At 40.6% G+C, this 139,355-nt stretch overlaps 3 protein-coding genes across 4 annotated transcripts; all 3 read left to right on the top strand.

Annotated features, from left to right (window-relative positions):
* Positions 1-31: 31 nt before the first annotated feature.
* cUnh1orf53 (chromosome Un C1orf53 homolog) lies at positions 32-7,572 on the top strand. The gene is made up of 3 exons (XM_083888521.1): positions 32-276; positions 3,502-3,603; positions 7,461-7,572. Exons 1-3 carry the CDS (start codon positions 55-57, stop codon positions 7,530-7,532), a joined length of 396 nt encoding a protein of 131 aa, XP_083744647.1. The 5' UTR covers positions 32-54; the 3' UTR covers positions 7,533-7,572.
* An 11,352-nt stretch (positions 7,573-18,924) lies between these two features.
* lhx9 (LIM homeobox 9) lies at positions 18,925-28,442 on the top strand (the record flags this gene model as incomplete). Of its 2 annotated transcripts, none has more annotated exons than XM_083888536.1 (5): positions 18,925-19,104; positions 19,940-20,142; positions 20,998-21,374; positions 25,058-25,260; positions 28,386-28,442. In XM_083888536.1, the coding sequence occupies 5 exons, from the start codon at positions 18,925-18,927 to the stop codon at positions 28,440-28,442; spliced, it is 1,020 nt and encodes a 339-aa protein (XP_083744662.1). The 2 variants fall into 2 exon arrangements, with proteins under 2 accessions (XP_083744662.1, XP_083744661.1); XM_083888535.1 differs by lacking the exon at positions 28,386-28,442 and adding an exon at positions 25,788-26,042.
* A 26,244-nt stretch (positions 28,443-54,686) lies between these two features.
* nek7 (NIMA-related kinase 7) lies at positions 54,687-114,399 on the top strand. Its single transcript, XM_083887514.1, has 10 exons — positions 54,687-54,976; positions 76,852-76,939; positions 84,010-84,150; positions 85,883-85,945; positions 90,043-90,153; positions 93,204-93,312; positions 95,814-95,921; positions 101,850-101,944; positions 110,696-110,809; positions 113,856-114,399. Exons 2-10 carry the CDS (start codon positions 76,880-76,882, stop codon positions 113,964-113,966), a joined length of 912 nt encoding a protein of 303 aa, XP_083743640.1. The 5' UTR covers positions 54,687-54,976; positions 76,852-76,879; the 3' UTR covers positions 113,967-114,399.
* Positions 114,400-139,355: the final 24,956 nt, after the last annotated feature.

Here is a 139,355-nt window from a genome sequence, read left to right as displayed (position 1 = left end):
CATGGCAACAGGAAAAATGTTACAGTGGGTGACACCTGCAGTCAGGACTGGACCATGATTCACTCACATGTCCGCAGACTCTTTCTCCTCCATGTCCAGTCTCACATGTCCAGACATGGAACAAAGTCAACAGAGGGAGTGAGCAGCGGTAGCAGCAGCAGCAACATGTCACAGGTCAGTGCTCACCGAGGAGAAGGAGGCGAAGGAGAGGAGGCTCCTACAAAGTTCACACCGGAGGAGAAGTCCATCCATACAGTCCACACAGAGGCATGTGAGGTAAAGACGTTTCACACACAAGTTAGACAACAACCTACACCAGAGCTCGCCAAGAAAATATAAGCATTTTAAACATGAGCCAAAGCGTCGATATATTCATCAACTAGCATTTTCTTCTAATGTAAACTGTTGTTGTACAAAAATGGCACTTTTAAGAGATGGGGAAAAAAGTTACAGCACAGCAGTGGCGTGCACAGGTGGGGGCCAGTGCCCCTCTGGTGCCCTAATGGACACACTGAAATACCCTCTAGAAAAGAGCTGAAAAAATTATTGAAATGTGATCAAAACCTGACCATGACCTATTTTGGGAACATTTTGTGAGTGAAATTACAATTTTAGATGAAATATTGTCCTGACCTCTAGTCAGCATATTCTACAGACTGAAGCAAACATCTTTGTTTCTCATAGATCGGCACAAATATCACACAGTGATCATTTTAAATATGTTATTCAAACGAAAGTTAGGATATGATTAGAGCTGAAACGATTCATCGATGAATCGTTTATTAATCGATTACTAAATGAATCGCCAACTATTTTGATAATCGATAATTGGTTTGAAGCTTTTTTCATTATTAAAACCAGATTTCTGATTGTTTTAGCTCCTCAAATGGTTTCTTTGCTCCACATGACAAAGAAATAATTAAAAATCAATCATTTTGGTTTTTGAACAAAACAAGACTTTCGAGAACATAATAATTTACATTTTATGAACCAAACGATTCAACGAGAAAATAATCGGCCGATTAATCGATTACGAAAATAAATTGTTAGTTGCTGCTCTAGATATGATGTAAAAACTTCAAACCAATCCCTCTCATAGCATCAATCACGGGACAGTTGCGGTTTCATTTATATAATATCTTTCACCCCTACTCGAGATACCACTTTTTTGTGTCCAATACCAATATTGACATCACAAACTTGAGTATCTCCCCATTCCGATACAGTCATTTTAGACTCTTTATGAACGTATGAAGCATAATAATTGACATAATTCTCCAACTGTGCAACAAATATTGTTCTCCCCAAAAACAAGAAATAAACAAACCCAAGCCTGACTCAGCTAAAATGCTTTTGTTGATTTTTATTTACATTTTTACAGCCTGTGCACAGGGAAGCATGCAACATAGATAAGATTATATCAGATTTTAAATTTTTCAGTTACAATATTCCTAAATATCTCGTAATTAGGGGACTGTAAAAGAAAGGGTTTCCCAATATTCTTATACTCAATATTAGTCAGACAATTCTGGGAAAAAATGTATAATTTCATCCAATATTATTATTTTTCTCTTTTATTAAGTGGTATTTGTGTAAGTAACAATGAAAACGGTATCTCAAAACTGTAATTTAGTGACCAACAGTATCATTTGTGATGATGCTGACGCGTTCTGTCATGAGTGAAAGCGTTAACAGTGAAACTGCCGTGCGACAGTGACACTAACACAACTAAACACTCACTGGATCTGTTTGTCAGGGCAATTAAAGTCAGTCGTGTTTGAATTCTAGTGAATTTAGCGTTTGGTGAGTTTGGAGCTGTGATCGATATTTAATGCTGTCTCAAAATTATTGCCAATGTTTTTTTTAGGATCTTACAAAACAGGATCATGGTGTCAGACATGCATCCTTAAGTTAATTGGATAATCCAAGCCATTTGTCCCACATGGGTAAATTTGCAGTGTTAAAGCAGCCAACAAACATAAGATAGAAAAGTAGAAATAAGGGTTAGGAAATAAAGACTATTAAATATGTGAAAGAAATAAAAACAAGTGTATATAAATACAGTATATACAAGTAAACAGTGCACTCAGGGAAAGCAGTGTTCTTATTTACAGTATTGCACAGGGAATGTTAAGTGTTTATTTAAAAACCATCATACTAAGCACATGGTAGCAGAATTATCCCAGTTCCACAAATATCAAAGAATAATTTCCTGCTTTGGCTGGATAATAAAGCTGCTATTCTATTCTGTTCTATTCTAAGATGCCAATCGTATTGGATCAATAATAAAATGTGATACTGTACCCTCTGAAATAATATAATAGCAGTGCTGTAGCTCTATATACAGCCCATCCGTCCCTAGGGTTGTCCGTCCCCATGGGTGTTTGGCAAAAAAGAAATGTTGTCATTGTAATAACTACAACTGAGTGTGGAAGACTTCTTTGTTTTGAGCTGAGGCTTCACTCTTCTCCTTCCTCTCCCCGTGGACAGACATTTTTTATTTATTTATTTTTCTCCTCTGAGCCATTTAACACAAAGACTGTGCATCTGACATGAAACCTGTCAAACAGTCTGGAGATATTTATGGAGAGTCCAGCCACATGTAGGAGCATGTTTACATAAAAGCGTACGTACACACTGCTTTGTACACACAGTACATGATGTTATACGGTAATTGTTTTTCATCACATGCATCATGAACTTGCTCCTCCTCAAACAAAGCCTGTCGCCTGCGTGCCGCCGGGGCGTCTTTGTTGTAAATATTGTGCTTCTGACTCCGTGGATGAAGTTGAAACACGTTGGCCGCGACCTGAGTAGAGTGTTAGGGTCTGGGTGGGAAAGCACAGTTATAGAGAGGAGCGCCCGGCTCTGCCAGCTTCACTATGTGGCCCTGCAATGCCATGTGAAATGACAGGCTGAGCCACCAAACGGCCCGAGGCCTTTTTCCCCTTTGTGGCCTGTCAAAGCTCTCCAACTAGTGTGCTCTCCGTTTGAAACAGACTGAGAGATGACATTTTCTGACTTCCTTGGGGATGGCAGAGGAGCTCAGTGTTCTTCACTTTACACAAGGTGTTTGTGTGGCCAATAAACGATCTGTCCGAATACAGCCAATAAAAGACATGATTGTGCCTGATATTTGTGTTTTTCCTTTTGAAAAAAATTAAATCATGCTGCAAATCTTCAGTGAATAAAAAGCTAACATTCTAGAGTGCAATGTGAAATGCACACAAAAGGACAGCACTAATTAATTAGCAACATCATAAGAATTAGACTGTCTTACATCTGTTTCCACGCGCAGAGGTCATTCGTTCCCTCTTCTCGTCGACCCAGTGCAATCTGTCTCTATGTATATGTTCAGTATTCAGTATAATGCTTGCACGTGCCTTTGTGTTTGAGTGTGTATATGTGCTGTATAGGGTTAAGTATGCGGGGGGGTCACACATCCCCCATATGTGTTTGTTTGTCATACTAATTAAATAATAATATCGTCATTATATGCAGGCAAAGAAGCAGATGTATGTCGACCCTGCCAGTGGGTACAAGGTGTTCACGGAGTATGCCCACCTTCAGAGAGGGAAATGCTGTGGCAGCGCGTGCAGACACGTGAGCTTTTTTGTTCTCTTGTTTTTACTCGTTTTAAGTCTTCCTCCACTTCCCTCGGCTGTACTGTTTTGTCCCGTTGTGTTGTTCGGCTCGACCTCGGTTCCAGTCCTGTTCCTCCTGACCTTTGACCCGTCGCAGCTCCGTTTTCCCTTCGAATAATTAAGATTCGGTTTTAACTTTGATGTGCCGTCTTGACGAAATGCTTTTATTTCTTACACAGGAAACATCACAAGTTTTTTTTATGTTTATGGTGCTTAAGGGCCTCGTAAAACAGGTGTCCGTGGTGCTGCAAGTCAAGAAGGCAATTTCATAAGTGAGCTAGGAAACTTTCACAATGTGCTTTCTGTTTCCTAAACCTCACAAACACATTTTACCATTGAAAGGGTAAGTATTAGAGTATGAGTATTAAAGGACTCATATTATACCCTATTTATCCAAGTTAAACCAGTTCCCTGGTGTCCTAATTAACAGTGACAACTGTTTTGGTCAAAATACCATAAGGATGGAGCACCACAGCAGTTCAATCACCCTGCCTGAACAGACCTGTTCAGAACGCTCTGTTTAACAGTATCATTTAAAAAAAAAAAAAAAAAAAAATTAAACTAAACTTGTGATCGTTTGCAGGCTCTATCAGGCACATTGCCGTCATATATAACATGTATCCACTAGATAGATAAATCCTCTGAGGCTGGAAGTTTGTGTAGGACTCTGTGTTGCACTGTGGAGCCAAGAATAGAACTTTTTGTGGGCTTCGCGTTTTCGGATACCGTTGCGCTCGCCAGCACTCTTGCGTGTTTACGGACAAAGCGTAGCTCCGCATTTAGGCATTGTGAAGTTCCAATGAACGCGGAAGTCAACATCGCATGTTTTATCTCCTGTACTTGGACTGAGGACGACCACAAAAACATGAGTGAGTCATCTTTTTTCACACTTTGCCGACTGATAGGACCTCCAGAGTCCCAAATATAAGGATATTAATGATTAAAAAGTTGATTTTGTATAATATATAATAAACTTTTGAGAATTAAGTTGGAATCTTATGAGGAAAATAAAGTAATTACATTTACTATAAATATTTAATAGCAACAGCATGCAGATGTAACCAATCAGATCAAGATATCACTTCACGAAATGCTCCGAGTTCCTCATCCTCATCGCAGGTTTGCAGCTGATCGTCTGAGATTTTGCTTGAATAATTATTATGACTTTATTCTTGAAAGATTAAAAAACAAAATGTCTTCAGTTTGGCCCTAATACTTCATCGTAGTAACGAGGAAACTACGGTGGCCTTTCTGCTGTTTCCTCCTTCTTCTTAATTGCTTATGTGGGTGGATCTGTTCTTCTTTGCGTAGTAAGCTTTTACTTTAAAATCTAAAATGTTTGGACAACATAAAACTATGAAAACCAAATTCTTTTTTATTTCTAAGCCATTATTCAACTGTACAAACAAACATGGTTTGTATTTTCAGTTTCTGCCAATAAATCCTCCTAAATGTTAAACACTGGAGCTTTTAATGCTCACTAGTGTCTATTATTTGTAGTTTATATGACACATGTTGCTCAGTGGAAGTCGAGAGTAAAAGAACATAAGTGTATTATTCTGCTTTAAAAATCTAGAGCTGGAGATTGTTTGAGTTCCAGAGTCCTCTTTATGTGGGTGTTGGATTGCTCTTGTCAAATTAACCTTCCCGTATTTGAACTGTGCGAACAACAAAGCGACACAACCAGAATAGAGAGAAGAAAAAAAGCAGCAAACGTGAAAGTTCAACAGTGACAAAAAAAATGACACTCTGTGTGAGAGATAATCACAACATAAATAGCCACTCCAAGGCAAGAGGAGGTGCAGAGATAAATCCAGTGTGTTTACTTGTTGGGTAAAAAAAAAAAGCGTACTTTATTTATTTATTTTTATTTAAATGTAAATCTGGCACGTGGAAGCTGTGCCAGATTGGAGCCATTGGCTCACATCCATCTGCAGTCCCCCGGCAGGTTGTTGAAACATAAGCAACATGTAAAAAACACACACAGTAGTGACACCTACACCAAGTACAACCACAGACCGACATAAAACATATCACGTGTGCAGCGCCAACAACAAAAAAGTGCCATTGAGGTTTGCATATTGCCCTTTGTAGTGCAAATTGCATCGCTTGTTATTGCACTAGACTTACAGGTAACCTGTATATTTTATATGAAGTCACAGATTCATATAAAAAATTATATATATATATACATATACACGTATACATATATACGTGTATATATACATATATACAAGTATATATTTATCAGCTGTTGAACTCTGTATGAACACAAAACAAATGCATCCTTCCTTTCGTTGCTCTCTGGCACTCAAATTAATTCACGTGATTTTTTTTTTGATTTTTTTTTTTATGTACTTTTATCCCAGGCCACTTTTTGTAGGTCGTCCTCCAATTACTCCATGGCAGGAGGCAGAGGAGGGATTTTTACTGTGCTGTTTGAGACTTACTGGGTGATGTTTAATTCACAAATCGCTCCAAGTCAAAGTTATTAGTGCGCCATTAGCACCAGCATGGATAAAGCTGCACCAGCATGGATAAAGCTGTGGCTGATTGGCTCAAATAGAGTTGTACTGAAGAAAAAGTCAGTTCATCAACTCATCAACCTGAATATTATATACCTTATAATACCTTTAAAACAACGGCAGGCCATTTGTAAGGCATGGGTCTCCAACGCGTAGCATGTGTGGGATTCTGAAACGTCCTTAGATTTGTCGCTCGTTTATATTTGGGACCTTGAATTGTCGTTTGTTTATTCAAAGACTGTCCAAAGTAGGCTGGGCTATTCCAAGTGTCAGTTTATTGCACATCATCTTTTACATAGTTTTGAATAGCCACTGCATACCTGTGTTTGTTGGCGTGTTGTTGCAAAATCCGCTGACTCATTGTAATGCAAGCAAACCGCATTTAGCAAAATCCGCTGACTCACTTTAATATAGGCACACCACATTCAGGGAGTCTTTATGGTTGAGGTCAGACATAATAATCACCCACACATCTTGCACTTGCTTAACTTTTTACCCCTCTGGTTCAATTCTACCAAAAGGCCCGCTTATCCGCTTATAAGAGGGGGAGTGGTTACAGTAGAGCAGCAAAAGCCAATGTGTGCTTCTTTTACCGATATATATTTAACGTTATCTTTTTGCATTACTTGGCACTGCACTTACTCGTGTCCATAGCAAGACGACTGTCAAGTTTGAAATCAGAGAGAGAGATATATGTGCTTAACAGACAGACACACAGACGGATGTTCCTGCAATTTATAGATAGATGTGCTAGGAATAACATCCTGTCAAAGTCAAGTGCTTTTTAGTGATCGGATGTAGATGTAGCAGCAGGATGGGTTTTATGATCACATTCACCCTGACGATAGGACTAGTTTCTTGAAACTTTGTTGAAATTTGACATGACGTGAAACCATGGGACTCTGACTTTTCCTAAATGTGTGTATCTATTTTAACAGTGTTATATTAAAACAATGAAAAAAAAAGTTGTGGTTGTGTACCTTTTAATGACCATAGCGCCATATGCATTATAGATGGTGCTTTTTTTATACTGACCCCAATCGTTTATTGAAATGATATACAAATATTGTATGAACGGTAAAAATGATCTATATGGTCTTTCTAGTAGGTTCCTAACTTACTGCGGTTTGAAAGTTAAAATGTTCTTTAATCCACTTTTGTGTGCTTCTGTCCTGTTTTGACTCGTTGTCGTCCTGTTCTGTTATCTGTTCTCCTTTCGCTAATGACTTCTTGACTAATTACGTAGCTATTTAACACCATTTAATCCCTTTTTTTTTTTTATCCTCCTCAGTGTCCATATGGCCAAGTCAACGTGAAGGACCCTGCAATGAAGAAACGCTTCAATTCTTTATTTTATGTGTAGGCCGAACAGAGTTTGGTGCCAAAGGTAAAATGTAAGACCCTGTTTAGAATGGAGCGCATGTTGCTTGTCTTCTGCCTGTCCTTATTTTGACTACTTGAGTCATTTTTTATCAGTGTACAAAATGATGAAATATGGGTAGTGTCTGTGCAATACTCACCTCTTATGAATCACAACTATTCTCAGTGCTATTTTCATTCTCTCAAGACTGTAGGAAGGAGGAGGCAGGATTTAGTTCAGTAGAACTTCATGTAAAATCCTCTTTTATCGCACATCGTTTCTCAGATGTGCCTCTGAAATGTCCAGTGTAATGCTATGACGGCAATCCTTCTGTGTTCTTAAGAGTATTGAATTGTTTTTTTGCAGCGCTCTGCTCCTCTGATGCATTTACTCGGCTTGTGGGAGTATAGAAACCGAAGGAACACATTTTAGATCCTCGCCCTCGAGATAAAAGGGCATATAAGTGAAAGAAAGTATAGATAGTCAGATGGAGACTTGTGTTCTTTTGCTTGGCACGTCTTGTTATTTTTAATTTTTTTTATTTTTTAACTTGATATTTGTATCATTCACACTCCACAAGTGCTCGACTGAACTGTCTACATTTTGACTAAAATGCCGTGTGATTAAAAATAGGCGGGGGCCAGGGGTCAGCCCCCACACTTTAGCGGCGCTGCTTTTGCACCACTTGATGGAATCAGGCTGTTAACAAATATGCCATGGACATCAACAGCAGCTCTCCCCACCGGACTCGCCGCTCAGCCTCCTGGCAACACTTACTACAGCGCAGCTCCCTGCAGCTGCTCTCCTGAGCCACAGCCTAATGAACTCCTGGGCCTGTGCATCCCAGCACTGCAGCAGATCGGCTCATGTTCAGGAGCATGCGAAGACGCACACATGCATAGGCAAGGCTTTACTCCATCCCAGTGCCTTGTGGCTCCTAATAGGCCAATATAGAATAAAGGTTGCCCTGTAGCCAACAATAATGGCACTTACAGTTCCGGCACGGCACGACTCTGCGCGGTTTGGTATGGTTTACTATTACTAGTTCCTCCTAATCGGGGGCAGAGTCATCACAGCACGGCTGCATGAAACTGCCGTGTCTTCGTTTTACCCGTGACACACACGGTCTAGCGACTTGTAAAGCAAAGTTTCTGACTGAATCATTAGAATCAGTTAATTAAGACCGGAGTACAGACTGAACTGAACTGAAATAAGGCAGAAGGGGTTGTGATGCGGCGATCGCAGCTTTAGGCAGTGCTGTTACTAAATTCACCAGACTCCTCTGTTAAATATTGAGATTTTAGACATTTCCTTGCTAAATATTGGAGATTAATGTATGTCTTCAGGATTTTTAGGTCTTTTTAGCTGATCTACAGTTTGGCATTGTTCGGTTTGGTTCTTGTGTCAGACATCACACTCAGGACTCTTCCAGTGACGACACTCTCTGACCAATTGGTGGCCAGCAGTCTGTCGACGTCACATTTTTGTATTGACTCACTTAGAATCTCCTTAGAGCAGGTACTAAAAAAAAGTACTAGGTACTATCTCTAATGGAAAAGCTTGCAGTTCATGCAACGGTCAGCTCATCAACAAGCACTGCAGAATCCTGGTAATAATGACCCATTCATTTGAATTTAAAAGATGCAGGGCAGTGGCTCCCCAGGCTCAGGAGAATCCGGAGAATGCGTAGACATCACAACAAAACCTCTGATAATAAGTGTTGGGTTCTGTTCTTGATATTAAGTGGTCAGCAGAAGTGGAATGTGCTTGCCGGTTCCCTGCCGTCTCTCTGCATCTTTGGTGATACCATAACCTTTTCCTTGTCCCTGACTTTTCTGGAATCGGCTAAAACTCGTCAAATAGACCGGTTCCATCACATGTTGTTGATGTATACAATTATGGATTTGAACAGCAGCTCCTGCCAACATGGCATTGTTTTGATTCAGACTGTTGCATGATGGGATTGCGTGACGTCAGCCACCTGGGCTCTATCGGCAGCGCTTTGCCTCTGGGCACTGGCGCTTAACCCGCCACACACACTCGCCACTCTCCGCCTGATTAGGCAAACAGTGTTGGGATGAGAGGATGTGTCTGCCGTGGAATTCTGTCGCAGCCACCCACTGGCGCCACCGCAATTTTTTTTTTTTCCACGGCAGGTGGGTCCCAAAGGCAAGTGCTTAGTGATCGGAGCAAAGCCTTGTGAGCGGCTACAAGGAGATTCATGATCCCTACAGTGCTGGGGAGGACAGGTTCTCGGGGACGCGTCGTCAGGCAGGATGAGAGGCGAATTTATTTGGTGTTATTCTAAAGCGAGGCAGCGGAGCGTGCGGCAGCAACATTTCTGCAGCGGGACGGTGAAGGTGTCACACTCATCAAGTACCTGGGCCCGCTCGCCTGCCGTGGCTCTGCGGGTTTTGCCTAGGGACTTGTCTGTCACATTAAAGTAGATGCATTGCCATTCAGGGCCTTGGCAGTCCCGCAGCCTGACCATGAAATAGGCCAACTTTCATGTCTGCCTCATCCCTCCATGTCTCCCCAATCCAGTGATGGCACAATTTGAAATGTTTTTTTTTTTTTTCACCCATCATATTCTAGCTGAGCAGTTGGTGACTTCAACACAAACAGCACAGCAAGACTTTCCACAGATTTATGAGGGAATTTACTTGAAAATGTTGCCTATAACCACAAAAATGGTCAGTCGTAATATTTAACCTGTTTTGTCTTAAGCATTTTTTTATTTGTTTTTATTTCAGTGTGTGATGGCAAGAAATGATTTATGTATTTTTATTATTTTTTAATGTCCTACACATTAGTTTATAATTAACCCTTACTGCGCACAGATCAGTACTGCAGGTCCACCTTTGGTAAATCCCCATGGGAATAATACACACTTCCTTATATGGACATCCTGGGGGTGGGTGTTAATAGGTCCCACTTATGCATTTTTTAATCGTCTCATCTGTTGTATTTATATTGCATATTTTAATAAAATAAACTGTTTTATTATTGTTAATAAAAAAAAAAAGTGTAACGTATTTCCAATTTTTTTTCTTAAAGCGGACCTAGACCGGAAGTTCCAATTAACGCTGTTTTTAGTGTGTATCTGCGTCATTACCTCGTTTACAAAGCCCAGTTCAAATAGTTCAGCCATTGCTGAGAACGCTGTGTTTTATTGTAATCTCAGGCTCAGCGAGATCTCCCTTCAGTCTGAAACGCCGCGGCTGAAGACAGCGTCAATAAGGAGAGATTTCTATCGGCTCGTTTACAGCAACTAGGAGGTTGTTGACCATAAATCAAGTTAATGTATGTAAGTAGACCTCCATAACTAACATATATGTACAACAGGACCACTCTATGTGAGCTTTAAATTTGTAGTTTTTGCTCGAGTGTGTTTGTTCAGTTGGTGAAAATGGAAACGATCTCTAGTCATCAGATTGCCTATCGGTTGTGCGAAAAGAAGGATAAGATATTCTATATTGCACATTCTTACAACCTCTGTATATATGTTTTAACATAGTAATGGAAAAAGCAGCATAAATGCCCTGTGTTCTAAGGGTTAACCATACTTACCTTTATATTAATTTGTCTAGTATAATAGTAGAAATCAATGTACAGTTTTACCAGTAGAAATATTAAAAATGTGGAACATTAGAACATTTTTTTGGCAACACTGATCCACAAACACAAATAATCTCGCCAGCCCACTTTATTAGGTGGCACCAGGTGTGGTCTCCTGCTGCTGTAGACCATCAGCTTCAAGGTTTGACATGTTGTGTCTTCTGCATAACTTGGTTGTAACAAGAGGTTACTGTTGGCCCCTCTTTTCACCCAGAGAACTCACACTCACTGGATAGTTTCTCTTTTTTTTCTGACCATTTTCTTCATTCTCAAACCAGTCTGTCTGGCACCAACGACCATCTCATCATGTTTCACGATCATGTTTTGATCTTCAGCAGGTCGTCTTGACCATGCGCACAACCCTAAATGGACTGTGTTGCTGCTGTGTGATTGATTAGATATTTGCCTTCACAAGCAGCTGATCATGTGTGCCTAATAATGTGGCCGCTGTGTGCATAGCCCGCACTCAGACTGTGGTATTCCCACAGCGCAGATGTGCTCCCGAGTTACAACAGCCCAACCAGACGTGAGGTGTTTATTTCAGGCATTTTGGACTGAACATCTCTGACCTTCAGCTGGAGCATATGCTGCACTGGAGCCCAGTGGCAGCTACACACCGAGTGCCTTTCCACAGGATGATGGCACTCGCCGCAGAGAAAGAGAAAGCTGTCCAGTTTGGAACTGTGACCAGACGGGCTCTAGTCACAACCAGTTAACAGGCCGAGCAGCTCCCCACACCCCACCACCCTCTCTCTCCCCCCCCCCTCTCTGTCGTCTCAAACAGACACAGTAGCCCTGCGGCCAGTGGCCCCCCGACCACAGTCAGTTACAGTGTCTCCATCACTGTTGGCCAAACCAGCCAGGAACTGACACAGTGTTGGCGGAGCAGGAGGGGAAAAAAAAAAACCTTGAGTGTCAGCCGTATGATGGCTGAAAGGAACAGTCTCAGCAATTGGCCAGGCAGTGCTTGTTTTGCATGTTTGTGTGTGTATGTGTGTGTATGTGTCTTGATAGTTGAGCAGAATTTGAGCATCCCCTACATCAACGTCTGGTCATTGTACACAGGCGGTGTCAGCTCGCCTCGGGGCAGCAGCCTCCACAGTGGTCATATGACAACCAGATCCCTGTGGTTGAATTAGTGATAAAGCAAACACACACACACACAAATACCATGGCCACTGAGTGACAGTCAGCGCATCAGATTCCTTTGGACAGACAGGGCTGCAAATAGCACACAGGGGCAGTTTCTCCCTCTGACCGCAACTGGTGGTCAAGGCTCATGCCAGGCTGAGCTGTAGCTGCCAGATGAGCCCGGATAAAAGCAGAGTCACAGAAAACCTGCACGCCTAGAGGAGCACTTTGGCCTGCTTATCTCCCCCCCTCCCTGCAGGTGCCACACTGATGTTACCATGTCTGTGATTTCTTATCTTCACTTACAAAAACAAGTGATGCCACTGAGGTATTTTTTTCCTCTCTCTCTCTCTATTTCACGCTATGTTCTGACTCTTCAGTGAACGGCTGGAGCAGAAATAAGGAGCCTGTTTGACAACATGAGAAGCATGTATAAGCATCACTTAACTAGCGCGCTTTCCTCCAAAAAGGCTGCGTTGCCCCTTAAGGTTATATAGTGATAAAGAACATCCATCTATTATGTTTCCTTGTCCTTTCTAGTGTGGCCAGATATGGACTAATACGCACACCAGTCCTCAGGAGAATACTCAATTCCCCAATGGTAGATGGCGGGTGTGTGTGTGTGTGTATGTGTGTGTGTGTGGAGGTGGCGGTGTTCTGGAGGCAGGCAGCAGTTGGTGTGCAGAGAGCAGAGGCTCAGGCTGGCTAGTTAAGAGCTTCTCTCTCCTATCCTCCATCTGCCAGGGACCGGGGTTGTGATTTGAGCTCCAGCAGAGCAGAGCAGGGAGGAGATCGAAGGAGGGTTGGAGGGAGGTAGGGGATTGGCTGTGTGTGTGTGTGTGTGTGTGGGTAGCAGGAGGAGGAGGAGGTGTGTGTTGAGAGGGGTAAAGGGAGGGAGGGGGGGGGGACGTTGGTTGGAAGAGGCAGAAAGTGGGAGACACGGAGAGTTGGAGGGGGGGGGGGGGGGGAGTGATGGAGAAAGACCTGGAGAGAGAAAAAACTGGATCCACACAGTGACGGAGACGCTTCAAAAATCATTTTTTAAGTCTCTTTTTTTTTTCTTGTTTGTCATCAACCACAAACACTTGAATTCTAGGTATGGACAACACTGCTGTGGCTCTGTTGTGTCGCAGCCTGTGCATTTTTATGTTTCCTTTCTGCCGATAATTATAAAGCCATGTCCATTTACACTGTGTGTGTGTGTTTGTAAATATTTCCAAGATGTCTCGGGAAACCTCCCACCCATGCAGGCTCATCATGTGACTCTGTGGTACATGTGACTGGGATAGAGGTTTACAGTCAGTGTTCCACTCCTCCTCTTCCTCCTCAAAACCCCCCTCTTTCCCTCCTCTCCTTCATTCCGTCAGGGTTTGGATCCTGGGAGAACCTCCTTCTCCTCCTCATCCTGTTTTCACCTCTCCTCTATACCTCTTTCCAGGCCATGCTTTGGGAGAGACTGAGGGTTCCGTTCTCGCTCTCTGTGAGACTGTGTGAGTGTCACTCGATGTGACCCAGAAATGATAACTGCAGATGAACCCTGGATGTGTGGTGGTGGTAATGTAACCACCATGCCCTACAGCAGAAAGAGAGGATCCAGGCAGGCATCCGTCCCCCCGGTTGGTGCTGCATCCGTGCTTTCACAGTTGAACCCTGCACACGCTGCAGAGCTGGGTATATCATGCTCGGAGAACGCTGTGTGCACAGTGTGTGTTACAGTACACAGTGAAATGGATCTCAGTGCCGCTGCATTATTGATGAGATATATTGTGATGTCAGCCCAGGCGGAAGGAGCAAATAGCAAAATGACTGTTAGCGGCGTATTATGGCACGTGATCATTTATGCAGGCAGCACAGAGGTGAAATTAATTGCCACCCATTGCTTCAAGCCCATGTTCACTCACACAGTATTCCTATATGCACTTGTCAATTGAAATCAGTCAGATCCATACAGAGACGGGGCGTCCTGTCTCATGGATGAGCCTGTCATGTTAGCAGTGCTTGTGCAATGAAGGTGAACCACTGTAGAATTTCAATTATGATATTATTCCATTAAATGTGCAGTGAAATGACTGCACGGTAACCAAAGGAAATAATAATAAAAAAGAATATTCATATACTGGTTGTGTTTGTTTTTGTAACATAAAATCTCATTTAATTTAATGTAATCTAAGCATCTGCAAAATGCATGAATTTGGGTGAAATCTTGACTTTTTTTTTATTAAACAGTGGTAAATATTCCGCCTCTAAATTAGATGCTACCTGAGGCCAAGTGTGTGAAGAATGGGTGCCTGGCTAAACACTCAGTGTTACACTGAATTTAAATGAAGTTTGTCAGCTCCATCTCCAGGTGAGATGAGAGAGAGAGAGAGAGAGGGAGAGAGCATACGTCACAGCTGAGGGAAAACGAAAGGTGAACCTAAAAATGAAATAGAGTGAATATTCCCTCCAGAGGATTACAGTGGAATGTGAACCTGTGAATGTTTTAGTTGACGCATGTTCCATTTTGATGACGTACAATAACGTGTGTGTTCACTATTGATTCTTTATCTTATTTTATTTTTAAATAAAAGAGGAAACTATAATATTTAAATTCCACATAAAAATGCGTTCAAATTTTGTTTTATTTGAAAAACTTCGATGTGATGTTAGTGAGTGCGTTGCTATTCTAAATAATTAACCCACAGGCGTGTGTTGTCTTTGCTTAATATTTATTTATTTATTTACTTATTTATTTATTTACACTGACTGAGATTAGAGCTGATTATTTCACTTATATATATGAACTAAAATATGCATTTATAAATGTAAACGTATATTAAAAAAACAACCTTAAATCATCTAAATGCTTAAACGCAGAGCAGAAAAACAACTTGACAACGTGAAATGTAGTGAATTGTATCACTTGAACGAAAAAGTAAACCTGTGGCCTGTTTTTCAACCTTGTTTTCCATTTAAAGACGATTAACATCAAGCGTTCGGTCCTTCCTGAGGTGCAGGCCATGTATGGATCCATCTCCAGCGTGTGCGCGTGTGTGTTAGAGAGAGAGAGTGAGTGAGTGAGTGAGTGAGTGAGTGAGTGAGTGAGGGCCATCTGCATATACAGCAGAGGAATATTTAAATGTGTTGTGTTTTAATTGACGCTCCAAGTAGGAGAAGAAGTGTAAGCACAGAAACGAGGAACAGCCCCCATCTACCGGCAGCGTCTCCTCTCCTCTGCCTCCTCCTGCTCCTCCTCCTCCTCCTCCTCCTCCTCCTCCTCCTCCTCCTCCCTGCACAAACAGTGCGCACAGTCCGGAGCTGCTGCTGCTGCTGCTGCTGCTGCTGCTGCACCGGGATCTGCATCTCAGGTAAGAAGACTTCTTCTCTTCTCTCTTTGTGTCTTTGTATATTATGGTGGTAAAATAATATTAATAATGCAGATTAGTTGGTGTGTTAACAAAGAACAAGCGGAGGAGAGAGAGACAGTGTGGAGTAATGGGCCACAGCTCTGATGTCTGCATGATAAACACAGTGAGATTCTGCAGAATAAACCATTTAACACTCACTCTACCTCCTATCCACCCAGTATTGTTGATTTTATTTTATTTTTTTAAATAATTTTAGTTTACATTTTTAGTATTTTTAGATAATTTAAAGCGTTTTACGGGAGAAAAGTGAGACAAACACGACGCTTTTAAAAGTAATTTCGTTTAGCTGAGGAAATAATTGTATACACATTCTAATGAGTTTCTAAAACGACGTGTTATAAATCCAGTTCACATTTAAATAATAATAATTTCCCCAGCATCACTAACCTTTAAATATAGAGCCAATAATTCTATTTTAACGAAAAATTAAAGAATACTTTCCTATTCTTTTTTTTTTTTTTTTTTTTAAATGACCACATTGTTTAAAAAATATATGTTTTGTTAAAGTGTTTATTTTTAATTCACGTTTTTATTGTCACCCTTTTTGGTGTCAACATACATTTAAATTGTAGTTTAACCTATTACACATAAATAGTATATATTATTATTATTATAATGTGTTATTAAAATAAACACATTGTCACACCCACTTCACTCAAGTCACTGCTGCAGGCGACGGGTCAAAAATAAAATATAAATAAATAAATCCACATTAACAGGAATGGCTGCGCACGTGCACGCACGCGGCGTCATAATGTGTCAAAGAAAACGCTGCATTTAAAGATGAAATGTCACACACAGAGCTCAGCTGATCACTCCCCTCATGGCGTCTTTGTCCAGGTGAAATCGAATCCTCGTGTCCTTTTGTTAGTTTTCCCTCTTTTTCCCTTTTCCTTTTCTTTTTCCTTTTTCTTTTTCCTTGTTAAAGTCTCTTTAGCAGCCGCTCGGAGGCTGAGACACTGACAGAGCTGCAAATTAACGCTGCGCTTTTCAGAGCAGCTGCAGGTCCAGTCCGTCCACCATGGATCTATACACACACACACACACACACACACACTACACACGCGCGGCCAGAGCCTTGTCTCACAGCTCTGCTATCAAGGGGCCTCCAATTAAAGACAGCACAACTTCATGGAGGAGGAGGAGGAGAGGAGGAGAGGAGGAGAGGAGGTGGAAGAGGTGGAGGTGGAGGAGGAGGAGGAGGAGGAGGGGGACACATGATAATGTAACACGTCTTGAGATGAAGTAATGAAGCATCCACACCTGCATCCACCGCCATACCCTGCACCCCCCCCCCCCCCCCCACACACACACACACACACCTCCTTTTCCCTCCATCCAAGTGCCAGTAAAAATCTATTAATGGGACCAAAGAGTCACAGAATCGTCCTGTATCTATTGTTTCATAGAGAGAAAAGGAGCATCAGTCATCGACCCCACACACACACACAAACTATAGTATTCACATCTGTGTGTGTGCGCGTGCGTGCATGTGTGTGTGTGTGACCTGGAGCTTCCTCGAGGTGTGTGTTTTAATTTGCTGTCACCACATTTGGCCTCAGTCCGCATCTCTCTCCCTCCCTCTCTCTCTCTCTCTTTATTTTTATTTATTTATTTATTTATTTATTTATGTGTCTGCGTTTTCACACGCCCTTTAAAAGTGACACCTATCTTTAGTGTGGATATATATGCCTCGCGACGTGGATGATGTGAGGGGAAAATATACATCTATCTCTCTCTCTCTCTCTCCTCCTATACATCACTGTGAGAAAATGAGGAAATAAAACATAACATATATATATATATACATGATCAGTTATGGTCACAACAACAAGTCTCGTGCAAGTAAACCAAGGTTTATTTTAAGGCCTAATTCAAGAGTGAAGAAAACAAGGGCCACGAACGAGCCAGAGGAGACAATTCTGCTCTGTTATTTTGCACTGAAAAGACCAGATTATATTCAGTCAGTGAAAGAGCGAGAGAGAGGTGTGATTTACACACATGTTAAATTAAATTAAATATATTATCAATACGTTACAATATGAGCCTCAATTAATAATAAACGAACTATTATCTTATTTGTTTTTATTTAATCATATATGTATTTATTTATCTTTAAAAATGTCTATAAAAACATATTTGTTCCTATCCTATCACACACACACACACACACACACATACGATTGGAATCAACCCTTAATAACACTAATATAATAATGCAAATAAATAATCAACTCAAGCATTCATTTTATTTTTAAAAAAAAATGCAACTCATTATTTTACTTAAGATTCATGATTGTTTTTTTTGTTTTAGACCTTTTAAATGAATGATTTTATTATTATTATTTTGCATTTTGAATTTTATTTCCATAATATTATGTGACTCCATCATCATCATCATCATCATCATCATCCTCGCCCTTAAATGAAGGAATAAAAGAAGGATGCGAACATGTCAGTGTTGGGTCCTTCTCAAGCAGCAAGAGTCCGCGAGATTCTGAGGGAAGAGTGACAGCTCTTTGTTGGTGAATAGGAATCAGTGGAGAGAGAGAGAGGAGAGGAGGGGGGGAGTGAGAGAGAGAGAGAGGGAGCGAGAGAGAGAGAGGGGGAACTCCTCCTACCAAATTATTCAGACTGGGCAGGCTCTGCTCCCTTCACAAATAGGACACGGTTCTCAAATGCAGGCAGTCCCAGTCTGACCTCCAAACACCGAGGAAGCCCAAACTGGGAAAACCGGGATAAAGAGAAAGAGAGAGAGAAAGAGAGAGAGAGAGAGCATCAGAAACAACAACAACAAGAGAAAAACTCTGTGTCATTATTTTTGGCGTGTGTTCACATTGTGGCCCCCTCCCCTCCTCCTCCCTCCTCCTCCCTCCCCACCACTGACTCCACTTCCACACCGGTTTTGTCGCCTGATTTGGACTATATTCTTTTTTTTTTTCTTCTACTTCTTCTTCTCTTTCTGGAGGAAGAGGAGGAGAGGCATTGACGCTAAGAAGGGGGGAAAAAAGCTGGTGCACGAGCTGCACACAACAACAACAACAACAACAACTCCTCCTGTCTCACCCATGTTGTAGTTTCTTCGTGTTTCTTCTGGTTGCACAGTGGAGAGGAGGTGATTTTTAAAAAACAATCTCCTGGGCTGTTGTGTGTGTGGTTGTGTGTGCGCGCGTGTGTGTGTCTCAGAGCCACTGTGGACGCGCAGTGAGCGCGCGGCGCAGCGCTGCATTCTACAGTATATGGAAGTTGTGGGCTGCAAGACAGAGGCAGGCAGTTGCACGTTGCGTCCAGGACCGGGAGCCATGCTTTTCCACGGGATCTCCGGGGATCACATCCAAGGCATCATGGAGGAGATGGAGAGACGCTCGAAGAGCGAGTCTCGCCTGGCGAAGGGACTGCAACTCAACGGGAGGGAGTCGGTAAGTGTCCGCGTCTGTGTGTGTCCGCGTCTGTGTCCAAACTTCTGTTCAAAAGTCGTTTTTAATCGGCGCTCCTGCTGCGTAAAACTTGCGCCTGTGTCGCCGTTAGTCCGCAAGAAAAGCGAGCAGGGAGCAGGATTTCACTTAAAATATAAATATTTAGTGGAAACGTTCATGGAAAAAGCTAAAAAAAAATAAAATAATAATAATTGTGTATTGAAGATTGCTTTGGCTCCAGTTTAGTGAAGAAGACATTAAATCATAAATATTGTGTAAATGTATTGGAAACATCCAAAAATGTTTATTATTATTAATTGTCTAGATAAACTATTATTATATTAGTAAAAAAAAACACATAAAAAGACTATTATTATTATTACTATTATTATTATTATTAGTGTTATTATTAATGGAATAAATGCCATAATAAACATAGCAGAGTTTCCCCGGTGTGTCGTTTCTACTCTAAATTGATTGAAAATTTCTTATGAAATTAGGAGAAAAACAAACAAATGTGATGATGATTTTTTATTCACGTTATCAAACGTCATAATTCACTAGTTTTGCCGTGTTTCATTTAAAAAAACAGGTTGAAGTCTAAAAGTGCAGGATATACTATTATTATTAGGTATTACATTTTATTTTAGTGTTTATTCCTCCACCGCTCGATTTAAAGCACACGTATTTATTTGTTTATTATAAAAATAATGTTGTTTTTGTTTTTCATTTGATTTCTAACATAATGCACATTTAAATGACTGTGTAAAAGAGAAGTTTCCATGAGCTCACTCCTCTCTCTCTGTGTGTGTGTGTGTGTGTGCGCGCGTCCCTGCAGACGATGCCTTCAATGAGTCCGGAGAAACCGGCTCTGTGTGCCGGCTGTGGTGGGAAGATCTCGGACAGATATTACCTTCTGGCCGTGGACAAACAGTGGCACCTGCGCTGCCTCAAATGCTGTGAATGTAAACTGGCGCTGGAGTCCGAGCTCACGTGTTTTGCCAAGGACGGAAGTATCTACTGCAAAGAGGATTATTACAGGTAAGAAAAATTCAAGTGAACAAATTTAAAACGAAGGGAAATAATGCACCCCGCGCGCACACAAGGGCCAATACATTTTTTATTTAATATTTAAGCCTTTAATAAATAATAAATAAATAAATAATACTAATGTGCAGGACCTGTCAGAAGTGATTCAACAGGCTGTGACTGTTCACCTGAATTATGTTCAAGCGTTTTGGTCCAATTAAAGGCCTCATTCTTTGTTTTGGTTTTTCTAAAACAAAATCACAACACTCTCCAGGGGCGCTGCGCGTGCTGATAATTGTAGAATGATCTGAAACTGTATTTTTATTTTTGTTTGTATTGCTTTAAGATGCAATGAGTCACTTTCCCAGAAACCCTTAGAAAAGCGTGAGCTCTCTCTCTCTCTCTCTCTCTCACACACACACACACACACACACACACACACACACACACACACACACACACACACACACACACACACCACTGCACATTCCTGTTGTTTTCCATTTAAAAGAGGCCAACCTTTACTGGCTTTTGTCAGGGCCCAGCACGCCGCGAGAGTAACTGCTCAGAGATGTTTAGTGGGTCAGATGTTATCCCATTATTTTAACAAAGCCTACATTTATGGACCTATGGCCACGCGCACGCACACACACACACACACACACACGGGAGCGCCGTCTATGAAGCACAGCAGTGGAGGAAAACGTGTTAAAAGTGCGCGTGTTCACGTGCAACTGTTATTAAACTATACGTGCACATCACTGTGACGGTTTGTCACAGCAGATAAACACACAAGTGTCACACGTGCACGTGTCCTGTTTTGTCGCGTGCCAAATACTCGCGGTAAAAGTGGTCTGTCTGTTCCAGAAGGTTCTCCGTGCAGAGGTGCGCGCGCTGCCACCTCGGGATTTCGGCCTCGGAGATGGTGATGCGAGCGCGCGACTCCGTGTACCACCTGAGCTGCTTCACGTGCACCACCTGCAACAAGACGCTGACCACGGGGGACCACTTCGGCATGAAGGACAGCCTCGTGTACTGCCGCCTCCACTTCGAGACGCTCGTGCAGGGACCGGAGTATCATCCCCAGCTCAACTTCGCCGAGCTCGCGGCCAAAGGCGGCGGCGGCGGCGGCGGCGGCGGCGGCCTCGCGCTGCCGTACTTCAACGGCACCGGCACCGCGCAGAAGGGAAGGCCGCGCAAGAGGAAGAGCCCGGCCATGGGCATAGACATACCGAGCTACACAGGTGCGTCACACACTGACACAGCACGAGTATATATATATATATATATATATATATATACAGCTCAGTCACCCAGACATGCACAGAGGTTAAATATTAAATAAACAATTATTAAGTAACTCATTTATTCAAATTAATAGAATAGAATAAAGCGTAGAATAGAATAAATGTAGTTGGTCAGCTCTAAAATACCAAACTAACTCTAAACAGACTAAAAACCTGAAACGAATCAAATACAATAGTGATGCGTTCAGGCTCCTGCAGTAAATAATGAGGGATGAGGTTCAACAGAGTTCACTGCTTCACTAAAATATGCTGGGTTTTTATTTTTTAAAAAAAAGGAAAAGAAAGTCTTTTATAGTTTTGGATTTGATGGCTGTGTGTGCGTCTCTCTCTCTCTTCAATGGAGAACAGTCAGAGTCCAGGGGGTGAGATAAGTAATTGTATCACTTTTATTCAGTAAAAGCGCAATATTATTGTAATAACAACAGTGACAGTGTTAAATGTCGCAGTATTAGTCACACACATGGTGCAAAAACAGTCCATTTTCATGCAAATGTGCCGCTCGTTTCCACCATAATGTCACCATGGCCAGTAACGCACACAAACACGCACCTTAACTAAAACACCTCTGCAATAACTTCAATTAATCAACCACTTTGTATTCATTATTCAGCCAGTTCTTCGTAGCCACAGGTTAAATACTTTAAGTTTTTTTCCCCCAATCAGATTTAAGGAAATCTGCTGCAGGAACTATTAAGGTTAAGTCAAAAGCAATCAATCAATAGATAAATAAATAAATAACTTTTTTTTTTGCGCCACATGTAAAAAAAAGAAAAAGTCTTAAATCCAGGTCGTTACCCGTGTCTGAAATAAATGCACGCGTCCTTAAACGCCGTGCGTGCGTGCGTGCGTGCCATGGTGGGTTCATTGATCCGCAGCTTTCTCTTTTACGCGCGTGGTTTTTGAACGTTTCACTGCTTCACGCTGCGACGTGTGACGTTACAGGAGAGAGAGAGAGAGAGAGAGAGAGAGAGAGAGAGAGAGAGGTTTGACCTCGTCCTCATGTCTGTACACTTTCAAAGTTCATTTAGGTCAAACACAATTCCGGGGTGTGAACGCACTGACGCATGCGGCCCGTTCAAAGTCGTTTGGATGAAGCTGCTGTTCAATGTAGATTGTTTTAAATCTTGTGAGTGTTTTAAAGCCTCCTCCTTCTCTTCCTCCTCCTCCTCCTCCTGCTCCTCCTGCTGCTGTTTCTGCTGTGTCCCCGTTTTGTTGTCGCTTTCTGCGAATTAGCGCGCGGCTGAGAGAGTTCGTCATTGTGCGCCAAGTTTCCTGTGTCCGCGCTGAATAGGGAGGAATAAGGGTAATCTGCGCGTTAATTGTTCTTCGCTAATTGGAGGTGACGTTGGAATCCCTGGCCTCCTGCGCGGCGGTCAGCGCGGTTCTCAGGCTGCAGACACTCAGCAGCAGCAGCAGCAGAGGGGCCTGCTGCAGGGAGACACACACACACACACACACATAGAGACTGTCTAAAACCACACACACTCTCTCACGCTGACTGTTATTATTGCTGTTATTCCTCAACACTCTCATAATTGTTCAAATGCTATGAATTGCAGTGGCGTGCACAGATATTTCCGGGAAAATGGCCAAAATGGCCCCCTTCATAGTATTAACTGAAGAAAAAAAATTTATTCATTTATTTCAACAACAATACTCCCATGCAAATGTTGATTATGTCTTTGTAATTATTATAAATATAGGTTAAATCCAGTTTTTAGACAATCATACACTCTCTTAACTGAGAATATATACATATATATATATATGTATATATATATATATACATACACATACACAAACTCTAAAATAATTTAGTCAGTGTCTTTTTTATGTGCCAAGAGGGCAAAAGGTGCACATTCATTCATGAAAAAATGACCACTGCATGCAGTTATTGTGACCATAATGAAACCTCAACACAGTGTTAAAATTTGTACAGGAAAAAAAAAATAATATAAAGGTATAAATTCCAACTAAAGAAAAGCCTGTTGTTATGGAGACAGACAAAATACAGTCCCTGTGAACTCATTATCAAGCAGCACAGACACAGTTAAAGTCCCACTGGGAATATTATAATGTCCACGTGGGACTCTTCAATTGAATAGAATAAAGTAGAATACAATACACATTCTTTTCTTTTTTTATGTTAAAGAGGCTTTAATAAGGAAAACTTCATTGTAATTCCACCAAATAGTGCACAATTTGCATACATATACTCTCATTCACACATATCTTAAATGTTTAAAATGAATTATATACAGCATTTATAATTAAAAGGATTTAAAAAGGGAAAATGATTCAGGGTAAATCTGGATGTAAAAGCATAGTGTTGTTGTTTTTTGGTGCCGCTTTGTTGTTCCTGTGTTAACACGTCGCTCTGCAGATCAGGAGAATCACGCTCATGACAAATAGGATGAGGTTTTGTTTCTGCTTTAGCGAGCACATTCATGTTTGTTCTCACCAGGGAGAGAGAGTGTGTGTGTGTGTGTGTGTGTGTGTGTGTGTGTGTGTGTGTGTGTGTGTGTGTGTGTGTGTGTGTGTGTGTGTGTGTGTGTGTGTGTGTGTGTGTGTGTGTGTGTGTGTGTGTGTGTGAGAGTGTGTGTGGCTCCACCAAGGATTCCACCCCACTCTGAAAACTTTGCTCTTGTTTGGATATAGAGACCCCTAGTGGGTAATAATATCAAGTGAATCAGGATACAGTGAGCAGCAGCAGCAGCAGAGCGTGGAGATATAGACGCGTCCACGACAGTGGTGTTCATGAGGAAACACAACATAATAATGCCACACACATGCACAGCTTATTTATTTAATTTGTTGATTAAATCTGTCACTTTATAAAACTGTATGTGGGATAATATTCTCACTGTATTTTAAGATGAGCGAGAAAAATCAGTTTATTGGACACAATATGGCTTATTTGCTTCACATAAAAATACAAAATTATTTGTAAAAATATATGTAAAAAAACACAAAAATAGTTTTTTTTTACAGTCACATGCAAGTATTTATTGGATTATTCTGTTGCAGTAGCACCGACTTAGACAAATATCTAAATAAAATACAGAGTTTTAGTATTTTCTGTTGTTCAAAAGTTAATACGTTTAATTTAGTCGTTCCATTTATTTCTACTCATTAATCTATCGACAAATGAGGCCTGTGAGGCCTTTTCAAACTCGTCTTTTCAAAAACAAGCAGAAATGTAGTTAAAATATCTCACTTTATGTTAAAAACAGTATCATCAAAACTTCCAGGGGACTAAATACTATAAAAAGAGACTGATTCGTTTCATTTCAGGTCAATCAGTTAAATTGTTCCAATTAAATATATATATAACGAGGAAAATTCACATTGATACATAATCATTTATCAGGTTGATATACTGCGTTTTATTCCATGTTTCCTTTTTTTAAGCAAAACTTGCCCCATACAGTATACTCCTATAATCCTATGACTTATTGTATACTAAAAATGTGTGATTCGATTTGATTTGTAATTCCTAATTCAATTAAAAATGAAATCAGGAAACGAAACAGTTTAAAGTGAAGTGAAAGAACAGTGACTGTGTTGTGCTGCTGGACTTTGACCCTCTCCCGTGTCCCGGTCTCCTCTCTCTCCCTCAGGCTGTAACGAGAACGACACGGATCACCTGGACCGGGACCAGCAGTCGTACGCTCCCACACAGAAGACCAAGCGCATGCGGACCTCCTTCAAACACCATCAGCTGCGGACAATGAAATCCTACTTTGCCATCAACCACAACCCAGATGCCAAGGACTTAAAGCAGCTGGCGCAGAAAACGGGCCTCACTAAGAGAGTTCTACAGGTAAGCAGAGCGCTCTTCTTACAACTTACTGATCTCATCCACTCATATCTGTGTCTGCCCCCCCCCCCCCCCCTCCCCCCTCACGACCCTCTCATCTATCACCTAAATTCTCATTATAGTCATCTTTTATTGTTTTTCTTTATTGTTTGATTGGTCCATTTAGTCTTTAGATGTATATCCAGGGGGTTTTATCCGATTTTTTTGGTGTAAACTTTGAAAATTCAGTTATTCTCTATGTTAATATTAATAATATCGAGAGTGCACATTTTTATCTGAGGAGAACAGAAGGAGATCTTTAAAAGACAATCTTGATTTGCTATTTTTGCTATTGAGAGCAGCATTTTAGTTAGTGGAGCTAACTTACTCTGCCCCTAGAGCTCACAGCTGTGTGTGAAGATTGCCATATTTAACATTTCTACATGTTAAGATGAAGGATGAGAGCGCCTTGATGCAGTTGTGATTACTTGACATGATTCAATCCTATTCAAACACAAAGCAGTAAAAGCCACATTGGGATTGGTTTGCAGGTTTGGTTCCAAAACGCAAGAGCCAAATTCAGAAGGAACGTTTTGCGACAGGAGAATGGAGGTGTTGATAAGGCTGATGGCACCTCACTCCCTCCGCCCTCATCCGACAGTGGGGCCCTGACCCCCCCGTCCAGCGCAGCCACACTAACAGACCTGACAAACCCCTCTATCACTGTAGTGACCTCCGTCACCTCTAGTTTGGACAGCCATGATTCGGGGAGCCCTTCACAAACTACCTTGACAAACCTTTTCTAACAATCTATCTCGAGATTGATTCTAGACTGAATTTTTTTTTTTTTTCCCTGTTTGTTTGCTTCTTTATAATTTTATTTTGACATTTTATTTTTTTAAGTGACACCTTTAAAAATCAACCAGAGACAGATCCTTGGAACAGAAATTGCTGTACTGTGTACACACACACACACGCACACACACACACACAAAGAGAAACACAACAACAGAGCAAGCGCAGCAGCAGTGGCCGCATTCAAACACGAGGAAGTCATTTTAATGTGTAGAAGAAGAAATTTGGACATTTTTGATGAAGATGGAGGCATTCGATAAATTTATCGTGTATTTCATAGTTCATTGGAAGAGGGGGAAAAAAAGAAACTAAACTTGAAGCTTGTTTGGGGGAAAATAGTTTAACTTGATTTGTACATTTGTATTTGAATTTTTAAAAAAAATAGCCCTTTCTAATTTATGCTTAATCCGTAATAATCTGAATATCTTGCCCTCAGAAACCTGTATATGTATGCACTGTGTTCGCAAAACATCCAATTTTAAAGATCTGTTCTTTCTGTTTTGGAATCATTTGGGAAATAAACTTGTAGAATGTTCTGTATGATGGATAAAACTCCAGAAAACTTTAGGCTTTAATTATCAAACCGAATGTGCGGTCTTTGAGACACTGGGATATTATTTTCACGTGCAGTGGGGGGGGGGGCTACATGTAGAGCGTCACGCTTCAAAACCACACACACACACACACACATTTCAAATCCCATAATCTGTACAGTGGTAACTGTCCGACGTGTGATGCAGTCGCAGTGACAGGAAACAGCTTTGATCGTTTGGATTTGTTTGAGAGCGAGAGAGTAGCAGTTACTGGGCGCTGTTGTAACGCGGATCAAAAACCCACAGAACCACAGCCAGACTCGGTTGCACAGTGACGATAAACTGCCCAGTGAAAAGTGCATTATTGTTTTTATCATGTTGCTCAGGGTAACAATGTGATTTTCTTTTGTTTTTTAATGAAAAAAGACAAGGGAAAGCAGTAGGGGAAGTGTTGCAGACTAGATCTGTGTGGAGCTTACACGAGTTTTCACATGACCTCAGATAGGTGGAGTCGTGTAAAGAGGCAGCCAGCGGGGAAATCACTGTCCATGTGTTTTCTCCTTTCTTTTGGGCCATAGTTGTACTTTTCTTTTAATGACACTTGCCACTGAACAGACCAAAAAACAAACAAACAAACAAACAAACACCCCACGTTTCTTCTGGCTGAGCGATAGAAAGGAAGCAAAAATTGTCAAATGGGGGAGGGGGCGGTGGGGGGATGGAGGTTTGAGTCGAAACATTTTTCATCGTGAGCGTCACGGTTTGTTCTCGTGTAGAACAAAGTGGTTCTCTAAAGTCTGCTCGCTTTTGGAGCGGGCGCCTAACTCAGTTCTACGATGTGCCTTACGCTATAACTTGGGAGAGAGTTTGTGATATTCAGGATATTATGTGTTCTTTGTTAAACTGATTCACATCCTTTCGACGCCTCACTAGTTTTGTACTGTTTTGCATCTTATTTCCGAAGATCTTTTTAATGGTGTATCCTGTTAAACAAGAAGGGGGGGGGGGGCGGGGGCGGCGGGTCGAGGGAGGGGGCAGCGATGTCATAGAAAGCATTTGTGCACTCTTTCAGATATAGTTGGGTAATCCAAGAACCTTATATATTGATCTTCGTGTTAATAGTTGAGTACAGTAAGTGTTCTATCAAGATTGTCCATGTTTCCCTGTTTTCTTGATAAAGATGGTGTATAGAAACTATTTCCCCTTAAATATTTATGGACCAAACGGTTGTTATATATCTTATTAAATTTGTGTGAATAAAAAAATACTTTGCTTTAAATGGGTTTTATTTTTCATTACACTCGCCATTTTTCCTTGTGTTCTTTCTCTCGAGTACAGTTCTCTTTTTTTCTTTTTGTTTGTTTGTTTACCACATCAACAAATGAGAAAACATTCAGTGATTGATGACCAGTTAAACGTCCTCATTACTTTTCTTTTTGCTTTCATTTTTTCCTTTTAATTTCTATTTCCTTATTTTGTTTTAATGATGTTTATGGTTTTTAACGTAATGCCCCATGGATTTGCATCTAAACCCTGCAGTCAAAACGATGAAATTGCTTTTTAATGCATGAACATGGCTTTAAAAATTCAGATCAAAGGAATGCTGCAAAGCACATATTGATATATATATATATATATATAGTACAGTATATTTATGCATTACATATTGGTAAAACTAAAAATGAAGTAAGAGTACATGCAGACCCCGTAAAGCCAGGTTGCTCTGTAGTTAATATATTCTTACTCTATCATTTCTTTCAGGGAGAACAAATCTTGGGGCATTACAGCCATACATCCCGACGTTTGAAAATTCCCTAAAGTATTAAGAGAAGGGGAAAACTTTGATGGGAAATCATCACCATTGAAGACAAAGACAATATTAGGATAAGACGATAATAGCATATTGAGAACAAATAAGCAACCACCGTAAAAAAAAAAAAGCAAATGTACGACGACACACGACGATTTTTTGTCGTCTGAGCAAAAACAAAGTTTGTCCTAAATGTTTGAGTCCATCAACGGAGGAGAACCCCACCATGTGTGACATTTATAATATCGATGTGAACTGTATTTGGAATGCACAAAATGACATTAAAACATGTATTGTAACATAGTTAACAAAAAAAAGAGAGAAAGAAAGAAAGAAAGAAGAAGAAACAGCTCACAGAAAGAGACAGGATGTGATTAAAATTACAGCAGGCATCCACATGACAGGAGTGTGAAACAGTGACGTATGGATTGTTTCTGAAAATAACACACACACACACACACACACACGAAGAAAGAAAAAAAAAATCCCTACATATGTTAGCACAATATATATATACATAAATACACACGCTGCCCTCATGCACCCGCCCAAGAATCCGCTCGCTAAATAGAAGTTTTCCTTTTTGTCACGAGTGTCATTTTCATAAACACACGGCCTCCTTGAGACTCGGCAGCAGGATGTGATGCCCATCATCACATGTGATGAGTGTATGAAGGAAGGGGACTACAGAGCTGGAGCTTTGCCATCTGGCTGTACCGAGGGAAGGAAGTGGAAGAAGAAAAAAAAAAAAAAACACACACACATACACACTCACACAAAAAAAAGAAACTAACTAAACTAAACAAACAAACTAAGCAGATAAAGAAGAGGTTCTTATTTTGCATGCGCCTCATCATCTTGTTATTTACATTTTACTTGAGATGTATATCATTTCCTTTGATTCACTGTATGATTCATTGTCAGCTGCGAAATAAAGCATATTAAAATGATGTTCCCTGATGCCCACATACAGTACAGGAAAAACAAATGTCATTTTAAGGAAACAAGCGTTGCTGCTATCAAGTTATTGTGGAGGGTAGAACATTACTGCAGTTTAAGTGGACATATACTGTGCAATTATTAGACCATCACCCAAAGCCACTACTGCCCTAAATTAACAATATTGGTCAATTTTTATGCTTCTGTAACGGTTAATACATCAGTATTCTAATATATAATTATTATTCTTATCCATACATTTTTAAATGTACTGTTCTACAAAAAAATAATAGTAAAGCACATTATTATTTCTTGATTAAGATGTTAGTTTTAGTGGTTGAATGTTATGCTTGAAGAAGAATTTGGGTCTAGAAAAAAGGTGAATTATTTGCCAAATAAATAACAATAGCATTAGTTTTTTGGTTTTTTTTTGAAAGATTTCCATCTTTCTCGTTTTTCAGGACAGGTGGTCTAATAAATGTGTTAAGCACGACCAAATAAATTGTAAAATTTTAGTTGTAAAATGTCACCTATAAACTGTGACGGGCAAGCACACAATGGCTGCACAGTTTTTTTTTTTTTAACAGAATGTACAGTCTCATTACTTAGTGTATGTGCTGTGTGTGTGATGTAAGGGAGGTATGCTGTGGAAAGAGAAGAAAAAAGGGAAGGAAAAAGAGAGGGGATGGGGGGGAGGAGGAGGAGGAGGAGGAGGAGGAGAGTCTAAAGCCACATGGGGACCAGTAAACAGGCTGGTGTTGAATTCCAACAATGTGGGAAACAGCAAACACTTCAGTCAGTCCAAGAGGAAACCTCAGTGGCTGCGGTGCCGTGGCACTGTGGCAGGCAGCAGGGGCTGCGTTTCCCCGGGTCTGATGGCGGGCGGCTTTGACACCGCACACACAGCAACAGGAAGCCGAGGCTGGAGAAGAAACACAAACAAACACAGCCAGCGACGCTGACTTCTGGAGCTGCCGGTGGATTGGGAAACTCTGGACATCATCGCGGCCCCGGTGTTGACAGGAATTTCAGGGGTTTACTGATGGGCGACTGGAATGCATCCTATCACAACATTATAAAATGTGTTTGTTTTTTTTGTAAGCAAATGCCCACTCAGCCATTTTCTTGCCAGTTGGGAGTCATTCACCCCCATTCCAAAGTGATATTAAATGATATGAAGGATGTGAAAAATACAGAGAGCTGACGGCTGATCCCTTGTGACTCTACTGCATGAACGTGTATCTCTGCATGGTCAATGAATTACTGTGAGCAACCAACTTCTTATTCTGACTTTGCATTGATAGATAAAAGGAGTACGTGTTCCAGGTCATAGAATAGGAAAAGGTCCAGTGTGTAGAAATGAGTAAGTATCTATTTGACAATGAGACCCTGTGTCTCAATGAATAAAGGTTCATTGACAAAAATCTATTTGTGGAAGTGCAGCTTGTAATAAACATCTTCAAAATGAGTCGGGGAACTACAGTGGCCTTCAAAAATGGCAGCCTCCATAAAGCAAGGCCCTTGACAAAAGTACATTTAAAATACTTAAATGAACTTTATTTTAAGGCGATTATGCACATAATACAAACATGCTCATGTGTTGCATATTCAGTTTCTGCTCGTAAAAAAAAAAACCTGGTAAGTTGTGGGTTCAATTCCTGGCTCTGCTTGTCTATATGTGTCAAGACACTTAACCCCATGTTGCAGTGTGTGTGAATGGCCCTCAGTTCATATATAAATACAGACCATTAACAGCTCTTCTTCTTCTGATTTAATTTGGTAGTAAAGAGTAACAAAGATAGTTAGAGGAAATGCAGTGGAGTTAAAGTTGTTCCCAAATCCCAAAATCAGTACCATACTTGTTTTTGCACAGTATACAAATGTGTGTGTTTAATTCAAAACTCAAACACTGAGATCTTTAGATGTTTTTACTTCTTCAAGACAAAGTAGACCTGATTCGACTGAACGGTGTTTGATATGGTTTTTTAGTCCACAAGCGGAATCATCGATTTAGCTGCAAAGAGCAGATTTCCACACTATACGCCTCAAACACACAAATAGATTCTGGGACTGCGATATATATACGTGCCAGTTGATCAGGGTTAGGTTTTTTACGATCCTGCTCAAAGTTGTGACATTTGCTGCTGAGGGTTTGCTGTTTGCTCGGATCTGCCTCAAAAACACATGTTTGCCATAAAGGTCAAACGAGACACCGACTAAGCGCTTCACTCTGCCTGTCATAACAAAAAAACACATTAGAGTACAAAAGATCTCCAGTGTCCACTCGTCACGCTGACCTGCAGATGCTGCTTCATGTCAGCGACAGAGAGGTTGCTCAGCAAAGCCTTCAAATCATTGTCACACGGCAGGCGTCACAGTCACAGTCTACGGGCAAAGCGACAAGTGGTTTCAACATAATCAGAGAAGTCATTTTGACACCTGTAATTGGGCCACACATATTGAAATTGCATGTTCTCCCTGTGTGTGTGTGTGTGTGTGTGTGTAGGTTTGCTCCAGTTTCCTCTACAATCCCAAAAAAATTGACACTCAAAGCTGACTGTAGGTGTGTGTGTGTGTGTGTGTGTGTGTGTGTGTGTGTGTGTGTGTGTGTGTGTGTGTGTGTGTGTGTGTGTGTGTGTGTGTGTGTGAATGGTTGTTTGTCCCTATATGTTTGCCCTGCAATGGACAGGTGACCCATCCAGGGTGTACCACCCTGAATTTTTTGCCCTATGTCAACTGGGATTGGCACCTGCTGATCTTCATGTGGAGGATAAAGCGGTAGACGACGGATGAACACCTGTAATTCACACCACCATTGAAGGTGAGTTTCCTTATGGGTGGTCAGCAAAATCCAGGAAATGTCTTTCCATCAGTCTTGTATAAAGTACCTAAATCTGGTAAGTAGCTGAAGTGACCTTTTTTTTATTATATTACTGAAGTAAAAGTCTGAAAGTATATGACATTTAATGTACTTCAGTATCAAAAGTAATTTTCCGATATAAAGAGTACTAACGTTTTAGATGTAAAAGTGGGGACTAATTATTGAGCCATGGTAGCTCAGCGTTAGGGTGAGTGGTAGGTTGTGGGTTCAATTCCTGGCTCTGCTAGTCTATGTGTCCTCGAGCAAGGCACTTAACCCCATGTTGAAATGGGTGAATAACAAAACTGCAGTGCAAAGCAGCTCATATGGAAAAGCTCTATATTTGGTAGTAACAAAGATAGAGGAAATGTAGTCAAGTAAATGTTGCTAGAAATAATAAATATATATAGCATAGTAAAGTACAGATAAACACATTTTGTACTTAAGCACAATAAGAAAGTATTTGTTCTATTACAACACTGATTATCATACATCATACACACACAAGCGACAGGGTCACAAGGGTCATGGGTCTCTTCTCTGTGTGTGTGTGTGTGTGTGTGTGTGTGTGTGTGTGTGTGTGTGTGTGTGTGTGTGTGTGTGTGTGTGTGTGTGTGTGTGTGTGTGTGTGTGTGTGTGTGTGTGTGCGTGCGTGTGTGCGTGCGTGCGTGTGTGTGAAACTCGTTTCACCTCAGTTCCATCCTCTCATTGCTAGGCACGTATTTAACCTCGCCAAGCACTCTAGCCACCCTGATAACACAGATACACACGCACACGCACACGCACACACACACACACACACACACACACACACACACACACACACACACACACACACACACACACACCTGCTCCCATTCAACCAGAGGGGCAGGTCTCACACACACACACACACACACACACACACACACATACTCGTTTATACTGCCTGGTGAGGACTATGGACACAGAGGTGTCTGCTGGGAACCACCCTTTCTGAATGAGATACAGACATGGTTCTAGGTCCAAAAAATCTTTTTTAATTTTAGAATTTCATATATCACTTTAAATATCAAGATTTCTCATTTCTAATTTTTCACTTACTGCATATGAAATTTAACAACACGATGGGGACCGAAGGGGACCGTAGCGCCCCCTTTGGTGGCTGCAGGCTATTGCATTTTACACTCAGAAGTAACTGTAAAAATTACAATTCTAAATAAAAAACAGATGAATTTCTGTAGAGTAGGTTTAAACCGTTTTGAGGGGTGTGTGGAAACATAAATTTAAATAAAGTATAAAGTAGAATTTCAACTAAAATAGTGGGAACATGTCTCTTTTACCACTTTTCTATTGAACTGTTCATTAAGATGAAATTTGCTGTGGAAAAGCAACATGATGTGGAAATATAGATTACAAATAGTGATGTGTCAGTCACGAATGATCCAGCTGAGAGTCGGATCTTTGAAGTGAACAAGGGCAGCTGCTTTGTTTTCGGTGAAAGCTGCAAGTGATTGGTAAAGATGTGTGAACGCATCTGCATGTCCTCACTGAGCAGAAGAGGGAGGAGAGTGGAGGGGAGGGGTTAAAGACATACACAGGATGGAGGGAGACGAGAGACAGAGAGAGGACACTTGCACTTTATTTTATTTTTAAGAGCAGACATCGCAGTGCAAAACTCAACTCAAAACTCGAGTAAACTTTCATCGTTTGTATAAAAATAATATGACATCAAGAGCTTCAAAAGTGCAGCAGTGGACTGGCATGGATGGAATCTGCTTAGGTAGCCAGCAGTATATAAAATGTATATAAAATAAGATAAAAGTATATAATAAAGCAGTGTTTCCCAACCCTGGTCCTCAGGACACACTGCCCTGCATGTTTTACATGTTGTCCTGCTCCAACATACGTGATTCAGCTGAACAGCTCCTCATCAAGCTCTGCAGAAGCCTGATAACGAGCTGTTCAGCTGAATCACGTATGTTGGAGCAGGACAACATGTAAAACATGCAGGGCAGTGTGTCCTGAGGACCAGGGTTGGGAAACACTGTAATAAAGTGCAAATTGGGCCGATCACTGATCTACCTGAGCAGATAACTTATTTTAGAGGAACTTCAAACACTGGCCTGTGAGGCTCAGCTTCAACAGCACAAACAGAGGTCACTTTCTAACAGCTTCATTAACAGCCTCTCTTTCAAACTTAAAACAAGAGAAAAATAATCATCTAGCAGTTACTTAGACCGCCGCTTCCAAGTGTCTATACGGTTTTTCACATAGTACTTCACAGCATCCCAGCTCCTACCTTTGAGTGCCTCTGGAAATGCTTGGATACACTCAACACACTGTGCTTTACCAGGAACCTTGCCACTCTTAATGCTGTGCATCAGCTTCTGTTCCACAGCTTGGACTTCTTCCTTGGTCCACACCTTCCTCTGCTTTCTTGATGACTCTATAAAAATAAAACAAGATAGAATAAAAGTTAAAGGTGCATTATGTAATAAATCTAAAGCAACTGGCCATAAAATCCTCCTAATATGTCACAGAGACTCAGGAATAATGTTCATATAACAAACTGAACTCACCAAACTCAACCAACAATTTCTGTATGAGACTAGAAAAGAACTCACTAAACAGGTTAAAGGTAAAATACCTGTGCTTGGCTGTGAAGAGGTCTCAGGCTCATTGTCCTCCTCTGTTCTCCTCTTGATCAGTTTCTTTGTCTTTTTCACAGTTCTCGGCTCTGCTAGAAAACAACAGAGATACAATGGTAGACGAGTTAACTTGAAGCACCAAGCTGGTATAGAGATTATAATTTCATGAGAAATAGAATACAGCTTAAGTGGCATTGTTGTCAAGTTAATAGTTTTTATTGTTTACTTTTCACAAAAAAGGAGGAAAGCTTAAAAACTAATAAATTATATAGGAAAAGTACTAGTATTACCAGAAGTAGATCATTAAAAAAATATTAACTGTGTATTATTAAATCCATTGAAACAGGTCCCTCTTTCCACCATCATTTTTCCCTTCTTTCCTTCCTTCCGCCCTCCATTGTCTTCATCCTTCCTTCTTCTTACTTGACTCACTATGTTCCCTTTCACCACCTTTTCCCCTTTGTTCTTACTTCTTCCTTCCTTGACCCAATCCGTTCCCTGTCTCCATCTTTCTTTCCTTCCTTTCCCCTTCCTTCTTTAGTCCATCCCTTTTCCCTACCTTCCATCCTTCCTTCTTCTATCTTCCTTGACCCAACCTGTTCCTCCCCATCTTTATTTCTTTCCTTTCTCCATTTCTTCTTTCCACAATCCCTTTCCCTTCCTTCCTTCCCTCTTTCCTTCCTTGCTTGACCCAGGAGGACAACAGGAGAGTTCAAATAAACCCAAGTAGTAAACAGTGCAATTTTAAAAAAGAACCACATCTTCAGAACCAATAAATGACAAAGCAAAAGTGTCTGACATTTAAAAAGTTGCTAATTAAAATAATGAATGGTGTATTAAGTGGTTTGTTGTTTATAGGTGAAATACCTGTGTTTGGCTGTGAAGAGGTCTCAGAATCATTGTCCTCTGTTCTCCTCTTGATCAGTTTCTTTGTCTTTTTCACAGCTCTAGGCTCTGCTAGAAAACAACAGATACAATGGTAGACACGTTCACTTGAAGCACTCAATGCACCAAGTTGGTATAGGGTTTATAATTTCATGAGAAATAGAATACAGCTAAAGTGGCATTGTTGTCAAGTTAATCGTTTTTATTTTTTTTAAATAAATAGTCCAATTGCAAAAAAAGGAGAAATGATATTGTGAAAGTACTCTGATATTACAATAAGTCGATAATTAAAAAATATGAAGTTAAGATGAAATGAAGTGGATTATTACAGGTTATTGGTAAAATACCTCTGCTGGGCTGTGATGAGGTCTCAGACTCAAGGTCCTCCTCTGTCCAGGTCCTTTTCACAGTTGATCTACCTTGAAGCAAACAGATTCACAGTAGATTTTTTAAAAAGCTCCTTCAAAAGGAGCACTGATCAGAGAACAGCTCGCCAGTTCCATGCACTGTGAGGAAAGCAAGTGCTGTGCATATTAGAGAAAGAACTCTGTGAAACAGGTTATTGTTAAAATACCTCTGCTCAGCTGTGATGAAACATCAGACGCTGGGTCGTCCTCTGTAGTTGTCCTCTCAATGGATCTGTTCTTTTTCACTGGTCTTTGACCTTCATTGAAAAACACAAAGATGTAATGTTAGAAAAGCTTCCCTCCATAGGAGGAGGTGCCCAGACCCCGAGAGGAGAACCGCTGGTTCATTGAATGTACCTGATGAGTTGGAGGATGGACTCAACATCACATCTTCATCTTCACTTCCAGATAGAGAGCTGTCTTCAGCTACTTCCTCTGAATAAACACGGCAAAAAATGTTGTTAACTAGCACGACAAACTCATGTGTACATGACACATTTAAACCATCTCAAATTAAAATGATAAAAATAGTGTGTGCACGGTGAGGTTTTACCATTTGGATCCACGTTGATCTCGTCCAGAGTCATCCCTTTATATTGTGCCAGCTCTCCTCTCCCACAGGCCATAAGCAACTTTGCAACTTTGGCAACCTGCAACGTTCCTTCGGGGAGCCGGTAATATTGTCGATGGACTCTAATGTTGTGACCCATAAACCCTGCTAGGCAGTCCTCTTCATTGTCTCTCAAGTTTAGTACTTGTGACATTGTTGCCATCTGTTTCCTGAGTCTCGTTGACGTCAATGTTTGAGGGTCCTTCGCCCCACATTCACATGCCATTGCACGGATAGCATCAGATCCTCTGAGGTGACTTTCTGCCTCTGGTCTTCCAAACAAATACAGATTGTCATCCGGCACATCACATTTTCGCCGATAATTCACCAGCATCTGTATGGAGGACACCATGTCTGGGCTGAGTAAGACAGGAACCTTCTTGTCCCGCTTACCTTTGATTTCCACACGCTCAAAATATTTGCAGAGCTTCTTTTCCACGTCGGTCAAGGCAAGGTCAAGATCTGGATTACTGGCAAAGGTGTTTCTCAACATGAAGTCATTCAAGGACATCTTCGACACTTCGCCCTCTCTCCTACGATTGAAGACGATCACTTCGCAGAGCGTCAGTCTAGCAAGACTTAACCAGTTCCTCTTATTTGGTGCAGCTTCAAGACTGGATTGACACTTAGGTCTTTCTGCGTCAATATGGTTGTGCAGTTTCACAACATCTTCACAGTAGGGGATAAGAAGAGGTTTATTCCATTTTGACTCTCTGAGGTTCCTCAGTGCGTGCGACGACACCCACTCGTCCCATTTTTTTTCTTTCAGTGTCCTGAACGTCATCACATTTTCAAGAGCCTTCTTGTTCCCAGACATCCTTGTGTCAAACTCTGCAATATCTGCTATTTTGGTTAGGCTATGGCCTAGTTTGAGTGCCAAGGATGGAATCTTGAAGATGCAGGTATTTTCACTCCATCCACAGACCATCTTCACAGCGTTCACAACATGGCAGAAGTTTGTTGGCAGAAAGAAGTCATCTATTGTTTTCAGCTTGCTAAGGGTCTTTGCTTGGAGAACTAATCTTCCCATTTCCCGCATCTTTTGTCTGATGTATTGGTGTTGGCTTTTGTCTGTGCCTTTTTTGTTGTAGAAGTGTTCTCCTAACCACAGAATATATTTTTCTTGCCGAATTACGTGTGTTACGTTGTCTTGATTCATGTCATTTACGAGGTCCCAGACTTTTCCATTTGTCTCCTTTGGGACAGGCTGTCCAGCAGCACAAAGTGACTGCACTCTAGTTCTGCCTGGCTTTCCAGCATTTCTTTGCTTTGCCAGTTTGCATCTTTTCATGTGGCGCCACATCGCCTTCCTTTTGAGGAGTGCCTCACAGTATACGCAGTGTAAATACTCTTTCACATTCACTGGTTCACTGCTTTGCTGAGAGGGAACCATCACCCCTTTTCCCTCCTCCAGGACCTCAAAATTGTGGCGACGATTGCCTTTATTTCGAAGTAGATTTAACTGCATCTTTCTGTCCGCTGAACCTTTTGGATGACTAAACGCTTGTGCTACCTCCGCCAAGTTGCTGTGTTTCCTTTCCAGGTGCCGTGCGATTTTGGCATATTGTTTAAAACAGTACAGACAGTAGTGCCTCTTATTGTACACTCTACTGCCATTGATTTTCTTTTTCAGCGTCAGGATTTTTACATCCTTGTCACTGGAGGATTCTGATATCTCACAGTCTGCCATGGAATGGGAAGAGGATGATGTGTTCTGTCTCTTACTTGATGAACTGTACCGTCTTATAGATTTCCGCAGCTTGATTTCTTCCTCCGATTCTTCTGTAGAACTAGAACTAGGCACATACTCATCCTCACTTATTTCACTGCTCGTCATAGATTCATCTACAACGATCCCAAGCATTTTCTTTGTAAGCTAGAAAAGAAAAAGTCAGATGGAAGTCAGACTCAATTACTACGTTTTTAAATGATATTTCCCATTTAATTTTCCAATTATGCCTTTCGCATCAAAAAATAATATAGTTCATAATTTTGTCATCACAACTGATTTCAAAATACACACTAGTTTGTCTGCAAACTTACAAACACACTCTCAGTTCTCGTCAGTGGAGGAACGTCTGGGTCTGAAGGGCACTGGTCCATTTCCTGAAAGAGCAACCAAAAACATACTGTCAAATACAATGTCCAATTACAGAATAATCATTTTTTACATTGTGTGCATTGCGAGCAAGAATAAAATGCCAAGGAATGTTTGAGTATCCCTGTATTTAACTAAATGTGTCATGACTGAGTCAATGGCCTAATTCTCAAATTATAAATCACTTAAATTAAGCTTTGTTGCGTCTACACAGTGCATCCACTCTCGTAAAGCAAGACTCACAACTCACTAGACATGACCCTATGACGCGGTGTGTACCATCTTGCTTTTCGGATTTAACATAGTGTTCTCTTTACATGTTTAAACATCTTTCTACGTGTTGTCAAGCTGCAAAATAAAAGTGTGAATGATCGTGAATATGAACAAGCCGACTGACAGAGCTGTAAGATGGTGAAACACCGTTAAAAACATAATACTTTTACTGTGACAGACTGTGGCAGGTCGCCTCGTCTCGTTGCTTGTTCATTTATTTTAAATACATTTTTTTAATACATTTTTCAAAACAGTGGACCAGAACAGCTGCATAACATTTTGGCAGTAAAATGGCCAGAACCAGTTTTATTACCGTTCAACAACATTTCGCTGAATTTCTGATCAATATCAAATGAACATGACATCCACTTCACTTACCTCCTGCAGCTCATCTGTGTCGTCTCCCTCCTCCTGATCGTCTGACTTTTCAGGCGAGGTCTGGCTCTGTAACTGAGATAAGAACATGCAAAATACCAGTCAGCAGTGACATAATTAGGCATGTGTTTACAGGTAGTCTGGAGCACTCCTGTAGATTACATCAACCAAGGAATATCAACTCAGAGGCACAACGTTTTCATAGCATATGTGTATGTATGTTCTGCAGAACATGTATGAAGTAACACTTCTTATTGGTAACACTATTAAGAAATAATGTGTCATCTATTTGCTCAATGATTGTATGCTGTACAATTCACCTCAGAGTAGAGAACCTTACTCATTTAATGTTTCCACACTGGAGTTTAACTGGGAGTATCTTGAGTGCTTAAGTTAACAGAAAAGAGCTGTTCTGAAAAGCTGTGTCTATAGATGTCCTGGTAAGCAAGTAACTAGAGTTTTACAACATGTTCTGGAAAAAAAACTAAAAAACAAAATCACATTTTAAAGGATATTGTCAGATTATATTTATCGGATAATTGAAAAAAATTTAGATTTTTCTTTTTCCCCCACATCGCCCTTACATGTGACTTTTACAAACACGTCCACTTCTCTGAAGTAAAAACAAACCCCTCGGTGAATGTTTGAAGCCATCCAACACCGTCTGTATAAAAAATAGCTGTTCTGTGGGATGTAAACAGCCTCAGAACTACTGCAGAACAGGAGACATACAAAAAAATCTGCAGATTCATTCTTTTTGACCTTTAATTTAAAAAAAACAATAAGGCTACTTGTTTTATTTTACTGTTGTATGCTAACTAAGGTCACAACGAGCTCATTCTGCTGACTACTTTTAATAAAATAGCCTACATTTGTTGTATCGTTGCGTTTGAGTATTAATGTTTCAAGATTCTTAAATTGTTATATAAAATATGGCTAGTAGGTATTAGAGTATTTGCAGGTCTCCATCTCACCTCCCTGTTCTTCTCCTTAGCAAGGAGCAGCTCCAAGTCTTTCAGGGGGCTGATATCAGTGGTGGTAGTGGTCGTCTCCTCTGGGGGCAAATCCACCTTGAGCTGCTGCGACAGTTTCAGGGCTGCAGAGCCCTGCTGCTGCTGCTGCTGCTGCTTTTGGTCGTCCATGGCTTCAACCTAGATGAAAGAGCAGGACAGGAGAAGAAACTTATTCATGATTCATTTGATTATAAATTATATACTTAGATAAATAAATCAGCCATTTAGAAAAAATATACAATTGATAAATCACAACTTTGTTCATTGTATTTCCATGAGGACTCACATATGCCTAACTTCATGTTCTTTATGATAAAAAATACAGTTGACACACAAGAAACAACCTTATATCATGGCTGTACAGTGTGACCCTTTTGATCACCTATGCTATCAAAGAATATTATGTGTAAACTAGTGCTGTCAGTTAAACGATTTATTAACGGTGTTGCTCTTTTTTGTTGTTTTTTTAGAACAACTACAACACCACACCTGATCTAGCTAGACCGGAAACAAAACAACAGACGCACTGCGCTCACTTGTTTGGGCTCGTGAGGCCAAAGAGCAGCACGCTAACGTTACGTTTTGAGTGGATGGCGAGTGGTGTGTGTTTCTCCATCTCGAATCGTGTCTTTAAATTTCAGTAGACTGTATTACAATTTAGATACATTTGGATTAATTGTACAGCCCGACACTACAGTATATGCCAATATTGTTTTCAATAGAAAAACATTTACACAAAGCAAGGTGGTGCATTTTTCTATGTTGACAGGAGTATTAAAATGAGGAAAAATAATAATAATAAAAATAAATCAGGGGACATTTAGAATAGATAAAAATGTGCGTGTGATTTAATATTTTAATTGTTTGACAGCACTAGTGCAAACACAAATATGTAACCACTTGTATGAGTGTGGATAGGTTGGCCTGATCTCTGTGTTTCCTCTCTATGGTTTCAAAAGCAGCTCAGCGCTGCAGCTAAATGATCAATGCACTGATCAAATGTGACATTAGTCATAAATGATGAATACATGCTACTGTTTAGAAAGGCTGCAGGTCTCACTAGTTCACAGTCTAATGTCCACAACAGTTAGACTCAATCCTTACATTTGAGTCCGAATAACAGTTCACTATCAGCATAACTAACTTAGCTCTATATGGATGTAAAATAATAATAGTGATTATTATCGACTGTAGTTGACTGCTGGGAGTCAAAGACGTGACGAGTGATGTCACGTGTGCGACCAGTCACGTTTTCAACACGAGGACAAGTCACGTGAACGCCACGCAGCGACACAAATGTAAACAATAACAGAGGGAGGAGAGAGATTCACGTTTTCTAGCTGAAATACAGTCATTATTCTGAGTTATTAAAAACAACAACACACACACAAATGCTTGGGCCCAGACAATTGCTATTGCTATTGCTATTGTTATTGTTGTTAGCCGGCTCTGTGCGCGCTGCGGAGCTTGCGCACTCCTGTCAGACAATGAACCGCGACTTTTTTTCGTTACGAAGTAAGTTACGAAATCAGAACACAAGAATGCGAACATTTCACACCGGACTCCGTGTGCATGATTTACACGCGGAATATTGGCGACGAGCCGACAGCGGAACACGCATCTTAGCGTTAGCACGGTAGTTAGCTACACGCTAGCTAGCATGGCTCCGTTGCTGTTTATCATAACCCATCGATTAAAAATCATTCATGCACGTGACCTCGCGGCCTGTGATTAATAACACACATTATCGCTGATTAATTTTTAAACTTAATTCGGTAAATTACCTGAGCTGCAGAGTCTACCTGCATCTGTCTGCACCGCAGCTGGAGCACACGAGTTCCCATGATGCCCCGGAGTTTTTTTGTTTACTTTTTTTCGCGGAATTTTTTCCCACTAAAACAGTGTGTCTGCAGATTCCCTGTCTAACAAAGGCCAGATAATAGCTTTATAAGTGCAGTTGTCATGTTTCATATGAAAATATCTCTGCTCCTATGTTTGTCATCAACAACAAGAACATCCTGTTACAAACACGTGTTATTCGTTATATGTCGACTCCTCTGACCTGCTGCTGCTCATAAAAAATACATTATTTTATAAAAATAATATAATAATAAAATATAAAAAAAATAAAACTTAAAAAAATAAAATCCGCTCAAATATGTGCTGCATTGGTAATCTGATTTTTTTTTTTTACAAAATCAATGACTTTTTACAAAACAAAACAAAAAAAAGAGACAAACAACATACTATAAGATTAAAATGTTTAAAATCTTACCATCTGCTGATGCCTTGTTAAACAGTCATTGTGATGAGTCCTTAATGAGCTGATTCTCCGTCTGAACCTCTGCAGGTCTTCTCTCGCTGAGGTCATGATCAGAGCATGTGTGTGGGGGATGGGCAGCAGAACTGCTCCTCAGCAGCAGAACTGCTTCAGTACACAGAGCAGTGCAGGTGCAGGGGGCGGAGCCCTTTTGAAGCCGATGGGCCATTAATTAAGGCTCAGCCAGGACCACACAATATTTCTCCACACAAACTCACAGGCTAGTGTTGCAAATAACACACATTTAACACAACAGTACACTGCAAATTAGAAACTTGTTAATATTAAAGTCTCTCTCCTTAACTTTCTCAGACGTTTCACTTAAAAAGTGGCTGGCAGTAACTGAGTACTTTTACTCTAGTACTGTACTTAAGTTAAAATTTGAAGTACTTTTAGCCTACATTTCAGAGGGAAATTACTTTCTAAATCGTTCCTTTTCATTGACATGAATCATCTAGATCAGTCATTCACACTGAATGAGGAAAATAATATTCACAGACACTACTTTTAAACAAATACATGGTCATACTCATAAATATTACAGTTTACCACTCAGATCCTTTTCAGTTTTGATTCAGCGAGACGCGAGAAGTCAGTGGTTTGGGAGCGATCTGTGTTATTGGGCCTTCACCCTCAGTTTTGACTATTTGACTGTTTCGGGAACTGTGCGACCTTCAAAAGGTCAAAGGTCAGCTGTTCAGGTGTAGTTTTTTGTAATAATTCATAAATGCATTGAGACAGGAGTGTGATTTTTGACTATGTCGTTCACCACAGAGCCTCCTGTTAGGATTGTTTTGTCCCATTTCGATAGGACCCCCACAGAGCTAGTTAGCTTTGCTGAGGGTCTACAGAGTTAGGACTCTGGTAGACTGATAAGGGTCTTAGGTCAGGTCCACAGGTCAAGTTTCACGCAGTTCAGTTCATTTTTGTGGCAACGACGAGCACTCAAAGCCAGGAAAAAGCGACTTTTCAAAGCTCCGCCCATCGAAAAGTACAGGTCTGAGCGGCACAAGACTGACGTCTATCAGCTCGTCTAAGGACCACAAACAACATATAAAAAAATCAGACTCCTGTGACCTTTAGAAATAGATTTCCTCCAAAACTTCCACTCTGACCAAAGGGTGTGAGAATGTATAGAGTCTGACAGGATCTGATTTTCAGTTTTTGACACAGATACATAAAAATTCTAAAGAACTTTTTCTTTTTTTTTGTCCGGATTATTGTTCAGTGGCTCAGGAGGATCCTCTGTTCTGAGTCTGGGGGCCCTGGGGTCAAAGGTCACTGTGTAGCAGCCAAAGAGACAGTGTGTAAAATTCAAACCTAAAAAGGAGGGAAATTTTTTAATTCAATAATTCTAAAAGGATTTGAGCTGGGGGGCTGAAATTAGAGTATGTGCATCAAGAACTAAGACTGATCGAGGGTGCGGTGTTTCAGAATCGTGCAACCTTGGAAAGGTCAAAGGTCAGCCGTTGAGGTGTGTGTTTTTGTGATAATTCATAAAGACATCGAGGTAGGGTTCTGATTTTTGACTATGTCGTTCACCACAGAGCCTCCTGTTAGGATTGTTTTGTCCCATTTCGATAATACCCCCACAGAGCTAGTTAGCTTTGCTGAGGGTCTACAGAGTTAGGACTCTGGTAGACTGATAAGGGTCTTAGGTCAGGTCCACAGGTCAAGTTTCACGCCGTTCAATTCATTTTTGTGGCAACGACGAGCACTCAAAGCCAGGAAAAAGCGACTTTTCAAAGCTCCGCGCATCAAAAAGTACAGGTCTGAGCGGCACAAGACTGACGTCTATCAGCTCGTCTAAGGACCACAAACAACATATAAAAAATTCAGACTCCTGTGACTTTTAGAAATATATTTCCTCCAAAACTTCCACTCTGACCAAAGGGTGTGAGACTGTATAGAGTCTGACAGGATCTGATTTTCAGTTTTTGACACAGATACAAAAAAATTCTACAGAACTTTTTCTTTTTTTTTGTCCGGATTATTGTTCAGTGGCTCAGGAGGATCCTCTGTTCTGAGTCTGGGGGCCCTGGGGTCAAAGGTCACCGTGTAGCAGCCAGAGACACAGTGTGTCAACTGTCAACAATTCAAACAAAAAAAGGAGGGAAAACTGGAAAACTGTAATTCAAAAGTGTCTGGAACTATGAGGCTGAAATGTCAGTCTGTGTATCAGGAAGTTAAGATGATCCAGGGGTCGAGTTTCAGACCCACGCTACCTTTGGAAAGGTCAAAGGTCAGCCGTTCAGGTGTAGTTTTTTGTAATAATTCATAAATGCATTGAGACAGAGTTCTTTTTTTTTTCAGTATGTGTATTAGGAGCTAAAGCTGATCCTCTGTTCTGAGTTTGGAGGCCCTGGGGTCAAAGGTCACTGTGTAGCAGCCAAAGAGACAGTGTGTAAAATTCAAACCTAAAAAGGAGGGAAATTTTTTAATTCAATAATTCTAAAAGGATTTGAGCTGGGGGGCTGAAATTAGAATATGTGCATCAAGAACTAAGACTGATCGAGGGTGCGGAGTTTCAGAATCGTGCAACCTTGGAAAGGTCAAAGGTCAGCCGTTGAGGTGTGTGTTTTTGTAATAATTCATAAAGACATCGAGGTAGGGTTCTGATTTTTGACTATGTCGTTCACCACAGAGCCTCCTGTCAGGATTGTTTTGTCCCATTTCAATAGGACCCCCACAGAGCTAGTTAGCTTTGCTGAGGGTCTACAGAGTTAGGACTCTGGTAGACTGATAAGGGTCTTAGGTCAGGTCCACAGGTCAAGTTTCATGCCGTTCAATTCATTTTTGTGGCAACGACGAGCACTCAAAGCCAGGAAAAATCGACTTTTCAAAGCTCCGCCCATCGAAAAGTACAGGTCTGAGCGGCACAAGACTGACGTCTATCAGCTCGTCTAAGGACCACAAACAACATATAAAAAAATCAGACTCCTGTGACCTTTAGAAATAGATTTCCTCCAAAACTTCCACTCTGACCAAAGGGTGTGAGACTGTATAGAGTCTGACAGGATCTGATTTTCAGTTTTTGACACAGATACATAAAAATTCTAAAGAACTTTTTCTTTTTTTTTGTCCGGATTATTGTTCAGTGGCTCAGGAGGATCCTCTGTTCTGAGTCTGGGGGCCCTGGGGTCAAAGGTCACTGTGTAGCAGCCAAAGAGACAGTGTGTAAAATTCAAACCTAAAAAGGAGGGAAATTTTTTAGTTCAATAATTCTAAAAGGATTTGAGCTGGGGGGCTGAAATTAGAGTATGTGCATCAAGAACTAAGACTGATCGAGGGTGCGGTGTTTCAGAATCGTGCAACCTTGGAAAGGTCAAAGGTCAGCCGTTGAGGTGTGTGTTTTTGTGATAATTCATAAAGACATCGAGGTAGGGTGTTATGATTTTTGACTATGTCGTTCACCACAGAGCCTCCTGTTAGGATTGTTTTGTCCTGTTATGTTCGGACCCACACAGAGCCTAACCCAAACCCTTATAGTACTGTGGAAATGATTAAGTAACTAGAGAAGCACTCAGAGAGCGCAGACCTCCGCCAAGGCAGCTCAGTGCCTACAAAATACACCCTGCCTGTGCGCCTGGGTTAGACAGAGAGTGTTGCAACCAGCGATAACGTTATGGTCAGACTGCGAGTGTTGTAGCCGGTGATAGCGTGTACGGATCACATCCAAAATGTAATCACTTGTTCCTGGTCCCTTTGCAGACATCTCCTGAATTTCATCCAAATCTGTCGGCGACTTTTCGAGTTATCGTGCTAACAGACAGACAGACAGACAGACTAACGCCAGCGAAAACATATACCTCCTTGCGGAGGTCAATTATTGAAAATATATCTGCCAATCAACTGCAGTGAACCTTGCTCTCCTTCCACACTGTGATAATTAGAAACGTTATATTGTAACCGTAACCTTACTGGAATCAATATATAATAGTTAAAAACGTTAAAAGTAACGTTATAAACTCATGGACACACAGTGTGTCTCCTGACTCCTTCCCACCTCGTGGCATCTAATTATAAAAGCCAACATATTAAGAAAATGTCCGGTTAAAAACAGTTTTGGACCCATAACTGTAATAGGATGGGTCCAACCAGGCTCAGACAGAACCTGCACAGGCCCTGGTAAGGTCATGTTGGATATTTGGGGCACGACCTGTTGTAAGCTGTGAGCTTTTGATTCATATATGTGATTGTGGTCTGGTAACCAAACATTTTATAAAGACATTCATCCTGAGCAGTGAGTCTGTCTGATTTTGCACATGGTGTTGTTGTTTTATTAACTGGTGGGAAAATGTTAAAACCGTGTCAAGCCTATCTTTGTAAACTGAAAAACTGAATTGTGAATTGTAATAAGCATACATCCATCCATCCATCATCTACCGCTTTATCCTCCACCAGAGGGTCACAGGGGGTGCTGTGCCTATCTCAGCTGACATTGGGCGATTACAAACTGTCCAGGGTACACCCTGGACAGTTTGTAATAAGCATACAAAATTAAACAAATAAACAAACTATATTTAATTCTAATGAGATAAGAGGTCCAAAATGTAATGATCAAGGAACAAAAATGGTATTAAAGGGTAATATACATATTTCAATGACAAAAAATGGCATTCAGTCACTTAAAAAGTTTACACTGAAAAACCAGTCCTCGTGGGGACTTTGTTCATACACTGTAATACTAGGTTTGGCCTCAGGGGGTCGCTCTAGAGCACACACAAATTCCGAAAATCCAGTCTGCTGGGGACTTTTCGTAAACACTGCAATACCAGGTCCAGCCTCCGGGTTTGCTATAGAGCACACACAAAGTCATAAAAAACAAGTCCGCAGGGGACTCTCAGGAAACTTCGTCAGCCATATTGGAATGTCATTTCCTATTCATTAAAGGGGGTCGACCCGTGGGGACCATGGTTTTGGTCCCCACGGTGTCTTCTGGTCCCTATGGTGTTGGTGTGTATTCAGATCAATGTCCCCACCAAGATAGCAAAACAAATGCACACACACACACACACACACACACACACACACACACACACACACACACACACACACACACACACCCACACACACACAGGCAGATGTCAGAGGGACTATGATGTGAATGAGACACAGCTCAGCTGGTGTGTGTGTGTGTGGGGTGTGTGTGTGTGTGTGTGTGTGTGTGTGTGTGTGTGTGTGTGTGTGTGTGTGTGTGTGTGTGTGTGTGTGTGTGTGTGTGTGTGTGAGACCTGCCCCTCTGGTTGAATGGGAGCAGGTGTACAGATACACTGTGCTGGGTGTTTGCCAAGCACAGGAACACACACATGCACACACACACGCAAATACAGACACACAGGAGCAGCCAGTGAAAATTGGAATTTTTGCAGTGATCTATTCTTGACAGAAATAATATGCCAGTTTTGTCCTTCACATTATCACAGACTCTCTCTCCCGTGCCTCATTTGCGCAGTGCTCTCCACATGCCATAAATCCTTTATTTCTCTGTTGTGCTGTTGTTTGTTACGTGACGGCTCACATCAGAAAAAAACCTTGGAAAATGTTACGATCAAGGCTGCTAACTATGGGTTGCAATTGCTCTTTGAAGACACAACAACATTAATTAGCGAATAAAAATGGAAATGCGGGCATCGCATGCTTGCTGCCTCCAAGTTCGCCTGGGTGTGTGAGCAGAGAAGCAGCATTTCATACATATTTCCATGTGTAATACCTTTCTCTTTTCCTCTATTAGCTGTGCTCGGCACTAGATAAACAGGCAGCACGTCTGCGTTGATGCGGCGTGCTTCAGTGTGTGACAGGTCATCTTTGTACTGGTGCAGGGATAACCTCTCAGTTCTTGCTAAACCTTCAGGATGCACACAGCTCCTCTCCCCTCCATCTGCTGGTCTCTATGAAGTCTGCACTCGATCACAGCAGCTTTGACTGGAGCTTCTGTCTCCGCCGCGTTTGCACTCGTACCTAACCCCAGAGCCAGATCAACAGCACAGTGGAGAATATGAAAGACATGAGTGAAAATATCAACATTTCTTTCTTTTTAAGTGTTAAAATGTGCTTTCAGCCTCTGGGTGCAAACAATTCTGCATATTTAGCAATGAAAAAGCCAAGGCAAGATAGTCGTGAAAGTGAGGAAACAGAAAGTGAACTGTGTGCATGTGCTCTGCTATCTCTTGTTGTACACATGATTTAAAATGAGGAATTGTATTTGTACTTAAATAAAGATAAATTGTGTGTTTCAATATGTTTGTATCAGTGGTGAAATAAACTTAAAGGTGCATTATGTAATAAATCTAAAGCAACTGGCCATAAAATCCTCCTAATATGTCACAGAGACTCAGGAATAATGTTCATATAACAAACTGAACTCACCAACAACAACAGTACAGACAAAATATTTGCATTAAAAAAATATTTTGCAGACTGCAAATCATGTTATATATGTTTTGAAATCATGTTTTGGCATGTGGCGCCACCTACCGCCGTCTACCAATCATTGCAGTCAGTAGAGTCTCAGCTGCCGAGCAACCACGGGTTGCCAGTTACGTCAGAAAACGAAACCTAAAAGACCTCTGTATTTTGAATTTGAATGTAGTAACTGTTTTTGGCCACATTCTTACATATGGCACCTTTAATGTACTTGTCAACATAAGACTATATTTGTGGCTATTTCATTCAACAAAAACCGATTCAAATATGATGCGAGACATTAGAGATTACAGTAAAATGTCCAAAGCATTTCTGTAACTATACCTCCGTTCACGTACAGGAGGAACATTGCTTTCTGGTTCGCTGCAAGGGAGAAGAGAGAGAGAGAGAGAAACAGATGACAGTATTCTTCACCTTGGAAAAAAATAACCCAGAATCAAAAGGAAATCCTCTTTGTTAAATAAACTATATCAGCTAAAAGAACACAAAAGTTTGCTATTGGTTTAAAGCGCCGGATCGGTGCAGAGAGCCACTTTTAGAACAATGGAAATTCAACATGATTATTAAACAGTTTTCTACCAAACAGACGTGGAGGCATGTATGTTGAACTAGAGGATCTCTGGGTGCAGCTCACTCACAGAGTGACGCGTTACTTTTCATCCATCCATCTAATTATTCCCTCAGAAACCTGAAATTTGAAGATACAAAAGACCGTCCCTATCTGTCACCGAGCGCCATTGATCTTATTGAAAGAAAATGTGGGTGTAGAGGAAACCCAATATAACTCATGCCATTAAATTCCACATAGCATTATTCACATACAGAATTGACAGATTTCTCTGAGACGTTTCTTTTAATCTTCAACTGTTGTTGAAGAAAAAAGGGGGAGAAATCCTACACTGCAGGCATCTCTTCCCCTTTTTCATATTTGCAGTGAGGTTAACAAGAAAGGCTATTGAAGTATGGAGAAAAAACACCAACCTACCTAACTTGTTGATTATTAACAATGGGGACGGGGAGAAGACAGATGTGTTTCTCGTGTCTCGGCAGTGTTTGAATTGTCAGTCTGAAATCAGCGCCCAAGCTTTTATCAAAGCAAAGTAAGCTGATCAATTCCAGATGCTCTCGCTGTCCATGCAAGTCGATCCGTAATACCACTTTTGTCAATAAATTCTCATGATATTCCCAATTACCCACTGTGTGCCTGCGTGTCATGGGGATGTGTGGGTATACTTCATGCATATGTGTGTGATAACAGCGCGCGAGACGCTGCATCGATGTGTGTTCAGGAGAATCCATTAAGCCACGGCTGGTTCCTGTGTTTCCTGAACAATGTTGGAATAACCAGTGTTTTTTGTTGCAAGCATGTGTCACCCATGGAAGAGGGTGACAGCAACAAGATCAAGTTACCGTATACAAAACTTTGTTGAAATTCAGGAAAGAGTTTAAGAGATTTTCTGAACTATCTCACTTACTTATTTTGTTGATATTCATACTTTTATGTGTTTGCAGTTCAATACTTTTCACCGTATGACTTCTATTCTTGTATCTGGTACTTTGAAGGTCAACATTTTACACAGCAAAGCATATGGTCGGCTCAGAAAGTAGACAGTGTGTCTGTTAACACAGAGTGAATTAACTGCAGTTCCTTCAGTTATTTTCAAGACCTCTATATCACTGTTGTTTTTCAATAAATAATAAGTTACTCAGGCAATTTCATTACCACGTCCATCCATATCTACCGCTTTATCCTCCACTGGAGCAGTGGCGATTCTAGAGTCTGTAGGGGCCCTAAGCAAAAATTCCCAGGGGGCCCTTCCAACCATTATGTTACAAATAATCTGACACCAACGAAAAATGTATGACTTCAAAATATTTTTTTTCAAAATGAATGAAATAACATGGAAAAACCTTGTAATTAAAAAGTATGTGAAAATAAACAATAAAATACTGTAAATAGCTTTTAAAAAACTATATAAACTAAGTATAAAAAATACATTACACTGTAAAGAACCCACATTATAAAACAATATAAATATATAGAACAATAAAATACTGTAAATAACTGAAAAAAACATATATAAACTGAGTAAAAAAGATATGCATTACACTGTAAATAATCCTCTTCATTTTCCAACTTGCAGAACGATAACTTCACACAGGTTAACGTGAGGTGGGGCCCCTTTAGGGAGGTTTCCTACTGAGATGTCATTGCAAATCGCCCATTGTTGTTTAAGCTGCACATTTCAGTAAAAAGAGCCCTCAGGCTCCGAGTGAACGGGGGCCCCCCTATCGGCTCGGGGCCCCAAGCAGTTGCCTGCCTTGCCTGTTCACATGCTGAGCCTCTGTGCACTGGAGGGTCACAGGGGTCGCTGGTGCCAATCCCAGCTGACATAGGGGGAAATGCGGGGTACACCCTGGACAGGTCACCAGTCCATCACAGGGCCGACATATGGAGACAAACAACCATCCACTTTCACACTCACACCTACGGTCAATTTCGAGTGTCCACTTCGCTGTGGGAGGAAACTGGAGAACCTGTAGAAAACCCCTTATCCTATACAGTCCCTACTGTTTAAATCTAGTTTTAATACCTAATCTTTGAGTCATGCAGTCATAAAGTTTGTGTCATGCAGTAGAACTAATATTCCAATATAGCTACTTTATGGCCCACTGTGGTCATTGTAGTATTTTACTGCTAACGTGCAGGGCCTTTGCCTCTTTAGTATACAGTTTGTTTAGGGTCTAAGCACACACACAGTGTGAGGACTGTATTGTAACAGTTCTATGTCGCTATTTTCTTATTTATTTCTGCTTTTAAACATGTTTTCTGGGGTTTTTGGGTTTTAACTCTACAACCAGAGACCTGATAATGTTCACAACAGTGCACTGACAATGAGATGCAGCTGAAAGTTATGCGAGTATTCAGTCAAGTCAAGTCAAGTGTGATTATATGAGGTGCTGACATGTACTCAATGCTGCTGCACACATGGTGCCATTGTCAGAAACTGGCCTTACACACAGATGCTTGTTCAGTGAAAACATGGCTGCCAGTGAGATCACACAGGACAAACGGATTTAAATCACTTTACAAAAGGGTCACCTAATAAGATCTACACAGTTTTCAACTGGAAACTGAAGCTTGTGTTGATTTGGAAAGTGCTCACGTCACCAAAGTCTATAAAGACAGTGAACAGCAGATCCACTGCAGCTTCTATCACTAAGATCAATGATGTTATCTTGTGACTTTGGAATTTGAAATCCCTCATTTGGATTAACCTCAGTGACATAAGCCAGTCGACCAGCACCAGTCTACCTCCATGTCTGTTTATATTCTGAAGTCACGTTAAATCACACTACTTTCAGTGAGATCCCAAATCCCTTATTAAGGGATTAAACTGTGTGTGTGTGTGGTCCTGCATCTTGACTGGATCGTCTAGTCTGTGCTTTCTCAGGGTTAAAAGTGTAAAATCGTTTTTAAAATAAAGTCAGATTTGAAAATCCTATGTCTAGTGTGGGGCAGAGTTACAGACATTCTATTCAATATACATTAGTCTGAGAGAGTGTTTTTGGCGCTGCATTCTGCATTCAACTGCATTGGACTTTGAAGATGGCGTCACAGAACGACAGCTTCTGGCTTCATAAACAGTCTCAGTCTTATAGAATCTGCACTTGCAAAGTTATGGGCACTTTGGTGTGTCTGTCTGGTCCATGGCCAAGTGAAAAGGGGACAGGGTTTGTAACTGGGAGGTTGCCAGTTCTGGGAAGTCCCCACCAGGTCAAAGAGCTGGGGTTCCCCTGAGCAAGGTACCCAACCACCCCCATTTCAAATCTAGGAAGGTTTCTAGTAGAGGATGGATTAAAAGAAGAGAAAGAATTTCACACATTTGTATATGTAGTGGTTAGCACTCTTGCCTTTGCAGCAAGAAGACCTGGGTTTGAGAGCTGGTCAGAACAAGGAACTTTCTGCATGTTCTCCTCGTGTGTGTGTGTGTGTGTGCGTGGGTTGTTCTCTGGCTTCCTCCCACAGTCCAAAAACATGCAATCTGGGGATTAGGTAAATTTGACACTCTGTAGAGTGAGAGTGAATTGTTGCTTGTCTCTATATGTGGCCCTGCGATGGACTGGCAAACTGTCCAGGGTGTACCCCGCGTATCGCCCTATGTCAGGCTGAGATAGGCACAGCACCCCCCGCGACCCTCCGGTGGAGGATAAAGCGGTAGATAATGGATGGATGGATGAATGATACCAACATTATATTATCAGAAAATATGCCTAGAAACTCCGGAACTCAGTAACTCTAGATTTTTTTCCTTTAACTGTTCCTTTAAAGGTGCCATATGTAGGAATGTGGCCGAAAACGGTTACTACATTCAAATTCAAAATACCGAGGTCTTTTAGGTTTCGTTTTCTGACGTAACTGGCAACCCGTGGTTGCTCGGCAGGTGAGACTCTACTGACTGCAATGATTGGTAGAGGGCGGTAGGTGGCGCTACATGCCAAAACATGATTTCAAAACATAAACATGATTTGCAGTCTGCAAAATATTTTTTTAATGCAAATATTTTGTCTGTACTGTTGTTGTTGATGAGTTCAGTTTGTTATATGAACATTATTCCTGAGTCTCTGTGACATATTAGGAGGATTTTATGGCCAGTTGCTTTATATGTATTACATAATGCATCTTAAAGGTGAAGTAAGTAGTTTATAGTGCCATCTAGAGGAGAGGCTGAAATTTACAACAAAGAACTGCTCCTCTGCTCACCCCCTCCCTTCCCTGAGTGCTACGGTATCCGCAGCTGGTCAAATGTCGTCCTCGTTGTCTTTCTCCGTGTCAGCAGATGAGGTTCGTGAGGTGAGGGAGAGGGCGAGCTACCGTGGCCGTAGCAGACGAAGCGGAGAGAGAGGAGGCGGGACTTCCGCTACAAGTAAAGAGACGCTTGTTTTGTTCTCTCGCGTTTGTCCTTACAGGCTCCGGTAGAAACATGGCGTCTCGCTGCTAACAGTGGCTATGCAACCGCGGCCCGCGACCATGTTATTTTACATGACTTTTTGAAACACTACGAAAATTAAACAAAAACTATTAAACAGCGACTAGACAATGCAGGAGCACATAATATGTATAAAAAGTGGATTTTGGGTTATATAAACCCATAAATACTACATATTGTACCTTTAAAGTTTGTGTCAGTTCAAAAAAAAGCTGAATTTGTTGTTGTTTTGTCAGCTGGTCAAGACTGAACTTTCCCATGCTATGATATTAGTCTAAAAAGAGAAATGACTGAGGTGTGTGTTTGAGTTTGTGTGTTGAATCTCGCGGTATTTGACAGCTTTTCCCTCCACTCGCTGACACTCGCCCCTCCCTCCCCTGCTCCCCGGGAATGCTGGGTTGTTTACATTACTGGCACACGGGTCAGGAGTGTGGTGATGACGGCGGAGCGGAGGGGAGGCCTAGAGGAGAGAGACTGTCTGCAAACACGTACACATCTCTCCACTGGCTTCACAACACAGGCTCTCAAAAAAGTTTTGGGCGCCCAGCCTCAGCAGTGCCACGCAGGACAGAGAGGCCCGCAGTGTCGGCTGTCTGTAGCGGAGCGACCTTGTGAAGGAAAGGGAAAGTCAAAACAACGCTAACCGCCACAACTGTCCGGAGAAACTCTGAGCGTGAAGAAGGAATAGCTTAGCAACAGAGTCTCACACTTCCTGGTAAGTACTGAGACAGCGTTACCACAGTCTGGACTACATGAAAGTGAGCAACAGCTCAATGTTAAATACACTTTAAACGTACTTGTCTGTTTTGACTCGGCTACGAAGCTCCAGTTATCGGCCACTGTGTCAGCCGGAGTCTGGAACTCAACTTGGAAAAAGTTTCTACGAAGTTCGCTTGCTAGCTTAGCTTGTTAGCTCTAGCACTAGCATGCCGGACTGGCAACTTTCACTACCTGTTAATGACACAGCAGATGCTGTCATCTGAAGTTCACACTGACGCAGTAACCTTAGGATTACACTGTTATAAACCACAACTCTTATTTAATTGTACATTTATAACAATACACACCCATCTAAACCCATCTAAATAACCCTGTTGTAAAACGAGTCAGTAGCCACTTGTTGGTGCCATTCTAGTTACAGTGTTGTTATAGTTTGTACTTTGTACTATTAGTGTACGTTTACTCTTAAATCTGAGCCTTTATATGTACAGTATGTTGGTTAATGTTGGTAATAGAGGTATTATAGGTATGCTCTGTGATTCCTGACTGTTTGAATGTGTGTGAAAGTGTGTATACGAGTTGAATATCTGCAACAGCCTGCATTTATTCAGCTCTCCATGTACATTTTCTGTTGGTGTTTCCATTTTAATCCTGCCACACGCAACAGACTTTAATTTAATTCTGAGAAAGCACAGACTATCCAGTCAAGACACAGGACCACACACTTGATGTTAAGTCAAACGATATCAGGGAAGATTATATAGCTTCAACAGATATTGCTGTTGCAGTATTAATCGTAATTGGAAGCTCTGGTCATTTTCCATTTTAAATGTACAGTGTGCAAAGCATAGCAACGTTTGGATCATTCAGTTAGCTCAAAACTGAAAAGATGGTGTCCAAAATGGCAGCCCTCCGTAGAGCTGACCCTGCTCCTGATATAAATTAGTGTAATCATTTTATCATCCATTTTCACCAAATGATTGTTTCACCAAGATTTTACAGTCTGGACTCAGATCAACATATTTTTTTTTATTTGAAGAGGCAAACATTTGGGTTGGTGATTTGCCACAGCATTGAAGAACTTCATCACAGCTTTGTTTTGTCACACATTTTCTCTTTATCTAAAAATCGAAGTGTCCTTCTACACTTGTAGAATTGTGATTTTGATTAAGTTGCAATAAAGTGTGCAGCCTTTTATTTTGGATTAGGTTAGATTTCATGTTAATCCCAGGACATACCATCCTGACAGGTAGTTGATAGTAATGATTTGACAGTGGTGCATATAAACTGCAGCATTTGTTTGTCTTGTCATGTGGTCATCACATAGATGCTTGCCCCAGATGACCATGTTGTAGTTGTTTTCAAGTCCAAGTGTGCGAATTGGAAAAGGAAGGTTTGGAAATAGTTCTTTACAAGCCCTGTGGTGTGTACCATCTGGTTTCCATGTCATCTGTTTGCTCTGTCATTTCCGTGTCTCTTCTCATCTTCTGATTGGATGGAGCTCAACAGCCAATCACATTGATCTCTCTTGATGATTGACAACAACACAGGTCAGCCGTAAACCTGCTGTCAGCACTGACAAGGGGCTGCTGCGCCGTGCACATCATCCCGATGAGGTCTGTGCATAGTCATTGACTGCATGGTCACTGACTTTCAAGGTAGTGTGTCCTGGTCTTTACAATAGTAAAAGATAGACATGTGACAAATGCAAAACAGGAACAGAACATGATTAAAATATACTATTTCACTATGGAAAGTATATTTAAAAAGTGCAGTGGAGCAAGATTATTGCCCAGAGCTACACAGGTTTATTCAAATACAGACAGGAAGTATAATTTCCAGGATGTGAGTAATGGTGAACAAAATAAAGGAACCACTTACAGTTGTTCACTTACTTAAATCACACCAAAGTACATATGATGAGCTGAATAAATGTAGGCTGTTTCAGACAGGAATCACAGGAACATGTAAACGAGTAAACATACAAATGCTTAATAATTGTACAGTGAACATCACTTTAGAGTAAAATGTTTTACAGTGTGCTGCTATTTAAGAATTGGTTGGCAATGAAGATGAAGGAAGCATTTTTCATTTCAATCAAATAGTTTCTTAAACTTAAATTAAAAAAAGAATTTAAAATTAAATGAACTTATTAATTATTTCAGTTGGAACCTTTAATGTTTGGATAGTTATTATCAGGCTAAAACTACAAAAGTTTAGCTATGTATTTTATTTTATTTTTTAAACATTCATTCTCAGCAGAATTTGTATTAGTGAGCTTTTCTAAACATTACAGTTTAAATGTGTATTGTATCCTCTCAGTCTAAAAATAGACTTGGCCCAAGTACTGCTTCCAGCTGTATTTTTTTACACTGGTAAAACAACATTAGAGTTATAGCCCAGGGTTTATTTGAAGGAGAACTACTGGTAGTTGTTAAAAAAGAGGGTTTATTTGAACAAAAAACAAATCTAGAAGCTTCTTAAGAAGAAAAGCTTTCACTTGTGTGACTCACAGGGTTTTTTTTGTGAGTCAGAGTGGTTATTGCAAAATGTTTTAAATGGAGTAACAGATCTGTTTGGGCTTCATTTGGACATTTTGAATAGTTTCATTGTCATTGTTATTGTCATTATTATTATTATAGTAATTTTTGTTATTATTACTATACAAGTTAGAGAATGTGAGAAGACAAAAGAAGAACATTAATACGTTAGAGTTAGAGAAACAAAACTGAGAGATGATTCATATGGATGTGTAGGCAGTGTCCTAGGCTGTTTAGGCCTCTCTGTGGCCTAAATGTGTTGGGGTTACACACTGATTAAAGCAGTATCTTGTACCATGTTTCCGTTGCTGCCTTGTCCCAGCCAAACATTTCAGGCGTCTTACTATCACAGTTGGCTTTGCTGCACAGAGATGATTCAGACGAGTGTTGGTGGGAACTAACATACCTTGTTGACCCAATTATTACTCACTTCTCTGTTGCCACATCCGATTATCGTCAGAGACAACAGGCTTGCATGTGCCAGCATCATCAGGTGATGGAGATGAACACCGGCTGTCTCTGTGAAGTTGACTATCAAGGAATGTGTCATGAACCGGATGATCAGCAAATCACTGCCAAATGTTAATGTCAGTCTTTGTGCTGAGGGATTTCTGCCAGTATATCTGGCTTTGTATTTCAGCTGATGAGAGGTGAATTACTTTTGACAGGTTTTTGGCAAGACATAATGATTTAGCCTTGTTTTAGTGTTGGGGTTGTAAAAAATGTGATAATAGGAGTGGTGATCTGCAGTGTTTAGCCAGATTGAATGCCAACTCGTGTAAACGGAAGCATGTAGGAAGGGATATGTCATCAGACGTCATTAGTTTGGTACAATGTAACAATATGCAGTATACTGTGCTATCATGGAAAATAATCTATCATTTTTTATGATGCTCTATTGTTTATTTAGTTTAGTTCGAAGTAGCACAGAGAACGTGTAACCCAGAATAAGTCAATGTGACACTGAACAGAGTAGTTGTGAACAGCACAAGGACTCTCCACAGCCATGTCAACGAGGAACTCTTACTCAGCAATGTCTATAGATGCAAATCGGAAGACTGTACTTTGTAAACAATGCTACAGACTCCAACAGTCTTAAACACAGACATGTAAACCACAAGTGTACACTTTACTGTCTGCAAAACCATGAGCCCAATTTTCAAAGAAAAAATCTTGCTTTGTTTTGGAAAATGTGCTATGTTAGGATATGTATTGATTCGGGTCATCACTCAGACACACCACCCTGCACTTTTGCAACAATTATTGAAAGGCACGTTCATTATAAAACATTACTTTGTTAGAAAACTGTCCTCAGACGAGCGCAGATATGCAGTACTTATATTTGCCAAGCTTTTCCCTGAATATAATTTACTCTCATTCAGATACGTTAATATTGGCTTAAGGTCATACTGAATCATTTTATCTTCTCTGTCAGTGCAGTTTTATAGCTTTTTTTTTTCTTCTGCTAAGGCGTTTATGAAGAGGCCGAAATGCTATTCATTGGTGTGGAGAAATCGGCTCTGGAGCTGGCCCCTCCACTGGATTAAAGATCAGATGAGACATTTGTCATCTGACCACTGTAACAGTCATCTTGCCTTTGGGTCTTAACAGAGAACAAAAATGTTTGCTTTTTTCTTCCTTTCACGAAGCATATTTAAAGGAAAATGCGTCCTCAGGCGACTTTTGAGCTACATTAAACACTGTCTTTTGCATGATGTCAAAGACCTTGACTCTGTGCAGGCTTTGTACAGAAGTGATGCTCGCAAAAGGTAGCAGATCCCTGCTTAGGATACAGGCAACTTTGATGTTCTGGCTTTGCAATTATCTGTTACATTATCGGATGATAATAAGCAAGAAAATATAAAAGAAAGGAGCCAGATGCCTTTCCCTGAAGAATTTAGAATTGTCTTTCTTTTCCAGACTCGCTTTGGTTAGGGTTTGTAGTAAGGTCTTTGGCAATGAGAGTGGGCTGTCTGAGCAGCCTTTTACACTCTCCTCACACAGCCAGCCTGTCAATATTTTTCATATCCATCTTGTTTTTTATCTTACGAAGGGTCACTGATGTTTCAAGCATTCATATATCCTTGGAGGATGCCTCGCGGCTTCCTGTGCCATGTGAAATTTCTCCCTTTCACTGTGGCGTCGATGCTTTTTCTCATTGGGTTCTATAGTGCTCTGGGGGTGAAACTGACTACAAAGAAATGCAAAGACCAAAATTACTGACCTGGGACCTTATTTAAAGTTTATGAAAAGCTCTCAGTGCCCCTTGGTCGACTTAGGCCATGACCATGCAACATCAGTGGTTTATTTCCCTGCTAAGGGTGTCTGAAGCATAATTTATTCAGTGATTTTTCCAGTTATTAGCTCTGAAATCCTGCTCTATATGAAACAAGAGTGTTTACATGTAGCTGAGTGAGTATTAAAATAATGGAATAATTTAAGCAATAACATTAAAGGCATTCCCCTCATGAATCTGTAAGATTAAACAAAGATTAAGAAATTAGTAGAAATTAATTACGCCTACGCTCTCCCCCCCACACACTGAAAAGATTAAAAGCCATTCTTTTATTCAGTAGAAATTTCACACAATTTTTCTTTTTTATCATCATGAAAGATGTATTCTCTAATGATAATTAGTATTTTTAATTTCTCTTTTTTGTGTATTTTTGACCAGAGCCTGTAGGTTCTCTGTTGCCGATTTAAACAAATATGTATGAAGTCATATTGTGAACTGCACTTGAAATATTGCTCTTTAGCAAGATCTTCCTTTCTTACTGGAGATCACACTCCTCATGTCCCTCCTCTCTCTCCATCTCTTTTGATTATCCATATGCAAAAAACAATACAAATCCCTCAGGATACAAATTCACTTCCACACAGTAATTACAAGATGCTGTATGCCACCGTAAACACCACATCAGTGACGGTGACAGTATGCATTTGTCATGAGATGAGACAAAAGCAAGAATGAATTTGCTCTTATGAACAGAATGAGAGAGAAAGATATTTTTTTGCGTTGTGTGCCGACTGTGCTATGGGCGTTTGTTCCAGCCTCACCACAAATGTGCGCTAATGTTTCACACGGGATTTGCTGCATAAGAGGGCAAACTTTTATGAGAGCATTTTGTTTTGACAGACTGTTTCTCCCTCCCCCCTTTTGAGTGTGAACAATCAGGGCTGTTACACCATCTTTCTTGCAGTCCTCTTTTCTTTCATGTTCTTCTGTTTTTTCCCTCTCTAACAGTGATGTCACAATTTCATCTGTAATAGAATGAACAAGGTTGATTGACACATTTTTAATATTCATCTGGAGCAGGGTTTGTAAAGCATATACTGGTACAGACGTTAAAACCTGCCTTAGTGTTCTTCACGTGCATTTCAAGTAACTTAACTGCTAAGTTGCACACAGAGCAGTTTTAATTGATGGCGTTCAAATCGTCCTTGCTTGTCCACAGGTTTAAAGACCTCAAGTATTTGGAGTATAAATAAATGGATATTTTGTGCCAACTACAGTTTTAGATGCACAAGGTATGTAAACGGTACTCTTTCAAAACAGCATTATTTGCTCAAATAAGCAACTAAATTCTTTTGGCCACATCTTTTACACCAACACTTCTGTCACCGTTCTACAAGGTACTGTTTGTGCGCTATGGCACAACATATAGGGCTCTTGGTTGTTTACAAACATTGCGTATGCGCGCGCATTGCGGTTGCAGAAGGGCACCACTCAGCGTTTAAGTAGCAGTGTTGTCGTGAAGTTAGCCAGCTCTCGTGTTCGATTTCAGGCGGCTAAAAAAAAAAAGGAAAAAGGAGATGTTTTCCTCGTACTACGCCAGCTTGTCGCCTAGTGATAAAGCAAGTTATGCTTGGAAATTAACCTTGGTGAATGGGATACAGCTTGATAACACATATGCTTTTGGCGCCGGTGAGTGGATTAATAACCAGACTAAGTGGCCCTGTCTGCAGTGGCCCGATATCCACTCGTACCCGATCGACACTCTGAGTCTTTATTCCAAGGAGAACTTAAAGTCCTACACTCTGGATGCTTACGAAACAGTATTAACAACACAACGTCCATATTTTACCTGCTGCTTCCTACAGCTCACTAAACCACCCTGGGAAGGGCGACCAGAACAAGTACGGCAGACAACATGAGTGTCTTTAAGAGGTTTTATTCTACACACAACTTAATAGGTTGTAAACCGACAAAGCATACAGGTTCTGATGATCAGTTACAGATGAAAAACGGGAAAATAATATACATGCTCCATACCTGCTGGAAAGTTCTACACAACTGCTAGTTGTACAACCGGAGTACATTAGCTTCCAAGCTACAGTAGTTTGACTTAAACCTGAGTTTAATTACCCTGTTGCTCTCAAACATTGTTAGCTTGTTACCTGATGCCAAAAATGAATGTAACGTTAACTGATATAGAGTTAGCACGGCAAATTCTTGCTTCTTTTATCACTTGCTCATTCCAGTCGCTCCTCCTTTTGTCTTGCAACCAAAGACGTCTCCAGTTAGCCTTGAAAGGGGTGCAACTCTGTATCTGGTAAAACTTAAGGGTTTTGTCTTGTTTGTTAAAGCGATTAGTGCAATCGACAGCACAACAAGTTGTTGTGTTTCTCACAATAGTGCTTTCTGAAACCGACATGCGCAGTAGAGAGAAGGTGACGCACGCGTGACGTAGGTTGCCAAGGGTATATAACCTCTAACTTGTATTGGCTTTACTAATGTAAATGTATGTAGACAAGGGCTAAACAATTAATCGAAATTTAATCAAAATCACTATGTATGGCCTACTGCAGGAGGTGCAATGTTTCTTAAAGCTATTGTCCTGAGCTATACACATCATATGCTACAGACTGAAGAAAATATCTTTCTCACATATCTGCACAAATGTCACACAGTAATCATTGTAAATATGTTATTCAAATGAAAATGAGAATAATCATGTAAAAATGACCATTCCCTCTCGTACCGCGAAACATATCGCAATCAGTCAAAATAATCACAATTCAATATTTATATAAAATTGTTCAGCCCCTCATGTAGACCTACTTTACGAATGTGCAAGCACCTGTGATAACTCTAAATAATATAACAAATACTTTTTGGCAAAAATGTCTCTCGCATCACTTCCATTACATCCTATTATTTTCCGGCTCTATTATTTTCTGGCTCGCTTCATGCCGTCTCATTTGAGTGCTGAAGAAATCTTTCTCTCCCTCCCCTCTTTCGTACCCTGATCCACAGCGATCTTCCAGTGTTCTCCTGGTCCCTTGGTTTGGTCTTGGGTTTTGAGGTTGTGGTCAAGACCTGGGGGCATGAAGAACGTAGAGTCATAATGAGAATCCCTCCCTCAACTCCTGCTGCCTAATATGTCCTCAGGCCTCGTTGTCTTGTGCACTTTTCCACTTCCATGCCACTTACCTCTGCATCTCTGTATGACTCCCTTTTGTAGTAGACCCATATCTTTCTTTGCTTACGAGCTGTCCTCCTTATTAAGTTTTCACCACCTCACCTTGCTGCTTCCCACCCTTCACCCTCTGTGACCCTCGGTCTGGCATCCACCCCCCCCCCCCCCCACCCCCCGTCTACTGGGGGTCCTCTCTCCTGGGGGCCTCCCCTCAGCCTCCTCTTCCTTGCCCAGCCTGGCCCACTGTCAATGGGGAGGCACAGGCAGCCTGACTCGCTAAGAGCAGCAGGAAGCTGCAGCAGCAGGGGTTAGGCGTGTATGGCGCTGCCGGCTGCCTCTGTCAGAAGTCCTGCCAAGCCAAGGATGAGAGACCTTTGCCAGTGCGGCATTGGGGCGCAGAATAAAAATATTATACAGATGTCTGAAGGCAGGCTTCAGGAGTCAGTAGAGGCTTACTCAGATATAGCGCACAGAGGTGCCTTTTAAGTGTAAATGATATGTGTGGTAATGTATTTGTGTGTATTTATTTATTTATTCATGATGAAGTAAATGTACTTAAAATATGAATGAAATCAGACTTAATAATGAAGTGCTCAGGAGAAAAGGCCACTCTACAAGTGGGTGTGTGAGAGGAAAAGAGAAACAGACTGGTCTGATTCTGGATTGGACAGAAGGAGTGTCATTGATTTTTTTATTAATTTTTTTTGCTGTTTGTGTGCTTTTGGGGGTGTTGCATTTAAAGAAGGGAAAAAATCAAATGCCACTGTACTGTGAAGGCTTGGCTGGGTTCCCAACCAGTTCTGGTTACACAGTTTAACAGTGAATATTTAACATTGCGCCACACTGTGAGTCTTGGCTGTAAACAGCAGTCGGCAAGCAGCACAGAAGTAAAAGCCTGTGTGATGCTGGGCCTTGGTTGTGAAGCCCATCTAAAAACAACGCATAAGCAGAAAGCACATCTTGAAGTTCTGATTTTAGAAAAAGGCAGATGGCATGGGCTGGTGGTGTCACACTGTAAAAAAAAAACACCAGGATCCCCTGATGAAAGCAACTCCTGCTTGCTTTGAACAGCAAGTCTGTCATGGTTGGTGTCTGCTGTGTGGCTCCAGGTCAAACTGTGATATGCAACCCCTGGAATTTGCGCTTTTTAAGTTTTTCATGTTCAAATCGTATTCCGGGGGAAAAACAGAGGGGGGAAAACAGGAAGTATCATTAATATTAATATTCTAATATGTGAAGGAGGCAGGGAAGACCTCTTTGGTTTAGCTGCTTCTAACCCCTGTTGTGGAACTCTTTTTCTCTTTTTCCATTCATCTTGTTCTTTTTCTTCTGTCATTGCAAGCTGCTGATAAACTATTTTCTGAATATTGTGAACTCCAGTCTGACGACAAGCTTAAAATCAGATTCTTAATACGTAATGCTATGTTGTATTGCAAAAACATATTCTTAATTAGGTAGACATCGACCAAGATGCTCTTCTGAAATTAATGGGTGACTTAATAGAAACATAGACAGTAATTTATATTTCCTTTAACCAATGTTGGTGCTTGTTGTGTTGATTATATTAATCATCAGTTACCATGATGGTCATTTTAATCATTTGGTGTATGAAATTGTAATGCTAATAAGCTCATAAAACATGGCAATCGATAATAATACTAGATTGATCAAATATACTCTTCAAGCATCTGCTTTGTTTTGAGTTAATTTCTTGTGTTTTTACTGTATGCCCACTGGGGTTTAAAAGTTTCAGCATACATGGTGCTCTTGCGTTGATGTGGCAGTTGGATCGCTCCTTTTAAAACGTCAGTCCCCTCTGTCTTACATTTATTCATAGATTCTCGTTGTTTGTTCTGTTTTTGAAGACGGAATGAAGATCAAAAGTGTCAAAAGTTATGACGTTGAAGCAGGTTATGATGCAACTGTACATGAATGGAAATGAGAGAACAGTGAAAAAAACAAAACAGTTTTTATGATGTTGAGATTTAGGGCTGTGATTGATTACTAAACTAATCAGCAGCTATTTTGACCATTGATTAATCGGTTTGAGTGTTTTTTAGGCATTTAAAGCTCACATAGAGTGGTCCTTTTGCACATTTATGGTAGTTATGGAGGTCTACTTACATACATTAACTTGTTTTTATGGTCAAAAACCTAGTTGCTGTAAACGAGCCGATAGAAATCTCTCTTTTTTAACACCGTGAAAATATGATATTTCAGACTGAAATCTCACACCCAGAAGACAGAGTGTGTTGTGATTGGCCAGCCAGCGTAGAGCCTTACCAACTGTCTTGTGATTGTCCAATACCTGGAGGTGACATAATCAGCACACTCGCTCTCAGAAGCGCAGCTCCCCCATTCTGGAACGGTGGATGCACTGCTACTCATTATCAAAACATTGTTTTAACAATGTTTAAAAATAGCTTTGTCACGACTCCCCGCCGCAGTCCCTTTTATGACTTTGACCCGGAGTCAGACCCAGAGTCAGAAGACACTGTTGCTCGTGAAACACCTCCACAACGGACGTTATTCTTCTTCTGCCGTTCAATGTACGCAACCGGATGTGCCCGGACTAGTGCCCGGAGCAGGAGGATCTGCTGTTCAGGAGAAAAGCTGTTAAACCAGACCGGATTTTTTCAGAGATCTCGCTGAGCCCGAGGTTACAATAAAACACAGCATTCTCAGCAGTGGCTGAACTGTTTGTTTCGAAACTTCAGGGCTTCGTAAACAAGGTAATGACGCAGATACACACTAAAAAACAGCGTTAGTTGGAACTTCCGGGCTAGGTCCGCTTTAAACAAGCTCTCTGTTCCACCTCTCAAATGTGAATATAGAATAGGAGAATGATTAGGACTCCAGTTGTTATTATGAGCTACATATATTGATAAAAGAGACCTTTTACAGGGTTGCGACATGCCCTACTGCTCTTGGGCCTGAATATTTGAGAATTATACTTTATGCTCTTATTTTAGCTGTCTCGTTGTTGGTGAGGAATTCTCTTTATTGCATTTTTTAAAGTGTGCCCAGATGGTAATTAATTCCCACTGGGAATTGTGTTAAAATAAACATGTAGCATGCATTGTTAAGTTGAAGACATTTTTATTTAGCTGTTCAGCCCCACTTGGACCTGATGTCTAGAAATGAGGCTGATATTTGGGAGTTTTACAGATGTTGGGAGAATGGAGGACAGGGTCCAGCCTCTGTGTGAGCGATGGTGGAACAACTCTTGACATCTCTCCTGAACTGAAAAGGGAAATCCCTACAGGCACAGAGTCGAGAGGAGGGGTAAGTTAGGAGGGCGAGAATGGAGAGAGGTGCGACCCCTAAGGGGTTATGTTATTCTCTGATCGTCAGCTTCTTACACACACATTCACTCACACTCGCGCTCGTACTGGGATGCTCTGTCGATGTGCTGGGTGATGCACTCATGCAAAGCAGGATGAGTGCCTGAGGAATAAAAATAAACGTTTAACCTCCTGTGTGTGCGTTTGTGTGTGTGTGTATGCCTATACATCTGCTGTACGCGCATGCATTAGTTTGTGTTTCTGTAAGAATTTGTTTCAACATGTAATTTTTGTAGATGTTTGGCTTGCACTCAGGGCCCTAGTCATTCAGAGCAGTTTAGATGGAATGAAACGGTAGATAAAGCTTCATGTCTCACATTCTGTCTCAACTGTGAAGTAACAAATAGAAGCCAGCAGATTTTTCTTTTCTCAAGTACCCTCCTCCAAAAATGTTGACTGGCTTTTATGTAGTCGCATTATTCCTGATTTATTTTCATATCCCAAGTTTTTCCTCTAAGGTACACTAACTCCTGGAGACAGAGCCATATGTCTAGGAATGAACAATGCCTGCCTGTCTGTGCCCCTGTTGTTAATCATCACATAGTGTCTGCTTTTCAAATCCTAAATTCAAAAGGGTAAAAATGAAACCTTGAATAAAACCTACCTTGAGCTGTTGATTTGGCTTTGCCTTGTAGATTTTCATCTGTTGTCTCACTGAATCATTGCTACGCAATGTGTTCTAAGTAGGGGATAAACTGTGGAACTCAAATCTGCTGAAATGATTGTGTTACTGTTCTTGTCATTAGGAGTCATATTATTTAACAATATGATAACGGCATCAGTGTATACACGCATTCATACAGCATCAGTACTGTGTTTGAGCCCCGACTGAGTAGCAGTGCTCTGGATCTGGTTAGAAGATTGTGGGTGGGTGTGTTTGTGTGTGTGTGCGGCAGCCAGCAGAGCCCACCACAGAGGCCACAGTATGCTGAAACCCATCCAGAACCAGACCAGAGACTGATTTTTGTGGAGCCATGTTCTCCTGGGATCACTATTAGTATGCATTTGGTATATGTATTAAGTTTTACCTTAATTTCAGTGTGACTTTGCATGTGTTTGTGTGTTCTACATCAATGTGTGGACCACACTTTGTGTTTTGGCGTGTCCCTCCCCTCTCATTGAGTGTCAGGGTTGAGCCAAGGTTGTTTTGGGTTCACAGTCTTGGATGTTTCCATTACTGACTGGAGATGTTGAGGGGCTCTGCTCCTCTTTTCTCGTCTCCCTCAGAATATATTAGATTTATTGGGAGGCTTGGGCTCAGAAAAACCCCAACACAAGCCCTTAGCCCTCACGTTAGCACTCAGCTATGTAACGAGACATGCCTGGGAACTGCTCCTCTCACATTACTAATGATTTGGACATCTTGCTCTTGTCATTTCCTATTAGACAAACTTAGCTGCAAATGTAGGGTAACTGCTTCAAACTACGAAGGGGGGATTGCTTCAAGGGTGAATGAGAGAAAATAGTCTACATTCACCAGATGGTTTTAACAATTGTTTTATAGACAGGCCTCATCATCGGTGTGAGGAACAACTTTCAGATTGTTGGTCTTAAAACGAGGTTAAGTTTGCGTTGCCTGTCATTGATTGCACTTTTCACCAACAAACTTAGAGCAGTATTTTATTCTGCTATATTGCTACATTTGCACCCATGTGTGGTACATTTCCTTCATTTGCAACTGCATGCAGGTTAGTTTTGTGACATGCACCTATTGTAAATTCTTGTGCACGTTGAAGCAAATTACGCGTTTGCTCTTGTACCGCAGCAGATTCAAGTTTCTGGAACCATTGGTTATTTGCTTTTATGAAATTCATTTTGCATGCTTCATGTCAAGCTGCTGCCTTTGTAGCCTCATCTCCTCCTTCATAGATATGACTAGAGGACAAGGAAGGGTAATGTAATTTCAGAATCTGACCGCCGCCTGGAAGATGATGCTCTCATCTGTTGACTCCTATTAACATGATCATGAGGTTAGCCTTCAGAACGCACTGCTATTCTGATGAAGACCAGGCTGTAGAAATGCTGTGTAAAACAATCCTTTATTTAGAACAGAGAATAAAACTTGAGCATGGAACTCCCTTTTTTTGGGGAAAAAAATGTTTGTAAGCACCCATTTATTTTTTATATTATTTTTTTTACACTATGAGCCCTGAAGCCTTGCAGACAAACAAAGCAGTGGCCCTCTGGTCCAGAATGTCACATCCAATATCCTGGTGCCAGAGGTGATGAAACTAATTTAGTGGACAGTCCGTGACATGGCTAACAAACAAAGTCCTTATTGGTCCTGCAGCACTGGGTGCTCTGCTCTCATCTGCTCTGCTGTGGTGTTCAATGCTCTGTTTTGCATTGTGAAAGACCATGAGTTGTTGCCACAGGGCACTAATGCAACCTAAAGCCTCAGGATCTTTTGTCATGCTGTGGTGTGCACATGTGGGTGTGGAGCTTTGGAATAATAAGTATAACAATAATATTAATTCATATCAATAATTTGGTGCTTCACTAAAGGATAAATGATTTGTTTTTGCTTATGTCTGGACTGTGATGGTGCTTTTCTGGGCATGGGACAGTTCAACACGGGTCGACTCGACACCTCAATGTGGGAGGAGGCGGCTGTACGAAAATGTTGTTCGGTTTGAGTCCAGTGTTGGACGTCATTCTCGTGACTCTTCCAGTGCTGACACTCTCTGTCGTGGTGTGCTGTGCCAAGCTGTAGTACAAGTGCTTCGTGAGAAAAGCGCCATTACAGTATAAAGCTAAATACTGTGTGGCTTCACAAATGTGACTTTTTCTGTTGTTGATGATAATGCATACTAAAAGGCATCACTGTGTGCAGAAGTCACCTGAAGTTATTAATGTGAAACATAAAATCTGATTTATAATGAATCAGAATTTAATTAAACAATGTGGCTCGTAATCTACAGATCTATTGAGACTATTTCACTGATATGATTATAGAGCCAGGCCTACCCAACAGTGGAATGTACAGTACTCTCCCTAAAAAAGTTATATTGTCACTTACAGCTGGATTAGCCAGCCTCTGTTGAGTGAAGCTGATGTTCTGTCATTTATTGTATAGAATTTATATTTTAGCTAAGGTGTGATGGTGATATGGCATTTTGAAGGGGCTGTGAATTTAGGGAGGATGTGCAAGTATAGACTTAATCCCCTGTGTCCCTCTGCTGCACGCCTGGGGGGTTTCTCCTTCACACAGCCTGCTCCGTCACTCAGTAAGGTGGTTTCTAAGGGATCACACAGCTGCTTTAAATGCAGCTATGTTTTTTGCATCCTACCCACACAATTTTGTTTTTCTTTACACAGTCAGCAATTTGTCACCACACCGTGTTTATTCTCAGTGATTGACAGTATGAATTGGTTTTACCCAGTAAAAGACGAGCGGTAAGGAATAAAGAGAGAGGGGTAGCGTGGCTGGCCGTCTTTGTTCCACTGTTTTATCATTGAAATTGGAGTTTATTTTGTTACAAGCTCGAGTAGAATGTTTTTGTTTTTCAAGTGATTATTAGCATCCTCCTTGGCCGGTGTCTTGGGCTGATGAAATGAGCACATCAAACGATTCCCTGTGCTAATGAAGCGGCGTGGGCTGGCTGGCTGGTTCCTGCCTTTTGCTGTAAGGCACCTGCTGAAGTGACAGGCTGGCAACAAAGGGCCCTTTGCCACAAGAGAGTCATCAGTGCCGTGGTGGAGTGGGCAGGACAATAGAGCAGAGAGGTGGCCTCGGCTTTTAGCCACGTGCCAGCTCATGTCAACAACACACTGGAGCAACAGAGCACAGAGGAGCATGGAGGGGAGTCGGTGGGGAGGACAAGAGCTAGGGCAATGGAGACGGGATGAGAGCGGCTATCCACCTGCATGTCCTTGAGTTCTTTTCACAGTGGTGGACATCTATACGATACAGGGCGACTGAGAATGTAAAACGAAAACAGATATAGAAGAGGATACAAATGTGCAGGTGTGCATGTGCAGGCAGACACACACACAGATGGAGACAGAGGAGAGTGCACTGTTGTTAATGGGATTCCTGGTTCATGAAAAGGCTACATGATGGTGCACATGTGTTTTATAGATGGTGCAGTGGATGAAATGTACACAGAGCAGAGCACAACACTGTGCTAGTTTATTTGGATTGTTAGGGAATAAATCAATTTGGGCCGCACATGAAGCCTGGTCTGTTTGTGCTGTGCTATTTACTTCTGAAGTGAAATAATCATTAGCCCATAAAATCTGAATGTGAACAATGTAAAGGTGGGCTATAAATAGTTGGCAAGCAGCATTATGGATCACTGGCCTTGTATTGTCCCAGTAGACCACAGTGGTTTTCTTTTGTATTAATTCCCCCTTTTTAATCCTTTTTTGCTGCATTCTCTCTCTCTCTCTCTCTCTCTCTCTCTCTCTCTCTCTCTCTCTCTCTCTCTCTCTCTCTCTCTCTCTCGCTCTCTCTCGCTCTCTCTCTCTCTCTCTCTCTCTCTATCTCCTCAGTGAGGGAGAGGGTGAAGGTTTTGCACAGATACAGTACATACAAATACAGAAACACACGAGACATCCATCATGTTTTCCCTTTCTTTTCCTGTTTTATAAACCATTCATTTCAAACACCTCTATAAAGTGGGGCTGCTGCCTGGAAGTCAAAGATTTGAATCATCAGTCACAGACACAAGTGTGTTTTCTGTTTGTTTTCCAGTCAGTGTGCTGCTTCTTCTTTTGACTTAAATGTCCTCAGAATTAACGCTCCTCGCTTTCATTGTGCTTCATTACGTCCACTTGTATACATGCATGTAATGGGTACAGGCACTTATGGACCTTCTATTTTATAATGACTACATTTTAAGGAATTAATGTTGTTTATTTGGCTTTTTGTGCTTAACTACTGGAAGTTTTTACACAAGACTGATATACACACTAGGCCACTGTGAAAATAAAGACAGGAGGAACCAGCAATTTAACCCCTCTGACCTTTTTTAAATAGTGGATAAGCTGCTCTTAAAGCCTTCTGCTCCTAATATCTCTGTTGACAATAAAAAAAAACGCTGGAGCTTCATCATCATTAAATGTTTTCGTACAAAGCTTTGGTCTTATAAATCTGGTCTTGGTTTGCCTTCAGTTGGAAGAAAAAGCCACAATGAGTTTGATCAGCTGCATTGATTTGCATATTACACTTCAAACACAGTGGAAAAACTATACATGCACATACTATTGCAGTCTGAAGAGACCTAAACATTATTTCTCACCATGTTCTGCTCGTTGAGTAATGAATTGTGTTTCATGTCACAGTTGTTCTGCCCGACTGTTTGAGATTCTGCAACATTCCCACAAAGGTTTGCTGACTTTGCGCCCTGATTAACTGTGAGCGTTTACAGCCATAATTTGAGGAAACGGAAGAGTCGTCATGTTTTTGGCTGACTTTCAAAGCTATCTTCTTCATATTCATGTTGTTATTATTTTTTTCTCTTTTAGATTGTCAGACAATACTTTCCTCTCTTCATTTTCTATTCCATCATGTCTTGGGCTGTCTTTGTCAAAGTCCCTCAAAGACCGGCTCACATGCTGAAGTGTAATTGCCAGTCCCTCACTTTCTGGCTCTCTCTCGGTTCTTGGTCCAACGAACACGAGTGCTTGCACATTTGGGCTAATGATTTTGAATAGTGATTAAAATGAATTGGAGAGTGCACTGCCTGTGTAGTATCTGGACCCCTCCATCATTAGTGGCTCTCTCTCTTCTTCTTCTTTTACTGTTTCTGTATCATCAGTGTTAGTCGAGCAGGGGTTTCAGACGAGGCCTGGGGAGGGCTTTCATGAGCAAAGACTCAAAGATTTCTTCACTTCTTGTAATCATGGACACCACTCTTATAGCACTTCCACTGTCATCTTCTGCCTTCTCAAAGGTGCCTTTGATTCCCTCACATCCCACACCCAGGCCGGATAGTGTCACATTATATTTTTCCTATTTCTTTTTAAGTACCCCCCAAACCCATCTCTTCACCCCTTTCCTGCCTTTCTCTCCTTATCAGCCCTGGCCTCATCAGTGAGTGTTCATATGTATTGTCCTCTATCTGGAGCTGATTTAGCACTCCTCACTTTGGGACTGCTTAATTCCAGGACCCTTCCCCGCTCACCTACTCCCTCCCACGTTGCCTTGATCCACCTTTTTTGAATCGACTCTCACTCTTTGTTTTTCCCTCTTCTCCTGTTTTAAATGAATAATGCAAAAGGGAGGAAACGGAGATTAAAGAGGTGCTAAAGCCAGTGCCAACTTCTGTGGTGCACAGCTCTTCACCGTCTTTCACAAGACCAGGAGCACATCAGGGCTAACAAGCTTGTTTTTTTTTTCCTTCTTTCCTGGCATTTTTCTCTGCTCTGCATCGGTCTCACTCTGTCTTACGTCATCTCTGCTGTGCACTGCTCTCACTCTGTTTTGCCACAGTTGATTGAAGATATGTTCTTTCACATCAGAGCTGGTGACTTGTTGTTGGACCTTTTTTGGGAGGCTCAGGAAAGCTAATTCCTTGCGTGTGCTGGAAGTGATGGAAGAAAGCTTCAGTTATCACAAAATAATTTTTCCTTAAAGCCAAATGGCTAAATCATTTGACCATTGTTGTTGTGGTCAGCACAGTTGGTTGAAGAGCAACAGCATAGAGGTTGTGGTCATGGTAGCCAGACTGAGTCACCTGCACCTCAAAAAGCAATACTCCAGAGTTGTAAATGTAATTTGTTTGTAAATTAAATACGGCAATACATTTATTTTCCATTGACCTAAATTTTTTAAAATTAATTTTGAGGATTTATTTTCCTGTGAAAAGGATTGCATAATAAATAATGCCATCATCTGAGTTCTCCATTTGTATAAATGTGAAATGCTAATGCTATTTACTGGAGTCCCCATTTATTTGGAACCAGTATTTTATGGTGATAAGCCTCTTTATGGTTGAGGAGACGGCATATGGTTTGGCAGAACACAGTGGGTAATTGAGCGTGTGTCACAGGAAAAATACAGATTTGATTCTCGGATGATAAAAATTAACTGAGGACCGGAGATATGTCTCCGGTAATGAAGGGAAAGAAAAAGATCAAAAACCCTGGTGTGAGCTGGAAGTGAGAGACGAAAGAAGTTTCCACTGAAAATTGCTGAATAGTATTGTTAATGTCTTTTTCTCTGCTCCTCCTGTTTTGCCTCATTCTGTTCCTCCCTTCTCTCATCTATCATATAATTACCTGTGTGTGATTGGGCCTGCTGTGAGAATGTCGAGCTGGAGCTTCACATAAGATGGAGCACAGTGGAAAAATATTGTTTGTTTACTCTGAATGGTTGGTGGTCTGGATGGGAGATTGTTTTTTTCTTTTCAATTTTCTCAACAGAAAAACAACCATCAGTTTGTCTGACAAATAAATGGGCTTCTTGCTTCCTAATTTGCATATTCTGTAGATCTCCTCCGTTTGTATCTGCACAACATAATAAACCTGCACCTGGCAGCCATTCTACCTGCAATGAAAGAACTATTGTGGATAATTTGTTAAACATTTTTTTGTTTTCAAAGTTTAACGATATAATTGTGTCACTGCAGATGTGGTTGTCAATTTTCAGAAGTGACTTAACATCAAATGCCATCAAAAAACAACAACAACAAAAAAACTACCAAATTGTACAACTTGACAAGAATTGGTGTAAGAATTGGTGACATCTAATGGTAAGATAGTAACAGACGAGAGACTCCACCTCTCACCTCCCCTTTTCCCAAAGATGTCAGGAAACATCTCAGGAAGCAAAGTGGCCTTTGAATTGTAGAAAGGATGTAAACCCTCTTTCACCACTCTCTTCACTCTTTCACTAAACTACTCATACTTGCTGTTTTTCTCATTTTATCTTCATTGGTTTATGCTTGGAGTTTATGTTACATTTTGTTCCATAGTGATGTCCGTTTGGGCTGCTGTAGAAACATGGCAGCACAAGATTGTGGCCTTTGTAAAGCAAGGCCCTCTGCTAAAGTAGATGCAAAATATTTTTTGTAAGACAAAAAGAAAACCAAATGATTTTATTTTCAAGTGATTGTACTCATTCTAACACACATATCTATATTATATTACATTTTTGCCAGTAAACCCTCCTAAATGTTTCTCAGTTGACCTTTAACCCGGAGTGCTCATGCAGCACAGATCAGTGCCGCAGGTGCACCCATTGCAGTGGGAATAACAAAACTCCTTATATGGACATCTTGGACAAAATGCATGTTTTGTCTTGTGTGTTGTTGAGTTAAAGTTCTGATTCATTTTATATTGCATATTTTTTGATACATCCTCACAATTTACTGACCAGGAAAACAGTTGTGTCTCTAATCTTGATGTTAGCCTGTACAGCAGCTGTACCAAACTAAATGTCCATACTAGTTGGGGGATTTAGATTTTAGCCGCCTTCTACCACACTGCTGCCAAAATCACAGCCATCCAGGCTGGCCAACATTCTCGTCCACATGTTAGAAATCCAGGCACACTGGTACCTTTGAGTTTCCACTGCTGCATTTGCCAGCCAAATCTTTTGGATGTTAAAAATTCTTTCCCGTGATGACAGCAGGGCTTTGGTCGGACTGTGACGGTGGGAAAGACAGTGAAGGGGGGGGGGGGGGGGTTAAGGTTTACTCAGACTCTTTGTTGGATTAGTCCTACTAATAGGACCAGGCTTGTCTTTTAACTGGTTGCTCATTACTTGTACACTGGGACCCAAACAATGTTAATTGTGCTGTTTTTTGGAGTGCGTTAATCTAACATGGCAGTCTTAATTGATCTCGTTAATGTGGGATGTGAGAGGCGAAAGATCATCAGGGACCTCGGATGCCTCCTGGTTATTTTGACACGTAGTCAGTCAGAAACAATAGAGGGTTAGGAGAGAAGTAAGGGTGCCAGCCCCAATCTGACTTAACACAAGGTTGAAGTACTAAGAATCGTGACAAGAGGCAGGAAGGCTGATATGGTGAATAACTGGCTTGTTCCTCCCATGACAACAAAATCAAAATACATCAGCACCCAGTTAGTCAGCCTTTGGCTAATGAGCCTTATTTTCACCTGGTATAAATTTCCCCATGCATATCCAGGATGTTGCCAAATTGTCTAACTGGTGCCTGGAAACCCCCCTCCCTCCCCCCAAAATAAAGCTGCATCTGTTAAAGGCTGAAGAACATATTTACTTATTTATGGATCAGGTATTTTACATTTTCACCAATTTTTATTTGTTGATTAACAAACTTCTTTTCTGCACAGTTGTTAACTCAGTTATTCCGAGCAACCTCACCAACCGTGACATGGGGTTCCAAGGTGGCTGCCACAGCTACTTTTTTTTTGATACTTAAATAAACAGTAAACATAACGGCACAGTACAATAAAAAGAGCATCATGACCAGGCACATGAGATGTTCTACATCGACATCATATAAGGGTTTCTACATCGAGGTACTTTAATTTATTATTAAAGTAACACATGTAAATATATTGGAAATGCAAATTATTTTTTAAAAATCCTTTCGAATTGTTTAAATGACAAAAACAATAAAAAGAACAAACAATAACTACTAAATTATAAAAAAATCTAAGATATTGGTAGGATGTGGGAGGTCATCAAGAGCCTCCCTCATTCAACAAAAAATTGTCAATTTTTTCCACCTAGCACAATACAAGTCTTTTCTCAGTCTCAGTAAAAAGGTCATTCTCAGACTATCAAATGAGCAAGGTACCAATTTTTTTCCTACTCATCTGTTAGTAGTTTCTGCTTGTTATTACTACTTCAGATATTTTCCTATTTCTTTATTTAGAAAGTTGAATACCCACAAACACCTCACACATGTTGATGTACTTGAGGATGACCCACCGTTGCTATTAGTCATTCATTGTGTCCAGTGGAAATTCTGGGTAAATCAGTGTTAATTGTGGGGCTATGTGACCATATTATATGGATTAGTGTGCAGAGCATCTGTCTTGGTTGTGTTCCTTCACCGAACACATGTTGAGAGCAGACAAGAATCCTATTGCATGCGTGAGAATATGTGTTCGTCATACATTGTTGTTGAACTAGCTTATGCAAGTTGCTTGCATCCAGGCTACATGTCACAACACGCAGCGAATTAGTGCAATTGCATACACCCATACCCAAAATACTTACCTCCCATGTATGTAACAGTAAATTAAACGCAACTGAATAAATACTAGTAAAACAAGCAAATCGAAGGAAATAATTCAGTGATCCTTGAAAGAATTCCAGGGAAATGCAGAGTAGCATTGTCTCTGGTTTATTCACATTAGAATTGCTGTCTGCTGTATCTGTGCTATGCTGAAACTTGAGAGGGATCCAGAGAAAGAGTGTCAAATCCACAAGCGTGACGTAGGATCCAGTTTAGCTGAAACCGGACACGGGCACTGTGTTCAGTAACCAGTGCGCAATAGGTTGCCGCTGAACAACAACAAACTTTAGCTTACTTGATTGAGGTCGATACTTATTTTGTGTGTTTGTGTTGTGTTAAAAAGAAAAGACTTGTGCTTTACCTAATGGTCATTGTAATGTTCGTTTCTCAGAGGTGTGAAGGATCAAGCTCCAAACACCATGGATATGGATACGCAACCACAAGGACAGCAAGCAGCCGTGCCAGTGTTCCAACCCCAGGTAACCCCACACAGATACAGTATATGAACATCATGAACATAAGTCAAACTGCAATTTTGCCTTCTAAATTAAGATGACACGTACGGTGAAAATCATCCGTTTTATTAAACAGCTAAGTACTTTATAGGGCTGTGACATCTTTTCAAAAACAGTTCCACCCACAAAACATGACAACCTTATTAGTTATTACTCTTGCTTTTAGTCATGTTGGTGAGGTTGAACAATTGTTGCAATAATTGTCTGTGATGCCTTCTCCGCCAGCAGGTGTATAGGCAGATTTGTGTGTTATTTTGCCATCTAAAGCGTAGAACAGAAAGACTTCCACACGGTGCCTTTCAGATGCTTTGGTATCGTGATTGGTCGGTCAGCAAAGCAACACAGAATCACTGTCTTTAAAAAAAGGGGAATTTCCTGCTGTGGGTTTAGTACCCACAAGAAAACTATTTAACTTCTATACTTTAAATTTTGTTTATAATGTGAGTTATTTACAGTGCAATGTATAGTTTTTTTCAGCATTTTATTTTTTCTATTTATTTATATTGTTTTAAAATGTTTTTTTTTTTTTACAATGTAATGTTTCTTTTTTACCAAGTTTGTGTATTGTATAGAAGTTATTTACAGTATTTTATTGTTCTTTACATTGTCACATACTTTATTTATCTCTCCGTTCCTACAACAATATAAAGATAAAATTCGATTTTTTCTGGCATATTTACGAATGGTAATTAATCGGGATTAATCCACAGCTACCCTGTGATTAATCTGATTAAAAATGTTAATCTTTTGACAGCCCTAATATATATATATAAATAAATAATTGAGAGCCATAGTTTATAGTACTTAATCATGATTTTGACAATTGTAATATTATATTTTATCCATATGGAATATCCCTGTATATAAGTGTTTCTATTTCAACAAAGTTCTATCTAATCTTGGTTTGGTTCTGATTTTGATATAGTCAATCGCTGTGGGATTAAATATTGCTTTCCTGTAGATTAATTTACAAGGTAAGTGTTTAATCATTTACAATGATCTATGCCTTCATCCGTTCAATTGCAAGCATAACATGTAGCACCTCCTTAGTTCACATTTTGAACTGCTATATTTTTGCTCTCTTTTGCCTGTGTCAGTCAAGATTTGCCTTAAAGTCCAAACATCCTTCAGACCACTGTAGCCTGTGTGAGATAGACAGCAGAGGATGAATGTTGAGCTGGTTCTATTGATCTGAGCTCTGGAGGACGGTAGAGCTTGGCCTCCCTACATGCCTCTCTTGGTTCAATACTTCTCAGGTTTGCTGTGTGCATATTTGGTCATTGTTGGATTTTAATACCGCCCTCCAACATTAGGCCCATTGATTTCCTTCCAGTAGGATGTTTTTACCTCCATAACTATTGAATAGACTTTAAACAAAGAGGATCATCCATATACCCCAGAGTATTTATTTTCTGAAAAAGAAATAACACTAAAAATAGGCCTTCTCTCTCAGTTGTTGTTTTTCCTGTGTCTGCAAGGGCATTGCAACATTAACACTGGAATTGCCAAGGGGGTTAATTTATTCTTAGATTTGTAATTGCAAAATTAAGGATAATTGGGTTGTGCACAGAAGAAAAGTCAGATAAAAGCTCTAATGATTAATTTGACTTAGGCAACACCCCCGCACATACACACATACACATACACATACACATACACATACACATACACATACGCACGCACACACACACACACCCACCCGCACACACACGCACGCACACCAGATCATGTGCCGAGCTCTCAACAGTTGTGTATTATTTTTCAGGCTTATTGTTTTCTCACTCTGTTTTTCCAATCTATTTCTAGCGGTTTGCATCAGTTTTAATTCTAGCCACACTTTTTGTGCTTAGGCTCTTGGAAGCTCAGTGAACTTTTAATGTGGCATCATGTTGTTCCACTTTGACAGAGCACATCTGAATGATTTCACATTTAGTGGGAGATGGAGGAAGAGAGTCATGTTATGTATATGGCTGTCTAGCCAGAAACCAGATGGTTGTCTTTCAGCAAGTCCTCTATCTGCTTCACACTTTTCCAAAATGAAGAAATCTGAATATGTGGTAAAAGATTTTCTGGATTGCTTGCAATATCATTTCTCTTGGTCCCGGAGGTATGATGCATATGCATTAGGTAAACGAGATGAGCTGGAAAGGTGTGCGTTTTTGAAGGTGCATTTGCTCTTTGAGTGAGTGGGAGGGTTGGCGAGGAGGCCTCCTCAGATCAGATCGTCACTGCAGAGTTTGACAGACACAGATCTGTCTGTAAGCGCTGGGACAAGACGTGCAGATGTGGAGCAGATTGAGAGGAGACGAACGAGAAGCACCTTTGGGGTGAATCCTGCCGGTGTAACTGCCTGGCGGGCTCACTGGCTGACTAGCTGAGAATTAATATTGCATGATGCTGTGCTCAAGGGGGCTGGTGACTGCTGAGACTGGAAGAGAGACCCTCTGCTTGCCAGTTGATGTTCCCAACGCCCATTGCATTCATCCTTTTCTCTCTTGGAAACTACATCCACACTAATTCAGTTAATCTTGTAAAAATTGTTACAGATGAACAGTTTGCGTCCACATTTGAGTTTTGAGATCATATTTGAGGACATTGACATGCTAACTAAAACACTACGCCAAAAAATAATACTGTGCACCACGATTTGTCCGATTATTCATATCTCTCGATGATAAAAATGTCATCTATTGTTTATTTCCAGCTGTGTCAAAAATCACACTTTTTACAGAAATATTTTTAGCTATTTAGATGTGGCTTTGCATGATCCATTGCGTCATGAATTCTGGCAGGAAACTTGAGCAGGATTCCAAACAACTCCAAACAAAAAATAAATAAAGGGAGTATTTCTGTCAAATGTATGAAAAGTCTGACATAGACCAGAAAAAATGTACTTTGCAAATTATGCCTTGAGTGCTCATATCAGAACCCAAACTCGGATTTTTCTCGTGTACAATAAATAATAATGAAAATGGACGATTGTCTGTACACTTGTAGCTGGGAAGACATGGAACTTTAATTGTTCCTGTGAATGAAAAAGGGATGAGACATTCCCAGTTCATTCCTGGTCTAGATGCTTATTTGTCTTTTCCAGTAATTTTCTTTCATTATTCTCTCATTTGATCTAATTTTTTTGGTCAATCACATTGAAGAATATAGTCAATGTTCTGCCTCATTTCACCTTGCAGGTATTTTTTTTAGATCCTTGCTCAGTGTGGACAGAATACCAAGGTGAAAAGATTTTCAGATATAGCCGACTCGTTGCGGACATGCCCCAGGTTTCTCTCTATCCATCCCTGCATGCCCCTCTGTCTCTCTCCATGGGAGACGGCACCTCTCTGCCGCCGCTGGCCTTTCTGTGGCAGCCATTGGCACTGCTGGGCTGTCACATCACACCCTCTTCCCTCTGCTGCTTGTCTTCCCCTTCTCACCCTCTTTCCCCTCTCCCTGTCTTCTGCATCCCCTTTTCCACTCACCATGTGTCTTGTCAGCTGTGTTTGGCAATGGTGTCATTATCAGGCAGCCTGTATCACACTTCCACCGCTGAGCTGTCTGTCCGCTCTCTCTGTCTCTCGCTCTCCTTTTTTTTTTTTTTTTGCACACTCTCTCTTTCTAGCTCTTCTCTTTCAATCCCCCTGCTAGTGAGTTGCCCATGGCGGTTGTGTGTCACCTTTATACCCAAGACATGTTGTCCCTTAAAGTCTTTACCCATAATTCCTTGCACTGCTGCCACCTAATTTCCATCCCCTGCAGCTTGTCTGAATCACCAACCAGAATGATGTGAGTGAAAAGAATAAGTTCACCACATTGTACAGCACAGACAAATTAGGTGAGAAAAAGATGAATAAAGTGTGTTTTATACAGATCATTACTTTTGAAAATGAAAGTTTTTATGAATGTTCCTCCTTACATACAGGCAACCCCCCCCCCCCCCCCCCCCCCACACACACACACACACACTTATTTCTTCATCTGATGATGAAATGATTTGTTAGGTTTCAGTTCCTCATGTTTTGACCTTTTCAATTCCTCTGTATAAAGTACCTGGACATCACACTTTTCTCATTCAAATCAACATGATACACATCATGACTTGTTATTCTGAAAACTCCAGACAACTCTTAATTTTTTGTCCAGCTATCATATTTCACATGTTAATGATCAGACTAGTTAAGGGTTTTACATGCAGTTTTCCGTATAACCCTCCCAATTTTGTTGAGCTATTGACCCCGCATCCTTCAGGGTCATTCCTCTGTGACTTCCCGTGTGTGTGGTGTGTGTCAGAGCTTTGTGTTTCAGCTAGGAGCTCCCGATTGTGTGACACCCGTGTGCGGCAGATGAGACAGCCTGTCAGTCAGCTGCAGCCTGGCTGCCCTTTGAAGGCCGGGCCAGGGGGCGAAGAGGTGCCGCAAATGGCCTGTGAAGTTTACATACACTGCCCACTGCTAAACAGATTAGCTCTAATGAAGTGTCTAATGCTGGGGCTGCTGGCTGACATAATCCTGCCTGGCAGCCCGGCCCCTTGGCTGCCAAAAAAGCTGCCCTCCCTCCAGCCCTCTCTTCCACCCTCGCATGGCCTCTGCTACCACCCAGGGCGACTCCACACGGGGAGGTGCCCACTGTTAATCATGCCGGACATTGTGCGATCTGACATGCAAATGTAGGTCATTGCATATGTAAATGTGTGATTACGGGGCTGGCATGCCAGGACACATTAGCAAGACTGTGCTCTCAGCAGGCGGTTGTCACAGCGCTTTAGAGGTTCATGCTAACATTTGTCAAGCTACCACGCAGCAACTGAAAGCAATGCCCCCTTGTCCTCTCTCTCTCTCGCTCTCTCACTTCTTGATCTTGAACGCCTCAAATTGTCCATCCTGCATCATTCGTCAAATATATTGTTATTGAGTACAATATGGCCACATTTTCAATGTGACACAACTTGGCAAGATATGAGTAGTTATACTACTTCTACATTTAGCATCTTTATAATATACTTTGTTATACATTGCTTATTGTACCTATGTGTCGGTGTTGTTATAGCTTTGCGTTGTAGTTTATCCCAAAGTGGAACAGCTGTTCTTAAGAGCTAGGTTAATACTGAACAGTGGATTGTGGAGCAGAGTGCCATGCTCGCTGTCAGCCTGACTCTCAGACAGCATGGGATTATGATGGTGGTGCCATGCAGAAATAATGCACACATGTCAGCAGTGTTAATTGGACAGGGCATCTCATTGATTGTCAGCTTAAAAAACCCGCAAACAAATCAATGACGTGCTTCAACTGGTTCCTCACCCATCCAGCCCCAGCCTTTGTTGAACTATTGTAATCATCATCAGTCATTCGAGCGCAAATCATTTTTTGGTACCGTGCAATAAAATTCTGCTTTTCCTTCTTAATCTTAATAGTTGACACTTGTGAACAATGTAAACATGTGGGCTTGGACTCCTGTAAAGTCTGTAGTTTCCTCTCTGGGTTTTAGTGAGATGTAATTAATTAGTTAATTTTCACTGAATCAAAATCAATTTCTTTCCCCTTGGTAGTGAGTAGACTACTGAATAATACTGGATGGCCTCTGGTCCTTCAGTGATAACTCTGTGGAACACAAGTGAAGTGAACAAGTGTGATGACACTACTTCCTTGTGTGTTTTGGTGGTGTAGAGGTTAAATGTTGACCTTCTCCACCTCTTCGTCTTCCTTCTGTCTGTCCGAAGCCACTTGCCCGTGAGCTGCTCCCACAGCCACATTGGCAGAGGCGTTGGCGACATGTGGCATTCTGATATCTGTCACCCTCTGTTCGCACCCACCGACGCCTTGTACAAGTTTACCAAATGGCTGTAAAGGTCATGCAGCCTGCTCAGTAATTTTTCTGTCCTCTGTCATCATATCCAAGGGGCTCATTCTAGTTTTGATTTTTTGGTTTTTATTGTACAGTGTCTCAGCCTGCTTAGCCAATTTTGTGGTGTTGAGGAATCTTGTAGTCTGTGGTTCACTGTCGGACTGTCAGGGGGGAAATGGGAGACACGTTCTCTGTTTACTTAGTACCAGGTAACTTGAGCCACAGAACAACAGCCATAAAGCCAGGGGTGATAATTTGGGTTTGGGTTTTTTAGTTTAATTAATGACATTGTAACACAATTAATTCACTTATAAAAGTAAGATAAGAAAAAAAAATTAGTGGTTAAGAACTGGTGCTAAAAAGTCTTGTCAACCGCTGCAATTTATATATTTTATTTTTTGTTGGCAATGTAAATAAGAGAAACATGACGTTCCCTCCACCCGTGTGTTGTTTTGGTGAAGTGGTGTGATGCTGCCGGTGAATATGTGCACGTTCCTCAGGACCTTTGATAGCGTGACACATCAGCCCGATTCCAGTCAAATCATGAGAAGCCTACAGCAGCCTCTCAGCAAAACAAACTACAGAAGCTAGGCCTCTAAAGTTTCACCCACATCCTTCAGCTTTCATCCTTTCCTCTCTCAGTAATCTGGAGATAGTTGCACTTCAATGGTAAACACACAGTCACATTATGCCATCAGCTAAACCATTTAAACTGTGATGGTTGTCTAGGGCTGCAGCCAGTCTCTGCTCTGCTAACATATCCTGCAATCTTTAGACTATGAGAGGACATAAGTACCAGAGGAGAACTGGCACTCTGTGTAAGTGTGTTTGTGTGCACACAAGTGCCTGGCTTTTGCTGGAGGTGTGATCATGATTGATTGTTCAACATGATTGAACCAGAACAATCACACGGCACATGCTGTTGGGTAAAATGGATTAGCCTGCCCTAATATTGAATAGGTAAAATCATTGTGATTAAATGTGTTACATTGCAATAATGAGTAAGTGTAAAATGAGAAATTGAGAAATTGTTACATTAATAAAGAGCTAATTAGTTCTAATGAAGAGATCACCATGCTGCAGGACTGAAGCGTGTATTGTGCCTTTTCTCAGTTTCAACATTGCTTCGCTGCTAATGCATGTATGTGTATGAATATTTTAAAGTCTCTCTTTTTTTTTTTATTTCTTTTTTTTACAGAAACCATTGCAGCCAGACATGGGTCATAATTCGCTGGCTAACTTCCAGATTGAGAAGAAGATTGGCCGTGGACAGTTCAGTGAGGTGTACCGGGCGAGGTATCTGCTAGACAACACATCAGTGGCTCTGAAGAAGGTTCAGGTAATGCACAGCAAACACATTATTTCAAAAAGCAAAGTGCAACCATTGTTTTCTACAAAAGTGACACTGTTTTTGTGTCCAACAAACCTCTAACAATCTCTCTCTAATAATCATTATGCTGGATGTAGAGATAGACATATAGGTTTTTTCAGGGCCGATACCAATTATTATTAGTAGTCAAGGAGGCTGATAACCGATATTCGGAGCCGATATTCATCTCCAGTGAAAGTGAAAATATTATCAAAATTTTTAATAATACAAATACCAACACTTAACTTTGTTGAAATGCCTTTAAATGCCATATGTTTATTACTTAAACAAATAAATAGCTCCCTTAAGTTTTCTACAGTAAATAAAGTTTTCCAAAATTTCAATATAACTGTAATATTATTAATTATTATTGTATTTACTTATCTTTGTTTTAAGTTCAAACAAAAACAAAAAGTGCAGGGAGTTCCCAGGGTCAGCAGCATTTATTACAAAGTTAACAGAAATTTTAAATTAATAATTTAATAATTTGATCTCTTATCAGCCTTTGGGTTAAAAAAAAAGCTGATTCCGATTTGCGTCCAATATCGAGGCCAATAATTGGCCTATCCCTAGTGCCATAGGGCATAGAAAGTTAACCACTTTGATAGTGAAAAACCTCCACATTAGATCCTCAGGAGCAGGATCCGACAGAGCCGCCTTCAGAGCCAATCAGCGCTATGCATGCAAATGTTGAACTGAAAAAAGGAAGTTTGAAGTAGCACCGTCTTCGTAGAAGTCTGCTGTGTGCAAGCATCTGTTATGCAGCGCAGTGAAGTTGGTTCGAAGTTCGATATTCGACAGACACTCGCTCTATAGCGCCACCCAGAGCAAGCGTCAACACCCGTCTCTTTCACTTGGAGCAGCATTTGTAGTTGTAGTTTCTGTGAGTGGGTTAAAATCTTGTTTATTTTTATTAGATAGCATTACATTTTATTTTTAATTTGTGTGGTTTTATGTTTGCTGTTCAATTAGATCTGATAGAGCGCTTTTATTTAAATAAAGTTTGTGGTTTGATTTTATCTGTGCTTTTAAATATTTTTACAATGTAATATTGCTTTTGCTAGTTGGAGCAGTTTTATATTAAGATATCGAAGCTGTACCTTTACCGTGGCCCAAAAACCATGATACATACTGAACCGTATCCCTACTCCACATACATGCTTTGTATTTGTATTTTTTTATTATTGTTGTGATGAGGTGTAATAGGCATGTGAAGGTTAATCTCCCCACCCAAATACTACTACTAATAATAATAATTACTAAAAGCTATTTATACAGTACTTTTCTTAACAAATGTTACAAAGTGCTTAACAGTCCAGTCAAGCCTAATGAAACATTACAAGGCATCTTGAAGGAAAGCACAAGGCAACAGTGCATTCAGTATTCACCGACTTACCCACATGTACACAAAACCCGGATGTTATCCTGCTGTGAGAAAGTATTTATGCACACGCACACACACAGCTTATACAGTGATATGCGCATGTTACTCAGATGTGAAACACCTGTAGTCACTCTAACGCCACTGTCTAGATAACAGCAACAATGTTTTCTGTTAAGTGATTTTTTTTTCTACTCTTCTTTCTCTCCACCATTGGGTCCACATCCATCTTACCATTTCTTGAACATGTCATAATCTCTCTCCCTCTCTCTCTCTCTCTCTCTCTTTCTCCCTCTCTTATCCCTTTTGATCTCTTGATAGATATTCGACTTGATGGATGCCAAAGCTCGGCAAGATTGCATCAAAGAGATAGATCTCCTTAAGGTAAAGATCCAGAGAGGAGGGAGACAGCGCCATGCGCTGTGCTCTGTTCTCTTAAGGTGCCTCAGCTGAGACCCTCCACTACAGGAAAACAATTGATCTGCACCAGACGGCATGGATGTGTGTAATGTGTGTGTGGGCGCATGCACGCTTCCTTGCATGATATGAATGCAGAGATATGTTTTTTTTTGTATTTGTGCACACAAGTTAAAAAGTGAATGAATTTGTGTGTGTGTGTGAGAGACTCCAGTTGGTGTGTATTATGAGCAGCAGTGCTACATCCCTCCAGGCTCACATTGACTTCTTTTTTAATGCCAAAACTATTGTTTTTTATCTTTTTGTCATGTTTAAAGCTGGGCAACAGAGCACCAACATGGAAATTTAGCAGCCTCCCTCATGTGATTCTTGATGTTTTGCCTCCCCCTCTCCTCATATTTCTTGTACTTTTTTTTTTTTCCCCATTGAAGAGGTTTCATTTATCAACCAATCCTAAATGTGTCAGCCGGGATGCTCTCAAATACTAATGAACAACTAATGACAGCTTCAGTATTTTTCTGTCTGAAAGATTGTAGATGTGTGTCAAAGTGGTATGTGTTCTTGGTTTGATTGTGTGCATCCAGACATCCCTCATAGCGCTTTACTGCATATATGCAACCTCTCAGTGTGTGTGCGTGTGTGCACTGCAGGGAGTTTGTGCACAAATGTGTGCTCACACGTACACATTAGTGAGAACAAGAAAACAAAACCAATTAGTTTGTGCCACTCAAACACTTGAGTGTAGCCCCTGGGGCTCTTTGGACCAATCAAAGATAGCGATACTCGGATGCAGGGGAGACCCTGTAGAGTGCTGTAATCTGAGTCGCACGTCATTGGCTTGACGACGTTCGACAGCCCAGTTTGCCTGGGTCTGTCTCCCTGACCCCCTAAGATGTGTAAGGGCTGAGTTGAATGTAGCCCTCTGCCAGGGCCTGTGACCACATCTCTTTTATCTGTCTCCTACATTTTGTCTCTTCTCCATCATTTCTCTTTTGGTTGCTCCTATCTCTTCTTTCTGTACCTTACTCGCACAATTTCTCTGTAGCCCCGCTTTTACCTTCTCTCTCGCCCCCTCTCACAGCTTTTTGTTCCCTTCTTTTTGTCCTGTAAACTCATTAGTAGTGAACATGGAAGTTATGCTTGATCCTGTGCTGCCCAGCCAGCCCTGTAATAAAGGGCTGAGTATGAGAGGGAGCGAGAGAGAGAGACGGTCCTTCTGCCTTATCCACGCTAGACAGGCCAACAGGAGACACAGCCAAATCAGAATAATGAGAAGCACACTGGCATGGGCTGACTGGAATGACACACACACACACACACACACACACACACACACACACACACACACACACACACACACACACACACACACACACACACACACACACACACACACACACACACACACACACACACACACACACACACACACACACACACAGGCACTGGCATACATGCACACACTCTCAGTCATGGCCTTTCAACAGTCTGCCTATTTGTTTGTTTGTCTGTCTGTGTTTGCGTCTGCTCATTCATCTGTGTTTTCCCGTTCTGGCATGACGATTTCAACTTGAGAATCTCACTTCTCACTCTGTCCTTTTGTCTAAACCCTTGCTGATAGGAATGTTGGTTGCAGAAAATAGCCTGCTCCCTGCCAATCTGCTACTTTCACCATTCTTCAAATCCCACAGCTGTGTATTCCTCCCGCTTGTGGGTATCAAGACTGGATTGTGTTCTAAAGACTAATGATCTGCCCTAATTAGAAGAGCTGAAGAGCTGTAATGATATCTGTGTGCTTGCTTCTTTGTGTTTTGTGTGTTGCATGTCTGTGTGCCTTTGTGTTACTTCTTACTACTTATTTCTGTCTGAACCTTATCCAAATCCAAGAAAGTAGTAACCAACGACCTGAACAAGCATTTTGTTTTTGTCTGAACCTGACCTGGGTTCAGACAGCTGCAATTAATGTCAGTTGAAGCACAGTGTTATTCTGTCATGAAATTGTTGTTATCATTGTCGCACCATGATTACGTGTGTTTGCACCTTGTAAATAACAGTCCGATAGCATTGTTTTATGTGGGCTACAAGTAGATTGTTTTAACACATTTATCAAATATGCCGTTGTTTGGATAACATGACGGAACAGGACCTGACCATCGTTTCTAGGTTTTTGTTCGAACTCGGGTCGGGTATCCAGCCTCTAGCGTGCATGCCTGGATTCTGCATATGATTAGATTATACAAGTGGTGTACTGACAAACCCAAGAACTGGCAGCAAGCAGCTTCATTTAATATGACACACACACACACACACACACACACACACACACACACTGTAAATTAATTTCTTTAGGTCTGTTTGTGCAGTGCTGCATGTTTCTGTTGCATGTTACATGTGTATTTACTGTCTTTTTCTATTAACCAAGATTCCATCCATACTTGCATACTGCACAGTTATTGATTTCTGCTGCCGATGGATAACAGAAGCTTCTGTCTATGCATTTTCCTTACCTCAAGTGCACTAGATCACCAGCTCTACATGAGCATGTCATTTTCTTTCATAGCTTTAACCCAATTTATTATCCTGGTTAATTTTGCATCATCAGATTGCATTAGTCAGTGTGTTGTTCTTTGAAACACATCACCAGCTCACCAAATATATCGCACAGTCTTGCATGATTAAGTAATTACACACACTGGTGGGTCTCAGCCAGCATGTGTAATTACATAATCAAGCAAGTCTCAATGTGATATTTCCCAGTGAGTGATTGTAGTGCAGTGGGATCATTTACATAAACATCTGCACGTGAACATATCTCTTCATTTCTCTGCATCCTCTGCCTCAGGTTCAAGTTGCAGAAGAGGAGTGGGTTGGGTTGGGTGGAGGAGGGGACTTGTCATCACTCCCTGGCTGTGCTACCGTGTGGATCTGTGCAGAACTGCCACTCGGAGCCAAAAATACATATGGCAAGAGAGAATAAGGGAGGGTGAGGGAAAGATGGAGGCATGAGAAGGGGAGAACGAATGGAAAAGAGGACTGTGGAGGGATGAAGAGATGGAGTGGAGAGTGTAGTGTAGCGTAGTGTACTGTACTGTGCTCTCCTTTCCCCTCTTGTCTGGATCATCCAGAGCATGAACATTTCTTTAATCACAGCAGAGAGGAGCCGAGTGGAGGATGCTGTCACAACGCTCCGTCTGCTTGCATCACGGGCCCCATCTACTCAACATCGCCACGCCACATAGCTCTACACCTCCAACTCTCCACATATCACCCCCCACCACCACACACACCTTCTTCACCTTATCCTGCTGTTCGTTGTTCCCCCCTCACCTTTGTTCTCTTTCCTTACCTCGTCACCCTTCCCAGTTCTGTCTCCCATCATTCCTTTTGCTTGTCTGTGTCACTGTGTCATTTGTTTCTTTTCCTTCATTGCACCTCACTCCCACCCTCCTCCTTTTCTCTTCCTGCTCTGGATGGATAGAGGCTTTGTGCTTACTACAGGGAATGCTGCTCTCCCTTATTGGCCAACCAACAGGAAGGAATCTCTGAGAGAGATGAACCCAGGATGCTTGTTTTTCTGCCATCCATGTCAGCCTGTCAGGGATGTGTGTTTGTGCACGCTTGTGTGTGTGTGTGTGTGTGTGTGTGTGTCACACATGGGTTGTTGTCATAACAGACAGAGGGTTGTTGTGACATGTCACCCAGCTTTGTCACACTTGTGGACAAAAGCGTCTCATTAGGTCCTTGTACCAAAAATTGATTTAACTGTTTTATTTTAATTGGTGGTGAAAGTATAGCTGATTGCATGACTCACGGAACAAACCTCTGTTATTTATCAGCTGGTAGGTTGTTTTGATCTAGGTTGTCTAACTAGTTTTAAAAAAAAACATACTGCTATCTATAGCCTGGGAAGCGTACAAGGAAGGATTTTGACTCTTGGTTTAGGATGTATGACCAAGGAAGGACAGTCTTAATGTGACAAGTGTCACCAACATGTCTTTTGCTTGCTTTTTCTTTCTCTCTCTGACATATTTGGTCTGATTTGTTTTCTTCTCTCCCTTCTGCAGCAATTGAACCATCCCAATGTGATAAAGTACCATGCATCTTTTATTGAGGACAATGAGCTAAACATAGTCCTGGAGTTAGCGGACGCTGGGGACCTCTCACGTATGATCAAGGTAAGGAAATCAGCACAACAGCTGCCTTGTGAGCTCATATGTTTGTCTGTGCATCTGAAGGAGCAGTTGATTGGTTTGTGACTGTGGGGTTATGAAAAAAAAAAATCAGGAACACTAACCACACATAAAACTAACATGACTATGTAAAAATACATAACACTTTTGATCTAATGTAAGGAACAATTCGGGAACCAACTTTGACACTTGTTACTTTGCTTTTATGGATTGTGAGTCCAGCTGCGAGAGCCTCGTTTTTATTTACTTACTTAACCCGTAAGCAATCCAAAACTGCTTTAATATCATGTGGAAGTTGGATAAGAGATTTTAATGCATCCGGGCCTTGGGGGGCATTATTCAACAACAATAAAAGCTTGTCTGACATTGCATCTCACATTTGGTGTCGGAGAGAAATATGGACGCTACAAACTGCTGACGTGGATGGACGGTGGCAGGGGGTCTGTGGTTTGTGGCTGTTACAGGCATTTAAATACCTGGACACTGAGTCTCTCTGAATCATTCAGTCCACAATGAAACCAAAACCAGCCATTATAAGGCCTCCTGCCACCTCCTTTACTCATAATAGGTGACATGTGCCTCAACTGTGAAGGGGAAGCTGTTAAAAAATCTAGCTGTGATTAATTATTCTGAACTTCCAGCATGTTTTGTATGTGGGGTTATAAAAGAAATACTGAGCATAGCTTATCTGGCTTTAATCTTAAATTGTCCTCATATCTTTTACATGCAAGAGAAGTGCTATCAGTGGAAATATTTTAATAGAATTTAACAGATTTGGAAATTAATGTATTTTCTTACCTAAGCAACACACTTTTAAATAAAGTACAAAATATGTGGCTGTGAACCACATAGGTGTGTCAAGTTTGACCTTAATCTTATAGATTTTAAGTCAAGGGATTTGCAGTAGATTTTTGAGCAGGTGAAGGAACATGGTCGTTCAAAAAATGGTTTGTGATTAGGTCCCAATCTTACCGTTATTTGTCTTCGAGTTGGACTAAATCCCAAGTTATTATAAAAACCTGCCAGTATAGCAAATTAGTGGTGTGCATGTAAAAATCCCGCTCTTCTCCCATGCATAAATGATGCCGTGGTGTTTTATCGGCTCAGCTCGACAAGCTGTTTGCAGTCATACTGAGCAGCTCCACATCAGCATAGTTCAACACAGCAAATTAGGAGAGGCGAGGATTAGTGGTACAAGAGAGTGAACATGACAGGCTTGGCACACACACACATGTGCTCTGTTATACATCCAATTCAGATGCACACCCTTATGCACTCTGTATACATACTGTACAATACATATGCCATGCCATGTAGGCCAAGTATGATTCAGAACCAGAGATTCACGCTCATTATGTTCCGAGATGCATTTTAAGATGTAACATGGCAGTGTGAAGAGGTGAGATAACAAACCACTGAGCACCACTGCCATCCCAGTCAGGATATTGAGAATGCTTGGAGAATTCTGACAGTGTCCTCTCTGTATTTTGCTGCTAACAACAGCACCGTGTCGTCTCTTGCACCATTCCAAATTATTTTATTTTTAATGTAATGGTGGCACTCCAGGTGTTTGCTGGGGCTTAGCCACCACCGTTTTGACTCTAAAGTGAAGTAAACAGATTTGTACAGTTTTCCATATGTAAAACAGACTGCCCCTCCAATGCATGAATTTAACATTTTTTATTCTTTTTGATTTCTCCTCTTCAATGCTGCTCTCTCTTCCTTCATTCTCCATTACTCTCTCTGTCTCGGACCATCTCAGAATTCAAATGAAATCAAATGGTCCTTGATTTGCATGCACTTACAGAATATTGCATGTGCAGTGTTTGCTGTTAAAGGCATGGAGAGGAGGGTGGTGGTGGTGGTAGCGTTGGTGGGCGTCTATGTGCTCCCCCATTGACATCAAACAGTTCTCTGATATGGAAATGGGAGGGCAAGGGAAGAATGGCTCCTTGCTGACGCTTTGTTTCGATGTAGGCCAAGGTCTATCCCTCCATCTCTCCATCTATCTATATCCCTCTCTTTCACGCACACCTTACTTCATTACCTCATTTTCTGCATTTCTTAACACCATCTACATCCTTAACCTCCTTCCACTGCATTCATAATATGTGCTTACTTCTTCCATCTCCCTCTTTCTATTCTCCCAACACTGCTCTTTTTCTTTCTTAGATTGTTTAGTGGATTTATGAAACAGATATGGGATAATCTTGTCCTTTCTCCCACTTGACCCTTGAAAGTACAAGAGAAATTTCTATTCTCTTTCAGTAGTAGATGGAAGTTGATCTATTATAAGTTTTACCTACGCTAAATGTTTATATACAGTAATTGCCTTGTTTGTAGTCGTATCGTAGCTGCTTTTTTATCTTGCATTGAATCCTGTTGATAGCCAAATTTCTTACATGTTCTTTGTCTTAGACACTGCTGTATGAAGAAGAGTTTATAATCAATTGTTGATTTTAAGTCTTTCAAGATCAAGTTGATCAAGCTGAGGTTCTGTCATCACTGTGGCTTTTTTGGAGAGGGACCAGAGTCTTCGATGATGCTGAACAACTCTGTCTAGCCCTCCAAAATAAAAATAAAAAATAAATCAAAAAAAAATACACCAAAAAGCAAATTAAACCACTGTGCCACTGAAAGCTGTACTTAACAAAAGAGCTGTGTGCCAGATGGGAAACTTTTGGAAGGAACCACAAATTTCTTCTCTCTGTTCTTAGGAATGCATGTGCTTTTCATTGTAGGTCATAGAGAAAATGAGATGGTACTTGGTTAGGCAAGGGATTGACCGAGAGGAGAGTGGTCTGGGTTGCATTAAGAGTGGAGTCACAGGACCTGGGTACTGAGGCCGGGGATGGATGCGACATAAAAACACTCAGACATTAAGCCTTTGCTACGATCTTTAAATTGTTTTCTGTGCCTCACATGACCTTTTTCCATTCCTATTAAAGTATTTTATGTGTTTTTTTCTCTCAGGTATGCTAAAGTTACTTTGCTTTTTTTCTCTCCTCTCTCTCCCTCTTGCATTTACTTTACAGCACTTTAAGAAGCAACGGAGGCTTATCCCGGAGAGAACGGTGTGGAAGTACTTTGTCCAACTCTGCAGTGCCCTCGAACATATGCACTCTCGGAGAGTCATGCACAGAGGTATTAACTTAAGCACACACACGCTGAAAATAACCACGCTCCCTCACATCAATACAGACATGAAATTGGCTTATTTATTATCAGCAAATGTATGGAATCTTAAATGTGCATTAGATTGTGCTCATAATGTGAGCCTCCATGAATGATTTAAAACCTTTTAGAGTCGTATTGGATGATAAATTAGATGGATACAATCAAGTTCTCAGATCTCATTTCCTGTCAATGTCCTGTCATAGTACCTAGGAAAAGCAGTAGAATGTTTTTCTTTTCTATCAAATGAAGTTAAGCAAACCACAGATAGAGATAGTATCAGTTAGAGGGTTTACCAAATCTGTTACAAATGAACCCTTGAAAAATACATGTTGTGTTGTATTTAATATATACTGTGGAGTCTGCAGGTTCAATAAGTTTAATTAGCAAACTTCTCACATGAAGCTAACTTAAATGTGGTCCTGTTCATTCATTTATTCATTTATTTATTTTTCAATATTCAAACCTGAACATCAAAGTATATACTTAATCACGTTTTATTCTTAATGACAACATGCACTAAAGCTAGAGCATGGACTCTAAATCAGAGTATCAGAGATGTGTTTGGCAGTCCTCTTAAGAGCTCCCAGTGATGTCATAGGACACTTGTCAATCCAAAACTTCTTAACCTTCTTTTGTCTTCTTGTAGTTCTCATATTTGTTTGTATATTAGTGGTCACTGTCCTGCTGCTGTATGAATCCTTAACACCATTGATACAATAGAGGGTGTCGCATATGTCTGAAGAATGAAGTGGCACTTCTATTTGCTCGTGGTGTAGGCACTGCAGTGCAATTGTCCCTCTCCAGAGTCCACAAAACACCCCCAGACTCCATGTTTCACTGTCACTGTTAAACTGCACTGTGGTGTAATTCTCACTCCTGCTACATATGCACAATTCTGCCATGAATCTCAAACGTAAATATGACATTTCTTCCGGCCATTTTGGAGTGATGGTAACTCTTTAGCCCAAAACAAAATATTTGGCTTTGTTTTCCTGTATGTGCAGTGATTCTGAAACTGCTACTCATTAGAGTTAGACCAATAACTGGGACAGATGATTAACTGGGCCAATTTTTCATCTTCTTTTATTATTCAACATTGGATGATTATTTATTCATGTGTTTACACATTTTTGTTGATTGCTTTATTTTTTTTATACAAAAGTTTATTTGACCAAGTTTTTTTTTTTGACTACCTGTTTATACTAATGTAGCTAATATTTATTTAGTATATGCAGTATTGCTATTCAAAATATGCAGATGCTGGATGGTGTAGAGACAAAATGCACTTTGGAGAGACATGCCATGTTGTGTAAGCAATATGTGTATGATCTGTTGTTATTAGATAGTTATATTTAATCAGGTGGAACAAAAAAGAAGCAGAAGAATATATTATATATCAGCATCGGCTACCCTGATTTCTAAAGATCAGTATCAGCCATAGAAAAACAATATTAGTCAGCTTCACTTCTCTGTGAGACTGCAAGAATTTACTTTATTTTATTTTATACTTTATGATTTCAAGATTTTAAATTAAATCATGCATGTATATTAAAATGTTGTCCATTGATCTTCTTTGATGTATTCCTAAATGCATTATTCTTAGGACAAATGAATAATTGTACTGGCACTTTTTAGAAGATGCATGTATTTTTGTTGCTATTTTTATTGCACGCTCTTGAATGCCTAGTAAACAGAATGATTTGCACAATGCTCGGACTTAAGTCCACTCCAGAAAATAAAAAAAGAGTGAAAACAGCACATTAAATCAGTGTTTCACGATGGGCTTTCTTTTTTGTGTGAGGACCTCGTTGCATATGACAGAAAGCTTAAGTGTAGCTGTTAAACAACACATAGACCAGAGAGCACAGTGTTTATGGCCCCACATGCTTTCAATAGGGCTTAGTCAAATCAAGTCCCAGATTCATGTACATAGTCGCACACGCTCACGCACACGCTCACGCACACGCACACACACACACACACACACACACACACACACACACACACACACACACACACACACACACACACACACACACACAGAGCTACAGGTGATGTACTTCCGTTGGACTGAGTTTGATTAGGGTTCAGGGACACTAATGAACTCTGAGCTCTGGGTTTTAATGACCACTTAACAGAGACCGCCTATTCAAAAGCTGCTCGCATTTATGCAGGAGCAGTAAATTTCAAAGACTGTTGCGGGACACATTAACATTACGTTAAAAAAAACAACAGAAATGGGTTGCTAATGTCCACATTAAATTAAATGAATATTTTCGATTATTCGGTAATGGTCTTTCGGGGTGAAATTGACATGCAGTGTTTTTGTTTAATATCATACTCCTACCACAGGTGATGCTGCCTCTGAGAGTCTCATTTGCAGCATTTATATTAGTTACTTCACGCTCGGCAGAGTTCATTAAAACCTTGCTTTTCACTTTTACTGACTCCTCTCTCCTCTTCTCCAGATATCAAGCCAGCCAATGTTTTCATCACAGCCACCGGAGTAGTGAAATTAGGAGACTTGGGTCTGGGACGATTCTTCAGCTCCAAAACAACCGCAGCTCACTCCCTAGGTATTGCACAAACGTCTACACACACACACACACATGCACACAAAGCAGGCCCCAGTAATCACCCAGTGTTGGATGTGTTTCATTAGGCATGGTGAGCCCAGAGCCATGTGTCATGTGTATGCTGCCTGGCCACGGCTGTGCCCAGCCCCTTCATAGGCCACTTAGCCACTTCCTGTTGCCTTGACTTTTAACCCCAACACAGATGAAGAGTGGGCAGAGGCAGTTGAAACACAGCTCTGATTGTGAATGTGTGCCATAAAACAAGCTGGCCAACTTTACAGTCGGGGCTATTGTTGGCATTGATGGGTGTGTTTGTCACTTGTCGGAAAAGAAATCATATAACACACCTTTTTTCACCCAAACGAGTAAGAATTGTTGCTCATATGTTGCTTTGACATGACAAAGAAATAGGTGTACTTCTTAACCTGTATGAACTGACAAACGGAATAGTACCACATGTTTAAATGCATTATTTAATGTTCAGGTTGTTTAGTGACTATAACAACTATCCTGTGAATCTTTTGGATTAAAGCGTCAGGAGGACAGTGAAATAAAACTTGATTATTCTCGATTTGAACAAAGAACATCCAGACATTTCTAGCTCTTTTAGCATTGTCTTCTCAGGGATAACATTAAGCTCATTTTCAGAAAACTCCAGGTTTAAGACAATTGTACACACTCTGCAGTGTTAAAAGCTTAACTTTTTGTCCTACCAGCCTTGCCGTTAACAAAACTGAAGTGGTGTTTGGCTGTGTTTAAGTAAGATTTGGTGACAATATGTTCAAATGTTTTCCAGTTCAAGCACATCCAGCAAGTTAAACGCGGTTTAAAATTATTTTAACCACCATTTTGAAAACTAACAAATTCTCTGGTGTAACAGTTTTTGGTTCAAGAACATTTTAAACTTTCTATAATTTTTTGCCTCACTTAAACTTAAATTTAGAAAAAACTTTGAAAATGTAGAAAAGTGAATCTCTTTAACAAATATACATGCTGTCATTCCCAATGTCAAGCTGTTATTACTGCAAACAGCTTGCTATTCTCAGCCCCTTTACAGCAGCAGCCCAGGCTTTTAAGTGTGAATCACATGATAAACTCAGCAGAAAGCCCCATCAACCGAGCAGCCTGAAGTTACAGCAGAGCAGAATGAAAGCGCCTGTGATTGCTCATTAAACGTTGAGTCCACAGCACCCTCTTTAGGCTGACAGAGGATATAGTCAGTGCCACAAGCAGGGAGGTCACCTGGAACTCCATATCATTAATGAAAGAAGTCAAAAGTGATTTGTTAGTCTACACTGATCACAGTGTCATATTCTGTCCTGTTCAGACTGAATTCCTGTCACATGCGGTTTAAGTAGATGCTTTTGATTGTTAACTGACGTAAAAGAAATCGGTCATCTGTTGCTATTAGTATGAAATAAATAAGAAGTGAGAAGTTATTTTTAATGATGCATTTAAGTTGTAAAAAAAACAAAAGGAAGATTTTTTTTTGTCACATTGGTGGAATATTTTCCTCAATGATCTTATTCTGGAGAACAGGTGCTGTCCCACAGTTAGCTTGATGTCTCAACAAGGGATTCATAGGGCATCACTGGCTTTCCCCTTGACATTTCTTACAGTGTGCTTCAAACATTAGATCTACTGTCTCTTCCTTTCCTTGTCATCCATCCTTCTGTCCTGCTGTTTTTTCTCTATCTTACTCGTTCTCCCCTCTTCCATCTGTCCCTCCCTCTGATTTCATGACTTCTAGTCAAAGAGAAAGGTGAAGGAGAAAGAGCGAAAAGGTGTGGGGGAAAAAATTAGTTTGGGGAATGGAGGACAGGACACACAGTGTGAAAGAGTACAAAGAGAGAGCAATGTGTCAGAAAAAGAAAGGAGCATAGGGAAACGAATGGGTGACAAAGAAACCAGAAAAAGAGAGATGCAGTCTGCTGGGTTCAAGAGAGGAATATATGACAGAAAGACACTGGAAAAAGAGGAGAAAAAAGAAAGCGGAGAGAAAGAAAAAAGTTTGGAGCAGAGTAAGAGGAGAGAATATGACAACATGACAGAAAAAGTGGAAGAGAAAAAGGAAAGCAAGAGTGAGAGAGGGCTAGAAAGGATGTGAGGCAGACTGTGTGTGTGTGTGTGTGTGTTTGTGTGCATTTGTGCTCACGCATGTGCTCGTATGCCCAATCGCGTGCCAGCGTGTGTCTGTAATGAGCTGAGCCACACAGCTGAACAGTGGAGCAGGGTGGTGGAGCTGAGATGGAGGTCCAGGCATACAGCCTGTCAGCTCATAGGCTTTCAACTCAGCCTGTACACACACACACACACACACACACACACACTGAGAGACGCACATAATGTCTCCTATATGGATGAATGTAGATATATATACACACACACAAACACATCCACGTAGTCTTGAATACATGCACACACACATACATGAAAGAGCTGATAATCATTCATTGGAGTCATCATCCTACACACGCCATACACAAGACAGAAATAAATAAAACCATGCAAAAGACACCCACTACATACTTCATGCTTTCCAGTGCTGAGGATTGCTATGCATGGCCATGGCATTTGATTAACTATTTAAAAAGAAAAAAAAAAGAACAATAGAAAATTTGTAACAGGAAAGCTAATGCAATCATTAGAGCAACGAGAGACTAGCCAATTGGCAGTAATAAGTAGTATAATATACCTGCAATTAACACCTGTAATGAGAAAGGTGTTAACGATTAGTACCAGGGGAAAGGCATAAGCATGGTAGCAGACTTTGGAGAGGCTGATGTTGGAAAATAATTATGAGTATTTCAACCTGTATTTATAGTGTATTTATATAGAGTTATCTTTTAAAGCCAAGAAGGCAAGTTGTGAACCAAAAGACTGGTAGGTCCAACAGCTAAAAAGGGAACGAGGGCTCGGCAGGACCTAAAGAAAACAGAGAGAAACGGAATTATTAGGGAAGAGAACATTTCCTGACTATGAGATCTAGTTGATGCTTTGTTAAAACATGAAGAAGTGGTGTTTTATTTGTTCTAACTCAGAATTAATCGGTAAATGAAGGTAGTTGCCGGCAAGGTATGCGACCAAAGTGCATATAGAAACTCTTATAGTTCAGACAGGAGTTGTATTGTGTGTTGCCCTGTTCATAGTCTAAACCTCAGCTGCACAAACATTACATTTTAAACACCTCACATGCAGTCCATTGGTAAATGCTATGTCAGTGACTGTATGGCATGTAAGTCAAACTGTTACATAAAACATGAGTTTGAAGAATAAAGTGTCATTCTAAAATTCAGTGATTTAGTGATTAAGCTACCTGGGGTGAGATGTCAGCAGTAACCCATCCCTATTTAAAACAGAAATAGAAAACTAGTCTTTAACCGTCTTTGAATGGTAAATTACAGCCTTTAGGTTTAAAAGAAATTACTGCAAGTCTCTGCAATTTAATCAATAAATGTATTTAAAAAGGCAGGATTTGGATAATTTTACATTTCATACAGCAGGAGCTTGAAAGAGTGTGTTCCTCACCACATCGCTTACCATGTTACACATAGAAAAGAGTGTTGTCACAGACATTAACAATAATGGAAATCAATCCGAACATGACTTTCAATTTATTTGCATGAATAAGTAATGCACCCTTAATTTAGCATTCTGAGGAAGCTGGAGCCCAGCACGGCTGCCTTTATTCATTTATTTTTAAAAAAGAAAAAAAGATTCAACTATTAACATAAGAGCAGCTCATTCTTTTTAATCAGCTAATAATGAATGTTATGGGAGCTTGTTCAGACCGTACCATGAGACCTTACAACGCACACACACACACACACACACACACACACACACACACACACACACACACACACACACACACACACACACACACACACACACACAAACAACAGTAGCAACCTGATGACCAATTAAAACAGCAATCCCCAGTCCCCTGTTTATTCTTGTACGTACTCTCTCTTTGCTTCTGGCTGTGCAGATGCTGAGTATTTTTGGAATGACAGGTAACACTTCATTATTTAAAACCGCACATTTAAGATAAAAGCGGGTTTTCTCAACCCAATTAGATGTGCACCAAAATTAAAATAGCTAGCTTTCAATTCACTTCCCATAGACTTCAAATCTAATAGCCCCTCTGTATTAGTTCTATTAATTGCAATTATGTTGGCTGAGGTTCCTCCAACCTGTTAATGGGCAGAATACTCAGGAGACAGAGAGAGAGAGAGACAGTGGGTCTTTTTCCCCTCAGTTTTACTGCTGGTTGATGTTTCCACTTAAGAGCTGTTTGTGTGTATCATAAATGCAACAACTACTAGTTGTTCTCTAAAATAGTCATACCTGCTCTAAAATATGCAAATCTAAATATAACTATGAGTCTAAGTCATAGTCACTTGGTATAAATGCATACAAGACTGTGGTTGGGTTATTAAACATTTGTTTATAGAAGTTCTCCCAAGATTTTCCTATACACCGTTTATACTGTACATATATAACACATCCCTTTGATTTCAGCCTTTTCAATTTAGTATGCATTGAAAACACATCTGTACTGCACATCAGTTACTTAAAGCGACACAATGTAGGATTTCAATACAAACGGTCCATCAACTTACACAAGATCAGATCAGTGCCACAAAGGAACTACAACATTTCTAATATTTTGAAAAATAAAACATTGTAATCATATTTGTGTAAAATGACAGGCAATTCTGCATTATTTTACTTAAACATATTTCACCTTCAGAATTAGGCAGTGTACTGTCTGATTGGACTGAAACCCTGAGGATTCCTCTGTAATACAGTACTAATACTAATAGAAACTGTTAGATGCTGGTTTAGATTACAAATTAATCAGGCTTTGGATTTTCCGTTGGAGTACAACTAGAAGATGTAGATTATTTTGATATTTAAACTACAAGACACACACCTACCAAAGCTACATGTAGTCAAATGCATCAGTGTTACTGATTGAGGTTGTACACCAGCTCAGCAGAGTCGCGTGTAGCTGTCTTCTTTTTTTATTTCATAAAGCCTTTAATGCACATGTTTGCCTAAGAGGACTTGGAGTCTGAAAGCTGCACAGCACCGGTTACAGGACTGGTAAAAATTTCCATCCTTTAAGCATATGTGATTAATATAAAACCTCTGCTGGATGTGCTCGATAGACTTTTACATGGGAAATCACAATAAACAGAAAGCAAATGAAAAAAGCAGCTGTCATATTCGGCTAAGAAAGTAGCAAATCTCCAAAGCTTCCTGCAGTGTTGTTATGGATGTGATGTTGAGCTGGGGTTCCTCTTTGTGTCCAGTTGGGTGAAGATCTGATTCTTTGGAGCTCCGCCAGTCGCCATGGTAGTTTGGGATTCTTGGGTTTCAAAACCAGAGCCAGAAACTGGCCAACCTTTAAGGCTCCACCACTGTTCCCTGGGCGTATTCACTGACTACTGTTTCAGATCATTACTGAACCCAGTAATCAAAAGTGATTTACGTGTATTTTGTGTGTGCATGTATGTCTGCTGTACATATGTATGCAAGTTTGTGGTACTTATTCAATTGCATGCACAGCATTGGTGTACATGATGATATCCAACCTTGTAAAATATCATCTTACTAAGAATTAACAGAGGCAGTCCACTTTCAAGTCTCCCTCTAGTTTTCTTTTTTGTGCTATTGCTAAAAAAAAATGGTGTGTATTGCAACCTCCGAATGTGTCACAGTTTGAGACGACACCTCTGTTCCTCACCCATTCCTCCGTACTGTGTGAGCTGTGTCAGTGATGCTGATGAACTGGGGAAGCAGGGGTTTGCAATGCAAAATGTTAACATTCACGTTCTCTTTTTGTCTTGTTCTCCTCTTCCGCATCTGTCTATCTCCTTCTGTCCCCCCTTCCCCTTCCCCCTTTTGTCTGTGTTCCAGTGGGTACTCCTTACTACATGTCACCAGAGAGGATACATGAAAACGGATACAACTTCAAATCTGACATCTGGTCGCTAGGATGCCTGCTCTATGAGGTAAACTATGAGAATGCGTGCACATACTGTCACCCTGCAGTCGACTGCAGGAGTGATGCGAGAACACAGTGGCTGAGTCACACAAACAAACAAACAAACAAACCTCAAACAAGTCTCACATATAATAGTCCTGTAAGAAAATGCATACAAATATTTATGCTTTTCCACACAATGAACATCACTTGCAATGCAAACTTGAATGAGGCTTTACTTCTTACAGTGTAGTAATTCAGAATATTAATATTATCACAAGTACAGTATATTTCTTTACCCCTTCTCCCTCATATTCCTTCCTTCATTGGTTTTCTTGGCAGACCTGAAGCCGCAAGACTCTTTGAATTAACGTTCTTTAGCCAAGGAACCTGCTAAATGTTGAAAAGCCGTTGAGTGAAGGGAACTGACATGACCATGTGTTTTAGATGAGGCGACCCAGTGACACTGACTAGTTTGATTAGTCGGGAGTAAAACACCACAGGGCTGTGGACCACACTGAGCAGAGACAAGCCTGGGAGGAGAACACAGCTCAGGGAACAAAGGGGAAACAGTGAGGAGCAGAATAATGATGGACATGAATGATAGCCGTCAATCTGATTTTTCACCTCGCCTGCCGTCGCATGCACTGAATACAAAAAGACGAGCACAAATTCAGAGGCAAACTGACGGCCGAGGAAACACCCACTTTTTTCCTCCTCTCTCCTCACTCCCCTGAGCTGCTGATCACTTGGGCTGCATTTCAGCGCCTCAGGCATAGAGGTGCTGATAACGTGAGGAAGAAGTTGGAGCTTAGCTTGCAGGTCATGGTTGCTCAGAGACCCACAGTCCTTCATGCTAATTAGATCCCCACAATGCACTGTGGAAGTGCGCTGCTGTGGCTGAGCACTGGTTGCTGTAGGTCACAATCTGCTTTTATAGTTTTTATGTGTGGTGAATGTGTTGCTACATACTGTATTCTGTTAATAAAAGCTGATTTATTTCTGTTGGTATCACAACTGTGTAACACAGGCATTGTGCATTTCTGTTTAAGTAAGGTCTTTTCCATATGGACAATTTTGCTTTAGTATTGATTGTATCAGGCGTAGATTGTTTGATTAATTATATGTGACATTTCGGCATAGAAACATCCAATAACCATAGCATTTCCCGTAGAATTCAGTGTTTCTGTTCATGTTTCTGCATCTCCATTTGGTAGCCTTCTAAAGATGCCATGGGCTTTACCCTTCTCTGTCTGTAACTTCCAGGACAAACCAAAGCTCTCACCATAAAGAACAGATGCCCAAACAAACATGACAAGACAACAATTCCCATGATCCTATGCTGCTTTCCGGTGTCATGAAAATAGGTCTTTTGTTGTTGTTTTGATTGTGAGACCCCTAACAGCAGAAATGACATGCTGTGTGTTTAAGGACATCAAACACTGACTTTGGTTGTGCATCATTTCTTCTGACATTATTTAAAAATGATGTTTTGGAAAGCCAAAAACATTGATCGTTACAATAACACTGCGTGTGCAGCTAAAACATTGATCATTTTATAGTTTCAGTGCAACGGTTGCCAGTTTATCTTTTATACTTTTTTCAGTCTTAGAAGAACTGCTGGGGGTGAGAGTCGTGGAACAATCTAGATCATGACGAGAAATGAGGAGAGCAAAGGAGAGAGAGCTCGAGAGCACTGAAAATGTTGAGAGAGACCTGTTGCTCCCTGTGGACGTCAAAAGACGGTGAATGAAGAAATTTCTAAAGAAAAGTTTATGAATCTAATATAGGAACAATCTTGTAGGCTGGAGCGGGAAGAGGGCATAGGCAGCACCCATCTTAAGAGAGAATGAAAAGAAAATAGGAGATGGAAGGTTCAACGGAGAGTGAGCAGAGGGGGGGAGAAGTGAAAGAGAAAAATAACAAAATAGCAAGAGCAGGGTTATAGATTGCTGGAGCGAAGAGAAAGATGGGGGGTGTTCATTCAGAGAGAACTTACTGTAGGTACAAGAACAGAGACAGAACTCAAACCATCAGGTCAAGGTGAGCCATGCAAGCAGCCTGTGGAGATAAAGATTTTACAGCCTTATTGTTACCAGAGGAGTGCTCACTGCTTCATGCATATTCTCTTTGAAGAACAGACCCTTGCTTTCCAACTTCTTGGTAAGAGGGCTCTGCTGTACGTTTGGTGTCAGGAAACTTACCTCTTTCTCTCCCAAACTCTCTCCTCCATTCCTCTTTGCTCTGTTCTCCTCCTCTCTGCTAGGTTCCCCACTGTATGCCTCCCCTTTCCTCACTTAACCTTCAGGCATAAGAAATTCACATAGAAATTCATCCTTGATCCCTTTGGTGCTCATTGATTTCACTCTGGACATACAGTAGGGGCTGAGCTTTTGTTTTTGTGTATGTGTGTGCGCGCAACCAATATGTGCGTGTATCCATGGGAGTTTGACTCCTTATGTGTGAAACGGCTCCATTTGAGGGAGCCTGCATTTTTCATGCTTGTGCCTGAGGGTTGGGTTAGGGTCCGAAGGGTCCATCTGTCAATACTTGGTCATTGTATCTGCGTCTGTCTTCATCTCGCATTCTGTTTGATCCCTTTCTCCTCGTGTCTAACCTCATTACATCACCTGACCCCTGCCCTGTGCTTCCTCACCTAAATGCTTTCACCGAGGTGAACAGGGATGCTGCACTCGTCAGGGTCGTCTCCTTCAGTGACCTGGAAACTATCTTAGTTTAGGCACATGTCAGTCAACAGGATTGGCGTCTCCTAGACGCCTCCTCTGTATGTAAACACAGATGCACTCACGCTCCTGTTTGTTTGTATACATTTGTTGTGGTTATATTAAGTTGAAACTTTTATGGGACTGTGTCACCTTCCTGGATGTAGCTCAGTCATCCATACCTCTTACTGTGCCTATGTCCCGTGCTTCCTGCCTCATTCCTGTTCCTCCCCTCTTGCTTTGCTGTTGCTTTTATGAGGCCCAGGACCATTGGGTTCTCTGAAGCTGGCTGTGCCTTTGGCTAGCGCTTTCTGACAGTTACAAGTCTGTTTAAAAAGTACAGTACGGTTTCATATGAAATGCACTTCTTTTTCGAGTTGTAAGAATAAAAGATTTGTAGATGGTGATGTTGTTAACAGAGCCAGTCTAGCCGTTACCCCTACTTAATTTAAAATAAACTGGCAGCACCTGGCACAGCTGCCAGTTTTAATAATTTAAGCCATAATAATTTTCTTCTTTTTTCACAATCCAGATACCAATATTATTACACACACATTTTTATCCCGTCTTCCCCAGAAGTTAAACTTAGTAGAAAAATGTGACTCCTTAAACTAATTTGAGCAACACCCATAAGAATCTGAACTCCCATTTTGAAGCCTTGAGATTTGCAATATGACCTGTGCCATGTTGAGGTTTTGCAGCTCAAAGTTTGCACACTTCTTACAGTCGAGCTCCTTTTGGATGATGCTACCTGTCAATCACACTGGTGTCCTCTCATATGTGCCTTGCTTTATTGTCTATTTTTGTTTCAATGGGAACGTAATTTACAAAATTGACATCTTGTTCTTTCGAAGAAGAGCTGAAACTGGCAATTGAGACCATCGGCTCCTCTGGAAAATCTTAACTGATGTTGTACATCAAGTGAGAAGTAGACGCTTTTTCCCATAGACTTCCAGCAGAGTCACCCCCCTGTGGCTGTTCAATCTATTATTACTCTGTGGTTAGCTTCAACCAGCAAACCGGAGAACTCCTTTTTTATATATACAGTCTATAGTATACTTTTAACTCATGTCTCTGTTCTTCTTTCTCTTCTCTTCTGTTCTTTCTTCCTTCCTTTTTCTGGCTGTTAAAGTAGAGGAGTGATGACTCCACTGGGTGTAGGTATATTTTTAATGACTGTCCCTACTTCGTAAATTATTGCCTTGATTAATATATCATCATAAAGCCACATGAAGGGCCAGTGAGAACATAAAAAAGTCATGCTTTCCTCACTTTTACCCTGAGAGAGAGAGAGTGTGTGTGTGTCTGAGAGAAGTAGAGAAACAAAGGGATGAACCATACACTTGTCCTGTAAGCGTGTGTTAGCATTTAGGTGTTTATTTTGATGTGGCATATGCCTTTAATTGTATGTGTGTTTATAATTGAGTGAGTGAGAACTTGTGTGAAGCCCTTTGGTCCCAGGCTGTACGGGCTCCAGGGATTAAGGAGGGTAGAGGGAGGGAGATGGGAGCCTCTAGCAGCTCTTTTTTTTTAATTGGTGTACAGGGAGAGAAACTGGATAGAGTGAGCTGGATCAGTGTTAATTAAACTCGAAAAAGACCCCATCCAGACCTTGTACATGGGCAAAGATGCTGGCTTAACATGCCTGGGCTGAGGAGGGCACAACCTGGCCAGCTGAGGATGAGAAACAAAGGCAGCGTGTATGTGTGTGTATGTGCGTTTGTCTGGGTGCGCGCACATTTGTCTGTAAGTGAGGATGTGGGTGTGTTTTGCCACCAGCAGCTCACACCCCTCAGCAGACAGCAGGCATGCGTATGCATTGTATGCCTTTCGAATATCAATGAAGCATACACGCACAGTCTCACATCCACACACCAGGGATGCAGAGGTCAGAGAGAGAGTCAATCATCTAACCCTGCGATGACACAGTCTGAAAAAAAGGTGTGTGTGTCTCTGTGTGTGTGTACATATATATATATGTGTGTGTGTGTGAGTGGTGAGAGCAGGGGGCCGGCAGCTGTCAGGGGCTAGGAGCAGCAGGCACTAATGAAGCAGATGAATAGTGCAAAAACTCCCAAATACAAACAGGACAGTTGACATTTTTCATCTGTCAAAAGCAGAAGATGCATGAAAATACGATGGGGTCTTGTTTAACCCTTTGCCTCCTGGAGTCTAAAGCTGGCTGAGTCTATTTCTGTCCCCCCCCCCCACCTCTCTCTTTCTCTCTTACTTACTGAGAAATGAATATTTTGGGGGGAAGCACTATCCAAAGCTAACACACAACATTAAAAAACACATACACACTGCCTCCTCTGTGATATCAAAGAGTTTAAATCAATTAGGAGTTTTTTCCCTCACTGTCTTATCCTAGACACTGAAGCAGACATTTACAGTGAGTAGTGAATATTTCTTATTTTTTTGCCAATGAGTTTTAAAGCTGTAAATGTGCAGTGTCGGAGTCCCTTAGTGCTAAATGTGAATCATGGGAATAATGAAGTCTCAAGTTTTTGTTAGGTCTGAAAATATGTGCAATCAAGTGTCATTTTCTTGCTAATTTAACTTGATTAACTTTGCTTGAGTTGAGTCAATCAATTTCTAATTGTTAATCTTGTGCTCTTCACGTGTCTTAGATACCACTAAGGTGGTAGATGCACTGTTCATGTGTGTTTATTTCTCCCTACCTGTAACCATTTGTCTCATCAACATAGAATAAAATCTGAACTCTTACAGATACGAGCCTTTGTTACTAATGGAAGTGCATCATTGCCGACACACACAGTAATAAGCATCTCCACACACAACTCATCACTGTCAACCACCTGCTGTGCCAGTCTCAATAGTAATCACTAGAGCGGAGGGAGGGGGGGTGTCCAAAGAAAGCAAGAGAGGGAAATCCTCTTTGCTTGCTGTTTGTGTTTTTTTTTTTTTTTACAGTATAAATGTGTGAAAATGTTTGATTAATAGAGGGGATGATGTCCAGAAGAGAGAAAGAGATTGCCCACTGGGATGCTGCTGTCATCCTGACTTCCCACCGGAAGCTGTGACAGACTCTGCCGACAGGGAACAACAACTTTTCAGTGACTATGAAAAATAACCCTTTTTACAAATTGGTGAAGTGATAGACAGTTTTTGCTCGGTGTCAGTCGGGTTACCTTCCCAGAAGGTAGATTCTGTGACTTGTGACAAGTGAGATGATGAAGAGGCTTATCGACTTAGTGACCCTTAAACAGTCAAACTAGTGTGTTCCCTTGCCTAGAGATATTAATGAAATAATGTTGCCAAATTGTCTGAGGATTATTACCTTGTGTGTAATAACTTTTACATATTCAGTATTAAATAGCACAGGGTCCTATTTACTCGGGGTGTAACGGTTCACCAAACCCACAATTAATTTTGAACTTCGGTTTTTGACTCACAGTTTGGTTTAAACCTCGCTTTTTGACTCACAGTTCGGTTTAAAACCCGTTTTTTATAAATATACTGAAAAATATTTTGGAAAACTTCCAGAATAAATGTCAGGATTTTATTAAATGATTGTTGCATTGCAATATCAAGAACATGAACATAACTAGTATAAAACACTTCTATTTATCTCAATAGAAAATACAAAATTATAAACATTTGTCTACATTGTCTTAATAAATAATTAAATAATGAAAAACTTCTTACACTAGTCTGAGGTATAACAAAACATTTATAAAAAGCACTTTTCTTAAGACCAGTCATTATCTAAATCTATCTTGTCTGTCTCTGTCTCTGTGTGTGTGTGTCTTTGTGTTACTCGCATATCTCTCGAACTGAAGGTCCAATTGATTTCAAACTAGATGGGTATCGGAACCCGTTACACCCCTACTGTTTACACACAAATTGTTGCGTCTATATGTTAGGCCTGACAGATATCACAATTTGATTTGCAAGATTTGTTTTATTAAAGTTCCTTTCAGTAATCACTGTAGACTAGATTTACAACAAATGATGGCGCGTTACCACACACCGACATTAACTTAACTATGTTTTCAAGATGAAAACGCACAGTAAGATATGAATTGTTTCCAATTCAAAAATAGAGTTAGATTGTAGTCTTAAATTGCTAACTGTGTTGACTCGTATTGTGATTTAGATTTGAAAATGAACAATTGTTCAACCCTTCTTAATATAGCCTGATATTGTGGGGAAAAGAATGCTCATTCAGACTAACCTGGTCTATGGATTGTGGAGACGTTCTTGTCTGCATTCACACCACCAGTTAACAGGCTGTTAAGCACAGACTGTACATTGTCCATAATAATAATAATAATAATTAACAAAATTGTTCTCTGCTCACTATGGTAAACTTGTGATGCTGTTTTTTTTTTCCCTTGTCCTTTTTATAGCAACGTATTCTCCCAAATCCAATTTTTCACCACCCACTGTAATCAATTAACACATCCAAAGTTTAAAAACACTCATCAGGGTCACATTCAAGCTGGAAATGCTGCACAGTAGTGAAACTAAAATAAACAGACATACTCCATCTACAAGTTGATTGTCGTGGCCCTGTTTCACACAGATCTTTTTTTCTTTTTTCCTTCTGGAAGTCACCAAGATGTAGAGCAACTTTCCAATATGCTCAGAAATAACCTCTTGTCTTAAAATAGGACAAACATCAAGTTTGAGTTGAATTAATGTATTTTTGTACAATAAAATACAGAAAAACTATAAAAAGACAAGGGAGTTTTAGGGAGAGGCAGAATGTCTACACATCCACATACATATAAAGTCTCCTAGATTACATTGATAACAAAACTGTTGTTGTCACTAAACATAAGACCATAATATGTGTGGATATTAAAGACAAAATGAAAGTGTAAAATTGTAACAGTGTATTTACCGAGACAACAATATACAACAACAGTAGTTCATAAATAAAGGTACAGTACATAATGGTACAACCTTCTGGGATGGACAAATAAAGTAAAAAAATAAAATAATGTAACACTCATGTAAATAAATGGAAATCAAGTGAACAACTTCCAACATCTGAGCTCATCATCGTCAACATTAACTCGGTTATTCATCATTAATTATGCAATTTGGCCTAACACAAAATACAAACATTTATTCTATTTTGAAGAAAATAAATAAGCATGAGTGGGCTTCATGTCTGAGCTTGCTGTAGGCTTCAGCTTGCACACACATTTAACCAACAGGAAGTGAGTCGGTTACAAAGTCTGGCAAAAAATGGAATGTTAATATCTACCCTGAGAAAAGTAGCAATGAATATTCACCTTTTTCCGCTAAACAGCACATGAATCCTCTCCACCCTTCCCATTTGCTCTCTCTGTTCTACCTGCTCACAGTACCTTTGTTTTCCAGAGGATATAGTTTTTCGAGCAGCCCCAGTAAACGGAGACATTCTCTTTTCAAAATGTGTCCTTTCTCCCATATTCATCTCCAAGTTTTGGAAGCAGTGTAGCAGAAAGTGACTGAAAACTAGAGGGAAGCACTTGGGAGCTATGGAAACTTTCACAGATTGATTTGAACTTGGTTCACCTGTATGTCGGACCATCACTGATTCACTTACAAAAAACAATACACAAGTGTGCATACTCATTATATAAAACATGTACACAATGCCTCATTTGTGTCTCACACTTGACTTGATCCATGTTTTTAATCATGTATATCTCATCAGCTGTAAAGAGTGCAGGCACTACATGTACCATACATTTGATTGCGTTTCCATTTTTCTTAGGGATGCACGATTATTGTCAAGATAACAGCATATCGGTAAACACATCTAGATGCTGATATGACTAATGTTATGTAATGTTATGTTAATTTCACTACAGAGAAGACTGAAAGACCTCTGCAGTTGGGTGCAAGGAAGGAAAAAGGTTTCTAAACATCGCTATTGTATTGATTGTCAGCACTCCTGATATGTCGGATATCGGCGAAATCGAGTCCAATATCGTGCATCCCTATATTTTTTACTTTACTTTCTCGTGGCCTGGCTTCATGTCATCTCACCCCTCTCTCTGTTTCCTCTCCCCTTTTCCTCATATCTTTTATTTCAGATGGCAGCCCTACAGAGCCCATTCTATGGGGATAAGATGAACCTTTACTCCCTCTGTAAGAAGATAGAACAGTGTGACTACCCCCCGCTCCCCTCAGATCACTACTCGGAGGAGGTGAGTACTATCTCATTTCACTTTCCAGCTATGGTACATAGCAGATTTGGACCTGATCAGTGTTTTAAAAGGTCTCATGAGTTGGCTCTTTTAACTTTTTTAATGTTGAAATATTTAAATACTGTACTGTTTCTTTCTCTCCGTGACAGTTTGTTGATTTTACTTGTATCGACTATACATTTTTATGTGTGTAAGTGTAATCCGCTCAACTGTCTGATCCATGATATAACTCGGTGATCAAACGACCGGCTATAATTTTACCCGCATATCAAAAGCATGTGGCTGTGCTGCAGAGTGGGGTAAAACTAAATGGGCGGGGGTGTCATGTTTCCCCCTAACTAAATGTTAAATCATCTGCTGTAATTCTGCGTAGACTTAACCATGCACAAAAATGTAATGTCGTCAGTCTGTGGTTAAGCGTTGTCGTATTGGTGATTGCCGGTGACAAGTGCATGGATGCATGTGGCTTTGTGTTGCATGTCCTGTTTGTGTGGGTTTTTTTTTTTCTTTTCTTTTTCTTTGATATAAAAGTCCAGAACTCTTACGCATAATGCTGATTAACTGCAGGTACTTGATTCACTCACCACTAACGCTTTGCTCTGTGATGACCTCTGTCCTTGTCCACAAATGATTCAGATAAGGGCCTACAAGGTGCAGTGGCTTGCATTGTTGCCTCACAGCAAGAAGGTCATCGGTTCAGATCCCGGTTTGACTGAGGGCCTTTCTGTGTGCAAAATGTGGGATTAGGTTAATAATAAGACACTATAAATTGACTGTAGGTGTGAATGTGAGAGGGAATGCTTGTTCGTTTCTCTGTGTTGACTCTTCGATGGCCTAGTCACCTGTAAACGATGTACCCAGCCTTTCGCCCTATGTTGGATGGGATTGACTCCATCTCCCTCCTGTAATCCCAGCCCAATAATAAATTGTCCAAAACCCATATTTTTGAGACAGAAATAATGTCTCACATTTGAGGAGCTTCAGATCCAGTGATTTATTTATTTTATTTTATTTGGTAAACCCTCCTCCGAAAGTTTCTTTACACCATACCTGTTTTACAAAAAGTTATTTATATTTTGGTTTTAAATTAATGGAAACTTACTTGTATGGTTCCATAAAGCAGCACCAAAAAAAATCTGTTTCCTTTTAACTCAACATGAACTCCACATATGCTCAGGAGATCTGGGTCAGGACATTCTCTTGACTTTGCTGCTCACATGTCAAATGCAGCATGAGAATCTACACAGGATCCAGTTGAGGAGGTGGCGCCTGGCTTGATACTTGGTCACTCACCTGTTGTGGATCTTCTGGAGTTTCTCCTGCTGCATTCTTTCCTGAGCTCTCTCAGGCGTTATCTGGGCGATTATACTATAGAGCTGGCAGGAGAATCTCTAAAGTAACTTCTGTGGACATTTGTGTTCACACCTGCAGCTCCTTCGTAGAATCTCTGGAGTTCAGAGTATGTCTGAAAGCATGCAGAACAGTCTGTCTGCATATGTAAATGATTTATTTTAAGTGACTGTCTCTGGGGGTCACATATTTTTCCCCGCAGTGGCTGGCTTATTTTATACTGCAGTATTTATTTCATTACGCTGATCAAGGCTAATTTCAGCGTGTTTCAAATGTATTTAGTGTGTGTGTGATTTGTTTATGCAAGAGATATTGTGCGAGTTTATGTTTGCCACAGGAGCTCCCTACTCCTCACACACACACACACACAAACACGCACACTGAGCTTCTGCGTTGCCCCACATGTCACCCCCATCCAGGAGAAAGAGAGACAAAGCGAAAGAGAGAGGGAATGATAGAGCGAGAGACAGGGCGATGGAGAGATGGAGATGAGGGGGGTGCCTGCAGCGCCTGTCTGGATGTAAACAATGCTCCTGAAGGATCGGCAGCAAACTGTCAGCTGCTCATCTTTGTTGTGTCATTTAACCATCTCCATCTATGCTCCCCCCCACGCCTCCCTTCACTAGCTCCCACTCCCCCCCCTCCCTCCCTCCCTCCCTCCCTCCACCTGACACTCCCCCGCCCCACTCGCCATGCAAAGAAGCACATGAATATTTTACATATTCCACCCCCCATCACCATTGCCATTCTGTGGGACTAATTCTCATACTGTCTGAATTTGCATCTTTCTCTCACTTTCTTAGACACACACACACACACACACACACACACACACACACACACACACACGCACAGATATAGGCTGACGAGAACCCATCCAAGCTGGTGCCATGCAACAACGGCCGTTGGTAGACGGTTACCATAGCGACCTTGAGTAGAATTTATGTTTTTTTTTTTTCCTTCCTCTCCATCTTTTATTCTCTTCTTTTTTTAATGATGGCGGTGGCTGTTCCGCCTGCAAGCTTGTCTATCTATCTGCTCCAATCAGCCGCTTCAAGTCTAAGTGCTGTCTCCGGATGGCAATAGAGTGGCAGCAGTGTGTGTGTGTGTGTGTGTGTGCGCGCACGCGCATGTGTGCACGCCTTTGCATGCTTGCAGGTGGATGTACGTGTGAGGGCTTGGGTAAAAGTGTATTCAGCAGACCAGTAAGTGATTAGTGCAATAACGGGGCCTTTAGTCTTTGTCTCATCTTAGTTACCTGTTGCTCTATTATCGCTCTTGTAGGCTACATCCATACTACAACGTGTTTTTATTAAAAAACAGCATTTTTCAGATATAACGCAACCAGAAACCAGCTTTATATATGATCTGCATCATTCCGACACACCAGCAAATGTAAAGCACATTCTCTCCTCTGTTGTCATTTGCTTAGTTTATGAAAATAATACTAACAAGAATCTGCTATGGTGAAATGGAGGTTAGTGCTTCATCTCCGTCTGTCCAAAGGAAAATGCCACCCCAGTATTTTCAGACTAAAATGGAGCCCTAATCATTTTTAGATTTCTCCAGTTAAAAAGACAGAGCAGTGTGGAATGTATGAATGTAGTGTTTAAAGTCTGTCATAACAGTCTCATTGACAAACTGATTTCTCTCTTCACCCTCCAACCAACACCCCTTTGACCCCCCCTCTCAACAGCTGAGGAACTTGGTAGATATGTGTATCAACCCCGACCCGGAGAAGAGGCCGGACATCGCCTATGTGTACGACATCGCCAAACACATGCAGAACATCACACAGGGCAGTTAAGCCCCGAGATGCACACTCTTTCGCTTGCAGATCTCCTCCCATTACCCCGTCCACCCCCACCCTCTTGCTTTTCATGCTGGACTTGTAAACCTTTTATCAGCTTTCATACAGTAACTTACTCCTGAGTTGAGCTCCTTGTGATAAGAAGGACATGTAACAGATTTTATTTTCAAGGTGCTGGTATATGGTCTATAAGATGACTGACACCATAGCCCCCCCCCCCCCCCCCCACTCCTTAGACTGTTATGTTACAGCACTGAAAATCAAGAGTCTAGCTGAATGATGTGTTTCTTGGTGTGCCTTTCACACATGTCTAGTGTATTTTCATGGAGTGGACTAAAGCCCATTCTTTAGGAGATGCTGGCAGATCTACTGGAAAATAGTAGGAATTTGCAAAAACGATAGTAACCTAAAGTGTAATTTTAAATCATTATCTTCAAAGTGATCCATCAGTGCAAATACAATGAAAAAAACCTTATATCGATGCGTCTCATGTGACCTTTGGTTCATACATGGCACAAAAAGACCATGAAAAGTTACAAGAAAAAGGTTGAACAGATCAAAAATGAGACATTGCAGAGTGCGATGGATGGCTGAAGTGGTGTTGCGTTGCACTTTTTATCTTGGTAATGGAAGCACGGCAGAGTAATCATGTCTAATGAATGTATACAGAAAGTAAGGATCATCCAGAGGCTGCACTTCAGATGTGCTGGGGATAGAACATGGGCAAATGTCTCCATAACACTTTGAATGTAAGTCATTTTGACATTGTGTGTTGTCTTTGAACAGTTCACAGTGTCTCTGTTTTTGACAGCCTGGAAGGAGAGTGGTAGAAAGAGTAACAAAAGCATTTTCTTTTTCTGCTGTTTACCTTAGTCACTGACACCAAAACATCTCCTCTTTAGTACAGCTGTAACAAGATATAAACTGTAATTACATAGTGTTAACTTTGTAAGGCTGGTTAAATCACAACGAAGACTTAGAAAGTCAGAACGCATCATGGTCCAGTGGATGTGTTTGACCCTTCAGACTGTTAATGTTGCTGTGTCTGATTGCAGTGCACGTGTCTCGTTGAGTAACAAATGTATTGAGACGAGTCAGTGGATCAGCGGATCATGAGTAAACCCCAGCTCTGCAACATCTGTCCTCACTTTAGATACCGAACAAGAGTCGCTCGTAAAGAAGCAGTTTTATTTCATGGAAAATACACGAGGCATAGAGAAAAACAAAACAACTAGCATTTTTTTTACTGTACATATTGAAGAGGCTCCTATAGTTTTAATACTGTAGTGTTTTAGTGACCGTTAGTCAATATTGATGGAGGACGTACACCAGTGGTCACAGATGACCAGCACTGACTGCCACTGGTTACCACATGAAAGGTGTAGTACGTAAACAATAATTGGTAATGCTTTATTTCAGTGTCTGATGAATTTTTGTTTAACATTATCAGATTAGCCTGTTAACTGTTATTGCACATGTATGCTCATGTTCTTTATGAGTGTTTTAACATTTAATAGTAATAGTAGCAACGTGTTCATTTGAAGCTTACAAGATTCAAGAAAATAAGTTATTTTATTGTGGTTAACAGCATATTGTGATAGTGTGTTGCTCCATAGATTTGTCTGAGACATGCAAGTATAGTGTTTACAATTCTTGTTTGCAATTGTTTTGTCATTTTGCTCCTTTTTATCGCCGTTCTCCTCCATTGCAACACACACACACACACATATACATATATATATATTTAGATTTAAAATGTTGTTTACTCCGATTACCCTTACAAACACCTCTGTATAACTCCACAACCTTTCAGTATTCTGTTGTAATAACAGAAGTGCAATTGCTTTGAAGCACTTTTTTTTTTTTTTAAATGTTTTATCTGCGATACAGAATTCCCCTGAAGAAAGTGATAGTATTCAACAGCAAAATACCAAAAAATGACCGGGGGGTTAAAGGGACAAATCCTTCAAGTTTCAAATATTCAATTATGTGCCTTGTGCATCTCCTATTTTTATTAGCTTGAAAGATTGATTTATGTTTACAACCGTGGACTAAAGCACCAGAGCATGGTATGGGGATTTCTATGTGTAATCCTCATTGAGGGCGGGGGATGTTCATCATACAGTGCCGAGTCACTTAAGTAAGTCATGTAACTACTACATCTTGATAGGGGGTGTTGTTTTTACATGACTGTGCTCGGTTATGTCCCAGCTTTTCGCCTTGGCTCGTCATATTTTTTCTGCACACTCCAAAGAATACAGGGTTTCATTTTTTTTTCCAGAAAGTCAAATATTAGGATTTAATATTTATTGTTCTGGTACTCTTGTTTGTTTTCTGAGCATTTCATGTCAAAAAAAAAAAAAAAAAACATCATTACAAATGCCTTGTATGCCCTCTACATGCAATAAAGCTTTTAAATGTTTCTTGGACATTAGAGTGAGTGTTTGAGCTGTTGCCCTGGTTTTTAAGGCACAGTGAGTAGGCTTTTGCGACATCTACTGGTGAAGTTGTATGTTGCAGTTATCTCTCACCTCACCCCTCCCCTCCAAGCATTTAGGAGAACCTGTGGTAGCCTTCAGTTTTCATTGAAACTCAGAAGGTGTTTAAACATGGCGCTCCATGTCGAAAACCTCTGCTCCTGATGTCAATTTTAATGGCTCATTCTGCGGTTATGAAATCAACAATTCACACATTCATGTGACGTTACTCTTAAGAACTTAATTTATCCTAAATCTTACATCTCAACTAATAATGTTCACGTTATTTAGTCACATTATGTCTTGTATTCAGTCAGCCAAAAGCAAAGCCTGGAGTTCACCGTCCAGTCACAGCTGCAGTTGTAAAGGACTCCACCCTCCCTGCTGAATGGTAAGTATATGCATATGAACTCATAATTCTAATCATTAAAAAAACAACACAATCCACACCGACAGTGAGACATTGTTTTAGTTAAAGCATTGGTTTGAGTCAGAGGAGTTGATACTGAAAATGTGATGATTTTCCTAGTAAATTAAACATGTATTCATGTGGGTTTTCTCCGGCAGCTTCCTCCCATAATTCAAAAACATGCAGATTTGGGGATTGGGTAAATTGGACATGGTAGGTGTGAGTGAGGGAGTGAATGGTTGTTTGTCTCTATGAGGCCCTGTGATGGACTGGCGATCTGTCCAGGGTGTACCCCGCCTTTCACCCATATATCACCCCCTCTGATTGGCACAGCATCAGATCCTCACGTAGAGGGTAAGGAGATAGAAAATGAATGGATGAATGAAACATCTCTGGTCTCGAAACATCTGTATATGAATTGTGCTTGTGTATAGTATTTACCAATGTAAATTCAACCTCCTTACAAGATGAAATATTTGGCTACGTCAAGTGAAATAAAGTATCCAAAAAAGCTAAATACCACGGAAATATACAAAAGAGGGCTACATATATATTTTTTATTTTGCACATTTGTTAAGCTCACCAAAAAAATTTAACACAGAAACACATCAGTAAAATAGAAAATGGACACATCAGCTCGAACCCACACCTGTGAACTGTGTCTGAAATGCCCTGCAGGGGGCACAAGTATCATAACTGAACAATAATACATTTACAGCTGTGTTGGAAGCTACAAGACACGGGTGAATTTTAAAAATATACTTTATGCTTTTATGCATTCTGCCATTGTTGTCCATATATTTACAGCCATAACCCTGAATTTTTCCTTTGACTTGAGGGAAGCTGCTAAAATGTTCACCGTCTCACTGTCTGCAGGTTCTACAACATCTGCAATAAATTCACTTTTACTAAGTTATTAATGTCGAGAGCTCTAATTTACAAATCTTGTTTTCCTGCTGCCCTTAGTCATCAAATGTTCAATTCTTATAACAGGCTTTCAGGTAAACACAGTTCTGTGTTCAACGTCAGGTTGTAAGGTTTCATTCTGTAGCTTTCTTTCCTTTAAAATACGGAGGAAGCACATTGTCTCACAATGAGTAGAGGTCAATTTCACATTGAAATAATTTTTGATGAATTAATTGAAATTAAGTTTGTATATGAGCAATCGATGGAGCCGACCCAGGCCTTTCCATGTCACATTAATTAACCCTTTAACACCAAGTGAAACACAGTTACCGTAGTTTCGCAATGGTTTGTGCCATCGTAAAAATACACAAACGGGTAATTTCACACAAGCTGTTGAGAATCAGCGACTTTGTCTCAAGAGAGAGTTGGCGAAACATGTTTATATAGTCTCCATTTTTTGGGCCTGTTTTTTTTGGACATTGAGACAAAAACTCAAACAAATGTTTTTATGTTTCAATAACGCCTTTTGTTTTTCTTCATTTTAAATGTGTAATACACTATTTTAACATGCAGTAAGTTGTAAATTACTGCCAGATATTGAAAGTTGTTCTGTAAAAATGGGCAAAAGCACTTTTGAAACTCTGTTGAGGGTTAGGTGTTAAAGGGTTAATTACTTCTATAATCTATACATTTCTGACACTTACTGTAAAGCAATGATAATGTTATTATTAATAAATTCTTACAAAAGGTAAGCTTTAATGAGTAATGGATGACTTCAGCTGCAGCTCCATCCGGATTTTCCTCTGGTTTTTATGATGTCACGCAGATTGAGGAACGTAACTGTGAGCTGCAGCAGAAAAACAACACAATAATATTGTACAGTTTTCAAACAACAATACAAAGATTTTTGTCCAAAGGGAACCTTTATGTTGTAACCATTTGAGCTGTCCAGCAGTGATACGGCATTAATTTAGTCAATGATGATTCAATAACAAGGTTGCATTATTAAAAAAAAAGAAAGGAAAAACGAATAAAAAAAACAACATATATAAAGCAGAGGTGGAAAGAGTACAGATATATTCTACTCAAGTAAAAGTACCACTGTTTTGACAAAATTCTTTGATTTGAGTGTGAGGTTAAAGATCAAGTAAAAGTAGCTTGTTTAAAATGTACTTATTTCTTGTGTTGTGCAAAATGGACAAGGGGACACAAATCTCACATTAATTCATTTGCCTGTCCTCATCATTCACCTGTCATCATCATCCTTTCACCTGTCCTCATCATTCACCTGTCATCATCATTCTTTCACCTGTCCACGTTATCCTTTCACCTGTCAACATCATCCTTTCACCTGTCCTCATCATCCTTTCACCTGTCATCATCATCCTTTCACCTGTCCTCGTTATCCTTTCACCTGTCCTCATCATCCTTTCACCTGTCATCATCATCCTTTCACCTGTCCTCGTTATCCTTTCACCTGTCCTCATCATCCTTTCACCTGTCATCATCATCCTTTCACCTGTCCTCGTCATCTTTTCACCTGTCATCATCATTCTTTCACCTGTCCACATCATCTTTACACCTGTCCTCCTCATCCTTTCACCTTTCCACATCATCCTTTCACCTGTCCTCGTCATCCTTTCACCTGTCATCATCATCCTTTCACCTGTCCTCGTCATCTTTTCACCTGTCCTCATCATCCTTTCACCTGTCCTCATCATCCTTTCACCTGTCATCATCATCCTTTCACCTGTCTTCATTATCCTTTCACCTGTCAACATCATCCTTTCACCTGTCATCATCATCCTTTCACCTGTCCTCATCATCCTTTCACCTGTCATCATCATCCTTTCACCTGTCCTCGTCATCTTTTCACCTGTCATCATCATTATTTCACCTGTCCACATCATCTTTACACCTGTCCTCCTCATCCTTTCACCTTTCCACATCATCCTTTCACCTGTCCTCGTCATCCTTTCACCTGTCATCATCATCCTTTCACCTGTCATCCTCATCCTAATGATTCAGTTACACTGAAAACAACTGCTTTACAAGTCACTAGTTTGTGTGTGTTGCGTATAAAGTCATGGAGGTTTCATGCAGCCGTGCTGCGATGACCCCGCCCACGTTATGGAGGTAAAGCATTTGGTTTGACTCCCATGTTCAAATGTGAACTAGTTCCATTCCTGTAAAGCAAATATGAAGACGGTGCCAACGAGCTCCACCGTCACATCGTTGCAGACTTATTCTTACCGAGACCTTCTCTGCTTCAGAACGTAGATCTTGTAGGTAACAACCACCAAAGCCACAGATGTGAGGATGATGAGAAAACCAATGACAGCTTTGTCATTATCTGTAAAAAGGTGGCATGGCATTGCCATTAAAGACACCGTGTAAAGGAATCAATAAACAACATGACATCATTTGCTTAAAAAAAGCACATACATTTGGTAGTAAATGAGCCACTCCGGGGTATACTCTGCAATTCTCCGTTGTTTGCAGTCACCTGGACACACAAAGAAAATCCCTTCATCAGCTACAAGAGCATGAGAAGTTAATGAGAGAGTGAATCTGACAACAAAGGGTACAAACCTGCACTTCGTACGTTGTGGAGTATCTCAGATTGTGGAACACAAACTCACACTTATCCTTTTCAGCCTTCCGATCAATCACACTACCATAAAGTAGTTGTGCTTGGTACTTTCTCTTTGGCCCTTGAAACTTATCAACTGAGTATTCACATGTCACTTTAATCATATTATGCTCTTGAAGATGCAGTGACACTGAGGGAATTTGTGTCGGTACTGTGAAAGAGAAAGAAAGAACATGAAACATGACATAGGCACAACAAATGCAAAGTACAAACAAATCAATACATAAATAAGATGACATTGAGGTAAAATGTACGATTAGAACACTGGAGAGATGGTTGTTGTAAATGGGCCTCTATACACCTATGTACATAGTCCATTAAAAACCAGACATTTGCAGCTAGAATAGTCGTTTACCACATTAACAATGTATAGAGTGTATTTCTGATTCTGATGTTATATTGATTAAAAAAATAAAAAAAAAGCTTTTGAACGGTAGTGTATAGCAACCTTATTTTATTTTATTCTGTATCTTTATTGTATTATATTCTACATTAATCTTATTCTTTTGTTTTTTTTAGGTTGAAAGGTTTTGTGAGTGCAGTTCATATAAGACTCATCTTCTTATTGCTCCTTTTCATTCTTGTTTTGGATTCTTTTTTTATTTGTTTGTATTGTATGCGTTTGCTTTTTTTTTTTTTTTTTTTAAATGTTTTGATAAAGAATGAATGAAGCGGTTTCACAATCAGAACGACAATAATGACTTAGTTTGATGCTATGGTTTGTTGGTATTAGGAAGAAGCAGGGCATGATGGGAATTGTTGTCGTGTTTGGTTCCACTGTGCATACATTATGTTTATGCACAACAGAGCAATGAGTAGTGCTGTGGTTTACTTTTGTCTGTGACTTACCTCCAGCCTCAGTTTTAACATCTTGGACAGTAAACTTCTTGAGAACGTATCTGTTGTAAATAGGTTGGACTTTACATTTGTAGTCAGTGTATGGTTTCAGTCCAGTGATGTTACACTTTCCTCCTGACATCACTTTGATAGCTTGAACTGTAACAAAGTTTCACAAGCTGTTATTTATTGAGTACTATTTGTATTTTAATAGTTAACAAGACCATTTTTGGTCAGGTTTCCACTTATGTGACAAGGAAATTAATGTGAATCAACAAGAAAGTTAAACCAAGATACATTTAATACTGTACTGTAAGGTGTTTCACTGTAGTTTGTCTTTATCAAGTTGTTTAGATGTTTCATTACACCAACACACTATTAGCTTTCTAAAATGTTGGCAACAATAAAACAAAATAACTTACCTGTAGGAGTGTTTCCACAGCTGCAGCTGTATGAAAGTTTCTGAAGATCGTCGTCTTTACACTTTGGACTGGCTGTTTTCCAACTAAACTTCAACTCAACGGACGTATTAGTTAGACTTGTCTTTGTGACGATCGTTGTTAGATCTGTTGGAACACATCACACAATGAGCACTGACACTGACACTGACATGATATTCAGTCCACAGCATCACAGCAGATGCAGTGAACACCAACGTACCACAGTCAACCCGGAAGTGAAGAGCACTTGTGTTTTTTATGAGGACATCGTTGTCCTTGATGTGACCAGTACAAGTGTAGTCAGTGAAAGGCTCCAGTTCAGACAGTGTCTTCCGTTCATTGTCTCTGTCAGGTTCTGAGGAAACACAAAGAACAAGCTGGTTATTCTTACTACTGTAATTTAAACAGAAGACTAAACATTTCCCTTTCATCAAAAATCATTAAAATTACTTTATAAATAAATAAAACTAATCTTTATTCTCCTCATTGTCGTCACATTGTCTTTCCACTTACCCCAGCACGTGTACTCAGTGGAGAGGTTCTTACAGTTTGGTGGTAATTCAGCTTTTATGTCGGCAGGAAATTGATATGAAGGAATCTGAGTGATTTCCTCTGGATTCAAAAACTCTATGGAAACAAAAAAAGAGAAAAAAATAAATATTCTGACTGGCATGTGTTTTAAAATAAAGGTAGACTCTTTGATACATACCAGCAGTGATGTATTTGGCCAGGTTAAAGGAGGAGTTCATACAGTTTATTGACGTTAAGATAAAATTTGAGCAAATGTCATTAAAGCCAGGTTTCACACAGAAGGTGTTATTTCCATGTGGCTGAGGTGAAATGTTGCTCTGTGTTGATTGTAAAGAGCTGATGTCCCAATCAGTTTGATAACAAACATGTCCAGGTTTGTCATTGACTTCTTTAACATCACCGTCATCTGAAATATAAATATATAATGCAGAAATGTCTTCCAGGTTCTCGTTTCTCATGTTTTAAAAGGAAATACTAGATTATGTTCACTCACTCATTTCAGTTGTTGTAGTTTTATATTCAGAGCAGTAACATGATGTTAGCTTTCCATCACTGTGAAGTAAAGTGACACGATGCTCATATTCAGTGCAGGGCTTCAGCCTCATTATGAATTCATGTGATGAGGTTTGGTTGGAGACGGTAACTTTGGATGTTCTGTCAATAGCTGGTCGGCCGTCTTCAGTGATGACTATGTTGTAGTCACCGCTGGTTGAGTTTAAGAAATCAATCTGGAAGCCAAACTTCATGGGTGTTACAGAGTAAGAACCTGCACACAAAATCCACAGAATAGAGAATAAAGAAATCTTTCAAGACACAGCAAACTAAACAAATCATTATGAAATCAAAGACACTGAACCATACATGTGTTTCAAAGTTGGCAATCTGGTGAAATCCATCTATCAATATTATAAACAGTTTTGTGTTACAGAGTGAGAACCTGAACAAAATCCACAGAATAAAACATTTTCTTACCCCGAAACATTGATGAACAAGGCCCATTACACACATACTGTACATTACATACTGTAAAAAAATGATGTTTTAAAGTCATACTCACACACTGAGGAGGCTTGTGTAGGGGCTGCTGGATGTTGCAAGAAATACAAATAAATCATTAGTATTCAGCAAGTATCCACAAGTGATGAGTGCTTTGTAGCTGACACCTCAGCAGTGCTACTGTCTCCATTCTTATGAATAAGATTAACTCGTCTCATATAATGAATGAGTAGACTCCAACCTTGCGTGATCGTGGTGATGAGCTGAGTGACTGGAGGTGAGGTCGAGTTTTGAGTGACTGTTTGACTGCTGTTTGTGGGTGAGGTAGAAGGAGTAGTGGCTGCAGAAGGGAGAGCATGTTAGAGGTCACCTTCAGGTAGGAATGTGTCACTGCCAAGTCTACCTGCTATGATACGCTTCATACTAGATGTAGCAACAACATGGCTGGGAGAAAAAAAACAACTGAGGCTGAATACTAATGGTAGATGAATTGTAAGTTTGATTTGGGGTGAATGAAGTGGGGGTTTGCGTGGTGAGTGGAGGTTTGTGGGCAGTTGTCAGAGAGACTGGACTCAGGGCAGCAGTTGTTGCTGGAGGTGATGTGGCTGAAACATAATGCATTCCAAGGAAATAATGAATCAGGACAAACACAACTCAGTCCTAATCCTGCATCGTGAACAAAGCTACTGAGCTGCTCTCTTCTGCTGTGAATTTGAAAGTCATACTGAGAGGAAGTGAGAGAGAGTTCTGCAGGATGTGGCCAACACATTTAACACCTATGTCACTTTGGTTGACTTGGTTGACAGACTGAGAACAGAGTCCTTATTGGGTCCACTAGATTATAACTTCATAAACAACATTATTTACATGAATCTAATGTTGTATGATATAAAATAGCTAAACTGGACACAAGATGTGTCCAGCAACCACATAAAGACAGGGGCAGCATATTAAGTCCAGTATTTATTAACTGATTACCAGATACATACAACAAACATATGACAAGATAGTGCCGTCAAATTATTAATTAAGCGTAAAGGAAAGTGCAGAATTGGATCTTTAGATGTGTTGCTAAATGCATCTTTGAACAATACTTTCTTACACAAAACAGTTTATTTTGTTTGATTTGGGTGAAGTTTAACCTGCAGTTAAACCCTGAGCGATACAAACGTCAACAGTGTTAGCAAACAAGCTAACAAACCTGGCACTGGTAAAACTATGTGTACTTTTCGCTTAGGGCGCAGAGAGAGGACTTGAGAGCGAACAACTTATCGCAAGACATGACTTGATCGAAGATATCCCCTCCTCTCTTTGCTCAGTTTACAAATGATGCAAGTGCATTAGGGCGAGCCCTAAGATCCTCATTGAAAATGCATTGGAGAATATTTTTTCCCGAAAAAAAAGGTTTAACATGAGAGTCAGTGGGAGATTGCTGGGGCGATTCTCCACGTCAATCAAGTCGCCCGGAGAGGTGGGACCATTTAAAACATGACTTGAATCTGATGGTTCTGATTGGACAATGACAGATAATATGTAAAGAACACTGATGATAACTACTTTTGCTGGCAGAGACGGTTGAAAGGAATATTAATACTAAGGATCTTTGGAAAAAAAAGATCTTTCTCCTCCTGGTAGTGTGTCGCCCAAAGCACCCCTATACACAGTCCGCCCATGCTGAAAACACAAAAAGGAGTTTCAGATGGCGGACCCAGCAGTGAAATAATGTTGGATCACACACACAAAACACACAACACAGGCCACACACTGCAGCTTTAATTGAATCTGATGTTGGAGGTCACCTTCAGGTAGAAATGCTTCAAGAAAGAATACTTTACAATAAATTGGAACGGTATTCCTCTTCATGTTTGGATATTATGGTGTACCACAGGGGTCAGTACTGGGTACACAATTGTTTATCGTGTACATTGTATTATATTATATCCTGACTTGTAACGTTTCTAAAGTACTCTATTTTTTGTTCTAGGGCTCATCTGCAGACACTGTTAGAGGTCATAACCCTTGAAATCGACAAGATAAAGGGCTGGTTTGACAAAAATAAATTGTCGATAAATTTGTCCAAAACTAAATTCATTGGCTTTTGCAATTCTAAAATAGATTCTCAAGTAAATATAAAGATGGGGGAGAGGACATTGAAAGAGCGCATGTAATTAAATTTCCTCTGTGCAATGATAGATGATAAGGTCAACTGGAAATCTCACATAAAACATATACAAGCTAAACTGTCATTGCAATCACTAACCATACTGCAAAAAAAGAGCCATAAGATTAGTCCATAAAGCTGGATATCGAGAACACACAAATATTTTTAAAAGTACAAAATAATAGAGTTCATTTATATTATAGAGTTAAAAGCAGCACAAATAATGTCCAAAGCAAAAAAAGCAATTTACAGAGATTATTCTTCAATAGAAAAGGGAGTTAATCTAGATAATCTAATTTTGATTTCACAACTTTTACTGTGTGTACCATTATGAAAAGTTTTTGAATTTCAATCAGGGGGTTAGACTGTAGAACAGTATGAGTGTAGTGCTGAGGCAAAGTACAAGCCTGATTAAGTTTTTTTTGTTAAAGTGTTTAAGTATGAAGAAGGGATTTTCATGTATAAATAGGAAGAAGGTACTCACAGCTTATAAAAATATGATTTATATATATATAAAAAATAATACAAATAAAAAAATGTCTATGTGTCAAATGTCTACACTTTACAGCATGACATGGATATAAGTTATGTATTACATAGGTTTATTCTTCTTACTACTCCTTTTCAGACCTGCTAAACTGTATTTTGCTGCTTTATTTGGTATGTTTTATTTTTTGGCAAAGAAAAGTTATTCTTATGTTATTATTCATTTTTTTCTTTTCATTATTTCTTTTTTTTTGTCGTTATTCTTCACATGTTCGAAATAAACTAAACTCAAGCATCAAAACCTAGTCGTATAAACCACCTAATAACAAAACTGAACCACAGCTTGGTTCTGTAGATGCTGAACACTCCAGATTTGGGAAATCACCCAAGACGCGGTCAACTGAAGAAATCATTATAAAGGTCTCGGAAATTTTAAAGTGAACAATACACGTACACATGTTTCAAAGTTGGCCTTCTTTTATCAAAGATCTCATCTGTATTTAGCCGAATAGTAATGTGACCCCATGAAATCCAGACAACAATGAAAAATAAACTAACATTTTATATGATAAAAGCAAACCTGTAGAAAATGCATGCAACTCCGTACCGACCTACATTCATTTAACTGACCTGCATAGTAATTATACTAAAGATGGAAATTGGTAAATGTATAAGTGCAAATTATTTTTTAAACTCAAATTTGAGCAGATGATCCCACCTGTAAGCAGCAACAATACGAGTCTCCACACACCAGTCATGTCCGGGAGTCGTTATGATGAGATATTTATGAATAATCTCCTCTTTGAGTTGAGTGTGAGGTTATTTTCTGCTCCACTGTCTGCATGTACTGTTTAATCTTGACTCTGAATCTTGTTCTGTTGATCTCACACAAACTCTAGGTTCCTCCTTCAGTCGTGTTTAGCGACCACCTGAAAACACACCACAACCCTCTTGCTGGGTTTCCTGCCAGAAGAAGCTTGAGTTCTATTAATCTATAGGAAATTCATAGTGTGATAGTCGGTGTCATGGGCTCAACTCTTCTTGTCCCCGCCCTCCCCTGCGATGTTGCTGTATACAAACCAACACTCACTCAGACAGGTCTAATAGTTTTGCTTAGCAGATAAAGGCAGCAACTTATAAATAATATTGTATAATTTATTCTCTTCTGTTAGGCGCTGCAGCTTTAATGATGACAAAGATTAAAGCACACATCCTTCCATAGGGAAGAGTACTAGGGCCACGTGTAAAACATATATACAGTACTATGCAAAAGTTTCAGGCACCACCAGCTCTGTTGTTTTTTCTGTCCGTTAAATTCTGCGATCATGTGAATTTGGAATGAAGCGATGCGACTTGAAGAAAGCTGCTCTTATATATTAGCGAGCTGTCAATGAGTTTAACTCATGCAACATGTATATGTAATGCTCAAGCATGTCTTGAATAAACCGTAATAAGTCGTAATAGACTTTTTTTTACAGCAGATATTTCTTTAAATCAAATAGTAGGACAAACACAGGATTTACCAGTAACATTAATTAAGGTTCCACTCTGGTATTAACAGAGCTGTGTTATTGTTCAAGTGTAAGGGGAGATCACGCTAAATACTTGATATACCTGTAGAGGATGTTTTTTTGGTTTTCTGATTTTTCCTTTTTTTTATATATAAACAACAAAAAACTACATACATATTTTCTGGATGTGTTCCAGTAAAGTGAAATATAAATAATTATCCTCTATTGTCATTATAGCAGCAGCTAAAACGAAAACTCTAATGGTGGCCTAAGACTTGCAGAGAAATTTTAGGCCACACGACTGTATGTATATATATATATATATATATGTATATATAGTATACATGTATGTGTATATATATATATATATGTATTTATGTAATGTATATATTTACATATATATATATATGTTTATGTATATATATATATACATATGTTTGCATCATTTATAAAGGTGATGCAGTATGTCAAAGATGGTCAGATACAAGATATAGATAGAGAAATAGATAATGCCCAAAAGAGCAATGACAATGTAGTCAGAAACAGAGAGGATATGAGAATGTGTTTTCCTCCTTTTTATTTAACAAAATGTGAGGAAATCTTACTTCCATTTTCTGTGTTCCATCAGTTTGCGTACATGTACTGTATGGTCACATCTTTAGTGCAGTTATAAGAAAAGCAGCATGAAGGCTCACAGTGATACAGCGAGGCTGCTGCTTCAGTTCCCAGGTGGCAGAGTGCCAGACAAATGCCTGTGTCCACTGGTGTCTCTTCATTCGTGTGTGGAGGCACCTGAGAAAGTGTTATGTGTGGCCTGGGTAAATCTGGAAACGGCATCATAAAGGCTTTAACCAGCCACAGGAACACTGGCGAGATGGCCTGTATTTGATTAATCATGTGCTAAACTATACCCATCTCCTATTTTTCTTGGTATTTACGTCTGCTCTGAACCCTCTTGTGAGTCTTAAATGAAGTTTAAGTTGTAGCCTTGTGCTTCTGGATCTTCATCCTTAGTGTTGAGCATATTATGCTTCATACACACAGAAAAGTAAGGTCATGGTGAAATAGTATATTCTTCTTCTACTATCAGGATTTATAGAGCAGGTAACTATGTTACTGCTCCTCCTTGTTTCTGTTTACCATGAGAGGAAAAGCATTTTATCTTGATATGATATGATATGATGATTTCTTTATGTCCGAACAATGAAAACATGCTGACATTTCTCCAGTGATGCCATTTCGTTAATTTCTACTCGGTTGTTAGTGTGTTTGAGGTCATTACCTTAGTGTTTATGATCTTCTCCCTCCGTGCATCCCTCGAGCACCCCCCCCCCCTCTCCCTCTCCCTCTCCCTTGCCACACCCTCACTCCATTCTGCAGGATTCCTCCTCTCCACCCACCAAACTAACTCATCCCTCTGGGTTCTTCAAATCCCTACTGGCCGGGGAGCAGTGGGGATGGGCAGCGGCTCTCTCCCTGTAATGAACTCCACAGGGACTGATGTTCAGTTTCATCATGGCAAAAATTGCTCCCATGGAGCCTCGCACACAGTGAAAACAAACACAAGTAAATATCTGGAATTAATACATAAGTTGTTTGGTGCTTCTTAGCAGCTATGGCCTCACCCTCAAGGACTCCTCCACATGAAAGAATAGATATCTACTCCTTTTTTTTGAGGAAATGGCTTTGCATTTTGGGTTTAATGATTAAAAAGAAGTTGTTTTGGTTTGTTTTTTTAACTGTTGTTTGCCAAACATCCCAAATCCATGCATACCTAAGACCATCTTGTGGTGAAAAGTCTTCACTGCAGTACTCTTTCCTCAAATATGTTATTCTCAAAGTCTCTCTCCCCCCCCACCCCCCAGATTATGCAAACTCATGCTTTCCCCAACGACAAAGCTATATTAGGGAAACTACAAATACATTTAAGATATAAGTGCACCCTCAAGTCTCTGAACCTCTTAATTTAGATCATCAATGAACATCAACAATGAAATCAAAGTCAGCGCTGCAGGACAAGGACTGTGTGCACAGCATAGTGCAAAAATCTTTAGGCCCCCATTACACAGTGTTAAAATGTCTAAACAGTATAAATATTTCTCAATCACTTTATTGGAACACATCCAGAAAAACACGAAAGAAAAACTCCACCCTGACTCCATTAACACTGAAGTGAAACCCTAATTAATGCTACTGGTTTGTCCAACTATTTCACAAATATCTGCTGTGAAAAAGGTCTGTTACACCAGGTTTATTCTAGACATGCTTTAGCAGTACATGCACATGTTGTACAAGTGAAAGTCATTGCTATTAAAGACCAATATATACGATAATATAATATATTATATTATAATATATTATATAAGACCATCAGATCTTATTATGATCACAGTATTTGACAAACATGAAAACAACATATCTGGTGGCAGAGTACTGTACATGAGGCCTCTCACATTGGAACATTATAAGGTTTAAGCTGAGGAGTGTCGTGATTTTGAAGCACAATGTGTGTGTGTGTGTGTGTGTGTGTGTGTGTGTGTGTGTGTGTGTGTGTGTGTGTGTGTGTGTGTGTGTGTGTGTATGCGTGTGTGTGTGTGTGTGTGTTAAAGACAAAGTGTAAAAAGAAATAGACTATTCTCTCAGCTCATCATTTGTCCCAGGTGATCTTAATGTTCTGAGGCAGAGAAATGGGGCCATTCCAGAGGACATTGACTTGATTTTCTTTCTCTCCTTTTTGTTTGTTTTGTTTTTAGATGCCTGGAATATCAATAATTTTGCAAGTTTGAAATAGCTTGTGGCGCATGCTTGGCAATGGCAGCCTGAGCTTCAAACATATTAGTTTGCTGGGAGAGCAGAATCACCAGGGACAGTCTCCAAACACAAGCGGGAGGGAACAGCAGCGCAGCGCTGTTCATCATTTGAAAGCTGCTATTGTTTGAACCTGAGTAACTTTAAACAGGTTAAACTCATATTTAGAATGAAACAGTTGTCTTGTAGGCCTGCACGGTTTTCAGGTTAGAATATTTGTCAGCGGCTGCTCTCCGGGGAAAACACTGTGAGCTTCAGGTAAAGAAAGACAGTGCCTGCAGTCATTTATCAGTTGGGGGCAATACACCCAGCAGGCCGCAACTGGCGTCACTCATCAGCTCTGCTCGTGACACACTAACATATGTGAAGGCAACACACACACACACACACAAGATAAATGCCACACATAATAAGCATGTGTACACACACACACACACACACAAAGCACTGCTGTAATGAGTGACTCTTACTCTGCATGTCCTTAATCTGCAACCACCAGGCCAGCACAGAGGGAGGACAGTAAAGTACAAGCAGCCCGCAGTGAGCAGAGCCAAAATAAAAAGCCAAGTGCCTCACTAAAGCCGTCAGGGGCTCTTTAAAAGGCACGCACTGCTTCTCCCCCCCCCGTCCGTCCGTCCGTCCGTCCTACAGCCTTACACCAGGTTAATAAAACAACGTGCCGCAAAACTAAACTGGGAAGCGCCGGTCCAGCCTTTCCGGAACAGGCGTTTTCACAAACTGTAAACGATTGGAAGCAAATGCTGTCTTAAACTGGTTCAAAAGAAACCTGATCCTCAGAGAACGGCTTTACAGGTGGCACACACACACACACACACACACACACACACACACACACACACACACACAATCACAATCTCTCTCTGCTGCTTTTTTACTTCCTCTGTCAGACTTCATCACCTCCTCTCTCTGAGTTGACCAGACTACACCCTGTTAATGTGGTCAGGTGTGTGTGTATGTAAAGGGTTTAACTTATAACTTGTGTTAAAATGTTATGTCACTTCTTGTCTAATTATATTAAACGTAATATAAAATGCATTGATCACATGCGGTCAGCTCTCCATAAAACACAACGTCTCTTTAATGTTATTCACACAGGGCAGGAGGAATTCATTAGTGTAACGCTAATTTACGTGCAGATCAAATATTAATATCCTAAAAAGTCACCAAACCAGGGTTTGTTTCCATGGCATGTTTTCAGTAAAAATCTGATTTTTTTTCCCATTTTTCTACAGCGATAACCATCAGGCAGGTTTTATGTCGTCTTAAGTCTCCTTCATTTCATCCGTATGTCAGACTTCCGAAAGGATTTTCCTCAGTGTCACGAGCACATGTGCACGGCTCCAGTAAAATAAGCACTCTAGCCATAAACTTGCCAATGAGCTGTCCCCAAATAACCACATCTGTCAGCTCAACTTAAACAGCCCCTTAAGAGTCACTTTTAAAGATGAAGGGACCTCACCATTCAGACGCAGTCGGAGAAAATTCTCATCTTGGCCCCGAAGAGAGGGAAAGTCAACATCATGGGAAATTCACAAATCCTTTAAAAAAAAAAAGAAAAGAAAAGGAGAATTCTACTTCAAATGGTATAAATAAATAGCTTATTGTCTTACGGTGCTGTTTAAATCCATCTGTCATATTTTAGTTTAGTTGTAAAACGCCACACTCGTGCCAAAATATCTCATGCTGCAGTTTCTCTGTAATGACTTTACTACTAGGAGTACCTTGTTTTTATATTACCAGGCATGTTAAATTTAAACCATCACACACTTGCACATATGCTGAGCTCATAGGCAGCGCTGCATCTCACCTCATAACAGTAAAACATGGGACAATAAAATGATCCCTGGCCTCAAATTGGGGGCATGCTGTTTAAATCTGTGTGCAGAGGAGAGCTGGCAGCTTGGTGTTGTAAGAGGAAGTGAGGGGGGTTAGTTGTACGTGGCCGTCCTGTGTTTCCTTGTTCCCACGGTCCTTTCTGTGCCACAGCCGACCAAGTCTTCCCCTCTGAGCTCCTGACTCTAGCTCTTCTGAAATTATAGAAACAGAATATCCTCTTAAAACTGTATTAAAGAAAGAGTGCAGTGGCAGTGGGGGATACTGTTGGCACACCCTGGATAAGTCTTGGTCCTCAAATGTAAGGATGCAGCTTAAAATGAAGGCTGGAGATTGTGTCTGTGTGTTTCAAGCTTTATGTGAAAGACAGTTAGGGAGCCAGACATACTTTTTCATACTTTAAAAAAAAAAAACTTGCACCGTTGTGAAATGCCGTCTGTTCTGGATATAATCAATAGCTACAGAAGAATCAAGTTCAGGGTTGTCTCCCTTATTTCAATCTCTTCTCTTCTGTGATCAATAAACGTGAGCTGAAATCAAAGCAGGCCCTCTTTACTATTGTCTATTCAACGTTAGCAGACAAAGACTGAGGAGCCTTTGATCGCCCTGACTGCAGGGCCCACAGCTAAACACAGACCCCATCCTCCCACTCCCACCCACCACCTCCAGGTGAGCAGAGAGAAAGAGAAAGAGAGTGTGTGTGCACAAAAAATGTTTTTTTTACACACATTCACAAGCGCACGCAGAACAACAAAAGCACTTTTTATAGGAATCAGAGAGACAGAGGAGGTGAATTATGTTAGAGTCTGACAGGTCATCACACAAGATGGTGGCCACTGTCGTACTTTGTGTTACCGTGTGTTCTCTTGTTTTGTATTACACTGTTCCCTGTGTGGGTGTGTGTTGCACTAATCTGACTGTTCCCCGTGTGGTTGTGTTGCACTGATCTGACTGTTCACTGTGTGGTTGTGTTGTACTGATCTGACTGTTCCCTGTGTGGTTGTGATGCACTGATCTGACTGTTCCCTGTGTAGTTGTGTTGCACTGATCTGACTGTTCACTGTGTGGTTGTGTTGTACTGATCTGACTGTTCCCTGTGTGGTTGTGTTGTACTGATTTGACTGTTCCCCGTGTAGTTGTGTTGCACTTATCTGACTGTTCCAAGTGTGGTTGTGTTGCACTGATCTGACTGTTCACTGTGTGGCTGTGTTGCACTGATCTGACTGTTCCCCGTGTGGTTGTGTTGTACTGATCTGACTGTTCCCTGTGTGGTTGTGTTGCACTGAGTTGGCTGTTCCCCGTGTGGTTGTGTTGCACTGATCTGACTGTTCCCTGTGTGGTTGTGTTGCACTAATCTGACTGTTCCCCGTGTGGTTGTGTTGTACTGTGTTGCTGTTGATGGTTATACTCGTTATAATTGTATGTGTTAAGTCATGTCTTCTTTTGTCTTTTCCCATCTCCTTGTTTCCATCATATGCTGATATATTGTCTTTTCTTGCTTCTTTTGACTATCACCGTCTTCTTCTCTTCCATTCCATTCTGTTTTTAGTGCTCTTCTGTGTTACTCATGTCACTTCCTTCTCTGTTTTTGGTCCCGTCTGCTTCTGTCTTGACTTGTCCTCTTCCATCTTTTTTTTCTGTCTCGTCCTCGTCTCTTCTCTGCCGCTCCACTGTGTTGTGTGTTCAGTGACAGCTCAGAGGAGACACCAAAGCAGCAGGACCCTTCCACTCTCAACACGCACCTTGTTTACCAGTCCTAAACGACAGGCAGCCCCGCTGGAGCCTCCTGTGTCAGAGGAGGGGAGCGGAGGATGTGTTTGGGTTGAACACAAACACACAAACACACAAACACAGTCTCATGATGACATGAGCATTAAGTGAAGGCGCCGTTGCAGAGGTGCAGAGGGAAATTGTGGCTTCGCATTCGACCGCACGTGCATCACCACAGCGTGAATACACAAAAGCTCTGTGGATGATAAAGGTGATGATGAAGCACATAGGGAAGTTAATACAACTCTGTTTTTGAACAGATATGCATCTACAATGGTAAATGAAGTTGAAGTATGAATGATAAAAGAAATTAGACGCTCTAATTTGACTGTAGGTGAGAGTGAATGGTTGGTTGTCTCATATGCATCCCTGTGATGGACTGGTGACCTGTCCAGGCTGTACCCCACATTTGGCACCAGCAGCTGTGCCTAACTGTTTTTGTGATTTCTGTTGTTGATGTTATTATTCTGCCTCATCTGAAAAAGGGCTCTGTTAGACAATACTATCAGACAGTGTGAGCAGGGTTAACAAGCATTCATCTAACCTATCAAACGGCGGTGTTTTTCCCAGATCTGTAAAATTAAGTGATCCAACTTTTTGCAGGTGCTTCATCTTTGTGTTTACAGTCATAGTACAACCTGATTGCACCAAATCCCTTCCTGTATGCAGTGAGGTATTATAAGCATTGTGTGATCTTACTTGACAATGGTTTGAATTTGTTTATATTCAAATTTATATTTCAAGTTATGTACTATAGTTGTAATTAAGTATGACATACAGCAAATACAATGGTAGAAGTCTACCTACTGTGCACTAAGTTGAAGTTGTAGTTAAAAATGTTGAGCTGACTTTAAAAGCATCACTGCTGGTATGTATCAAAGAGTCTACCTTTATTTTGAAATACAGTGCTTATGTAGAATCTCTTTAAAGGAATACTTTATTTAGCTTTGCATTTAGCTTTGTATAGCGGTAGTATTTTTGAATAATCGTGCTTCCCTCTCACAGTTTCCCCTGAGTCGAGTGTCTTGTTGATTTGGCTTCTGGACTTTTAAGATGAAGACAGCAAGGTAATTCATACAGTGAGAGCAAGGAGAATCTGTGAAGAGTCAACGGAGGTGGCTGAAGTATTTACGTGTGCACTAATGTAAAAAGCAATGCTACATTTCTGAGAGGGTTTGCATTATGCCACAGTGTAGATTAATGGATGCTGAGATAAAAGTGGTCTCAAGGGTTTTATTTTGTTTTAATTTAAGCCCAAAAAGACAAGAGTCCTGCAGGTAACGTTAGCAGCACGCCCCACAGCCAGCTCCAAAGATTATCTATCCATCTATGCAACAACATTTTACATGATGCATTGGCAGCTTCATTGACATCAAGTAAATAAGTTGGATAAGTTCCGTTTTTTTTGTTTCCTCTCTCTCGCTCTTTGGATGGTATTTTTAGAAGAGTGACTTATGCCACTGGCTGCATCATAATTTCTTATATGCTTTCTATTTAAAGCTCTTCATCCTTTATGGGTTTTTTTTGAGTTATGGTGCTCACAGGCAAACAGGACAAAAATGTAATAATATAATCTTTAAAGTGGGGGCCGGGTATATATGTAATATGTGCAATATATGATATATTGGATTATTCTGTTATATTACTCCTCAACTGTACCGATAAAGTACCTCATATTTGCTGTTAGGCACTTTCTTTGAGTAGACCGCTGCTCACTGCTGCTTTGTTTGTGTTTGCATGTGTGTATAGTTAGTTTTGCACAGCAAAGCACATGACTTGGTGAACTTATTGACTTTACTAAAAACGTAATTGACGCCGCTGTCTGTGCTCTGTCACCAAGACTAGAAACTCTTCTTCTACCAGCCTTTTCCTCACCAGTCTGCTGGTCTATTTGTTACTTTTACCACATGTGCCACAGTTCTTTGTGCTTGTTAAATGTGTGACCACTGGAGAGACAAGAACATGACTGGACAGAGATCCACATTAAAAAGTTGTGTACATTTCCTTTCTCAACCTGTTTAAGGAAAGGTTAAATCGACTGGCGATCCATCGAATCACAGAAAGTCATAAATGGCAGTATTTACAAAGTTGTGTCCGCAAAGCGAGCGAGGACTATTTTATTAGTTATTTATAAATCATGCTGCCAGGTCTAATAAACACACAGATATTATTCAGGAGCCTCAAAATTAATAGACGTTGTGAACTTTATATCTCTTCTGTCGTGTTGTCGGGGGAGTCAGAGTAGATGTTTGCCGCGGAATAAGAATCTTATGCATTTATGCAAGTGAACAAACATGAGGCTGGAAGTGTGTTTTGTGAATTTGTTTAAAGGCCAACATTAGCATATAGCAACAGACAGGCAAGAGTCCTGACTCCCATTCAAAATCTCAGGTCCATGTTGACTTCTCCATTGCCAGTCAATCACACACACACACACACACACACACACACACACACACACACACACACACACCTCTGAAATAAACAGTAAGGAAATCTTATAAACCTGGGTAAAATACTGTAACCCTCTAGCCAGGAGTTATTCCTGTGTTGTAGTGTTAGAGCAAAGAGGAGGAATAAGATGCAGAAGTTAAGAACTCAGAGGCAAAGCAAGTTTTACTCTCTCTATATACCTAACCTTTAGCCGAGTGCCCCCCTGTGACTCCTGGATTTCTGATTAGTTTACAGTATACTCCCAAATCAGCATAATAAAGCGTATGATGAGGCTGATGAGATCTAACAGTCTGTTCTTGTTTACCCCGCCGCAGCACCGGCTCCTTCTCTGCATGTGTGTGTGTCTGACCCCGAGGCACCGAGTCACTTGATGCATCTTGCATCTCCCTCTAACACACGTGTGCATGCACGCGCGCGCGCACACACACCCACACACACAACAGCCCCACCCCCCCCCCCCCCCCCCCACTGGTAGAAATCCTAGTTGTGCTGCCGGATCTCAGTGGAGGCCGGGAATCCACATCCCCTTTAGGCTAGTCCTGGGGTGCAGTTACACCACACACACACACACACACACACACACACAGAGAAAGAACACAGACAGAAACAAACACAAGGCCACAAGTACATTATGTGCACACACACACACACACACATTAATACAGACACGTATCTTAATGAGGGAGTCGATGGTTGAATGAAGGCGACAGCAGAATGAAACCTACTCACCAAGGACTGACCTGTGGTTCAGGGGCGGCAGCAGCTCGGCGGGGAGCTCCTCTCCCAGGCACTGATCAGAGGGTTGCACCGCCGAGGCTGCTCGCGCTGACGGCGCTGGAAAAACCAACTGATTAAACGCCACTGTCGCCTCAGCTCAGCTGCTATATGGAAAGAAAGCTTCCCCGCTTTTATATTTTTTTTCACTCACTGTTTGTTTGTCATTCTCCTTTGTTTTCTTTGTCCTCTGCCGAGACAGCGGTGCCAGTGGATTGGAGCTGTGAGCGTGAGGGATTTGTGCGTAATTAGCTGAAACGCTCACCCAGGCAAGCAAGAAAAGTTAAATTTTAAAACTTTTTGAACTGTACTCCTTTTTTATTTTTTTTATTTTACGGTCTTTCACTGACACACTGCTTCACTTCCAAGATCAAAACCTTGCTTCATGGTAGGAATATATTTTATTTGAGGCTTTGGAGTGCGTGGACAGCAAAACAGTGCTGTCAACCTGCAAGTCCCATTAACAAGTTGTGGAAACTTGAAATTGTGCAAAGTGTTTTTTCCCCATAAAATAAAAAGAATAAGGACTGTGAGAATATATGAATATATTGATGAAATGTTAACTCGGTGACAGACAGAGTAATTGCATTCACTGACCATTGTTAAAAATGTGTAATCCTCCCTTTTTGCGCAGCCTCACGGGGTCAAAGACACAAAAATACTGTGTGTGTACGTCAAGTCCATGCTTTAGTACTTTGCACATTAAAAATACCACTGCATGCACATGAGATACAAACAATTCCCACATTTTGATTCATCCTGTCCCAAGCTTTGAGCAATAATATATATGTATATATACACACACAATTAGGACAGCCTTTCTTCCCAAAGCCAGTCATCCCTAAATGTGCAGTGCCCCTATATTCTGACCTTTACGGCAGCTGCTTTGAGAGTTGTCATGCAGGGTTTGCAAAGAAAAAAAAAAAACACTCTTGTGTACCATATTTTCCTGAAACTCTTCCAAAGTGTTGCAGCATCAGAGAACAACAAGGTAGCTTCTTTTCATATTTGGATTGTTTGTATTTCTTTGTTGGATTGTTTGCCAAAATGGATGCTGAAGACATAATTAATATCAGAAAAGTATGGGACTCAGTAAAGGAACAGTTCATTGTTTATTTTTAACTGGCACATGGACAGGGAACCGGCTTAAAATACAGGCATGGTCAGTGGAAAACTTGACTTCCAGTGGGGACATAAGGGAAAAAAAACATGTTAACTTCTTCACAAAAGGCTCATCCACTATCTGCAGTATGCCTGCTTACGGCTACAATATCTCATTGTCTGACAGCCTTTTCTGGCTGGAAGCTGAAGTTGTGTGTTTTTATATCCTGCTCATACCCAAGTCCATAGAGAGATTCACAGATTTTACAACATGGAGTTGTTGATCCACTGCTGCCTCCATCATTAGGTCCAAATATGTTATTTTGTGATTTCAGCACTTTAAAACCTTCACTTGGTTTAACTAAGTGATACGAACAGACCAAATGAGGCAATTCCTGTATCGCTGCAAGATTAAAATCAAACCTTGGTGCAGGAGAGTGAGTGGTTTACAGCCTTCGTTTTCTAGTGTTGGTGAGCTAAAGTGGAGAATACACTTGCACTGAGTGCAGTGTAGCTTTATAATTGAAAAGTTCAGACTGAATTGCAGGTTAGATATGTGAAGAATGAGAGGCAGTTCACAGGAGACACAGAGGATGATAAATCTGTGGGTCAGAGGTTTGATCTGGTCTGTCTGCCACACCTCGACATCTGTAGCCAAATCAGTCGTCTGGACTGAATACTGATTCTCTGTCTGTTTGACCATATAAGGCGTGGATGTAAAATTGTTGAACAGACATTCTGGCACAAATAAAGGGTTAGAAGGCTCTGCCCGTTATCTGTGCCCTCTGGCCTATTTGGGCGAGTCATCCAAGGATGGGCAGAGATTGTGCTAGCCTGGGGCCAGACTTCACCGACTGCCAGCACCTTCATGCCACATGTACAGAGTAAGCCATTATTAACAACCCATAAAACATTTTTTAAATTTATTTTTACAATAAAGTATCTTTTATTATTATTCAGCTGAAGTTGGAAAAATATTAATTCATAGTGCCAAGATGTCAGTGTTGCATTTGCCTGCCCTTCGCCCCACAGAAGCGTACCTCTCGCCCTTGGCGGCCACGGTTTGGCCGGGGCTCGTCTGGCCAGACTAGACACATCATGGAAAGGCTGGAAGAAAGACAGGATGAGGGTGAACAAAGGAGGATGGTCAGTGCCATGCCCTTGAATGACATAGAGGTGCTCTAACAGAGAGACAATAGCCACCTTGCATTTTCGCAC

Source organism: Microchirus variegatus (genome assembly GCF_963457635.1).
Source record: "Microchirus variegatus genome assembly, chromosome: 4".
Classification (NCBI taxonomy): Eukaryota; Metazoa; Chordata; class Actinopteri; order Pleuronectiformes; family Soleidae; genus Microchirus; species Microchirus variegatus.
Note: the sequence above shows the minus strand (reverse complement) of the source record. Positions and strands in the feature narration are given on the sequence as shown.

Coding starts and splice junctions, on each gene's coding strand:
- cUnh1orf53 (XM_083888521.1), top strand. CDS start 55: ATGATTCACTCACATGTCCGCAGACTCTTTCTCCTCCATGTCCAGTCT. Junction 277..3,501: donor TCCACACAGAGGCATGTGAG/GTAAAGACGTTT, acceptor CATTATATGCAG/GCAAAGAAGCAGATGTATGT. Junction 3,604..7,460: donor GTGGCAGCGCGTGCAGACAC/GTGAGCTTTTTT, acceptor TATCCTCCTCAG/TGTCCATATGGCCAAGTCAA.
- nek7 (XM_083887514.1), top strand. CDS start 76,880: ATGGATATGGATACGCAACCACAAGGACAGCAAGCAGCCGTGCCAGTG. Junction 90,154..93,203: donor ACCTCTCACGTATGATCAAG/GTAAGGAAATCA, acceptor TTTACTTTACAG/CACTTTAAGAAGCAACGGAG. Junction 110,810..113,855: donor CAGATCACTACTCGGAGGAG/GTGAGTACTATC, acceptor CCCTCTCAACAG/CTGAGGAACTTGGTAGATAT.